The sequence below is a fragment of the Emys orbicularis genome, chromosome 13 (assembly GCF_028017835.1).
Source record: "Emys orbicularis isolate rEmyOrb1 chromosome 13, rEmyOrb1.hap1, whole genome shotgun sequence".
Taxonomy (NCBI): Eukaryota; Metazoa; Chordata; order Testudines; family Emydidae; genus Emys; species Emys orbicularis.
In genome coordinates, this window is record NC_088695.1 from 47705584 (window position 1) to 47844315 (window position 138732).

Here is a 138732-nt window from a genome sequence, read left to right on the forward strand (position 1 = left end):
CTATGGCCACATGGTTGCTAGGGAGGAATGTTGGGACTTAAACTCCTGCAGCCTGTGAGACATTGGTCAGGGGCTTGCCCACATGTTACAACTTCATGTCCAAGGGCAACTATATAGAGTCTACGTTAGATGACACAGGACCTACCATGAATGACTGCTCAGTGTAGATCCTATTCATCATCATTAAGGCTATGATTCTGTCCCAGATTCCGTGGCTTTCCAGCACCTCTGTCACTACTTCTGGAGCATAGCTGGAGCAGATGTCAGCCCCCTGGGCTGCTGGAGCAGGTGGCCGGTCCCCTGGGGCTTCAGCCCCCTACCTCAGGAACAGCAGTGGATGTGCTCAGTTTCTCTCACCCCCAGGGGACAGGTCACGGGCTTCTGTGAATTTTTGTTTATTGCCCACAACCTGTCTGTGACTTTTACTAAAAATAACTGACAAAATCTTGTCACGTCTGCTACTAATGGGTAAATCCTGGTCCTAGTAGGGGACATAAACCTGACTCTGGTCTAGACCCACCCACTTCCACTTGTGACAAGCATGGGGGCTGTTCTTCCCCAGAAGCCCAACACAAATGAATGTTAATGACTTATCCAATTGTTTAAGGTTCATATGTAGACGTATGTGCATCAAGTAAAGATGCACTTCCTGCCCTGAAGAGCTCTGTCTGAAAGCGGTTTCTTAGCATCATCATAGGACTGGAAGGAACCTCGAGAGGTCATCTAGTCCAGTCCCCTGCACTCATGGCAGGACTAAGTATTCTCTAGACCATCCCTGACAGGTGCTTGTCTAACCTGCTCTTAAAATCCCCAATGATGGAGATTCCACAACCTCCCTAGGAAATTTATTCCAGTGCTTATCCATCCTGACAGGACGTTTTTCCTAACGTCCAACCTAAACCGCGCTTGCTGCAATTGAAGCCCATTGCTTCTTGTCCTATCCTCAGAGGTTAACAGGAACAATTTTTCTCCCTCTTCCTTGTAACAACCTTTTATGTACTTGAAAACTGTTATGTCCCCTCTCAGTCTTCTCTTCTCCAGACTAAACAAATCCCAAGTTTTTCAATCTTCCCTGATAGGTCATGTTTTCTAGACCTTCAATCATTTTTGTTGCTCATCTCTGGACTTTCTCATTGGATTGGTACTTAACATGGTGACCTTGATTAAATGGTGTAAGATGGGGAGCGGATTACAATACTTTTCTCCTATCTTGTGTTGAATGCTACAAAAATCATTATCCAGGAATTGGCAATCACTAAGTAAATCTAGCAGCATCTGAGCTTATAGCTTAGAGGCTAATTGAAATGTCTGTTAAATAGAGAGCCTGACTGTGCGGTGATACCAATGTTCGTTTGTTTTTTCTTATAAACTGCATTTGTGATTATTTTGTCATGACCCAAGTTCAGGACTCCTTTCTCCTACAAGAATTGATGCTATTGGGGCACTGTACGGAGTGCAGCTCCTTCCCTTCCTGGGAATGTGGTGAACAGGGACACACACAACCTTGCACTTGGGTTTTGGCAAATAAGTGATGTTGGAAACTATTTGCAAATATAGTATGATCATGTTTCTTGTCGATTTCAATCTAGCCTTTCAGCCACTGATTTAATATCAAAAGCTTTTCATATTCTTTTGAAAGGGGCACCATTAAATCACACTTCTGCCTGTAATTGTCGTACCTGCTATTGTTTCAGGTGGCACCTAAGATGACTATAATTGCAAAATGAGAAATGTCAAATGCTAAAAGCAAACTGAATAGACAGTACTTTGTTTATGGTTTCCCAGGGGTTCTCAAACCTTTGTACTGGTGACCCCTTTCACACAGCAGGCCTCTCTGAGTGCGACCCCCCTCCCAGTATAAATTAAAAACACTTTTTTTTTTTTTTTTTTTTTTTTAAATATTTAACACCATTATAAATGCTGGAGGTGAAATGTGGAGACTGACGGCTCGCAAGCCCCACATAATGTCATGGCCCAGTTTGAGAGCCCCATTTACACTGTTCCATTGTTTGTGTGGGTCTTGCACTGCAGCAAAGAGGAAAAATACCTGAAAATAGGCTTTGTAAAGCCCATTATGTGGGTGAGGGCATGGTGTAGTACTTGAAACATTATCATGGCTGGTAGTATTGTTTTTAAAAAGCATTTCAACCAGTTCTGGGTTCTGTAAACCTCCAATAGCTTCTGTAAAGCGGAACTCTTGGTGCTTTTCCATACTCTCCTTCAAGAAAGGAGGCGAAGAAGCACAGTTTCATATATTTGAAGGAACTGTGTAGTTAAATTGGTCCTAAAAGACAAAGATGGAAAAACTGGATTTAAAGCATCTTCTGCAGCCTTGGATAACTTGAATTGTATGTAAAACATGGTGTTGGAGCTTTAAATGTCTTTTATGTGCAAAAAGACCATAATGGTAAATACAACCTCCTAACACTCCAACTGTCTCTTATATATTTGAGAGGCAGAGTAACTGGTGTGTAAGGCCTTATACTGGGAGGGCTACTTTTTTCACTGGGTTCCTGGGACTTTCCTTGGCTGGCTGGAGTGGCTTGCAACAGTTATTGTGTGTGCAAGGCACTAATGATGCTGCGCTAACTCCAGCATCTTTCTACTGCAGCTGTCAAGATCAAGAAGAACAAAGACAATGTGAAATTTAAGGTGCGTTGCAGCCGGTACCTATACACTCTGGTCATCACAGACAAGGAAAAGGCTGAGAAATTGAAGCAGTCCCTGCCACCAGGTAACTGAGTTCTGGATTTTATATTGCACTTTTTTCAGATCTTGAAGTACTTATAACCAGCCTCTTGTGTTATCTAGAGTTACCGGTGAGCTGGCGCCCCTTTCATTGTGCCGTGAAGTGGGATAGGAAAGTGGAGGCTTTGGGACCCCCTTTGTTTGCTCTACGTTTGAGAGCCTCACTCTGCTAGGCTGAGCAGGGGGATGTGTGAAATGGCTCTTTCTGGGCATACAAGAATACACGCATGTTGATGTAGGGTAGCTCTACATTATGGAGCACAGACCTTCGTTCTGGCTCACAGTTCATTCCCTCAGCTCGATCAGATCTGTAAGCTGTGGGTATTCACAGTATTCTACAGTGCATGAAATAGGGGAGCAGCAATCACCACTGATTTGGTCAACTTACTGTACCCTCTACACCTATACACATCCCAGGCATCGTTTGAGAGCTTATTATGTCTCGTTTAAGATGAGGTAGCATGTGGAGCTGTCAAGCGCTGCTGTTACCATAAAAACGGATAAATGATGACCCCCATCAATATGCTATAAATGATGACTTTGAAATATTTGCATTCGTTTCTGTTAGTTTATTGACTGTGTATTATTTCAAGACATAAAATTGAGTTTCTTTGACCTCAAAGCATCATAACAATCTAAAGGATAAAACAAATTTGGTACAGGTAATATTGAAATGTAATAGCACTGGTGACATTTCTAGTCAACGTCATTATCATCTCATTCATCATCATAATCATCTCTCTCAAGGGTGTGTAGGTTACAACAGTGTATGCAGGGAAAATTGTCCTGACTACAAACAGTTGATTGTCTGGCACCTCTTATTGGTAGAGGCACAAATACGGTCTTGTTGAAGCTCAGATGTCATCAGGGCATTGAAGAATACAGGAAATAGTTCATCCACATTTTTTCCATCCATGTTGCAGTGGTGATCCAATATCTGTGCAGAGGCATCCAAATCTTTGTTTGCCAAGAGGGTGTCTTGACGTGCTCTTCAAAACTACTGACGTGGTGGGAGTTTGGCCAGTGACACTTCCTTTTTGATGGCTAGATTGAGGTGCAAGCAACTGAGGTCTTTGGGGGTCTCCTTCTCTTTCTTGCTCTGGTCATGCACTGCTACCAACTTCTTTGCTGCAGAAATTGCGGCTTGCCCATCTCTCTCCCAGTTTGGCAAGGTCGCTGAAGCAGTAAGCTCCGTTTGCTTTGACAACATTAAACAGTTGTCTCTCCCAATACAAAATATGGATGACTCAGGGTCACATCTGTTAATATGTGTACAGCAGAAGTATGTAGCAGAAGTCAGGAGGGAGTGTGTCAAAAGTTGCATGCACAGGTATGCGGTGATGCTAGTCAGTTGTGCTAGTAAGGGTGACTGTTTCAATCCACATGTTATCTGTGTGTTCCATTTTTGGAAAGTAGCGAACAGCAAGGACCAAAATATCTGAATCGGGGACCTAATTACTACGGTTCCTTTACACTGAGATACACAAGTCATCTTGGCACATACACCATGCAGAAGCTTCCTTGTGAGTACTGTACAAGCCTTGTGCTAAAGAAGCCGCTCTGCGGGTGATGGACTTCGCTGCTTCACCATTGGAAAAGCCAGCAAGAGGGAGCGGGTGTGCTGGGGTGTGCTCCTGCACTCTGAGCTGCATATTCACAGAGTAATTTTACCAAGTGCCTGCTTGGTGCCTACCATGTTTCTAAACTTTTTTTCCATGGAGGAGCAGGGTGTCTACCCGTCATCTGGTAACTCCTGTATCTAACCTTACATCCTGTCTGGCACTTTCTGCAGTTTTCACAGTGACTGTTGTCATATCTGTCAAAAACTTTGATTATAGAATTAGCTTTGTCAAATCCTTGTAGGGCCTGCCTCAAGTACTTAGCAGCCAATTCATTGAATGCATGTAATTTTCTGTAGCCATGGCTTGTGTGACAGCCATAGCATCTCTGGTGTACACTGTGGTTTCTTTGTTGCATGCTCTTAACACGCAGATTCTTTCAGCTTGATGCCCTAATTCAGCTTTGTCAGTTCTCATTGTTCCATCAGCGTTGGAAGAGGGACATAGGCACAGGTCCTATTGGGCAACTAAGAACAGTTGCCATTGAAACATCATCCCTGCGCTTGCTAAGGACAGGGCTCTGTGGAAAGCAATTTGTGGACTGACAGCTGCAATGATTGTCCCTCCCTTGCTAGACTAAATGTCAGCTTTCTTGGCTGGACTAAAGAAGGTACGGATCCCATCAGAAATCAAGTGCACTGCTCTCAAATCTCATGTTTTCAGTAAACTCTTGACTGCACGTAACATCCGATGTGCCAATAATATATGTTGATAAGCACCTCTGGATGTGATTCAGGGTCAAATGGGTTTGCCATTGGTACTGACAGTGGTTAGTAAGAGCAGTAACATGATCTTTATCCTTCTTCAGTGCAGAGGTAAGGACTTGTTTGTGGACTTTGTCTTCACTACTAGTTCTCAGGCCATTTCTTTCTCTCATAGCTTTTGCATATTCATAATATGAATGTGGTATCTCTAACACTAATGCTGACCTGTGCATAAGTGTCACTGAATTAAAAAGCTAGTTTCTAGACCAGTGGTTCTCAACCTGTTTATCATTGTGGGCTGCATATGCAGCCCACAATGTGTTACCTGGGCCTCCGGTTGAGAACCACAGTGTCGCTTCTCCCTCTCTCTCCGTGCCCCCCCCCCCCCCCCCCCCAACAGACCCCTATGCCCAGCGCCTCCCACACAGGGACTCCTCCAGAGAGTGGGGCCAGGAGCAGAGCCCTGGGTGGATGGCCGGGCAGCAGGGACCCCAGACCCTACCGGGTGGCAGGGCAGCCACACAGCAGCCCGGACCCAGACCCCGTGGGGCCCGCCGGCCTTTAGCACACATCTGAGTCGCAACTGCGTGCTAATTGGGCTGCGGGTTGAAAACTGCTGTTCTAGACTATTTCAAAGGCTAGGACTAAATGCATAGATATTACAGACTAGACACTATGTTGTATGTACAAAAGCTTACAAATGGAGAGGCATTACATTAGGAATTCACGTACATTGTATCTACCCACTCTGCAGGACAAACTATGGACACATGCAGTCTACTGCTACTGCTGCACAACCTTCAATGTAAGGCTGATCTGGTCAGCAAATTCTAAATGAAAATATCAAAGACTATTGCAGTCACTTATGAGATACTTAGACAATTGAGAGTATGAGATATGAAACCAATTCATGGTAATACATGGCAAAATGTTGATAGTTGCCATTTTTGTCACATGCCAAACAGCATTATTTGCAAGGGGGAAAATTGCCCTTGCAAAACCAATGACAATCTTTGACCAGTAAACACCACATTAAGGTGTGTAACTTAAACAGTAAAACCTATAGTCAGTCATTGTAGTGTTTCTGGAACAGCGAAGGAGGATACGTCCTCACTTTGGGTACCACTATTTCACTGTGCCTACAGGCTTATGGCCCCATTTGACAGCCTCACATCACACCTCATCTACACGTACATTAAAGAAGCTTCAAATGATATCCCGCATGGGTGAGTGTAGGGTGGGTGCATTCAGCTCCAAAAATATGGCCCTTATGCCTTAAACATCACCTCATAGGGAGAACTACTGCGGGCAGGGTTGCCCTGTCTGTCTAATTTTGGTTCACTTTAATATCACTTGAATGCTGTGCGTATCCCATTGTCTTGGGAGCTTGCTGCTTCTGGCTGTGTATCCCCTATTCCTGGCAGTTCTCTGATCCTGGACTCTGGCAAAGCACAAAGGGAAGTGTCCAGCACTGCAGTCACTGGTTTCATGTGGTAACGTCATGAAAGTGATGCTTTTTTAAAGAGAGCAGCAAGAGAGATGGTATAATACAGGGCACTATGAGGCTGACCACAGGGGTCATTGCAGAAAGTAATGGTCTTCAATTAAAAGGGTGAATGAGATTATACATATGGGGTAACCAGGGCCAACAAGCCGAGAGGTGGTTGAGGCCCCAGCAATAGAGATCTGATAACACCCAAAGGATAGTATAGAGCACTGATACTCTGGCAGTGCTCCTCCAGGGGCCCCTGGTGTCACATTGACTCATGGGCAGAGTGTTGAACTGCAAGTCCTGCCCTGAAGTGAATGATGGAGGGACTGTCCCATTCCCATAGTGGGGAAGGAGGTAATTCCCTCTTGCCACAGCCCTCTGCTAGTAGGAGAGGCTCTGGTGTTGCCATAAGAACGGCCATACTGGGTCAGACCAAAGGTCCATCTAGCCCAGTATCCTGTCTTTCGACAGTGGCCAGTGCCAGGTGCCCCAGAGGGAATGAACAGAACAGGGAATCATCTAGTGATCCATCCCCTGTTGCCCATTTCCAGCTTCTGGCAAACAGGCTAAGGACACCATCCCTGCCCATCCCATGGAGTTGCAGAGATCAGCAGAACCATTCTTGATGTGTCAGCCCAATTCAAGTGGCTTTCCGGTGCTGAATGCCAGGTGTGGGGGCTAAGTGCCCTGCATTGGGCCAGCAATGGGGTTTGCTGACCCGCCTACTGTATTAAAATTGTGGCCTCTTTCCCAGTATTAATTCTGAAACCGAATATCTGGCCCTAGCCATGCAGCACCTGAGCAAATGCTCTTGCTTTGAAAGCTGTGTGAGCAAGGTCTCAGGCCACCCTTTTCACAAGTCTGGAGGCTCTAGGCAGGCAGAGAAATCCACTCCTGACCTTTCATTGGGGACTGCAGTCATTTCAGCAGCTTGTCTCCAGGATGCAGTGCAACTGTTCCAGGGTTTCACAGCCAGACAAGCAGAAATAATGAGTAGGCTCAGTCTCTCTTTAGCTACTCAACTTTTTTTTTTTTTCTTTTTTTTTCCCCTCCCTTCTCTTTAGGTTTGGCTGTGAAGGAGCTGAAATGAACCGGTCGTGCCCAGAGCTTTTCACATGTATGATAATAAAAGAGGGAACTGTTCTCGCGTGTCTGACTTCTCTTTTCTGAAGGATGACTTGACCAACCTATTGCTGCTTATGTAACTGCTCCGAAAGGAATGTCCTCGAATGGGCAGGCTCTGGACCAGCTGAGCATGGCTAGAGTCCTCGTGCTACCCCAGCTGGCAGTTTGGAGAAGCTGCAGAAGCCAAGCCTGTGCCAAATGTACTCCACTGAAAGAGGTGGTGGCCCAGGGCTTGCTGGCCAATGATACATGGGTCACATGCTGGGTCGACCCCTCAGTCTATTCAAATGAAGTTGTCTGCTTGTCGTTTATCAACAGCATCCGAATGTGCTGGGTCTCTGTTGCCCAGTGCAGCCGGCACTTCTTCTAGAAGTGAATAGAAATGGAGGCACTAGACCAGCATGGGAAATTGCTGCTTGACACCAATCTCAAACTTTGCCTCTATGGTAGAAAGTTGGCCAGCGTAGCTATATTGTCCCGCCCTTCTAGTAGAGACCCGGTGTAGACCAGCAAGAGACCTTGAGCCAGTATAACTGCACCTGCACTGGGGCTTGTCCTGGCAGAGCTGTCGGGGTGGGGGGGTCCCCTTATGCTCCTAACTGACATGTATACGCTGGCCAAACTAAGGGTAGGCCAGGCCTAGCTCTTTAGACTGCAGTGTGTCCACGCTAGTGCTAACATCCAAGGAAAGCACTCATGGCTCGCATCCCACAGGTTCACTGGCTCTAATGCCGAGATTTCCTTCCCATGGGCTGGGGCTGCAGTCGTTGGCCCTGTTAGTCCCGGTTCTCCTGTCTAGTATTCAGTTAAGCACAAAATGCTGCATTCTCAGGGCCTGACCTGCAAAGCGCTTGGATGCCTTCAAACTCGCTGGGAAACGGGCACTATGGCCATTTCCCCTCCCACAGGATCCGGCTGCTGTACCAATCATTCTCAAACTGAGGAAAGAAGATGGCCAACTTGATTTTAAAGGGATAGAACCCCTTGATCTGCCAAGCTTTCCATCCCCGTGCTGAGAAGGCAATGGTGCCTTGAGTTCTTAAGAGACATTAAGCACAGGGGTGTTGCTTCCAATGTTTGTTTAGTCTTGTAGCCTTTGCCCTAAGACGTTTACCCACCCAGGGTTCTGTGTACTGAACTTCCTGACAGTTCAGCGCTGGCGTTTGTGGTTTTCTGTAGCACAGACTGAACCCAGATTAGCAAGTGTCTATGGGCTCCTCCCCTCCCGAACATATGCAGGTTTGCAATCTCATGGCATCCCTGCACACGGGCTGACTGCATGGCAAACTGGGAGGTTTGTTGTATTTTTAGCTTTTTAGTATGGCTTAGCAGCTAGAGACCTTGGAGGTGCCAGCACCATGTAACCAGCAGTCTCGCTGCAACCAGTTTGGAAGCCCTTGTTTAGCGACCTTCCGGTGCTAATGCTTTTCAGAGTGGTTTGATTTTTGCTAAGCCTAGCCTAGCAGAACAAAGGGGTAGATAAGTGATGGTTGAAGTGCTAGCAGGCCTGTATTGAAGAGCCTTTCCCTGGCAGTCGATTCCATCAGCACTGATACAGCTCTGGGCTAAGTGTCCCATGTCTCACACACATGGGTGCCTCATAGCTCTGCCCCAGTTCTGAAGCCTCTCTTGCCAAATGTGGGTTGGCGAGACGGGTTGAGCTGAATAACTTACCTGCCGCGGATGCAGAGTTCTCTGCAGCAGGCAGAGTGGATCTGCCTGTTGTCAGTGTGCTGGATTTGTGCAAATTTCCGGGTGGATTAAGCTGAGATGGCTCAACCTCACACCGTGGGAGATTCAGGTCAGTGCTTTAGGTTAAGTTCCTCTTCTCTTCCCCACATCTGCTGCATTCCATCAAGAAGGCTTCCAAAGCACTCTTCTGCACGCCAGCTGTTCTGTGCTGCTGCCAAAGAATTGATGGTTTCTGAGTAGTATCGTTGGGCAACTCCTATGTAGTACAAGATGCCACTAGGTGGCACCATACAATAATAAGTGCAAATTAATATATTTGCAGTGTTGTAGCCTTGTTGGTCCCAAGAGATGAGAGAGAGAAGTGGGTGAGGTTATATCTTTTATTGGACCAACTGCCGTTGATGCAAAAGATGAGCTATCGAGTGCCCCAGAAAGGCAAGAAAGCTTGTCTCTTTCACCAACTGAAGTTTGTCCAATACAAGAGAATACCTCCCCAACCTTGTCTCTTGCAAATTATACATGCATCTTGAGCAGGGAGCTGAGAAAAATCGGAAAGACAACTTGCCAGAAGTTTGAATAACTAATTTTGTCCCTAGGAGAAATTGGCTGTTCTGCTGCTGTGAAATGGGAATCAGCATGGGCTAGTAGAAAATTACAGGAGCAAAAAGAACCAATGACCATCTTCCTCATTTTTTTAGATTGATTTTAATGTCTCTGCACCCAGAGATTCATTTTTGTTCTTCCCATCCTGTGGTCCCCATCTGACTGGCATGTTCTCATTAAAACAGCATAAAAGCTCAGAGCGGATGGTTAGTCTGTGCTCCCTGGTAGATCACTTCAATAGTCTCTGGAGAAGTAGCACAGTTTACATCACATTTTGTGACAGCATTTTTCTGCTGTATTTGAACTCTGAATGGGCTTGCGTGAGTGTTTCTGTTCAAGTGTCTCATTAAAACTGCCTTCCTTTTACTATGGACAGAGCTTAAAGGGTTAAATTATCCTTAAACTCTCATGATCTGTGCTTCCTGGGGGCTGGCCTTATGTATGCAACAGAAAGGGCTGGGATCTTAAAATTAATGTTACAATTTTTGGTGAAAAATCATAACCCTAAAATCACAGAATTGTGATTTTCTTTTCTGTCCTAGTTCCTGATTTAGAGTCAATGTACTGTGTCTGCGGATAGAAGTATGGCTATTACTAATGCACATGAAAAGAGCTATAACGAATAAACCATGATAAAGGACAGTATTTTATCAAGGATGTGTGGTGACAATATAAACCACATGAGAAACTAGATGCGTTTATCAGTAGAACCACAGGTATGATGTATAGAAGATATTCTATACTGCTGTAATTTACTGTTTATAATATCCCAGCACGAGCGAGATGGTGTGTTTAATAAAACAATCGATTAGAAGGTGTGTAGGAGCAAGTGGGAGTGAGCAGGGGTAAGGGCCATCTGGCTAGTCAGACAACTGCCATTCTTCAGAAAGCAGCCCAGCATTTGACGAATGGTGTTATAACCGCGCATTCATTACATCAGCCTGGAGATTGACATCCGGCTGCTGAGTCTTGAAATTGACACACACGGTTAAGTCTGGGTGTAGGAAGCAATAAAAGTGGAGTGAGGCAACTGTCCCATGTGACTCGGAGGTTGTGGGGGAGGAAGACTTATGGGGTCGGCTGGTTAATTTCCTGGCACCCATGACAGGATTGCTTCTGGCAGTGGAGTCTCAAGATCTTTGTGCGGTCTAGTTTTAGAAGCAAAACCACTTTGAGCCAAGGTAGCTATGCTGTAGATCCTTCCCCTTCCAGTGCAAACTGTAACAAGCATGCAAGTCCTGCAGCATCCCATCTACTCCACTCATCAATCCTTTCCAGTCGCTACTATCTCCCTGAACAGCCAGTGGACACCCTTGGACTCCAGCCTCTAGGGGTTGGTGTTAATGTGTTTGAGGGGGGCAGTCAGTGAGGGATGGTGTAAGACTGCAGATAGCAGCTGCTAGATATGTTCTGTAATCGTTAGGACAAGGTGATCAAATGAGTGTAGATAAGATGCTGAATGACTTAACTGCTTACTTCCTAGTTTGTCACAGCTTGCAGAGATGGGCTCTGTGGTCCAGCAACCTTTTAAATCTAATGTTAGCAAAGTTTCTTGTTTGGGCATTTCCCTGGCTTAATATATATGACCGTTGTTATTCACCTGGGATGCAAGCTGGCTGGAAACATGTTTTTTAACCATATTCAGCAGAGCCACGCCTCCCCCCATTCACCTACCATAGCCCCCTGCGTGTGCTTTCACGGGCTGTTGCGCTTTGGGATGTGTACTACGGCCTCCAATTGTCAGACCTTTTTTTCAGCTTTTGTTCCAGAGCCGCTGTCTTCTCTGCATGCTGGATGCCCAGGTTGGGGGAGCCTGTCTCTGGTTCTGACTGTTTCCCTTTCAAAGGCACCTGGAACTGGAAATGTAATGAGTGGAGGCCGTAGGCGGGTGCAGGAACTTTGCTGAGGCGTGGCGTGGTGGCACTATCTGTGCAGCTAAACTGTTGTTTCCCAGCCCCGCTGAATTGCGCCTGCCCCTGCAGGAAGCCTCAGAAAATTCTTAGCTGTCCTTGGTGTTCTTTTCAACTGCGACTTCGGGATGTGGCAAGTGCCAGTTCAAAGGTGATCACGGGGTGGTGAAAACAGGACTTAGAATGGGCCCTTTGTGTTCTCTGCTCTTCCCCGCTCCAGGGCTCCGTGAGAGCGGATGGTTCTGGCTTGGAACAGCCTGGGACCTACCCCAAACTCCCCCTGCAAAGCAATTCCCAAATGCTGTTTCCTTCCGTCTGTGTCTGAGATTTAATTTGTTGCGGTGCTTTGAGATCTACAGCCGAGTAAAATGTGATTGCGTACACTGCAAGCTACTCTTAACCTCTCCTTCCTGTGCGGAAAACCCCTGCCCCCATCTGACCCTGCAACTCTGCTTCTGTTATGGATCCTTTACAAAACGGAAGTTCTTGGTTCTGAGAGCATCTCCCCTCTCCAAGGGTCTGGCTGGGCTAATAACACACTTGCTCCCTGCCAGTGTGTGGGCTTTGATTTCACTCATTTTCTCATTGTCCTGGTAAAGGACAAGTCCTTTGTTTAATCAGCTGCCTAAAATGTGACATTCAGAATCTGCAATCTCAGGCCTCTCCCGGGGGAAGGCACGGCCAAGCTGAACTCATTAGGTAAGTGCGAGCAAAGGATGCCAAGATGGCAGGTAAAGCTCATTTGTATCCACTGTGATGTTTACTTCTATGTGGCCTAGAAACAGCTTTCATCCCCACAGCAGAGAGCTACCCCCTCCAGCTGTTAGTGCTCAGCAGAGGAAGTTCACCCCCACACACACTTCTCTGTCTTCCTTACACTGCTAGTGAGTGTGTGAGACTGCCTGGGAACTACCAGCCCTTGCCCTTATGAAACGGGGGGTGACTCGGACAGGCAACCCTGCACACATTCCTCCCTCCCCATCTGCAAAGCACCATCAGTCTTATTCTCCGATTTCAAAAGCTAAACACTGCTCCTCTGGAGCTGGGCCTGTCGGTCCTACCGGGCCTGGAACCACGATGCTGATGCAAGTCGACCCGCCTTCCACTTTTTAAACAGAAGGGCCGCGAGGAAACACTAGCAAGAGGAAGCGTCTCTATGTTTCAGGCTGGGTCCTGGGTTTAGTACATAAGTCATCAGTGTAGTTACCAGGCCAAATTCTACTGGGGTGCAAGTCGAGCCAGCCCGAGGGTGCAGGGGATCTGCAGCGTGCTTTGGCCGATTGGTTCTCTGTGTGTGGCTCTTATGCTAATGCAGTGCCTGTGGAAAATTGTAGCTTCTCCACTTTTCAAGGTGACCTCCCCTGGCTTTTGCTAAGCAGTTGGGTCTCTGCCTGCCCTTGCTGCTGTATGGTGGCAAAAGATGGGCCTAGGGTAGCGTTCACACAAGAAAAAGCCCTTTTCTCGGCTTAATTTGTACGGTAGTGTCTGGTCTAAGTTTAGGAGCAGGATGTCGAGGAGTCAGGCCATTTCTGTGATTAGCTCTCACACCCTGACCTGCCCCACGGCATTAGTCATAGGTGTTAAAAACCATCTCTAAACACTCAGACTAAAAATCTCTTCCCCTGATGTCTGGGCTCTCAACCCTTGGGCTGCTAGAACATGACTAGCTCTCTATCTGAGGCAGACCAGATGAGTCCCTCCTTACCATAATAGATGAGCATCTCACAACCTTTACTGTCTTTATCCTCCCAACCGCCCTGGGCGGCAGGGCTATTATCACTTTCACAGATGGGGAAACTGAGGCACAGAGTGGCTAAGTGACTCACACAAGGAGCCTATGGCAGAGCAGGGTCTGACGTCCTAGGCTACTGCCCTAACCACTGGACCATCCTTCCTCCCAAGTCTCCACTGGCTCTAGACTCTTCCATCACAGCCACGGCCTGAGTTTCAAGGGAAAGAACAAAACACAATTTATTTAGATAAAACCTTCCAAACCTCCTTTGTCCATTAGAAAGAAGCAAACTCTGGCCTAAGTCTACTCCTGGTTCCCTGCGTGCCCCTCCTGCCCTTTGTTTCCTGCAGAATCTACAACACTTTTACCTTTTTTTTTTTTTTTTTTTTAAATGCGGTTTCTCGCTCTCTCCTTTTGGCGGTGTCCCCAGCGCCCGGGCGGGCCCTGCTAGCCCATTAATGGGCCTCTATCTGCCCCAGCCACTGCAAAGGTGCCTGTTGCAATCCTCCATCCTGCTCACCTCTGCAAGATGTTAACGCCAGGGCCTCATTACGGTGACTTCACTGTAGGGTGACCAGATGTCCGATATTAGGGGCTTTGTCTTATATAGGCAACCTGTTACCCTTTCCCCCCCCATCCTGATTTTTCACCCTTGCGGCCTGGTCATCCTACTTCACTGCCACGGAAGGGCACAAATGCTCAGCGAGAGTCCGAGCTCTTTGGGGAAACACCTCGTCTCACCTCTCCTTCCTGCAAAAATAGGCTCTTGCCTTAGTCCCCTCCTGCCTCCCTACACGGGATTTCTTTGCCCACGGACCCTTAGCAACTCTCCGTCTTTGCTAGTCTCTCATCTCCTGTGGGGCCTGGGGCTCTTTGTTTAAAAAAAATAAAATAAGTAGTTCAGTGACTCTATTAGCCGGAAGAAAGACACCTGTTCCGTTCTCTGCTGTCACGTTTGTGTATCTCAGCAGGGAGCCCTCCCGTGGAGTCAGTCGGTGCTTAATGGGATCTGCACCTTTAGATCTGAATGCTTTGTATTGAAAAGCACCACAACTCCTGCCCCTTCCTCCGCGTGGCTTTTGTCGATTTAAGCCTAGAAGAGCCCGTTGTGATCTCTAGTCTGAGCTCTGCATGCAGGCCGGAGAATGTCACCCCGTGGTTCCTCTATCAACCCATACCCTCTAGCGGAGCCCCTTCTGCGGGTATCTCTGGGCAAGCGGCTGGCAGATAATTAATTGCTGTTGGTTAATTTCCAGCATACCGCTCAGCACTGCATGAAATACAAACATCAGCAACAGCACTGAGACCATTTCAGCTGCAATTACCTTGGCTACCCCCACCTCATTGTCGCACAGGGGCAAGGGCGGCGGGTATCGTAGCCAAGGGGAGGCTAAACCTCCCCTACCCCGGGCTGTGGTTCTGCCCATGCTCTGCCCTGTGGACCTACCCTCACTCTCCTGAAGCCAGCTGGAACTCTGGTTGGGGCTTGGGGTGGCTGGGGAGGGCTGGCTAGGGGCAGGGGGGCTGGGGCTCCTCCAGGCACGGGGGGGGCCCTCAGGGCTCCAGCTGTGGGGGGGGTCACTCTAGCCATGGGGGGGGGGCTTGGGCAGAAGGGGCAGGGCTGGGGGGCTAGCCTCCCCTACAGAGGGTTCACCCACTGCCCATGCACAGGGGTCGATATTCCGAATGAGAAAGAGGGAAGAAAAGCCAGAGGAAGGATGAGAAAAAACTTACATGTGTGTTCATTCAAACGCTGCTCCTGCTGGTAGAAGCAGGGTCAAATGCTGCGCACTGCAGCCGGGGGGCAGAGGGCTAGGAAGGGTGTGATGTTCCCCTCTGGTGTTATCTGGACTGGTGATCTGCTAGGCCACTCCGATCCTTGACTCTGGGAGCCAGCCTGACCCTGCTTTGCTGTGAGAACCCCGACTCCCGCGCTGTTCACGTACAGCCTCGGGCATGTAAGCTGCACTTTGGATTGTGCAACTGAATGACACTAGCCAATATCTCCCAGACACAACCCTAGGAACCTCCATCTGGCAGCGTCCAGTTATGCCTGCTGGATGCTGCAAGCTTATATAAGTTTGTCAATTTAACAAAGAAATTGATATGTACCAGGCTTGTTATCCCCAGGGGAGCCTCTGACATACTTCAAACCAAACGCACTGCTTCAGGTAGAATAAACACACATTTATTAACTATAAAGATAGATTTGAAGTGATTATAAGTAAAGGATAACAAGTCAGATCTGGTCAAATGAAATAAAAGCAAAACACATTCTAAGCTGATCTGAACACTTTCAATGTCCTTACAAACTTAGATGCTTCTCACCGCAGGCTGGCTGGTTACTTTTCACCCAGGTTCTCCCCTTTGATCAGCGCTTCAGTCGCTTGGTGGTGATGTCTGTAGATGTAGGTGGAAGAGAGAGAGCATGGCAAACGTCTCTTCCTTTTATCACGTCCTTTCTTCCCTCTTGGCTTTGTCCCCCCCCCCCCCCACTTCAGAGTCAGGTGAGCATTACCTCATCGCAGTCCCAAACTGCCCAAAGGAAGGGGGTGACTCCCTGGAGGGTCTAACAGATTCTTTTGTTGCTGCCTAAGCCAGTGTCCATTGTTCCTGTGAGGCTGGGCTGGGTTTGTCCCATTCATGCCCTGACGAGGTGTGAACTGCCCCTCTGCTCTTGGAGAGTTTTTGCCTGGGCTTGCGTTAAGCCATGAGGATACATTTTCAGCCTCATAACTATATACATGAAATTATAACCTACAACCTTACTATAACGATTACTATAACATCACTATAACAGCAATGCTCAGTGCATTATGAGCCTTCCGAAGACACCCGACATGACAAACTTTGCATTGGATACATCATCATTTTATAAAGATGAATGTGGAGGTGTAGGGTGTCCCCGAGGTACAGAGCGTCAAAAAGGGACCTTAGAGGGAGAAGGGGCAGGCTCTGAGCTCCGTTTGCTTACTTCAGAAACTGTTTGGAAGCAGCCAGCACACTTGGCATCAGGAAAACTAGAGTTCCGTCCATTTGGGGGCGGAGGGGGGGTGTCACTTCTCAGCCCAGGAGCGATGGAAGCCGGGACACTGGTAGTGCTGTGTGGCTGTACTGTGCCCTTCAGAGTGTTTTCCCGACAGTCATGAAGGGAGCCTCTCTGCAGGCCTGTGGGGTGAGTATCAGTCTCCCTCTTTTACAAACGGGGAGGTGCCGGAGCCCCAGAGAAGGGAAACAATTCGCCTAAGGTCATGAAGCAAGTCAGTGGGAGAATCCAAAGAGGAACCCAGGAGTCCGGAGCCCCAGGCCTGTGCTCTAGCTACTGATCCTGCCCCCCGGGGGTTGCATTTTTGCAGTGTTGCCCAAATTGTTGGTGGGAGCGGTGGGGATTGAATCGGGCTCTGAGTACAGCAGCAGGGCCTGCTCTCAGCTCCGATTTGAATGCCTAATTATTATCCAGCACTAGCTGAGCAGGATTCTAGCTCGTTTTCCCTGAGCGCTGCGCACAAGGATCCCCCCCACCCCAGCCCGTTATAGCTCCCATTTTAAAACCAGGCCATGTCCCTCCCCGGCAGCTTTCCCCACGGCTCTAACGTCCTTCGGGGAGAGCTCTGCACCGGCCTGGGTTGCAAATGTAGGCTCCAGTCTTTGGAAGGGCGGTGCCCCTATAGAGCCCGCTGGGAGTAGACGGAGGAGGGAGGGCGGTGCCCCTATAGAGCCCATATGGAGTGGGCGGCGCCCCTATAGGGAGGGAGGGCGGCGCCCCTATAGAGCCTGCAGGGAGCGGGCGGCGGAGGGAGGGTGGTGCCCCTATAGAGCCCGCGGGGGGAGGGCGGTGCCCCCTATAGAGCCCGGAGGGAGCGGGCGGCGGAGGGGGGGCGGTGCCCCATAGGGCCCGCAGGGAGCGGGCAGCAGAGGGAGGGTGGTGCCCCTATAGAGCCCCTATAGGGAGGGAGGGCGGCGCCCCTATAGAGCCCGCAGGTAGCGGGCGGCGGAGGGGGGGTGGTGCCCCGTGGGGAGCGGAGGGTGGAGGGAGGGCGGTGCCCCTGTGGAGCCCGCAGGCTGGGGGGGCGCAATGCCTCTATAGCTGTTGCCGAGGAAAGGGCAGGGCCCCTATAGACCCAGCAGGTTTGGGGGGGGGGGACCTGGCTGCGCGGTCCCGCGGGGGGCGTGGCTTGGCGGGTGCGGGGGGGCGTGGCGTGGCCGGGCGCTGGAGCCGAGCGGCGGGCGGAGGAGCCGGTCCGGAGCCATGGCCCTGCTGGCCGCGCGCGCCGACTACCTGGCGCCCTGGTGGGCCGCCTGGCTGCACCGCTTCCCGCACGTGAACCTGCGGCTGCAGCCCGTGCCCAGCGCCTTCCGCCCGCAGCAGCCCGACTACCAGCAGGTGGGTCCGGCCCCCGGGCACCCGCCCCCCCTTCCCTCCCCGGCAGCCCCCGGACCCTTCTCCCGGCAGCCCCGTGCACCCAGTCCCCCCTTCCCTCCCCGGCAGCCCCCGTGCACCCGGCCCCCCTTCCCTCCGTGCACCCAGCCCACCTCCCCCCTGTAGCCCCCGTGCACCCGGTCCCCCTTCTCCCGTGCACCCGGCCCCCCTTCCCTCCGTGCACCCAGCCCACCTCCCCCCCGGCAGCCCCCGTGCACCCGGCCCCCTTCCTTCCGTGCACCTAGCCCGCCTCCCCCCGGCAGCCCCCGTGCACCTGGTCCCCCTCCTCCCCGGCATCCCCCGGACCCTCCCCCCAGGCAGCCCCCATGTTTCCGGTCCCCCTCCCCCGACAGCCCCCGGACCCTCCGCCCGCCTCTCTCCGTGCACCCAGTCCCCCTCCCCCCGGCAGCCCCCGGACCCTCCCCCCAGTAGCCCCCGTGCACCCAGCTCCCCTCCTCCCTGGACCCTCCTTCCCGGCAGCCCCCGTGCACCCGGACCCCCGCCTCCCTCCCCCAGGCACCTGCGCCCCAGCTTTGTGCGCTGCCCTCTCAGCCCTTGCCCCCTCAGTCTTTCTCTCCCCCACCCCCCTGAGTGCCTCCCCCCGGACCCCCTGCATTGCAAGCCCCAGTGCAGTCAATTCCCACCTGCCATCTCAGGGCCATTCCTCCTGTGTAACCCCACCACCACCACTCTCTGCACACTGCGAACCTGGGGGGCAGCTCCGGGGTCACCCTAGTACACCCTTGTGTGCTGCCAACTTCCCCGGGGCAGCGCCTGCATGTGCGGATTCCCTGGCACGCTAACCCCGTGCCCAGGGCAGTCTGCGTGCGCCCTACCCTGCGGGCTCGGCGGCTCCTCAGCCACCCCCTTGCCAACCCATGGCAGCTTCCGCCCCCAGTAGGGGAGCAACCAGAAAACTGGTACCCAGAGCTCCCCGTTTAGGCCCTAGCAGGGCAGTAGCTGGCCCCTTCTCATTACCCCCCACTCCCCCGACCTGCAGCCTGGGTACCGCCAATAAGAACCTGAATAAAATTAATGCATCCCAGGCCTTCCCCCAAATCTGGCCTCTGCACTCAGCCTGGCCGTGGCTCTGAACCTTTCCCAACCCAGCCGGGCTTTGCCTGTGGGGCTGTATGGAGGGGGGGGATGGGGAATCGCCTTTGGAAAGTTTCAGTCTGGCTACCAAATGGATTTGCTGGGAATCAGAGGGAGCTCTGGGTAGGGGAGGTGGAATCCATCCCTGTTTCCCATGGGAAAATTTCCAATTTCCAGGTAGCTTTTTCCTCCACACTCATGCTGCATGTGGATCTTTTGTTTGCTCTTAAAAAAAAAAAAAAAAAAAAAAAAAAAGGTGGAGCAGATATTTATCTCCTGGGGGGTGTCCTGCTGGGGAAGAACCTGTAGGGTAAGCAGAGAATACGGATTTCTAGGCCACGGATGGCGCCCCCTCCCCGAGTCCTGCAGATTATGTTGTCACCTGAAATGGTATTTACAAAGGTAACAACAGCTCTTGCCTCCTAACCACACTTTCCTGTGTGCAAGAATCCGAGATTTACTCAGTTGTGTTAATGTTGGAACCCGTTCTGTTCGTTTCCGCTGTGTCTCTGAGTGCGGCTAGCTGCAGGGAGTCGCTAGCCAGGGCCAGCGTTGTAGGGGTTGTGTGCACATTAAAGGTTTGGCCAAACTTAGTTATTGAGAGAAAAAAATCTGCAAAATGTTTCTTAAAATGCAAAGTTCTTCTCTTCCCAGCGAAACATCCCCTTGCAGGGTTTGCAATCCAGGCCTTGCCCCAGGCTGGGAAGAAAAGCAGAAATGGCAACTGTCTAGTCAGTCTCTCTGCCGTGAATGAAGGGGGGGGAAGCAAACAAAGGGGCGTTAAATCACTGCTTCTCTTCTGCTCGCCGTGGGCCTCTAAAGCATTGGATTCCATTAGTGCCACCCAGAAACCAGTGCTCTCTTGTGCTAGCAGGGCCTTTGTCGCACTCCTCTGAATTGCCACTCTTTTTAATGTTAGGTTTTGGATGGAACAAGTTTTGGGGCCAGTGGGAAGCTGCCCAGGTGTTCTCCTGCCCTTTGGTGTTTTCAGACCGTTTGTAGGTGCAAGGAGTGATCGGCTGGAGTAGCCGTTTACACGCCGTCTGCCTCCCTGGACGTGCTCCTAGCCACGGTTATGAGATGTGCAGTGCAAGGGGTACTTGAGTTCATCTTCTGGAGCCCCCTTCAAGTGGCTCTCAGGGCAGCTACTGTACTGTACACCCCCTTTCCCCTGCCTCCCCCCCCCTCACCCCCGCAATACTCTTCCAGTGCGGCAAGGTGCGTGAGGGGCTTCTGTCCTGTCAAAGCAAAGCAGAGGACGCACCTGGTGACCAAGGGATGCTGGAAAGCAGGGGACGTGGGCAATGGCGCACCTCTTCTTCCAGCCATTGGTCCTGCTACTAGCTCTGTCCCTCTGACCCTTTCGCACCCTCCCACTGCCAGTCCTACCTGTCCCTCATCTGTGCATCGCTAGCCCTCCTGGGCCCTGCACTGCCAGCCCTGTCCTTGTGGGTGTGCTACAGAGAGCGTCTTGGCTTTTGTGGTTTGTTGGCAGGGGACAGCTCAGTCACCTCCGGGAGAGAACCCCAGGTTGAAACCCAATGGCGCTGACTCCCAGAGTCTCCGAAGGCCTTCAGACAGCGCCATGTTGTTTGTTGGGGGCTGGGCCCTTGGATGAGACATTAAAAGTTACTGCATTGTCATTATCCCCCTTCCTATGACGCTGTTGTACTCTTTGCTGGTTGACTGCCACCCTCCACCCCAGAGGTGGCTGCATTTCAGGGGTGCCGCCTCGGCATAATTCCCAAAGTACTTTGAGTTGCAAGTCATTATAGAAACGCAAAAAATTATACACAGTCGATGATTGACAGCGAGTGGCCAAAGGTTTCCAATTACCCTGGAAAACATGCTGATTCCAACCCGTGCTAATTGAATGCAGGGCTTTAAGCACAAGCCCGTGGGGTTAGATGCGTCCTTTTCTTACTACCTGTCTGTGAGATGAAGGCAGCTAGCTCCACACACAGCTTGAATGGCGGCTGTTGGCAAAATGGGGAGTGGCATGGCTGGTGGGGGGAGGGGAAGGGGGGACTAATTGAGAACATTGTTTTTGAATTTGCGCCTGAAACCCAAGTATCTCAGCTTTGAGCTCGAGCAGTGACTCTCGCGCTGGGACCCCATCTGGCCATTGGGCAGTACGGGAAGGCCAGGCGGGTCGGTACGTCAGAATTGGAGCACGAGAACCAGGATGTGACTGGTCCACTTCACCGGCCAGGCTGGGCAAAATGCAGAGAGCAGGTCCCTCTGCGAGGAAAAGCCACTTCGAGTTCTTCCCCCCTCCTTTGTTGATTTCGCCTGCTGGGTTGCTCACAAACACCTGCAAAGATGGCTCTTTTTGAGCAACCTGAGTAGCCTGACGTGTCCCTTTAAGCACCGTTGGGCTGTTTGGAGGGCAAACGCCCAGCCGTTGGTGCTGGTGAAGTGCTGGGAAGTTCCCTGTGCTCTCCTAGGGCCCACCCTGGCTTGGTTTGTGGCTCTGAGTGTCTGTTTAACAAAAGGTACAAGGTACTTTAGAGCCTGACTGGTGCATCGGGGTGGGGGCCCTGCCTCCCATGAGCTTCTCCACCAGGGAAAAGTGGCGCGGCGTGAGGAAGCTAATGGGGGCTTGTAAGCGGCTAGAGGTCGCTGGCAGCACAGTGGACGGCTCTGAGTAGCTACCAGGTGGGCGGTGGGGTGCCTGTGACTGGAATCGCTTGTTCTGATCGGTGCTGGACAGGCCCCGGGGGGCTGGGTGTGGGCTGGTGCCGATGGAGGGGGGTGCTGGCGGTGCTAGGCCTGCAGGGCTATAACCAGAAGGTGACCGATGTGGAGGAGGTGCTGGTCAGCTGGAGCGTGGCCCCGGGCGAGGGCTAGCTCCTCCCTCCCGGTGCGTGTGGCTCCGTCCCTGACGCGGCGGGTGGGCCCCAGTTCTCCTTCCTGGGATACAGGCCTGCTCAGGATGTGCCACCTGGACATGGGACTTGGCTGGTGGCTTCGGGACCTGGCCCTGCAGCGTCGGAGCGGCTCTGGATGATCAGAGCACAGGGGCTCTGAGATCCGTTGGGAGCCCAGGGCCGCCCTTAGGAGAGTGTCACGGGGTCTGTGGACACTGAATGTAGCACTGTGCGGGAAGCCGAGGTAAGCTCGGGAGGGACCAGCCCACCGAGCCGGGTAGAGCCAGCCTCGGCATTACCAGCTCTGCCAGAGCAGCCGTACTGTTCTCCCCCTCGCGCTGTGCGCCAGCCCCCTCGCTGGGGCTTAGTTCCTGTCTGAAGGGCCCCGCCTGCTCCCACTCCGGCCTGCAGCAGAGCCTAAAGCAGGGCCCGTTCCAGCCAGGAGGAATTGTAGCACCACCAAAATGGAGCTCTGCCCCCCACCCCTCCGCCCCAAGCGCCGGTCTGTTGCCTGTGGACACCAGTCCCCATGAGTTAGGGGCCTGTCCTGCTGTCCCCTGCTAAAAACACACCACTCGCACCCCTATTCGGTGCGCTCCTCCCCAGGGGTGGCCGCACTTCCCTGGTGCTGCCTGCATATAGTCCGCAAAGCACTCATGGCTGAAAGACACCATACAGACGTGTACGGCTATGATTTTTCTTCATTAATCCTCCCCATCATGAACCCACCGCTCCCCAGGAGGAGCGCCCCTCACGGCTCCATTCGGCACTCCACAGCCCTTTCGGAGGGGCTGCTCAATGGGGTAGAGTCGGCTGTAGTGTAATCAGAACTGCAAAGCGCACCGGCCCTTGCTTAGCTCTGAATCCCGTGTGGTTCTCTCCAGGGAGCCCTGTGGAGGCTGCCCATTATCTGCCATCGATAATTTGGGGGGAGCGGTTCCTGCTTGGTCTCGTGCCATCGGGAGCCGGTGGTGCACTCGGTTCCAGCTGCCTCGATAAGATCGTATCTGCTCACTAATAAGCATGGCTGTGCCAAACCAGGCCAGGCAGGAAGGAAACCTTCAAACAATACAGCCTCGCACAGGAAGCCCTTCGCAGCCCTCTCACCTTCCGTGCAAAGGTGTCGGGCGGGTTTTCTGCTGCTCGGAGCTGCACGGTGCTGCTCGTGGGGAGGAGGGGGGTGCTGGGGATGTAGGTCGTGGATGACATTTTCATAGCACCTTACAGGCAGCGTGCGGAAATGCGGCCACCTCTGGGGTAGCGTGTAGCGGGGGGGGGGGGGGATGGAAGCCAGCCATAGTGGGGATGAGCCAGTATGCAGCGCTGTTACCTGGGTGGGAGGGGAAGTGCTGCAGGGTTGTGGCAAGGTCTCCATTGAAAGGAGCACACCTCGCCCGCCTGGCTGGGTTTGGCCCTGTGGCTGCAGGGAATCGAGGGCTTGGCGTTGGGGCTGGGTCTCAGGCTGAGTACGCTGGCAGTGGCAGCACTGTCCACTTGCGTCAGGCAGAAGCTGCTGCGGGCACACGACACCTGTGCTCTTGGGGGGGCTTTCGCAGACGCCCCGAGGATCTGGTTTCTCTTCTACACAGCCTGTTCGAACACAGGCGTAAAGACGGGAGTTTGCCAGCTCCAGTCTGAGCCTGGCTCTCTGGCAGCCGAGCTGGAGCCGTGCGGGCTGCCGGGAAAGTAACTGCCCTGAATGGAGACCCGGGTTCCGGGCAGAGACGTGGTAGTGCCCAGGGGCCACGCCTGTGGCAGGAGGCCAGCAGGGAGCCCTGAGAGCCCTCCCGTCCTGCACGGCCAGCACCTTTCCACCCGCATTATACTGCTTCGCTGCAGTTTCCTGGTCAGCTGCCCCATGGCCAGCGTGTCCCCACAAACCCAGCGTTAGCACCCCCCTTCGTCCCCTCCGACGTGGGCGGGGTGGCCTCGGGTTGCTGTACAGTGAGAAGTGGGAGTGTAAGATGGCAGAGACCCTGCTGGGCGTCACGTCCTGAGTGCTTTCTGGCCCCTGCAGATCTGCATACCCAGCTGGGTCAGTCCACTGGAACTAGGAGATGTGTACAGGGCCGGGGGCAGACTGGTCCTGTGGTGCCCATACTTGGCAGCGTGGCCTGGGAGAATGTGCAGTGGAAGGGGAAGCATCAGGCCGGGCTCCTGTCTCCTAACTCCAGCGCTGGGGGACTGGAAGCTCCACCAAGTTCCCTGCTGCACAGCGAGGCTTGCCTTTCTCCTGGAGGGGTGTGAGGATTGGCTCGGACCTGTGCCACGCTTTGGTGCCGACGCAGTGCTGCGTGGTGTGATGGGCGTGCCTATCCCATGGGCACGGGCGTGGTTTAACCGACGATCATAGCTGGAGGGTCTAAGCCCTGACCCCCGATGTGCCAGGTTTCTGTCTCACTCCCTTCGGGCATTGTGTGCCATGGGGGGCGTGGGGACCAGTCCAACTGGGAAAGCCCAGGGCTCCAGAGAAGAACGACCAGTCTCTGCTCTACAGCAGAACCGCATCTTCTTTGCAGGGTGACCCCAATGCCCTGTTTATCAGCCCCACCTCCCCCCAGAGGAGCGTGTGCAGCAGGAGAGAGAGGACGTGGCCGGAACGACTTTCTTGTGCAACCCCAGCGTCCCGCAGCTCTGCTCTGAGCTACTGGCTGGGCCCCGGCCCAGTGAGCACTGGCTTCCCCTTGCACCACGAGGGAGGGGATCTGTGGAGGCCAATCTCCCAGCAAGCGCTTGCTCGCCCGGCTGCCCCCTGGGGACGTCCGCTGCTGCTTGTGTCACTTCCTGTGCCAACCAGGCTGCTCTGTCCACGTCCCCTGGGAGCTGCAGGGAAAGTGTTAGAAAACTCTTCCCCCTGGGTGGACGGGTGGGGGGCACTGGCTTAGCCTGGGGGAGGGCTGCAGAAACCAGGGCAGCAGCTCGGGTGATTGGAACGATCGCTGCTCTGTTCAGAGCGGCTCTCTCGAGCCAAGTCCTCGCAGGAAAAGTTTCTGCATAACACACAATCCCAGGGCTGCAGTGGATTGATTGGGATGCGGCCCCCACACACCTGCTCTTCCAGCCCCGGGTCGCCCCCACAGCTCTGCAGATGCCCCTCAAATCCTGACCCCCCCAGTCCCCTGCTTTTCCAGCCCTGGGCTCTTTTTCCTGACCGGGGTCCCCAGAGGTGAAAGCACAGGGTGCAAGGCAGGGCCCTCACTTCACCCTCTCTCTAATAGAGACTTCAGCACAGTTCAAGGGTGTAGCCTCACAGAGAGATCCCAGTGCCAGCCTCTGGACTCTGCCCCAGTGCTCGCTGAAAGCTCTGTTTTAACGGAGGGACGGATCTGCCAACTCACTCTCCCTCTGGTCAGCGAGTGTGTTGCAAGTTCCAGTCTGAGTGCCAGGATTCCTGCTGCAAAGAACTGACCAAGGACGTCCCCAGAACAAGCCGGGTCCCTGTGTTCTGTCACCTCGGGTTAATCATTGTCCCTGCCTCCAAATGACACCCTTTCACACCCTTCCCGCTGGGATCCGGCTCAGTCCGGTCAGTGGCTTTGAGCTGCTCCAAGCTCCTCTCCTGCCTGTGACTTCGTCGGCTTCCTCTCCCCTTTCTGGCCCACTGGTGCAGCTTTGCTTTCACGCTTTGTAGGGTTGGTTTGGTCCTAAGCAGCAGTGGCATCGCTCTTCCCCCACCTCTAATGCACCTCCTGCCATGGCACCGGCTCCACCCAGCCCAGGGCCGGTGCTGGTCTAACCCACTCTAAGAGCCCGTCTGGCTCCTGCTGCGAAGAGCCTCTCACCAGCCACTCGCAGTGTTGTGTAACCGCAAGAGCCACCCGCAAAGCAAGTCCAAACCGACATGCTGCCTCGGCCGGGCTGCGTGCCGAGCGTCCTGGGACTTGGGAGCTGGGGCTTTCGATGAGCTGAGAGCCCCTGGTCCTTGCCATTTCTGGGCTGGTACCAGCTCCTCCGCTGATGCAAAACAGCAGTGCAGTAGCAGGTGGGGAGAAGGGTGCATGAAAGCCGACGGGACAAACGGGGCTTTATTGAAACCGGAGGGGGTGGGGGCGTCCCCCCTTCAGGGAGCTGCTATCGGGAAGCGAGATGGAGGAGCGGAAATTCGGGCTGATGGAAGCTGCAGGCTCGGTACCTGACTTGCTGTCGCAGTGTGTGAGCCAGGTGATCAGAGCTGCTTTCCCCTTCTCTTTGTCACTGGGCTCACTCAGTTCTTCGCTAGCTGCCCCTGGAGCAGAGCAGAGCTGCGGCTGCTCCCTGCCCCAGGAGCGGGTGAATGGCTGACAAAGGTTGGAATAAAAATATGCAGTGACGAGTGCACCCAAAAAAAAAAAAAAAAGGGCAGGCCGAGCAGGATGTGGGCCTGCCTCTGGCTGAGGAAGGGAGTGGGAGAAGATCCCTGCTGGAGGGGGTCAGCATCAGGAGTTAACCTGAGTCACTGTCATCAGCCAGTCGCGCTCTGAGGTTTCCCGATCCGGGAAGGGAGGCGTTAAATATAGGGGAACTGGAAGCTAAAGGAAGGTGGCGTCTGCCTGAGCCGTTGTGTGTCAGGACTTGTGTTGCACCAGTGTAATGCCTTAGGGGGGCCTGCAGTGTGCAGGGTGAGAGAGTCCCTGCCCCAGTGAGCTCGCAGACCCGACAGAGCAGGGCAGTGAGTTGCCCACGGTCGTGCCAAGCCAGGGGTAGAACCCGGGGTTCCTGAGGCCCCGTCCAGTGCCGAACCCATGGGACTGTCCTGCGATGAGCTCCCCTCTATGCCTCCCTGGGAGAGGGTCACGCCCTGCAGGGTGATTGCTGCCTGCCTCTGTGGCAGGGGTAGAACCCGGGGTTCCTGAGGCCCCGTCCAGTGCCGTACCCATGGGACTGTCCTGCGATGAGCTCCCCTCTGTGCCTCCCTGGAGAGGGTCACGCCCTGCAGGGTGATTGCTGCCTGCCTCTGTGGCAGGGGCCGTGCAGTCTGCTGAGGAAAGCCTTGCCCAGGCACGGCTGAGGACACGAGACTTCCAGGGATGCCCGCTGTGCGTCACAAGGACGGCCCACCTAGCCCAGTGTCCTGTCTTCCGACAGTGGCTGGAGCCAGGTGCTTCAGAGGGAACGAACAGAACAGGGCAATCGCTGAGCAATCCAGCCCCAGCTTCAGTCAGTCAGAGGCTTCGGGACACCCTGAGCATGGCCTGGTGTCCCTGACCATCTTGGCTAATAGCCATTGATGGACCTATCCTCCAGGAACGGGTCTAATTCTTTGTTGAGCCCAGTTATACCTGTGGCCTTCACGGCATCCCCTGGCAATGAGTTCCGCGGGTTGGCTGAGCGTTATGTGAAGCCGTGCGTTCCGCGGTGTGGATTGCATGCCATGCGCTCCTCTCCCTTTTCTTCGATAGGTTCTGGTCACTGGGGCAGTGCCAAGTCCTTGCCCGGTGGAGGGCAGGGAGCCTGTGTTGGTAACATGCCAGGAGCCCGGGGCCTGCCCCGATTGGCCCTGCGTGGGAATGAATCACAGCTGCCCACATCTGGACCATGGAGGTTTGACCCTGGCAGACATAGCATGCAACCCTCAATCCGCTGCTCCGCTCAAACTGGAGCGCTGCATGCTGGGACCTGTCGTCTCTCTGTGACCCACCTCCTGGTAAAGATGGCCCCGATCAGTGGGGGCCCGTGCTTGAATCACCATGTTGAGGCCCTCACGTAAGCTGGAATGTCTGTGATGGCTGTCGTGGGCCAGCCCATCGAAGGGGAATGACAGCTCTGGAAATGGAGAGCCCTGGGCGGGGAGGCGCTGGCACTGTTCGTTAGGACTGCAGGAGTAATTGCCCGTTACGGAGAGAAATGATTCCTGCTGGTGCATTCTCCCTTTCCGCTCAGGCGGAGAACTCCTTAACAAAGAGCCCTGCAGCGTGGCTTTCCCCAGCAGCCTCCTCCCGCGCTCTGGCCTGCATTAGCTGGAGTAATCGAAGCCAGCCTCTTAGATTCGATCGGGCTTGGCAGGCAAGCGGGGCCGCTAACGACCCTGGAGCCCTCGGTGCTGGGAAATGGCTGGGCAGGCGGAGGGGGTGCGGTAGCAGGGTCTGCAACTTGTTAGCGTGTGTGTTTAGTTCCCACAGCACCGTGGAGGGGGCAGGGGGAGAACCGCAGGGAGGGGGGGCCCATGCGGCTGACACCGGAAGGTTCAGCTCCATGAAACCCCAGCCCATCTGGGCTTGGAAGCTCAATCCACGATTCTCCCCCAGGACGCTTTTCAGGCTGCAGTCGAATGATCGTTTAAAGAGAGATGAGGCGGCTGCGGTAACATCTCTCATATCCTGGGACCAGCACGGCTGCCCCAAGGCCACACACTGCACTGGAGGATGTTTTGGGCCCTTTCTCCTTTCAGCCACGTAACGACAGTTTCATGAAAGGCTCCAGGGCTGCCGAGCCCCCTGGAACTGGCGCCATGTTGTGGTCCCGGGAAACACGGCGGTGGAATACGAGCGACGCGCCAACGATGCTCTGGCTCCGTATCTCCTTCCTGGCTGGCCCCACGCTGGGTGGGGGGTGAGAGCTCCGCAGGACCTAGGAAGCTGGCCAGGTGCCTAAAATCTGGGGCGGGAAGTCCCTGGTGGAAAGGGACAACAAGAGTCACACCCTAATGCACCCCCTGCAGGGCGGGGACCGGACTGGTCCTGCTTCATGGGTGGGGAAATTGAGGCAGAGCTGCGCAGCGTCAGTGTTTGGTCTGGGGCTGTGCGTCTCTTCCCCTCAATCCAGGAGGAGGTTCACTGTGTGAACAGCCATTCACACTGGAGCCATCGTGCAAATGTGAGCCATTGTTAGTGTAAAGATTGTTGTGTGGATCTCTCTCTCTGACACACACACACACACACACACACACTCTCTCTCTCTCTCTCTCTCTCTCTCTCTCTGTCATGGGGGAAGATGGATGAGTGGCGCTGGGTCTACGTCCCTTTCACTAGAAACCCATTCTTGCCCTGTCCGGCCCTGTAATGAACGAGGCCTCTATTGTTAATATGTCATGTGCTCCCTGAATTACGGGACCACTTTGCCCTTCTTCGAATTCAGTGACCCGCTCCCTGCTTTATGGCCTCAGTAACCTGCACAGAAGGGCCTGAGATGCCACTTAATCAAAATGTGGAATACTGAAAAGGTCACGGCAGGCCACTGCGCTTCAGGGGGAATATACAAGCCATTAAGATGTCAATCGATCTCTTTAATGACAACCTGTAACTAGCCAGGAAGCAGCCCCACGCTCTAACCGACTTGTAGCACGAACGAGAGGCAATTCAACCAGATATGCCCTCCTCTCCAGGCATCCTTCGGGAAGTCTGGAGCCCGATTCTTGGAGCACTCTAGCTAGTGGATTGCATGCTGCCTGTGGCAAGGACTGCGCCACTGTCTGTCTTGCAGGGTGATTAGCGTGCTGGAGGCGCTTAATACGTGCTTGCTGTTTTGGAGAATCCTTAGCGCCTGGTGAAAGGAGACACCTCTTCAAGTGGGGACAGTCCCGCCTTGGGTCACGCGGGGGGGCAGGAAGGCAGGGGAACGGGACCCAGTGGATGTGCTTTTGCCTCCTAGTTACTGTGTGTTTCCCTGCTGTCTGGTTTGTCCCATACAGGCTGCTCCTCCACTAACCCATCCCCTGCCCTGGCAAATGTTGTTCTAGAACCAGCCCCAACCATCTGCAAGCAGAACCTCGATTTTGTGAGCCCCACTCTTACAGGTGCCCATCTCTCCCAATCGTTTCTCCTGACCGGGACTGGGGTGGGGAATCACGTAACAGTGACATTGATGGAGAACAGGGCGTCGTCCCTTTGCATTCCGTGCGCTGGCTGTGGCTTCGCCGTGGTCGACGGGCAGGAGAGCAGCAACGCAGCGCGCCAGCTGGAACTCGGGGATGTTCTGTTTTGTGACTGGTGATTTTTTATGAACTTCTCAATCCCCCGTTAGTTTGTAAAATAGGGGTTCTGCCGTACGTGACCCAGTAAGAATGCCTCATGCGGGATGGGCCAGGGACAGGTCCCGTGACGGTGACCTGCCCTCTGGATTTGGTAAATTTGCTGGACGGGAAGCTAGCAGATGCCCTGGCTGGGGGCAGTTATGCTCGTGGTATTGTCTGGTCACGTGTCAGCTTTCACTTGCGTCAACTCTGGCTCTCATCGGATTCACTCTTTTCCTGCTGTTGCTTGTGGTATTAATGCAGCCGCTAATGGGGAGGAGCAGGGGGAGTCCGGGGGGAGGATCAAGCAACAGGCACAGCTGAGCCGGAGAGCCTGGGACGGGAGATGCAGGTGGCGTTGCTCTGGGATGGGGGAGACCCCATGCATCTGGCGCTGCCTTCCCCAATGTCGAATCGGGGGTGAGGGTCATCGGCTCGTGCGTCTCACTCGATAGCTAATGGAGACCGATGAGGGCAGAGACTGGTCTGAGGCTCTTGTGCCTTCAACGTGGCAGGCCTTAGATCAGAACCAGACACCCTGAACTGACAGCTCGCACACCAGGGGAGCCAGAGGCCTTGCCAGGCACATCCTGCACTGGCTGAAGATGGAACGATGTGCCGAGCCCGTCGCAGCAGCCCGGGCTGCAGGGTGTGTGTAGGGAGCGGGGGCTGTGGCTGCAGGGGGGGTCGTTCCTACGCGGGGGGGTGAGATATGTTGCATGCAGGAACTGAGCAGGGTGCCGTGCTCCGTACCGTCTTCCTCGCTCTCAGGCGGAGATGCCTGAGTGGAGGGCCCGGCCGGGCGATTTGAGCAAGTGTCCAAGAGCAGTTCAGCTGTCTTGCTGCCTGCCAGGTGGATAAATATCTGTAAGGGAAGGTGACCTCCCGTGGGGGGGACCCATGTCTTGGGGCCTGGCTCAGGAGGAGATGCTCCTGACTCTGGAGTGGGGGCCATGGTGCTGGCTCTTGGGGTAGCCGGGCAGGGAAGATAACCGGTGTCTGGGGTTCATGTGCTTGCCTGCTTCATCTAATGCTGGCTGCGGCGCCCCCATGTAACGGGGTGACCGGTAAATCGCCCGCCAGGTGTGGGTAGGCACCTTGGGGTGCATTCCTGGCTTTGTGCCTGGGCTCGTCAGTGTCTGTGTCTGGCCACGCTTTTCCACCTCCCCGGCCCTGGCTTGGGAGCAGTTATTCTTGACTCCATGGTGAGCACCTGGAAACAGAGCAAGGCGACTGGAGGGAAAGGCCAGTTGTTACGGTTTGCGTGACGTGCTCGGGACGGCAGTTCGGCTGCAGTGCTTAGCTGGGCCACCAGCTGGTCTGGGACGCGGGGAGCAAGACTTCGGCATGTGGCACATCCACTGAGCAAGGGAAAGAGCTGCTTCATGGGCAGCCAGACAGCTTCATTGTGAGGGTGGCACTGCCCGGTGACAGCCAGCGCTTGCGTAGCTTGGAGCTTCAGCGCAAGGCGTAGCCGTTAGGGTGTGTCTGCACTGCAGACAGGGGGTTCTGAACTCGGGTTCAAATAGCAGCAAAGACACCACAATGGCTTTTAGCTCCAGGTAGCCGCTCCAGCTCCATCTCCGGCTGCCTTACAGGTTTGAACTCGAGCTGCTAACCTGAGTCAAGAGCACACTTTTTTTCCAAGTTACTCCTGGGGGAGTTCTGCGCCACTGCACATACGCAGAATTTATGTCCCCCGCAGATTTCTTTGCTTCCCTGCAGAAAAATGACTTTCTGACGTGGAAGCAAAGGGAAGCCCCAGGAGTGGTCATGCGACCCTCCCCAGCAGTATGTTTCAGGTGCCCAGAGCAGCCAGCAGAGAGGTAAATCACTGTGGGGCAGGGGGTGAGACTGGAGACGACTCGGCTGGTGGCTCCTACCCTGTGCCAGGCTCATTTGCTAGTCCCAGCTAGGCTAGGGAGGACGGGACTTCCTCTTTCCCTGCACAGCATCGGGGGCTGGGTCAGACCCACCCCCAGATTTCTCCCCAGCTACGGGAATCTCTGCAAACTCCCCCTGCACCGCTTCCTGCACCCATCGCACCTCAGCTGCAGGGGGAGGGATCCCTGTACAGGGAGCTGCTCCTCCATCCGCCCAACCCCCGTGCATCCAGACCCCCTCATGCCCAGTCCCTCCCACCGAGCCTCACCCCCCAATGAGCCCCACTCCCCCTGCACCTGGACCACCCTGACAAGCCCCAACTACCTTCACCTGGACCCCCTGCAGAGTCCCATTACTGTTGCATCCAGAACCCCCAACAAGCCCCTGTGCATCCAGATCCCCCCCGCACCTGACTCCCCCACTGAGCCGCCCGCACCCAGATTGCCCCACACTAAGCCCCTCCACACCTGGATCCTGCCTTGCTGAGCCTGCCTGCCCACAGCTGGCATGGAGGGGCAGGGCTCTGGGTGTTTCTGGGGCAGGCCCGGTCCTTGAGCTGTGTCAGGGTTGGGTGCAGCTTCACCGCTGAGTCCGTGTCCTGGGGGGAGCTGCAGCGTGATCTCCCACCTCTGTGCAGCCAGTGGCCTGTGCTCCCCAATGCCAGGCTGGAGCCTCCACATTGATTTGACAGATAAAACTTGCAGAATTTTAAAATATTGTGCGCAGAATTTTTAATATTTTGGCAGAGAATTCCCTCAGGAGTATGCAGTGTAACTGTACCTGTATGCTGTGAGAAGAGACCGGGAGAAGTGGAAAGGAAAGGAAAGGACAAGTTAAAAATTACTTAGACAAGGCCTGATGAAACCCATCCTAGAATACTTAAGGAGCTGACTGAGGAGATATGAGCCATTAGCGATTATCTTCGCAAACTCCTGGAAGATGGGAGAGATTCCAGAGGACTTTAAGAAGGCAAATAGTGCCAATCTATAAGAAGGGGGATAAAGAAACCCCCGGGGAATTAGACAGGCCAGCTTAACTTCAGTACCTGGAAAGATAATGGAGCAAATAATCAAGCAATCAATTTGCAAACACCTAGAAGAGAATAAGGTGATAAGTAACAGCACGGATTTGTCAAGAACAAATCATGTCAAACCAACTGGATAGCGTTCTTTGACAGGGTAACAAGTTTTGTGAATAGAGGGGTAGCGTAGAGGTGGTATATCTTGATTTAAGTAAGGCTTTGGATACTGTCTTGCATGATCTTCTCATAAACAAACTAGGGAAATACAACCTAGATGGAGCTACTATAAGGTGGGTGCAAAACTGGTTGGAAGATCATTCCCAGAGAGCAGTTATCAGTGGTTCACAGTCAGGCTGGAAGGGCATATCAAGGGGTCCTGCAGGGATCAGTTCTGGGTCCGGTTCTGTTCAATATTTTCATCAATGATTTAGATAATGGCATAGAGAGTACACTTATAAGGTTTGCAGGCAATACCAAGCTGGGAGGGGTTGCAAGTGCTTTGGAGGATAGGATTAAAATTCAAAATGATCTGGACAAACTGGAGAAATGGTCTGAAGTAAATAGGATGAAATTCAATCAGGACAAATGCAAAGTACTCCATTTAGGAAGGAACAATCAGTTGCACACATACAAAATGGGAAATGACTGCCTAGGAAGGAGTACTGCGGAAAGGGATCTGGGGGTCAGAGTGGATCACAAGCTAAATATGAGTCAACAGTGTAACGCTGTTGCAAAAAAAGCGAACATCATTCTGGGATGTATTAGCAGAAGTGTTGTAGGACAGACACGAGAAGTAATTCTTCCGCTCTACTCCGCGCTGATTAGGCCTCAGCTGGACTATTGTGTCCAGTTCTGGGCACCACATTTCAGGAAAGATGTGGACAAATTGGTGAAAGTCCAGAGAAGAGCAACAAAAACGATCGAAGGTCTAGAAAACATGAGCTATGAGGGAAGATTGAAAAACTTGGGTTTGTTTAGTCTGGAGAAGAGAAGACTGAGAGGGGACATAACAGTTTTCAAGTACATAAAAGGTTGTTACAAGGAGGAGGGAGAAAAATTGTTCCTGTTAACCTCTGAGGATAGGACAAGAAGCAATGGGCTTAAATTGCAGCAAGGGAGGTTTAGGTTGGACATTAGGAAAAACGTCCTGTCAGGGTGGTTAAGCACTGGAATAAATTGCCTAGGGAGGTGGTGGAATCTCCAGCATTGGGGATTTTTAAGAGCAGGTTGGACGAACACCTGTCAGGGATGGTCTAGACAGCATTTGGTCCTGCCAGGAGTGCAGGGGACTGAACTAGACGACCTCTCGAGGTCCCTCCCAGTCCTATGATGCTGTTACCGTTTGAATGCTGGTGGAGGGTAAATGCGTGATGGGTGCCAGTCGGCAGGGCTGCGTGTTTGTGCCTGGGGGAGGAGTGCACCCACAGAAATCTCCCTGAGGATCCAGAGCTGTAACCCTGGCTGGGGGGAGGCAGCACCAGGACGCTCGTGAACTATGCACCAAGTGAATTCCCCGAGGAAAAGAGCCCGATGCCCAGCACACGCCTTCCAGCACCAACTAAGGGACAGGCATGTTTGCTGACCGCTAGCAAATGCTTTAAATAGAGCCGAGGCGGAGGCCATGGCTGGCTCAGTGCAGTGGGATTAGGGGCCTTTCCCGTCTAGGCTACTCGGCTGGGTCTGGCCCAGTTGGCAGGGACTGAGAGCTGCTCCCCTCTGTCTGCCATGCTCGGTGCGGCTCCCCTCGGCCGTTCCCTGTCACATCGGCTCTGATTGGCCGTGGATTGAACCTCACGTGGCCCCTGGTCCCGAGGCTGTTCCTCCCAGGCCGGGCGAGGTGCGCTAGCAGGATGAATGGTCTGCGGGCAGCTTGCACGGCAGCTGCCTGGGCTGGCCTTGCTCCATGGATGGAGAGGGCTTTGGTCTCCAGCGCTTGCATCACACGCGCACACACCCACTCCCGTCTCTCAGCCGGAGTACCCCCTTGGGGAGGGCAAGCGCCCATCATCGGCCAGGCTCGCTGAGTCTCGAGATGCCCACTGGCTGGGGGAGGTCTCGCTAAAAGGGCTGGATCGAGAGCTTTCTACAGCATCTTCTCTCCAGCCCAGGACAGAGCTGCGGCCTCTTAGGCTGGGGCAGCTCTGGTCAGAGACCTCCCCGCTCCGACCGCCTTGCCGCCGTGTTAGGACCTGACTGTGCGCTTGTCTGGGCTGTGTGTGAACAGGCACCTTCTCCAGGCTGGGCACGCCTAGACCAGAAGTGGCTCGCTGTGGGCTGGGAGATGCCTCGTGCTTGGGAGCTCTGGGGCGGGGCGTTTCATCAAATGCTGCTCTTTGCAGCAGTGGGAGGGGGCTGCGGATTTTCCCAGCGCTGAGTGTGAGCTGGTCACTGCTGGAGCCCAGCGGATGGTCGTGAGCAGCCCCCTGCCGGCATTGGCCCTTTCTAGGGAGCCTGCAAACCAAGGACCTCGGGCGCCTTCGCTTTGCTCTCGCGTCCTGAGCCGTGGTACTTTGCAGCCTGCATGGAGCGTGCACTGACTCTGGTGTCTCTCCCTTGCTTAGTCCCTGCTGTTCCTGGGCCTGGTGGCTGCCGTCTGCCTCGGCCTCAACCTGCTCTTCCTCACCGTCTACCTGATCTGCCTGTGCAGCTGCAAACGAGATGAGGAGTCCGAGACCAAGCGGCCCAACTCCTGCTGTGTCACCTGGACGGCTGTGGTGGCTGGCCTCATCTGCTGGTGAGTGTCCCGTGTGACTGCTGCCTTGGGAGCCCAGCTGCCAGGGCTGGGGGAGACCTCACAGCCGCTGGCCACAGGAAGCATGGCCCAGTGGTAAGGCTAGGACTCCTGGGTTCTATTCCGGGCTCTGCTACTGACTTGCTGTGTGCCCTTGGGTTAGTCCCCCACTTCTGTGTCCCCACCTGTCGAGGGGGGGGCAAACACCACTTCCCGGGGGATTACGGCTGAGGTCCTGGCAGGAAAGGCAGGGGACCAGGCAAAGTGGACAGGCGCCGGGCAGAGGTTCCTGGCCGTTCTCAGCATCGCTCGGTGGGAAGGAATCTCTAGTGGGACACCTGATGAAAAAGACATACGTCACTGAGCGCTTCGCGAGCAGTTGATATTCACAACCCCCCCACATGCCCAGATGCCGGGGTGATGGGCGGAACACGGACTGTCTTGCAGGTGGGGAGGCGGCTGCCCAGAGAGGGGAAGGAGCATGCCTGTGTGAGCCAGGGGCGGGGGCTCTGCTCCCGTCCCCCCAGCCCAGCCGCCTTCAGAGAGGCTCTCGGGGCGGCTAGCCCCCAAGCCTGAGTCGCTGGGGGAGGAGGAAGAGGCAGGCGGCTTTTTTCCCCGTCATCCCTGTTGCGTGCTCAGGATCCTCCTCTTCTCCCCGCTGAGCTGCCTCCCGACCCAGGCTTCGTCTCCCGCCCGTCGCTGGATTTGTGGGCCAGCCGCGCACGTGAATCGCTTTGATTAGATCCAGCTCTCAGAGGCTTAAATACCGATTGCTCCTCTCTGGGCGTAGGCTCCTCGGTCCGGGGCTGGAGGCTGAGGCTGCACCTCCCCTCCCTGCTGTAGCTGGTGGCTCTGGGCCCCGTGTGCATGCGGCCTCCTGGAAGTGCTGGCTAATCCCGGGGGGCAGCGGGGAGTTGGGGTCACTAATCCCAGTCCTGAAGCAGATGGCAGCCTGACACAGCTGGCAGCCTTTGGTCACATGAGGCGCAGGGTTAATTACAGATGGAGGCTGGGTCAGTTAGAAATGGGGGGGCAGGGAGTGAGCCCCGGAGGGGTCCCAGGCAGCTGGGAGAGGCTCTGCTGTCCTGCTGGGGGTAGTGCCATTCTGGGGTGCTGGCAGAGAACATCCCTGTGACTGACATGGCCTGGCGCTCCCGGCCTCGGCTTGGCACGGCAGGCCTGAGGGGCCAGGAGTGGCACGGCTCTGAGGCCAGGGCAGCAGTGAGTGACTGGGGGGGCTCTAGGGGAGTTAGTGGCTCATCCGGTTCTGGGTCCGTGTCTGTATCTAAACCTTCCTGGGGCAGGGTGAGGCCCAGGTGCTCCCGCAGCTGCTGCTCTGCCCTGCGTGGCGCCGTCTCAGCTCAGCAGCACTAAGCCCGCTGGGCACTTCTGCTCCAATCTGCTGCTTGGCTCTCTTGCGGTGGGCGGGCAGCTGATGCCCGTCTCCTGCTGCCTGGTAGTTGCATGTCCTCACTGGAGGCGTTTTTAAGCCCTCCCCCGGTTTCAGAAGCTTGTAAGAAAATTTGCCAGCAGCCCAGGCTGGTGGAGACAAAATCCTGACGGTTCGTCGGCCCGTCCTCGCCCTGCCACGCAGGTCGTGTCCTGGGGGTTAGGGCTGCTCTGTTGCTCTCTGCTTTGCGTTGCTGGGAATCCCCTTCTCAGTGCATCCAGGCAGGGCTCCTGCCCCAGGCGGCGGGGTCTCCTGATTGCTTCGGCGTGATCCGCTCCCATGGGAAGGGAATAAAGAGATGGTTCTTCCCTCCCATTAGACCAGACAGAGCGTTCAGTGTATGGCAATAGACACGCTCTAAAGAGGAAGCAAACGCTGCTGATTAGCTCAGCATGCCCTTCCCGTGACTGCCGGCTCCCCCCACTCCCTCGGCCCATTCCACCACCGCTCCACGTGACTTCCAGGGACAGCTCGGCTCTGATTGCCAGCTGCTTGGAGAGGAATCAGTGTTTCCTCTTCTCCAATGACAAGCAAATGCTGCCCAACTTCCTCACTCCCCTGGGGCATCCCAAGAGGCTCGCGAGTGCCACGGGGAGTAGCTGCGCACCACTGAGCGCGCGTCTGGGCTCTGGCGTTGTAGATTAGGGTGAATGCAGTGTTTGTAGCTGGCATCCCCCCAGTAGCCATGCCAGTGGCCCCATGGCTCTGCTGGTGCCGCACCACCTGCCCTTGCAAAGTTCGGCTCCTCCACAGCTGCCGAGCCCATGTGCCCAATCCCCTGCCGTTCTGGGGTCGGGCTACCCCGCAGCTGTGCCACTGGGCCCCAATCCCCTACCATGGCAGCGCTGGGCCTCTGCCGAGCACAGAATACCCAGCTGCACCACAGCTGCGATGCCAGGTGCCTGGTAAGGACTAGGGCAGGACTCAGAGTCATTTCATTGGTGAGCAAAGGCAGGATTTGAACCCAGCTCCCAGGGGCGTGTTAACCCTCTGTCGCCCCGGGGGAACACGGTGGGACGGGTGGTGCTGTCGGAGCACTCCCTTTGCTAGGGTCCCCGGCACTGCCCGGTGCCTGGAGAGCTCTCGTAGGTGGCTGTTGTGAGCCCCTCGCTCCTTGCGCGTTAGAAGTGCTGGGGGCGGCTGGCGCTACTCAGGGCTGTGGGGGCCTGTGGAGTGCTGTGGCTTGGGGAGGAGACTGAGCCGGGGCTTTATAGCCCTCCAGAGGGGCCCAAACCCACATCCATGGCTAAGTGGAGCCTCTTTGGAGCAGAGCGCAGCCATTACCAGGCTAATGGGGAGAGCTGGCTGCTGTCCAGCTTGGTCGTTGACAGCTGCACCTGGGAGTGGGGGAGCAGCGAGGGCCTGCTTTCCAGGAGCCGGGCCGAGCACTCACTGCTCCTCCCTTCCAGGGCCCCCCAGGCTCTCGGTCCCAGCAGCCCAACCTGAGCCTAGCCTACGCGCAGAGGGCGCGGGAGCCGCTGGGCTTGGTGCTATCGGGGGCCCTGTCCTTGGTGCGCATGCTCCCCGGCTGGGAGCGGCAGCAGCACTTCGCCTTGCTCTGCGGGGTTCACATGCGGCGGCCAGGCCCCTGCAAGACAGGTCTGTAGGCCACAATAACGCCCTGCGCTCCCTCTGGGAGGCCCTCAAAACCCTGTAACGACCCAGCAGAAACTCCCTTCGCCTCTGTGGGGCGGGCGAGGCGGAGGCGGGGCTTGAACCCAGCTCTCTGGCTGCCCGGTGCTGTGAGATAGCCCGGCCTTCCCACTCAGGACCCTGGGGGAGGCATGATGGCTCTGTTAGGGGGCAGGGAGAAGCGTGCACATGGTACAGTGGAGCACCTGGGACAAGAGCAAAGCGCGTAGACCCCTTCGTCAGCCCGGCCCGGCTCGGCTTGGCTCGGCGGTGGGCACTTAGACCGGGGTGGATGTGGAGGGGACGCTGCTGGGGGTATCTGTGAGGCAGGCAGCAGAGCTGACATCACTGAAGCTTGAGCGGGTGCCTATGGCCTGGCTCCTGGGCTCTGCACTGGGTCCCGGAGGGCAGCTGGCTCGCAGGGCCAAGGAGGGGCTAGCGGGAGACCCAGCTTTCACTCCTTGTCCCCCTCCTGGGGATTAACCAAGGAGCAGGTTTAATCGGAGGCAGCGTTTTCTTTTCTGACAGATTCTCTTAATCTGTTTTGCCAGGCTTTGCGGCCTAAATCTCGCAGCATTCGCAGGGGCTGGCTTCAAATCCAGCCTGTGTGTCTGGCTTCGAGCTTCGCTAAGCCCCAGCGTGAGCAGAGACTCTCCTCTCACCCACCCGGAGGGGCACCTCTGCCTTCCCTGGGACCCAAAGCGGGGGTGTTGGCACCTGGATGCTCGTGCTCGGCCCAGTCTTGGGTATTTCTGTGGCTGCTGTCGCTGCAGTCTCTGAGCACCTCCAGTGAATTTATCCTCACAACACACTGGTACAAACGGGTAACTGAGGCACAGAGACCTAGTGAGTCACCCAAGGCCATGTAACAGGGAACTGAACCACTGGGCCGGGGTGCGCAGGGCAGCGCTGGCAGTTCTGCAGGTGCCCGGTGTCTCCTACCCTGCTTCTGCCCGGCCTGTGTGTCGAATGGGGCCTGCTCACTGTGCACAGGTGAGCAAGAGATCGCCTTCTGGTGGCTGGGGAAGGGCAGGAGAGAGGCAGGGGCAGGCGACGAGATCGTTGGCCGGGCAGCTCTGGGCTGCACTGAAAGCTATTGATGGCTTTGTATCGAGGATTGAGTTTGTTTCAAGCCTGGACCCCCTCCAGCCCTGCCCCGCTTTTCCATTCTTGTAAATGACGCCCCCGCCCCAGGAGTCCCAGCTGTGGGGCGAGGGGGAGCTCTGATGGGTGGGGATCTCCGTGAGCGGCGCTCCTGCGGGGCGTGGAGGACTCTGGTGACGGGCGACGCCCTCCCTTTGCAGAGCAGGTACGGCCGGGGCAGCGACGGGGCAAACCTTCCCTCTCCCGCTCAGCGGCCTCTAGGGCCGAGGGCGATTCAGTCCTGATGTCTCTGAACGAAACCCATGGGTGGGCAGGGAGAAGCGATGGTATAGCTGGCCTTGCCCCGTCCCCTTAACGAGCCCTGAGCCGCCACTCCTGGTGACGCCCCGTTCTGGAGGAGGGCACTGGCCGGATACAGCCCGGTGGCACCCGCAGGGACCCTGCTGCCCTGGCGAGCGGTTGCGGGGGCTTCGTTCCATTTCCCAGTGGGTTGGTGTCGCTGGCACAGCTGGCCATGTCGGAGGCCCAGGACTGGCCGCTCCCCCCAGGAGGCCCGTCCAGCTGGGGTGAGTCACGTCTCGTGCACACACTAAACGTGCTGTAACAGTGCTCAGAGGGCTGCCTTTCATTCGCCTTCCTCTGCTACAGCAGTGCCAGGCCAGCAGTGGATAACATGCCCCTGGCACCTAGAGCCAGCTGTGCCGTTTCCTTCTCCTCTAACCTGCGTTTTCTCTCGTCCCTAGCGCTGCCGTCGGCATCGGGTTCTATGGGAACAGCGAGACCAACGATGGGGTGTACCAGCTGATCTATGCCCTCGACAATGCCAACCACACCCTCTCTGGGATCGACACACTGGTAAGGGCCTGCTGGGGTCAGCCGCACAGGTGCATTGTGGGATATTCCACCCGCATCCGAAGCATCTGCCGTTGGTCGTTCTCCCTGGCAAGCGCTGGGGCTGGTGGGTCGGTCGTTGCGGCCTGGGGAGAGCCCAGGACTGCCCCTTGCGGGGTGAGATGCTTCTCCTGAGTTCCTTAGCTTGGGTGGCAGATACATGGGGCTTTGGGAGGACGCCAGGCATGAGACTCTAATGTAGAAGAAACCATCACTGGCTCTCAGTCCCCGGCTTTCAGTCTGTTACAGAGCTGGTGGGTATCGTGAACCAAGGCACAGAGCAGGAAAGTGATTTGACCTGTGCTTGGCCTGGCCATGTTTTCCTACCAGCCATGGGCTTGCTGCATTCACCTGTTTTTCCATCCTCGCTCCTGCTCTAAGCTGCTCGGATGATCTAATCGGTGGGTCTCTTGGACGGGCCTTGTCTTAAAGAGACAGCTGTGTTCCTCCAGAGATTACGGGGATCAGCTGGCATCTCGGCTGCGGGGGCTGCGCTGGCAGCTCCCTCCTGCAGCTGCTAAGCTGGCTGAGAAATTAAACCTCTGAAAAACCAGGGGTTTATCCCAGCGAGACGGACTAGGCCGAGGCGGCGCTCCCGGCCTTGGACATTTCTGGAGAGCCACCAGCGCCAGGCGTGGCAGAGGGGGTAACTCGGAGAATCCTCGTCATCCCCTCTCCGGCACTCTGCAGGGGTTCCTTGGGGCCTGTCCTGCACCCCCTTCTCTCCTCCCTCTGTACCTGGGTGATCTCATCCGCAAACCCCCGTTCAGCTGCCATCTCTGTGCTGACGGCGCACGGATCTGCCTCTGCTCCAGCCTGTCTCCTGGCCAAACGCAGATCTAGCCCTGTCTCTCTGACAGCTCCCCAGGGGTGTCCGGCCACCCGCCCGAGCTCAGCATGGCTCTTCACCATCTTCTCCCCGCTATCTCCTGTGTCGATCGATCATGCCTGTCTCTCGGGCCCGCACCTGGGTGTCCTCTTCACCTCAGACCCCTCGCCAGCGGCTCCCATCCAGCCTGTGTCTAAATCTCGCCAGTTCTCCGTGCCTGACGTCCCTGAGCTACGGCCTTGCCTTTCCTGTCCATCCACACAGCGAAACCTCTCGCTCCGGCGCTCGCCAGCTTGCATCTCGATCACCGCAGCGTCCTTCTCTCTTCTCTAGTCCCCGCTCGGCTCCGTTCCGAATGCTGCTGCCACGATCCTTTTCCTAGCCTGGCGCTTGGACCATGGCACCCGTCTCTGTGCATCCGGCCGCCTCTTCTCTGGCACATCACACGGAACTACTTGTCTCCACGTTCAAAGCCCTTCACTGCCTGTCCCCACTCTCCCTCTCAGGCGCTATCAGCCCATGAGCCCAGCCTCCGGCGCCCCCTTGCGTTTTCAAACCAGCCCCTTTGTGCTTTCTCCCACGCTGCCCCTGGAGCTTCGGAGGAGCTCCCTGAGACCATCCACAAAGCTCCCTCTTCATCCTCCTTCCCCGCCCTCCTCAGAACGCCCCCTTGCTCGGAGGCCAGCGGGAAAACTTGGCAATGGCTCCGGAGCTGGTGAGCTGAGCGCACTATGCATCCTGCTGACCAGTACTGGCTCCCTGTGCTCCCCGCTCGTGTGTCTGGATCCACCTGTTGTCTCTTGTCTCGTACTCAGTCCCCGCCTCAGACAGCTTTCGCTCCATCTCTCGGACCTGTTTGTACAGCACCTAGCGCAGCGGGGTCCTGGCGCTACGGCCGTGCACGGAATAGTCTGTCCTGATGCCCAACGAGGCTGGGAAGGGTCTGCACATCTGCCCGGTGGAGTCACCGCTCACGAGGAGTGCAGTGGTGGGGATTGTGGGGCAGAGCTGGGGGGTGAGGAAGGCAGGAGGCAGCGTGAAGGAGCGAGGCCAGGATGGGAGTAACAGGGGAGCTGCTGGCTACGGCTGAGATGCATCGGCCAAACAGTTTGGCTCAGCTGCAGCGCCACCGACGGCCGAGTCAGCGCGTTGGCACAGTCTCGTTCCCACGGTAACGTGCCCTGGGGTCCACAGGGCTCTCGGGAACGTGGCTGGGAATCCCCTGGAGTCTCATGCGCGGGGGGAGGCAGGCACAGGTTCTGCCGTCCTTATCCCCAGCGGTGGGGCAAAGGGCCCGGTGCCCTGTGCCAGCCCGTTAGATGGCACCTGGGGAGATTTCTGTTGGCAGGCTCTGGACCATTGGCCAGGGAGCTGGGCAGCAGGCCCTGCCCCAGCTGCTGCAGAGCAGGATGGTACTTGCCTTCCCTACAGGCTGTCGGGGCTGGCCTGGGGCCCAGGAGAGCCGAGCTCAGTGCCCGAGGTGGTGGTTGCTGGTTCTGTGCTTAGCAGGCCTGGGCCCGGGCTGGCGATGGTTGGTGAGAGCTGGTAGGGGCACCTGGACAGATAAAACAACAAATAACAGGGTATTAGTGACCCCTCTGGTGTCTGTTTCCCCTTTGTGGGGTGAGCCGAGATGGGGATGGGTTCTCCTGGGTTCTGTGCCTCGCATCTTCCCCGACACGCCGTGTGACCTACACGAGTGGCCGAAGCCAAAGCTCCCAAATGTTCTCCGCCCCCAGGGAGCCAGGGGCTGGCCAGCCACCTGGACGGAGCTGAAATCAGCGGGAACTCTGGAAACCAGGCCCAGGGCATTGCAGGTTGGGCAGAGGCACCCAAAATCGGGGGCTGCTTCTGTTAACCGGGTGCAACACCCCTGGAGATGCCATGGGTGCATGAACACGAGCACTCGGCAGTGATGCCATCCCGTCCTGTCTCCCTCTGTTTGGAGGAGCACTGGGTCCCGGAGCGTCTAGCCCTTGTGCTGGGCCTGGCATCCGGGGAGCGCAGAACGGTGCCGTTGTGCAGGCCGCGTGGAGACGGCAGCCGGCCCCGCTGGAGCGGCGGGTTTCTTTCAGAGCCGGAGGCAGCGTCGCAGTCAGCTGAGTGACGGATCTAGGTCAGACCCCAGCTGCAGAACTGCTCCTCCGCGGCACCGTGTCGCTAGATGCCGAGCTGGGAGGTTTTCCAGCAGAGGGGGCTGCTCCCTACAGGCTGAATCCCCCAAGGCACAGGCAGCTCCAACCCCAGGAGCGGGTGTGTCGGCTGTGGCGTCTGCCCTGGCTTGGGGGAGTGCCACAACGCGACCAGCCAGGCCTTTCCTCTCCTGCCCACGCCGTCCGGCCTCGCCCACGCCGAGCTGTCTGTAAAATCTCCCGCTGTCATGCCAGCGCCCGTGGTGGTGACCTGGGCACCGGCAGTTTTGCCACTGGGGCGACTCGACCTGCCCTGGGTCGGGTTGGTCAGCGTGGGGGAAATGTCTGTACGAGGAGCCCCTTTGTTCCCAGGGTGCAGTGGGGAGAGCAGAGCGCAGAGCTCTGGCCCCGCTGGGGGCCCTGGGCTGCACTGATCCATCCGCTGCCGCTTGGGGAGACCTTTAGAGAGCTAATGCAGGGGCTGGATTTAAACCTGCAAATGCTCCCTGCTGCCCTGCTTTGGGGGGCGAAGGGGGCCCTACAAACAGCCCCATCAGGGCCCCTGAAGTGCCATTGGCTGGAAACGAGGGTCCCCTCTGCCCTTGATAGACACCCGGCTGAGTCGCTCGCTAGCTTGGGGCAGCCCCTAGCGTTGCCAGGCTGGTGCTGTTGGCAGCCCTGCCCCCACTCCCTGTGCCCCTGCACGGCGCCCTCCCCTTCCTGCCGGATTACTCTGTGCGGGGGCAGGAGCTGCTGTTTGCGGAGCTAGCCTGGCCAGGGCAGGCGGGGCGGCCTGGTCGTGTGCAGGGCGGCCTGGGTGCCGGGGCTGGGGAGGCAGAGAAGCAGATGCTCTGATATGAGCACTGAGTCACTCCCGGAGCCTGTTCCCAAGGACTCGCCCGGCAGGTCCCTGGGGCTCTGTGACCCCATCCGTAGAGCAGGGAGAACCCGCCCCATTGCGGAGAGCTCTGCTCCTGTCGCTCGTCAGCGGCTTGTTGATTCTCCGTCGCTGCACAGCCCGCCGAGGTGGGCACCGCTCCCACTGGCTCTGTCCTGCAGGGGGTCCCTTGGGCCAGCGCTGGGTGGGATGGGGCAGCACACGGGCTGCAGGGGCCACGCTCACTGTTCCTGCTCCTCTCCCCTGGGCAGGTCTCGGGCACCACGGTGCAGATGAAGGTGGAGCTGGAGCAGCACCTGGCTCGGCTGAACGAGATCTTCGCCACGCGGGGCGACTACGTGCAGACCCTGAAGTTCCTGCAGCAAATGGCTGGCAACATCGTCCTGCAGCTCTCGGGGCTGCCGGTCTGGCAGGACGTGAGCGTTGACCTGACGGTTGTGGCCGGCCAGGTGGGCTACGTGGAGTATTACAGGTGAGCGGGGGGGCGCGGATCGGGGTCTGCACTGCACCGCCTGGGCCAGGCCAGCACGGCACCGTGGGGCTGGGTAGGGGAGGAGCCCAGAGCTGCGCCAGGGTAAATTCCTGTCCAGTGCCCTGGCGGGTTGCTGCGGTGATGACACTGCTGAATTGGGGGCTCTGCCGATTGGGGATTTCACCGTCCTGTTGCAGACATGGCAGGGAAGGGGCTCGGGGGTGCGGGGAGGGAGTATTGGGGGGGAAGGGGGCAGGAGCTCCCCAGCCAAATGGAGCAGACCCCGGAGCTGTGAGTGCAGCCGTCCGCAGCGTGCGCCCCGCTGTGCTGGAGTCGAGGATTTTAATTGGCTCCTTTGGCTCTGGGCAGAGATTCTAATGAGCAGAAACGGGCTGACTTCTCCCTCCCCTGCAGGGTTAACGAACCAGAATGAAACCGGAGCGCCCGTTGGGCTCCTGCACCTCGGGGGAGAGCGAGCCAGAGACAGGGAGTGCTCCCCTCCTGCCCCCATGCGCCGGCGCTCCAGCTAGCTCCCCACAGACCCGGCCTGCAGCACCGCCTGCGCCCCACGAGGGCTGCTGCAGCCGTATCCGCCAGTCCCACTTCGCCTGGTGTTGGGAACTGGCTGCGCCCGGGGGCTGTAATTGGCATGTGTGCTCAGCCCCGTCGCTGCCCAGCGCGCTCGGGTCATGTTCAGCGATGCAGCGTCTGACCCAGGGAACAGAGAGTTTAGGCTGACCCTTGAGGGGGAGGTGCCTGCAGCTCTGAGCTAGTCTGTGTCCCCCGAGGGAGAGCAGAGGAAACCCCATCCCCTGGGGGTCTAACGTAGGGAGCTGACCTGTCCTGGCTCCTGGGGTGCTGGACTTGATAGGACTAAATGCGCCTCCATCCCTGCCCATGTGGGCAGCCTGTACACCCGTCCTGCCCGAGCCAGTGCCATCCCATCTGCCTCCGTGGCAGGGGGGAAGCCCTTGCTCAGAAACCAGCCATGGTGGCAGAGGCGTGAAGCGTGCGACAGGCCCAATGGAAGAGCGGCCGGGTCAGGGCCGCGGGTGCACGTCTGTTGCCATCGAGGGGAGAGGCTGAGATCCAGCCGGGCAGCCAGAGACTGCAGGGCTCCCGCCGTCCCCACCCTGAGCGTACGAACAGCCGGACGGGGTCAGGCCAGTGTCCATCTCACCCCATCTCCTGGCGTCCCTGCGGCTGCAGCTCATGTGCTGGCCTCTCCGGGGGAGTGCGCCCGGCTCTGGGGTAGCTGGCCCTCCAGGGACTCTGACAGCCTCTCCCCTTCCTCCCCCGGGCCCAGGTGGCTTTCCTACCTGCTGCTCTTCATCCTGGACCTGATCATCTGCCTCATCGCCTGCTTGGGGCTGGCCAAGCGCTCCAGGTGCCTCCTCACCACGTGAGTAGCCACCTCTGCCCCACTGTCTGCCGGGGGGTGGGCACTGCCCATCCGGCCCCACCCTCCTGCGCTGCGCCGAGGCGGCTGCTGCTAGCTTTGGGAGGGGAGATGGGCACCTGCCCTTCCCCAGGCCTCGAACTGGCCCTGCGCCTGCCTCCCTTGGGTTGGCACAGGGGCCCTGACGCACTTGCAGGATGGACGGTGCTGCAGCACCGAGAGCCCTGCTCTCCCCCCCCCGAGCAGCAGGACAGCGCCGTTATGGTCAGTGCTCGATAAGAGACACACACCCCCCTTCCCAGACTGGGTCAGGGTGGATCGTTCCGGTGCTGCAATTCCCAGCCCGCCCGTGGCAGACGCCCCCGACCAGAGCGTCCGCTCAGAGCCCGCCTGGGACAGGAGAGCAGGCAGGATGGATCCTTGCAGCGCGGCAGCTCGAGCTGCAAACGGGAGAAAGCCAGAGCCCGACTGCAGCGCTTGTGAATAATTCAGCTGTTGCGCAGGCTGGTGTTGAGGGAGGCTGGTCCTTGGGGTCACTTGCTGGCTGGCCAGGAGACAGGGAAAAGGCCAGGCGGGCGGCTGGGCATTGCCCTCAATCCCATAGCATGGGCGCTCTCCCTGCATGGCTCCAGCACCTTGGGTGGGCTCCTCTGCAGCCATCGCCAGCCCAGCCCCGAGGAGAGCAGCTGTTGCCACCGGCCCAGTCCTGGCACATGAGACCCCAGGGGTCGCCCTGGCCAGCAGGGGTGGGCTGCTTGCTGGGTGCTAGGAGTTACGATGAGCCAAGGGCCCGGCAGCCTTTGTGCATCGTAGCCTGGAATTGCAAGGGGTAGGTGGGGTGTGCCAGCAGCAGGAGGGCAGAGGGTCAAAGTTCCTGACCTCTGAACCCTTACAGGCCACATGCCTTCTCTCAGTGGCAAATGGTGGGTTTCCTGTCCCCACATTGGACCATCTGACTGCACAGAGCTCCCCTTGGGGCCACTTTGCACCACTCCTTAGTTGTTCACGTAAGCGTGCAAGGCCCCGGTGCAGCGTGGCGTGATGGGGACTCGGAGCAGTGACTCTCCCAAGGTCATTGGTGAGTCAGTGGCAGAGGCCCAGCCCGTGTTCTATCCAGTCGAGACCACGCCCCCTGCCCTGGCCTGGGCACTGGGAGATCTCGGGTCCCCGTAACTGAGTTGTCTCCCTTTCTCCCATAGGATGTTGTGCTGCGGGCTGGTGACGCTCATCCTCAGCTGGGCCTCCCTGGCTGTGGACACCTCTGCGGCTGTGGTGAGTGAGAAGGAACAGAGCGGCTGGCCGGCTGTCCTCACAGTGTGTGCTGCAAAGCGGGTGTTAGCAGGAGTAGCTCAAGGCCTGGATCCCATTAGGACACCAAGCAGCCGCTGCCCACTCCCTGGGGAAGGGAGCAGCTCTTGCTGATAGCTGGGCCCTCACTGGCATGCAGCTGCCAAATCCCCGTCTCTCTCCCGTGCTTCGAGCAGGCGTGGCGATGACCCACGGCGGTGCAGGGGCGCAGCGTCTATTGCGTCGGTTTCTCCCCCCTCAGGAACCGGCCCCGCTCTGCTCTGGGGGGGCGAGGGGGTGTCTAGTCCTGCAGTGCCTGGGACTAAATGCAAGATCCCGAGGGTGGTCGTGGCAGAAAGGGGTGCTCCCCTCTCACGCTGGGCATGGGGCCCTGTGCGCACAAGCTGGCGGCACCGTGCGGGAGGGGCTGCATGAGGTGGTGCCGGAGCATGGGTGTAAATAGGGTTCGGAGAGGCCAGAGGAATCGGGCTGATGTCAGCTGTGGGAGGCATGGGGAGACCTGCTTAGGGGACAGACACTGTAAAACTGGTCCTCCACCATCTGTTAAAATGGGCCCAGTTTTGTGTGTGGTGGAGCTGCTGTGGCTGGGGCAGCTCCTAGCGACGTGCTCCCCCCCCCCCCCCCAGCTGTCGTTTTGCCTCCTGGCCCGGGTGCTTTCTGAGGGGCCGGGCAGTGCGGTGAGCGTGTGTTCTCTGCTTGTTGCAGGGCACCAGTGACTTCTGCGTCGCCCCGGACAAGTTCATCATGAACCTAACTCGGGGCGATCTCAGTGCAGGTGACGGAATCGCCTCTCTTGTGCGTAGCGCTTAGACACGGGCCCAGCGTGCCTGCGGGGACGCCCGGGGGTGGCCGAGTGGGGTAAGAGGCAGGGCCGTGTAACTTGCAGCCATCGGGGGATTCCTTGAGGGCTAACCTCAGCCCTGGTGTAAGCAGAGGCAGCTCTATCCAGCTACGCCAGATTGGTGCAAGTTACGCTGCATTGCTGCTCGCGTCCCCACCTGGAGTGGAACTGAAACCAGCGGGCACGTTGCCGCATGACTTGGCCCGGTGCCGTCCATGGCAGACAGCCACCAGCAGAGCCGCCCGTCCCCGTCTCGTCCAGGCCGCTCGGGAGAGGCGAATGGTTCTCTTGGTAAAGGCTCCTGTGCAGAGACGCTGCTTTCCCTGCTCCCGTGCCGCGGGGCCTGGTACCCTGTTGGTGCTGGGGTGGGTTGTGGGGAGGGCTGGAGGGATCTCTCTGGCTTGGCTGAGAGGTGCCCACGAGGGGCGGGCCGCATGTCACCCTGGTTTCCGACGTCTCCCCTTGTGCTTGCGTTGCAGAAGTGGTTCACTACTACCTGTACTGCAGCCAGAACCTGAGCAACCCCTTCCAGCAGGTACGGAGCCACCCAGCCCCTCCTGCAGCGCGGCCCTGGTGCCTTCTCACCAGAGGCCGGCGCTGGAAAGGAAACCAGCCCGTGCCTGGGTGTTCCCCCTTGCAGTGCCTGCGGGGGGTGGGAGGACAGGGGCTGACTCTGCCCAGGATGGGGGCCAGCGTGGAGAAGGGGTTGGTGAGGAGCCCAGTGTCTCCTATGGGAGTTGGGGCAGGAATGCGGCTCCCGATACCTTGTATCCCAGTGCTCCAGGCATTGCCAACGCCAACCGCAGCCACAAGACAAGTCCACGTAGGCGCCTTGGGGTGGAAAAATCGAGGCATCAAGCTCTCTTCCCGGGCTTGTTCTGCAGATCCCAGGCCCAGAACGGGCATAGCTGGCACTGGCTGGATTTTCCTCTCCAGGGTTACAATGCCCAGCTTGGCCTTTGGGTCTTGACAGCGTGGGGGCAGAGGGGGGGTTGCTCTTCCTGCCCTCCTGCGGGTGGCATGGGCAATGCCATAGAACTAGGTCTTGTTTTCTGCCATGCAGGCCCTGACCATCTACCAGCGCTCGCTCACCACCATGCAGATTCAGATCCAGGGCCTGATGCAGTTTGCGGTGCCCCTCTTCCCCACGGCCGAGGTAAGGCGGGGCCTGCGCTGGGCAGTCAGATCCGTGGCAGCGGTGGGGAGGAGAGGCTGCTCCGTGCTTCCTCATACCGGGAACCGAAACCCATCCCGTTCCCTCTGCACAGCTGTGCATGCCACCCGCCGTGTGTGCCCAGCGTTGAGCCCTCAGCGCGCCTGGCTGCCCTCTCCCCGGCCGCTCTGCAGGACGGGCACAGCTCCTCCTGGGCTGAGAGCTGGGGAGGGGAGCTGGGGCGCGGGGGGGGGGGAGACGAGGGAGGCGTTCTAGCCCCACCCTAAATCCTGCACCCGAGGCCAGAATGGTTCAGAGGTGTCTGGAACGCACAAGACGTTGGGGATGAAAGTTCAGCTGTGGCCAGGGCAGGGGCCACATGCCACGTCCCAAGCTGCCGCGTTTAGGGGAGAAGCCCCCCCCCCGGCCCGGCCTGCACTGTGCACCAGCTCCTGCCCCCCTCCCCCCACACGCCATCCCCATCTGTGCTGCCAGCTCCGCCAGCTGGCCTCAGTGCCTCTGCCTTGCCCCTCCTCTCTCGGCTGCAGAAAGACCTGCTTGGAATCCAGCAGCTACTGAACTCCTCCGAGACCAGCCTGCACCAGCTGACGGCCATGCTGGACTGCCGGGGCCTGCACAAGGTGGGTGGGGCGTCTCTGCCAGGGCATCGGGGCGGGGGGAGCTTTCCCTCCCGTGACGTGGCTCACCCTGGGGCTGGCATGGTGCTGCCTGCCAGGCCAGTGGGAGCACGGGGGGAAAGGAGCAAGATGGTGTGGTCTGTCCCCACTGCAGGATTACCTGGACGGGCTGATGGGCGTCTGCTATGACGGGGTGGAGGGCTTGCTCTATCTGGCGTTGTTCTCCCTGCTGGCCGCCATGTCCTTCTCCACTCTCATCTGTGCCACGCCGCGGGCCTGGAAGCACTTTGCCGACAGGTGGGTCCGATCCTGGGATCGCGCCGCCGGTGCCCGCTCTAGGGGGAAGGTGGGAGTCGTTTCGCTCCCCACCGGTCTGGGGAGCCAAGCTGTAATGCTGCGTGTGGCCGGCCAGGCACCATCCGGGAGTATGTGCCCACAGAGGGTGGGAGATCTGCCTCGGTGCCATGGACAGCTGCCTGCCTCCTTGCCCTAGGAGCTGGATCTCTGAGCCGCCTTTCCCTGGCACACTGCCTGCCTCTGGCTCCTGGTGAATCCTGGGGAGCGTCGCTGCCTGGGCCCTGAACGCTTCAGGCAGTGGCAGTACCGGGTCATGTCTCTTGGCTGGTCCCTTCCTCCAAAGCCATGGCGTCCAGTTGCCGTGGGTTTGCCCTGTGCCAGCTCTCCCAGCCCTGGTGCCCTGCCTTCCCCGGGGAGGTGTGGGGGTGGCGGGAGGAGGGCGGGTTGGTGGGGGGGCGGGAAGAGGGCGGGTTGGAGGGGAGGTGTGGGGGTGAGGGGAGGAGGGCAGGTTGGAGGGGAGGTGGAGGGATGGCGGGAGGAGGGCGGCTTGGAGGGAAGGGGCGGGAGGAGGGCAGGTTTGTAGGGGTGGGAAGAGGGCGGGTTTGAGGAGAGGTGGAGTGAGGGGAGGAGGGCGGGTTTATGGGGAGGGGCGGGGGTGGCGGGAGGAGGGCAGGTTGGAGGGGAGGTGGAGGGAGGAGGGTGGCTTGGAGGGGAGAATGGGAGGTGGAGGGGTAGCGGGAGGAGGACGGCTTGGAGGGGGGGCGGGAAGAGGGCGGGTTTGAGGGGAGGTGGGGAGGGAGGGCGGCTTGGAGGGAGGGCGGGTTTGAGGGGAGGTGGGGTGAGGGGAGGAGGGCGGGTTTATGGGGAGGTGGAGGGGTGGCGGGGGGGTGGGAAGAGGGCGGGTTTGAGGGGAGGTGGAGGGTGAGGGCGGCTTGGAGGGGGGGTGGGAAGAGGGCGGGTTTGAGGGGAGGTGGAGGGTGAGGGCGGCTTGGAGGGGGGGCGGGAAGAGGGCGGGTTTGAGGGGAGGTGTGGGGGTGAGGGGAGGAGGGCGGGTTTGCGGGTCCTGTTCTCCACAGAGCAGGCATGAGGCTGGGCGAGCTCGGCCCGGGTTCAGACTCCACGGCCGTGCTCTTGTCACGGTGCCTGTGCTGAGGCTGCCCAGAGAGAGGCCCCTTTACCGTCCCCGGGGGCTGCTCCCCTGGGCCGGCCGTGCTCCCGCGTCGTCAGAGGGTGGCTAACGGGCCGCGCTGCCCCTCCTTCCTTCCTTCCTTCCAGGGATCAGGATTACGACGACATCGACGAGGAAGACCCCTTCAACCCGCAGGCCCGTCGCATCGCCACCCACAACCCCACCCGCGGGCAGCTCCGCAGCTTCTGTAGCTACAGCAGCAGTCTGGGCAGCCAGACCAGCCTGCACCCGCCAGCACAGACCATCTCCAATGCCCCAGTGTCTGAGTACATGTAAGGCTGCTCCATCCTCGCCCGCCGGGGAACCCCTCCGGGGTGCTGGGTGCTCATGGACTGGCCTGCAGCTCCCTGAGCTGTGAAAACAGCACGCTCAGAAACTCCAGTCCTTCCCCGGCGGGGCAGCTAGAGGCACCGGGGCTGCTGCTTGGAGGGGCCTCGGGGGGCTGTTGGGGAGGCTTAGAGCAGATCCTTAAGGCATCAACAGACAGAAGCACCCCTCCCCCATGGGGGGGGGGGGGATATACAGCTCTCCAGCTCAGAAGGGTGAGAGCCCTGTGCTCGGATCTGGTGTGAAGAGGAAGAAGGCTCCTGGGAAAGATTGGTGCGGCCCCCTCGCCTCTCCGCCCCTCCTTCGCTGTGTCTCGCTTCACTGCTGACTTCTCCCTGGGGGAAGGCTCAGCGCTTGGGGGGCTGTCCTGGGGCAGGGAACTGCTGCTTGGGAGGGGTGGGTTCTGTGCCCCACTTGGCTATTGAGTCCCCGTCTTCGGGAAAGTCGCTTCGCCTTGTTGGCCCCTCAGTAGGAGAGAGAGAGAGAGAGGACTGATAGGTGTCAGTGTGTAAAGCTCTCTGACCATGGCATGCACAGTGCTAGAAAACCGCAAACCCCACAACCGTCCGTGAGTGCTGAAGGCGTTCTCGACCCCACTGTTTGTCTGCTTTACAGCCCTCTGCCTCCCTCCTCCAACCAGTCCCAGAACCTCTGGGCCAGTCCAGTGTTTGTAGAGGGCTCTGGAGTGTCCCAGATCCCCTTTGCATGGAGGTGCGGTATCCCACTCCATGACTGTCCTCCGACCCAACGAGAGAGGGAATTGGCGCACCCTCCCCCTGGTGCTGCTAATGACGAGAGCCCTGGGAGATCTGGTCCATTCAGCAGACTTGTCCTTCTGGGGTGGTGCTCGGTCAACATGTGGTCTCCATCTCTGAAGGGCTTTTACTCCGTCTCCCCGCAGGAACCAGGCTGCGCTCTTCGGTGGAAACCCGCGCTATGAAAATGTCCCGTTGATTGGAAGAGGCTCTCCTCCCCCTACGGTACGATGGGCATCTGAAGCCAAGTCGTTTTTATAATAGGGCCTCTTTGCTTTCTCAGTTTTTTATTATTTTAATCGTGTTGCTAAGTGATGGGGAATCCTTCCACTTCATCAGAAACCAAAGAGGTTTGTTTGCTGAGCTAGTGACAATGGCTCGTGAACAATTCCTCTTCCAGCCCCTCTTGCTCTTGGGCATTAATGGACATACCCTGTCCTTTGAACACGGTACCTCTGGGAATGATAATCCCAAGCCAGGAATCAGCACGTTCAGAAATGTAATGCCGGGACAGGAAGTCCCGCCTTTTGGACTCGGAGGTGAAACTTCTAGATACGCCACTTGAGCAAGAGGGGGAAAATGGCTCATGAAAAAGCAGGTGACTCATTCCCCACGGCTCTCCAGCTACATCACCGATACGTCATATGGCTTCATTTTATTGCATCTTGTCATGCCCTTCTGCTTGATGCCATATTTAAAAACAAATGCATCCGTATCTAACTCGTTAACAGATTTCTTCTCCAAGCATTGGCTTTTTTGTTTTTGTTTTTGTTTTTAAAAGGGGGGGCGGGGGGGCAGGTGTCCTAAACATTTCAGAAGACAAACTCAAGTTTTGCTTCATTTGCTTTGGTTCTGATCTTTTTATTTTGTTTGTTTCTCCCAAGATTTTTTTAGAATGCATTCACTGTAACCAAAACCTGTTTCCGTTTACCTGGAGTGTTTGGCTTAATGTTCTTTAAAAACATCTTGCCTGCTAATGTTTGCTTTGTTTTTGCATCAACTATTTTGGAGCTATGTTGCCCATCAAGAGTAAGTTTGGGGTTTTTTTTTCTTTTCTGTTTTGGGATGGTCATTTGGTTCCCCTAATAACGTCCATCGTTTTAGCTGTCCTGTCTTCCATTTTGTATATTTTCTTTGTATGTGTTTTGCTTTCATTGGAACAGAAATGGGAAACCATTGACAGTAGGCGCTCTGGAGCCAGACCCAGGGGTTCTGTGTATCTCAACACCAGTCCAAAGCCTGAATCCGCCTGGATTGTGTGGAGGGCTCCCAGATTTTCTCAACCCATTGAGTTCTTCAATACACTCTCCTTGTGCTCCTATGTCAGGAAGGGAAACTAACTAGAACCAGGGACTGAAACTGATCAGGGGGCTGTTTGGAAAATCTCCATCAAAATGCCCTTTCCACAGAAAAGGGGGACGCTTTTCCCCCCTAATACTGCTTCCACCTCTCTCTGCCTTAATAGTCTCCTCCCTGCCCTGTCTGAGTGAAATATGATCAGAAGCCAGGATGAGCGTTGAGCCCAGCTGGAGTAAATCTAGCTGGAGGAGGTGGCAGTAACGCTGGGAAGGAATTTTTAGAAAATAACTTAAGTATCTGATCCTCTTTGCCCAGCCAATATTCCTCAGAGCTGCTCCCCACCGGCTTCTTCTGGGAATGAACATGCTGTGCCAGGGGGATGCCCCTTGCAGTGAGTTACAGCCTCCATCCTTGGAATTGCTCAGACACTGGTGCTCTAGATGACTAGGGAGATCTGGCACCTGCCCAGAGCAGCTTGCAATTAGCTGTGAGAGCACTTCGTACTAAGCAGTGTCAGTTTAGATGTAAGGGCTTCCTGTTAATGGCTGAAATGCAGGCCTGTCATTCAGCTCTGCCCAAAGAGGGCCCAGCCAGCCCTGCCCAGTTAGGCGGCTCTTGTGTAATGGCCACCACTGCCCCCAGGAGGGGTGGGGCCACAGCATGCCCAGGGCCCCAGAATGCCTTCACAGTGGTTTATTGGGGGTTTGCAAATGGGGACTAGGCTGAGACCTGCTGAACTCATCTGACCCTCGGAGCCTGACTCGAGGATTTGAACCCAGACCTCCAGAGCGCACGTGCCTTTCAATGGTTGCTAGAAATCATTAAGCTCCAGCCTCGATAGCATCATCATTCATTAATTCTTCCGTGCATTGGTTGCTTCCCACCCCCCCTTGAAGACGATGGGCATTGTCCATGAAATCCCGTTAGACACCTCCATCTCTGGCTGTAATCCCCCCGGGCCGGTGTCATCTAGCCTATGGCTAGGCGCTAGGCCATTGTGGCCAGCTCATGCCCCGCCCGGCTCTTTGCCATCCTTGCACTGAACAGTCTAATCGAAGTCCCCGAGGAAGGGCTTTCAAGCTTTTGAGTTCCAAAATAACAAACGCTGAATAATCTTCCCTAATGCCTTGCCTTGGTGGGGACCTTTTTCCCTCCCCTCCCCTCCCCCTCTTTTAAACTAAATGGGGGAGAGAATTTTCTTTTGCATTGTTGTTGGGATGGGAATTTCTTGAGGCAGTCTGCTCTAGCCTCTCCCTTCAAATCTCCCACCCTTGCACCTGCTCCAGGGCAGCCAGCCCCAGTTCCCCTGGTTCTATGAGCAATGCTCATGTCCTACTGCAGAGTTAGCTCGGGCGAGCGACGCCCAGGTTGGCCTACCCCAGGTGTGAGCAGCCACACTGCAAAGCCCTGCTGGAGTTACCGTGTCCTCACTGGTTCTGCGCTCCCACGTGTGCGCCTTCAGGGCCTCTGGGGTATCGCATCGTTCTTTGTGCTAAGACATTCTGATTCATTCAGTGAATTGTGGGAGAACTTGTCTGTCCTGGGCAAACGGGGGGAATTGTGGGAAGGCACTGGAGGACTATAAGCACTTGAATGACTTGGCCTGTGTCCATACTGCAAAGTGGGCGGGTGACTAGTACGGGTTTTAGTTTGTAGCCCCAGAGGAGCCAGCTAGCCCGGGTTGGAAGCACTGCTGAACTTGGGGTCAGTGAGTTTTGTGTGTGGATGGGAGAGGGGCAACACCTGAGTAAGAGCCTGCTAATTCTGCAGTGAAGACAGACCTAGGCTATGTCTAGAATTATTCAGAGCAGGGTTAGCTGTCCAGTGCTCCCACTGATGGAGCTGTCGGCGCTAGTCTGATGGCGAGTGTGAAGCAGGCTAGTGCAGATGCAGCCTTCCATTACCTTTTCCCACTGCCTGTCTCATCCTATGGGAACTAGAATTGGAACCGGTAATCTCCATGTACTAATAATTCAACAGAAGGTCAGCCGGCAAACTTGCGTCCTATAGAGGGAGTTCTGTGAGCCGTGGCATCCTCACACTATCTCTGGCGTGTCTCGTTGCATTCCTCTTCCTCTCCCTCAATGCCCCACTCAGTGATTGGCGCACACACTCTGTGCATCGCATTTGTGCCTTTTCCCTCTTGTGTGGACATACTGTCCACCTGCACGTGCAGTGTGTTCTGCTCCGGGGGGCAGCCCGGCATGGCACAGTTCTTTGCCAGGAGGGGTCATCCCAGCAGGCGTACCCCTTTGCCCTCCAACTTGCCACTGTCCAAATCGTATTTGGTAGACATGGAAACCAAGCACTGATACGTGTTGCCTTAGTCAGGACAGAATTACTGTAATGAGTGACGGTACCTCAATTTTTCAATCACAAAGGCCTTTGTACTCCTCATTAAAATCCCTTCACCTCAGCGCAGTTAGTATGTGAACCTGAAAGGAACATTTGGATACACTGGGGCTGCTTGGTGCTATCATAATAAAATAAAAGTAGAACAAAATACTTTAAAATCAATTCCTCCTCCATTTACCATGACCTGTGAGCCACTTAAATCAGCTGCTCCTTGTCTCTCCTAGGCGGTCGAAATATCAAATGATGCAGGGGAATAGACCCGTGAATTACTAAGGCACTGCTGGGTGGCTTAGACCCCACACCCATCTGCTGTTGGGTCTGTTCGGGTTTCTTATGGCTTAAAGAACTGAAGGGAAAGTGTTGGAGTTTTTTAATTAGGGTTTAGAATTTCCCCTGCTGTATTTACAGTTCCGTTTCTGAGCTAAGGCCTGAAAATCAGAAAACAAATGTGAGTAATCTCATTTCGCTGTCCCAGCAGAGTGAAAAAGAAATGCTAGAATTGGTGTAAAATTAGATAATTAAGACATAAATAAAATAATCTCGTTTTACAGATAACACTTTAGATTTCACTTCACCAGGCTAGGAAACTTGCCCATAAATAGGATCAAATTCCTCTTACTCATGGGATCTTGACCGATAAATAAAGGACTAACTCAAAAATTAAAACGCAAAGACTTCCGCAAATCCACTTGGGACTTCACTGTTGCTATTGATTTCATGTGGAAGTTGCCCAGATACTGTGGTGATGGGTGGCAGAATAAAACCCTCAGATAGATAGGTTTGCAACTGAAGCCTACTCTTGTACTGACTTGGGGTCTTAAACAGACATTTCCAAGTTCAGCAGCACAGCTTCTACTACCAAGCGGCTCACCTGATTACTGACCATAGCCAGAACATATTTCTTAATCTCCCTCTTCTCCTCCACAGTACTCTCCCAGCATGCGAGCCACGTATCTTTCCGTCAACGATGAGCATAGAAGACATTACGGCAGTGAATTCCCAGCCTAATGCGTGCTCTCCCTGAGCAACTTACAAGAGATGAAAACACGAACAGCGTTTCTGCAACGGAAACCAAAGGCAACTGGAAAGCGCATGAAACAAAAAGGCCTCTTGCTGGAGAAGAGAAGGGACAGGAGCCGACAGGAGAGATCTGGAGCTGGTTCTGGCTGAAGGACAAATTGCAGGTCAAAAGCTGATGGTTGCTGGAAGCCCAGAGCATATTCCGTGTGCTCTGCAGATCCCTCCTGTATCATCTGGCAGCTTTTGCTCACATTTAGTCTTCCTCTCTGAAGTGCACATGGGACGGTGCCCACAGCCTCCATTCTCCAAACTAACTTCCCTCACGCCCTTTGCTTGAAACCTGGTTTCCCTCTCTCCACCCATCCCCAGCGTGGAGCAGGGATTCCAGCTGGCTTGTGATACAACAGGCTAGGTGCTGCCACCTCTCTCCCTCGCCGGCCTGGGGGGCTGGATGCGGCTCGCTGCCATTTCTAGCATGACAGCCACCGCCAATTTGAAAACTGAAGCAGCTTTGTGCATAGGGGTGGGTCCCTCTTTGCTTCCTATTTGCACCAACTTGGGGTTATTTTATGTATTGGAGGGCCTTTGGCAGGCTTCCTTTTATAACTAGTTAGGTGTGAATAACAAGACCAGTACACTGTCCAAATACACAGAACACAGGCACATCCACTGTTCAGTATCGTGCACAACCACCTTGCAAAGTGGGGAGATGCTCCTCACTCCTGCAGCAATGCAATACCAACCACTAGTGACTCCAGCTTCCTTTTGAGGGTCCCAGCGGGTGGGCTTGCATCGTGACGGCATCCTCCCCACACTCTCTGTAGCACCTGTTTGGTATGTACGGTACCAGACCTACACACTTCCCCTCACCTGTCCTGCGGTCCCTTTGCTACTGGAATAAGCCAGGATATGGTCTCAGGTGTTCGAGACTTCAGAGTAAGTAGAATAATTATTTGTCCTTGTATTATTTTTTGCTGGTATCTTTTTTCCACCAGTGGTTTTATCGACTATCCAAAGAACAGACATACACAGCACACTTTTTTTGCCTTTTTTAGAAGGGTTTTTTTGGTTTTGCATGGTTTTTATATAAAAATCTTTTGCAGGTCTTGTAACTTTTTTTGGCACCGATTTTTGTTCCTAGAACAAATATTTAGAAAATATTTTAATCCAAACCCTGAGATAATTTTAAGAATCGTGTGAGAGGCTGCATCTCGTTCAGGCCCTTTTCTCCTGCCACTCAGCGTGGAGGATGGCAGCCACTTTTGTCCCATCGTGTGGTGGGAAGTGGCAGCTCTGCGACTCCGTCCCCACAGCCGTTGAAATGATGTTAGCAGCAAGTGGTAGGTGGCACTTCTTTTAATTCTGAGGAGTGTGGACGTTGCTGAGCTAAACAGTGCTATAGACTAAACCCAACAGAGGGTTCTCAAGAAAACTCCCCTGTTCACACTGATCAGAGAAACCTGTTAGCTACAATAGTCTTGTAACACAGCTGTTGCCAACACTGTTTTCTCTTAGTGTAGACAAGACCTCAGTTACCTCCTCTCCCTTCCATAATCAAAGAAAGTACAGGGTCTCCCTTTGCCATCCTCCTCCCGACTTCTTTGGGACAGGAGAGAATACCTAGTTAGCAGTGGTGGGTGAGAACTAATTTCTGGATTCAGAGGATTAAAAGACCCAGATGGAAAGAGATTTTTCTACCCACTTGATCCATCTGGGTCCGTCCTCTTCCCATGGTTAAATACAGCCCTAGCATAAGCATTTGAGCTCCATTTGAAATCAATGAGGTTGCATCTGCTTGCACCAGAACTGAATTTGAAATATGGTTCCTCCTAAGCTGTGGAGCTCCACCCCCTACAAGACTGTGCTCTCAAACGGAGAAAAGCCAGCCTGCAGCCACCACCTCAGAACAGAGCAATTGGTCCAGGGTTCGTTCTACCCAAGCACAAAAAAACAGAGAAACTCTCAACCCTGGATCGTGCCAGGTTGGTTGGATGGCATTGGCCCAGCCTGCCCTGCTGATGCTGAGCTATCCTTCCACATTCATTTTTGCTCTTCTTAGCCTAACACTGTGGTTGCGATGCTAAAACTGAACAGGCTCCTCCTCCTCAACTGGGCGGAGCTGCCCTCCCAGGCATGCAGACGCCTCGTGGAGGTTTTATTACCTGGGTCTTTTAAAGATAATTGTACATATCAGGCACCATACAATTGTTTGTACGTCCATGTTACGCGTGACTAGCTCTAGGGTATGGTTGAAAAACTTCATTTTTGCTTTTAATGTTTCCGTGTAACAGTACTGGTAGAAGAGCTGTTTTTAAACGCATGTGAATTAACCTCATTCTGGGCTCCTTGGAGGAACTGGGAGTCCTGCTTGATTTGTATGTACCCTCCAGGAAGGAGACAATAAAAACTTGGACTAAACATTCATCTCCTTTTGATCCTTATTAGGGCAAGATGGTGTCTGCCAACATCTTCCTTGACTTGCATAGCTGAGGCTTCAGTCTATCCGAGCCTGGTCTCCAGAGCTGGGCACACACTGCAGCCAACAGTTAGCTGCAGGAACAGTTTGCTGCAAATGCTGAATTGAGTATTTTATCTCCGCAATCCAAGATGTCTTTTGATTGGGCACAGGTCACGTGATATTGCTTCCATTCCCTGACTGACTGACTGACTGTCATTTATAATCAGGTTTCTGCTGCAAATGCTCACAATCATGCACAGATTATTTAAATGTTGAGGTGCCCTAGTCCTACAGTGCTATTCAAACCCACATAGATCTGTGGGTTTGAACTTGACTTTCTGCCAATAGACTACAATATTCACTTCATGGTTTGCCTTTGCTGCAAATATTCACGCCAGCAAACGGATTTGCTAGAGTGTTTACAAGGAACACAAATGCAGTTAAATGAAAGTTGTTTAAAAAGTCTCTGGAATGCAGGGCTTTTTCCCCCCCAGTACTTGCCTAGCTGTAATTGTTTAATTTCAGAGCATGAGAAAGTTCTTCCAGATATAAGGATACTAGGGCCCGGCTATTTGATACAGAGAGCAGTGCCACCTTATGGTCTAACTTGTTTGTGCAATACAGTGGAACCTCAGAGTTCCGAACACCTCGGGAATGGAGGTTGTTCGTAACTCTATAATGTTCGTAACTGAACAAAAAGTTACGGTTCTTCTTTCAAAAGTTTACAACTGAACATTGACTTAATACAGCTTTGAAACTTTACTACGCAGAAGAAAAATGCTGCTTTCCCTTGATTTTTTAATAGTTTACGTTTAACACGATACTGTGCTGTATTTGCTTTTTTTCCCCCTCTCTCTGCTGCTGCCTGATTGTGTACTTCCGGTTCCAAATGAGGTCTGTGGGTGATTGGTCAGTTCGTAACCCTGGTGTTCGTAACTCTGAGGTTCTGCTGTAGATGGATGCCGCACAATGTATTTAATTTGCATTAAATTAAAAACACCCAGGTCGCACTTCCAACATCTCGACTGCAGTTAGTGCCCTCTAATTCATGTTCGGAACTCACTTGAGCATTGCAAATGTTTAGTTTTTAAATTGTATTAGACAAATGCCAGTATCTAAGGATATTAACCTAGGTTTTTAAAAGACTGAAATGGCACCATGTGTGTCATGGTTATTACCAAAGCTGTTTTTTAGGGCCAGGATATCAAATTTTGGTTTTATTGCTGCTAACAAGGATGGCAGTAAAAGCTCCAGAATGTGGGATCCAGGGAGCAGTTTACAGCACAGGTAGGTGTGGTGCCTCAACTGGGACCTGGGTGTCTGAGGACAGCTCAGTCTCTCTGGCCCATTTTATTCTTGACCTATCTGCTGGACATGCCAGCAGGCCTGGCTATCACAATGGCTGGTTTCGTGAGGTAGTGTTAAATGGGCAGCTCTAAACAGAGGCTACCAGTGCCGTGCCTTTCCTAGGAATTCCCATACTGTGTCAAACCCATAGTCACTCTGCCTCATTATCTTCTCTAACAGTGGCCAGCACCAGATGCTTTAGAGGAACGTGCAAGAAATCCCATAAGATGCAGTGAGATAATCTTCTCATTAAGGAAGTCTCCTCCTCGCATCTAACCAAGATTGGCCTAAGTCCAGAAGCATAAAAATTCTTATTCCATCGAAAACTTTTTTTTAGTATTGGAACTCTGAATATTTTGGTTATCGATATAAATGTCCAGTTCCTCCATGAATTTTGCTAAATTGTTGGCTTCAATACCCTGTGTCAGTGAGTTCCACAGTCTAACTTTGCATTATTGATTTCCTTTCTCCATAAGCGGCAGCTTGGCAATCAGATGTTAACATCTGATCATTGCTGACCTGGGACAGCTTTGTACAGGTGGTCACCTGTGGGAAGGTTCTATATCCTGTTAGTACAGTACAATTTTGAATAACAGGATTAAAAAAATTTGACATAAAATATTCAGGGGTGGGGGAATTTCAGCTCTTCCCCACACACCCCACAAAAGGGGGCCATGGCAAATTGTAGGCAATGCACATTCCTTCTCTAGCTGTTAAAAGCTATTTTAGCCACAGCCATGGTGTCAGGTGAATTGACTGTCCTGTCTTACTAAGGGTCGCAGTAGAGTTCAGCATTCTCCATCTTCCTCCTCTGGTATCCCAGGATTCTTTCAGTGACTCATGCTTTACTGAATGGCTTCCAATGCCATCTAGTTTTCACATTGAGCTCTCCTTATTATGTATTCTGCTCCATCTCTCCCCGCTCCTTGCAGTAGTGTCTGGAAATAAGCTGCTGGTAGATAATGGCTGTTGTGATAGTGAATGGAACTGCTTATAACTGTTGGCAGCACATGGCTATTGGGTCACTCAGCGCTGTAATAAATCATTAATATAATGTAAAAAAAGTAGCTGCTTTTCCATCTGACTTTTTGTAAAGCCCCTCATATATGCACTGAACAGCTGGCTGGGATGAGATCTAGTCCCGGTGGTGGGCTTGGGCTGAAAGCTGTTCACTTCCATCAAAACTTCCTCAGAGTAGAGTGTTGGGGGGGTTTTCCCCCTAGGAAGCCAGTGAGTTTTAAATTTTGGCTGCTATTTAATGGATGAAAATAATGGTCTGTGTGCACCAAAGTGCAGCCAGTTTTCTTTCAGCTCCTAGGTTCTTAAGGTGGGAGTCATGACCTGGTCCAAGGGCGTGTGATCATTATTCTGTAGGGGGGCGGAGCCCTGACCATACTTTTTTCTGATGTAAATGGGGATTATGCTCTGGTACAGATGGAGCCGCTACTCTGCCGCTGTATCTCAGTCCAAACTTGCAACATCCCCTACTGGTCCAGCCCTGGGCCTCCATGCAGTCCTAACGCACCTCCGGCCTGAGCTGCCTCTAGCCTCTTCCACCCCCAGCTTCGGCCGAGCGCGTCCGTCCACCCTCCCGCCCTGCTGTGCCGCGGCTCGTCGGAGCAGCCGTCGGGGCCCCCGCCCCTCCCCGCGTAGTGCGGGCCACTAACTAGTCTGGGGGCCAGGTGGGGCTGCCGGAGCCGCTGCATCCCAGGGCAGCACAGAGCCTCTTCGCGGGCTGGTCCCATGAACTCTTCCCGGCCTGCAAAGGCCCTGTGCTTGGCCACGGGCCGGGAGCCAGCCCGTGGCCACGTGTTAACCAAGGCAGGCCCAGGGCGCGAGGCCAGGCCGGGTGGGGCCTGCGGGGGCAGAGGCCCAGGCCATGGTGATGGGGGAGTAGCACTGGGGGGGGGGGGGGGGGAGAGAGATTGGGGGATGGGCCAGGCCCCTTCTCCCCCCCCCCCGCCCTGCTCCCTCCTGTAACAGCCTTGCTCTGCCCCGCCCCTACCCTCCCCCCAACATGGCGGCGGCTCCCGGCCCGTCACGTGACTGCTCCGCTTCCAGTCCCCGCCGGCGTTGCTGGGCAACGGGGACACGCTGCCCGCGGCTGCAGAGAGCCGGGCCCGGAGCGGATCTGCCCCCCGCCGGGTAAGGGAGGGAGGGAGGGGCCCTGTGGCTCGCCCCCCCCCGGGTCCACCCCCCCCCAGGCAAGGGAGGGGCCCTGCGGCTCAGCCCCCCCTTGTCAGCCTGGCCCCCCTTTCTCCTACCCAGCGCTGCTGCCCCATGCCACGGGGCGCCCCTCGTGCAGCGCCTGGCATAGCGGGCACCCGCAGGCGCCGATGCACTAGGGCTCTGCTGGGGCAGTGCATGGGCCAAGGGCACAGAGCGGGGCCTGGCAGCCGGGACTCCTGGGTTCGCTCTGCTAGGAGCCATGCATGGGCCAAGGGCACAGAGCGGGGCCGGCAGCCGGGACTCCTGGGTTCGCTCTGCTAGGAGCCAGGCATGGGGCTGAGGGCGCAGAGCGGGGCAGGCAGCCGGGACTCCTGGGTTCGCTCTGCAAGGAGCCATGTGTGGGGCCAAGGGCACAGAGCGGGGCCGGCAGCCGGGACTCCTGGGTTCGCTCTGCTAGGAGCCATGCATGGGCCAAGGGCACAGAGCGGGGCCGGCAGCCGGGACTCCTGGGTTCGCTCTGCTAGGAGCCAGGCATGGGGCTGAGGGCGCAGAGCGGGGCAGGCAGCCGGGACTCCTGGGTTCGCTCTGCAAGGAGCCATGTGTGGGGCCGAGGGCGCAGAGCGGAGCCTGGCAGCCAGGACTCCTGGGTTCGCTCTGCTAGGAGCCATGCGTGGGGCTGAGGGCGCAGAGCGGGGCCGGCAGCCAGGACTCCTGGGTTCGCTCTGCTAGGAGCCATGCGTGGGGCTGAGGGCGCAGAGCGGGGCCAGCAGCCGGGACTCCTGGGTTCGCTCTGCTAGGAGCCATGCGTGGGGCTGAGGGCGCAGAGCGGGGCAGGCAGCCAGGACTCCTGGGTTCGCTCTGCTAGGAGCCATGCGTGGGGCTGAGGGCGCAGAGCGGGGCAGGCAGCCAGGACTCCTGGGTTCGCTCTGCTAGGAGCCAGGCATGGGGCTGAGGGCGCAGAGCGGGGCAGGCAGCCAGGACTCCTGGGTTCGCTCTGCAAGGAGCCATGCGTGGGGCTAAGGGCGCAGAGCGGGGCCTGGCAGCCGGGACTCCTGGGTTCGCTCTGCTAGGAGCCATGTGTGGGGCCGAGGGCGCAGAGCGGGGCCTGGCAGCCAGGACTCCTGGGTTCGCTCTGCTAGGAGCCATGCGTGGGGCCGAGGGTGCAGAGGTTTGTACTGCTTTAACTGTATTGGTTTGAAATTGTATTGTTACCGAGGTCTGACTCTCTAGCATGGACACAGTTCTACCAGCATAAAGGTGCTTGCCTTAGTTTAGTCCTGTAAACACTCCTGTAATAATGATTAGAGGAATAAGCTCTACTAGCGTAAGGCACTTTTATACTCCTATAACTGCGTCCATGCTAGGGGTGTACGGTTTTAACAATAAAAAAAACCACCCCCTCCCAACCGAAATAGTTAAAGTAGACCAGGGGTTGCTCTTTAAAGGCCAAGGTCCCCATCTCATGACTGTGCAATCATAGGTCAAAGGAAATGGTGAGAAAGCCTGTTGCATGCTAGATCCATGTAAGGAAGTAGGGATACGCTTACAAAACAGAGCGATAGAAATCAGAGAGGCAAGACCCACTGGATCATCCAGTCCAGGATTGTTCCCTAATTTAAACTCTCTCATCATTTCTAAACACAGAGTGTAATCCCTTGCGGTAGGGACTACATCTTTCTGTGTCCCCCATGGAGCATCTGCTGTGCAACACAGCAGTGAAACGGCAAGTTTGAAGCAGTGCAAAGGTGCAACGTTTCCTTCTCCCTTGCCTCAGCAGGCACCATGGAGATTGTCTACGTGTATGTGAAGAAGCGCAGCGAGTTTGGCCGACAATGCACCTTCTCCGACCGGCCGGCCGAGACCAACGTGGACATCCAGCCAGACCCGAGCCAAGCCAGAAACTTCATCGAGAGGGACCCCATCGATGCTGCAATACAGTGTGCCAGTGATATGTCGGAGCATGAGGTACAGTGGGAGCAAACAGAGCTCTCTTTTAATGAATACTTGCTTGCAAGGCTCCCTCTGACAGGATAAGAGGGATGTGTCGCTGAGGGGGTTGCAAAGTTGGGTATGCTCAGCAACGCAAGGTGCCCGTAGTCAGTGATAAACTGGAGATCTTCTGGGACCCCGTTTGTAGGAGGAGGATATAGGTATCGATCTCCTCTGGAAGAAATACAGTGGTGCTGCTGGTGTAATAATGGTACAATATTCAGAGAAGTTTGCAATGATATTATCTCCGGGTTCTCGCCCATCTCAAAATTCACAAGATGGAGCTAATGTTTTCATTGCTGTCTCCTGCAGGACAGTTAAGAGCTCGGAGTTTGTCTAGTGGTTAAAGCAGGAGACGGTTCTATTGGTTCTGATTCGCTGTGTGACCTTGGCAGCTCTAAGATGCTAAGACATAAAGTGGATTTGATCTTAGCTACCTCGCAGGAAAGCAGGTGTGAGGCTCCGTGGATGTTTGTAGCATGGCTTGAGATCCTCCGAGGAGAACCACCGCCATAGCAGGAAAGAGACTAGTGTGTTGCAAACCTGGAATTCCATGAAAAAAGGGGGCGGTTGGGGGGGTTCTCACTTCTCTGCAATCAGTGATGGTAAATAAAGAAAATGATTCATGAATGATTTCTTAAGAGCTCCCAGAGTCGGACTGGTCCTTTGCAAAGCCAATCTGCTCCGCTTGGGTGAGATGTGAGAAGCTACTTTGGGTTTGAACAGTGGAGAAGTAGCCAATAATTCTTCATTCCAACGCTGGCCCCTGTTTGCAATCACGTTGTTGGAAACCCCTTTTCCTGTGTGGGGAGTAATAAAAGTAACAACTTTGTTAGTCCCATTTGTTAACATTCCCAGATGAACTCTGTGCCTCCCTTGTAATTTGCCCAGTATACACAATAAGGGATTGCTCAGTTATAAGGTGTAATGCTACATGATCCCCAATGCACTCCAGTAGATGGAAGTTGAGTGGGAGCGCTACGGACATTTGGTGAAGTGATTGTCCATAATTCCATTGTTAGCCACAAAGGGGACTACAAGTTCAACACTTGGTTATGGCCAGAAAAGTGACTGTAATGCTGGCAGCTTTTCCCCATCTGCGTGAGTGTGTGTTCAAGTCAGATCTGCTGGTGAAAATAGTGTTTACTCCCCTTTGCCCTGCAGGAGCAGTGCAGCCGGAGAGGAGTGTGCAGGGTTCTAGTCTGCCTTGTGCATCAGCAACTGAACAGCCTGGTCTATTCTGACTGCCGGCTCTTTAGTCTTGGCGATGGCATAAGAACCAGAGAGAAGAGGGCTGAGTTTTGAGAACCCAGGTGGAGTTTGCAGCACTGACAAAGCCAGGGAAATCTTGATTGGTAGTCTGAGCACTGGCTGGATCTGGAATCAGTGAGGGAGTAAATGCTAGACCCCACAAAGTCAGCTCATGGAGCAGCTTTAAAAACCAAGCCCATCAGCTTTGTATCTTGCTTCTCTCTCTCTTTGTGTAACACTTCAGGTCAACACGGAGAGATTTGAGATGGAAAATGAGGGGGTTAACCACTTGGAAGGAGGGTGGCCAAAAGACGTCAACCCGCTGGAGATGGAGCAGACCATTCGCTTCCGGAAGAAAGTGGAGAAAGATGAGAACTATGTCAACACCATCATACAACTCGGCAGTGTAAGGCCACTGTCCCATCCCTTCCTCCCCCTCTGCCTGTCTGCGTGTGTTACAGCTCCCTTTCCTATCATGCTCTGCTTGCTGCCTGCCCTCCCAAGCCAGTAGCTTTCCCAAATGTCACATCACGGCTTATTTGCATGCCTTGCTTCACAGCTGATGGAACATTGCATCAAACAGAACAATGCGATCAATATCTACGAGGAGTACTTTGACGATGAGGAGACAGCAGACGTAGCAGATGAGCCTCCATCTGCAAAAACCATCAATGTCTTCAGGTATTGGCAGCCAGGAGGTGCTACGCTGTGCTCTAAGCATTCGCTGTTCTGTTCCAGTCCATACTGACCACTGGGCCAGCTGAGGCGGCTACTTCAGTTAAGCCTGCGCTGTTAAGCTGCATCTGCTGACAGGAGCAGGCGTAACTGAAGCAGCAGATCCTAGCAGCAGTCCATCTCAACCAGAATTAACTGCAGGACATCCCAGCTATTTGAATGGAAGGCTGTAGGTATAGCCATTCTCCTGATAGAGACAGTCTCTCTCTGCACTCGGACCAACCCTGTCAATTTCATCCTTGGAGAGTAATATATCAATAGAGATGCTCCTTTAGGTATTTCCAAATCATTCTTCTGGGGGTGGCGATTACTACAAGAGTTTAATGCCCCGCCTCACTCTGATTATTTGTTCCTATCACTGAAAGCAGACTGTTTTTCCTTCACTGTATTTTGAGCAGTAATTAACATGTCCTTCAAAAACCAGTCAAATAATGTTCATATGGGGAGGATCTAATGGACTTGGGGTATTATGGGGCTCTTCAGTGAGTATCCCAGGTTTTAATATCTTTTGTATCACTCAGTGTCAAAGGAATCTTCCTTCTTTTGTTTCTCAAAGATTTTTTTCAGTGTTAGGGCCTGTGTAGTAACTTTTAAAAGTTAGATCCTGGAATGTAATTGAATTTCTATAAATTTCTAACTGGAAAGGTTTATTAGCTCATCTAGGTCTTCCTTTCACAACTCACTGCAGGATTGTTTCCTGTAATCAATACTCAAGGGTTTTAACCTGTTTTAATTGAGGTTCCCGCCACATCCCTTGGGCAACTATTGCATAGCCTGGAGCATGACAAAATTGTTAGCAAGTTAATGCCATTGTTTTATTATCAAAAAGGGATCCAAATGTAATAAAAAGGACAGCCACGCATCTCTCCTGGCACCCAGATGGAAGCAAGAAGCTGGCAGTAGCTTATTCCAGCCTGGAGTTCCAGCGAAGCTCTAAAGATATGAGCTATGAGTCATACATATGGGATCTTGGTAAGAAGGAAAAATGCTAGAGTTAGTCATGCTTGCCACTAACATGGTCCTTAATGTCTATTAAGTGCTCTGAAAGTATTAACTAACTAATCCTCACAACACCCCCCGGGAGAGTGGAGAGGAGGCTGACTCCCATTTTACACATGGGGAAATGAGAATTGGGGTTTAAGGTATCTGAACCCTGACCAAAATATGGAAAACAACCTGTAAAGACCCACTCTCTGCAGGGCCGGATTTACACCTTACGTGCCACTAGGCACAGCATCTTCAGCGCCCCCACTGCCTACAGCTGACCTTGGTGTTTTTCGTAAAAAATGAAATGAAAAGAAATATAAACACAGCCTCCTTGGGAAGGCATGAGACCCTCCACCACGCATGGCGATCCCAGCCTGAGCCGGGGCGCAGCCCACCTGCCCAGGAAAGGCGCAAGGGGAGAGGGGGGGGACTGTACCTTTCCCCATGGCAAGCAGTCCCCGGGTGTCTTCCGTCCCTCCCGCAGCCTGGCGCGGAAGCCGCGCTCCACCTCTGCCCATGTAAATGAATGAGGCATTGGCCACGCCCCTCCCTCTCCCTCTCCCTCACTGGCATGGGGCGGAGGCAGCAGGGTGGCCGAGATTGGGAAGGGGCTGGGACGCACCTAGCCAGCACCTTCAGCAGCCACACACCCCAGCCACGGCTCACAGCGCCCCCAGGCGGGCTGACTTAGACACTCACCCTGCTCCAGCCCCACACGCTGGGCAGCCACCAACCCACACCAGGAGCCTGGCCGCCCTCAGGAGAGCTGTATGTGTTAACTTTTAACCCACTTTTAACTTTTAGGCGCCCCTAGAACGCCGGCGCCCCCAGTGCCTAATTGGAAATCCGACCCTGACTCTCTGGCTTCCCAGGATAGAGCCCTTCTTGCTTTTCCCAATGAGCTCAGTTATGTTTTCCAGACACGCTGGATTGTTGAAGTAGCTTAATTGCCCATTCTGTTAAAAAACAAGAAGCAACACAACCCCTGGATTGGGAAAATCATCTTGCCGAGGAGCTTCCCAGGTGGATAGAACTTCAGTGCAGTGGGGACGGGACGGGGGTGTGACAGATGGGGACGGTAGAAGCAGGACTCAGTCCACCACTGAAAAACAAAAGGATGACAAGCAAACGGGGCGGTGGCAGTGGAGTGTGAGGAATGGACACCTCTTCCTCCCCCCATCCTTTCACATGTGACTAGACCTTTCACAGCCACAGGGGGCTGCAACCCCAATCTGACAGATAAGGGAGCTGGATACCTTCCTTCTTCTCCCAGCTGTCTGTCTAGTGACTTGCATTCCCAGCAGCTCGGAGCTCCTCGGTAATGGTCCCATCTGCCTTTTTTTCCCCTTTAGAAGCAAGGTGCTAAATGGGAGAAGAGTCCTGCAGAGTGGAGGCAGAAAGCGAGCACTCAATGCAACACTCCTCCTCTTTCTGCCCCAAGACATGGCATGGCTAATAGTCTGTTTTGGGGGGAAACGATGAGGTGCATTTTTATCTGAGGCAGAGAGAGGAATTGCTGGTCTATTTCAGGCCCAGAACTGGAAGTCAGGACTCCTGGGTTCTCTTCCTGGCTGCTGTGATACCTTGGGCAAGTCATTTCCTCTCTCTACCTCCGCCTGTACAACGGAGAGAATACTTGTAAAGTGATTTCAGTGAAGAGTGCTGCAGAGGTGCTAGAGATTACTCCAGATTAGTACATTGGAGTAATGGTTTCTACCCTGCCTCTCGCTAGCATTGATGCTGGGAAGACATGGGTGCTGGAGGTCACTGGCTAGTGTCCAGCATTCCTGAGCTGAATTAGTTGGAAATGTTGTTTTCCTTCTGGGCTTCACTCAAACTTTGCTTTTCTCTGTTTGTCCCTTCCCGATAGAAAATCCCAACAGACCAGACCTGGTTCTCAGGCCATCATCCCCGCTTGTGAGCCTGGAATACAACCCCAAAGACTCTCACATCCTGGTTGGAGGATGCTATAATGGACAGATCGGTAAGGGACATGGATTGTATATAAACACTACCAGGGGAACTGCTTAATTTTAATTCTGCGCTAGCCTTGCTCCAGTGCTAATCTGCACAAAGACTCCTTAGTGTCATTAGCTCCAAGGCCTGGAATACTGAATTGGAATCGGAGCCCTGGGACTGGCATGACTGATGAGATAACACACGTTCACCTGATTAGGCAGCAGGTGGTGGCCGTGCAGGCTATGTGGCTAGATAATTCACCGTGATGCGATTGTGATCCAGGGGAAGCCCATTCTGTCAGTGGCGGAGGTGGGTCGCCCTGGACGAAGAGGCTGTGTTATTTCCTAGAACACCCACTTTAAAAAAAGGTGGCCATTTCATCTGTTTATCCCTCAAAACGTGTCAGGCACTTTCCAGATGGGAAATAGACAAGGATGTAGCTGGAGGAATGTTCTGAATTACCAAGTAACTTCAGTGCTAGTGAAATCAGCAGTCCCTGGGGACCGGAGGCTCATGCTTGTCCATAAAACAGGTACAGCCCAAACAGTGTCAGTAAGAGCTTCCTGTGCCCTCTACACGCACTCCCTGGCACCAGTGTGACTCAGCCCCATTATGTAGAATGGGCAGGTGGGTCTCTGTGTCCATCCAGTCTGCCTGTGGGCGCTTGTCCCTTCTGCCTCTCACCTGCTGGAGTCAGTGCAGTGGGGACAGGAAGGGTGTGTGTGAGAGAGATGTGGACATTAGAAGCAGAACTGTGTCCACCAACACCCATCAGCATTTTATTTATTGTCAGCAGTAGCCCAGATGTATCCCATTGACATCAGAGGGGGAACCCCCCTGTCCCCCACCCTGGGATGACTCTGATCCATTGTGTTCAAATAGCTACCATCGCCAACACAAATGTTCTCTCTGGCGATGCCCTGGGCATGTCTTTGCTAACCAGAGCGTCCTTCCTGGCTGCATGGCTGTAGATACACCGTGTCATCAAGCAGGCTAGGATTGAGGACAGGAGGCTGCTGTTGTCGAGCCCACGTGCTGTACAGAACACTGTGTATCAGGTAGCTGCTGGTGGATAGTGTTACCTGCTATTGCTCGCTTCCCCGCTGATGTGCCTCGGGAAGTGAGCAGTGGCATTAGAAAAGCTTGGAATAATTGCCTTCATTTCATTTGTAGAATAATTTTTGTTCCCTTGTTTAAACATTAAAAGAGGCTCCCCCTTTGCCAGATCCATGTAAGATTCTATTATTTATTCAGCCATGCAAGCCTTTCCATTTAATTACGCTCATTTTTATGTTTTCGCTGCCCTTTGCAGCTGCAATCTGATCTGGCAGGGCATACATTAGAAGGACATTATCATGCACTCCTTAGGTGATGGAAGAGAGAGTCGATTTCACCTCATCCTTCACAGGGCTCCCCAGGCGTGCAGCTGATGGCCCAGCAGAGCACACGCTGTCACATTCAATTGTTTAATTATAACCGAGCAAGAGCAAGCGAGTGCCACTCTGCCACGTCCGCAGAGAATCAACCCGGATGCCTAACCCTGGCCAAAGCAGGGCCGGGCAAGTCATTCACACCCAACATGGGAGCTGCCTTTATGCTGCGCTAGGGATTCTCCTCAGCAGCATCTGTGCCTGTCTGATGCAGAGATGTGCATCTAGAACACCCACTGTTTACGTAGGACCTCCGCTGATTTGTGCTCCTGCAGAGCCGTTAGAGGGCGCATGAGTTACAGGCTGTGGAGTGGCTTGACACCAGCCTGCTATGTGACCTTGGGGCCTGGATTTAGAAGGGCCAAGCACCCAGACCACCAGCTGGAGTAGATGGGAACTGGGGTGTTGCTGCATACGTCTCTACTGGGGACAGTGGTCATCCCCTGCCTCTCCAAGGGCAGTTGGGACACTTTGACTTTCCTACACTGGAGTTTTTGGCTGCTGGTGTAGCTGCATCAGTGACTTGCTTAGCCCAGCTTCAGGCTGCCCTGGGGAACCCACAGTTTAGCTTTTTTCAGCCCATCCACGCTAGGAGTTGCAACAGTTTATTGGCAGCTAAAAACCCCAGTGTAGGCGAGGCCCAAATCAGTGGCTGCTTTGATGGCTCTTTTGCGATGAAATGCACAACGTAAGTGCCAGGTAGTTGCAAACCCTGCTCCTTATTCCTGGCATCACTGGGGCGCTGCTGAAGTGATAGCCAAAGGAAGACAAACTCCACGTTCTCTTCATCCCGTTAGAAAGCACCGAGAGGGGAAACAACCCATGGGAGCCAGGTGGAGCAGAACCAAAACACTGGGGGGAAATGGTTATTTGCCAGGTCCTCTCTGGGAACTGCAACCAATGGAGCGGGGCAGGGGATATGACACAGCTGATGGTCTCCTCCCCTTCACAGCTTACTGGGACACCAGGAAAGGAGGACAGCCGGTGGAGCTTTCCACCGTAGAATTCAGCCACAGGGACCCCGTGTATGGAATGATCTGGCTTCAATCCAAAACCGGCACAGACTGTTTCTCCGCCTCTACCGATGGGCAGGTAAAGGCCAAGAGAAAAGGTGGTCTGTGGTCTCCGCACGGCCAGCACCTGGCATCACCAAACGGCCACCTTGGACTTGGTAGCACTGACAGTCTCTGCTCAGAGGAGAGTTAGTTTGCCCCGAGCCCTCTACTGCCCCCCACCCACAGAGAGGAAGCGTGGATGTACGTGTGTCCTGCCATTGCAGGTCCAGTCATTCATGTGTTTGAGTCAAGAGCAGCTGCTACCTGACGCTGGGTAGTAAAAGTGCCAGCATCTCTATACGAGAAGGAAACTCTGGGGATTATGAGAGCGAGCTGCTCTGATGTCTCCCATCCCCTCCGCCAGGTCCTGTGGTGGGATATCCGTAAGCTGACCGAGCCCACTGAGACACTGGTGATGGACATCAGCAGGAAAGGAGTCTTGGAGAACGCTTTAGGAGCCATCGCGCTGGAGTTTGAACCAACCATGGTGAGTGCTGCTTGCTGTCTTTCCCACCAGAGCTCACGTTGGAGGCTTTGTCCTGTGGTAGCCATTGTTCCAAAGACCTCAGGTGTCCCATGTTACTTCCCGCTCAGGCTAAGGGTGCTGAGTGGAGCTTAGCAGGCTTGTGCAGTGCTCCTAGGCCAGAAGCATGGTGGCCAGGATGCAACGCTTCAGGGAAGAAGTACCCAGTGGTGGAATCCTTAGGCACCGGCTTGGGTTATGGCCAAGGGGATGGGGAGGAGGGAACGTACATGTCTGTTGTATTAATTTAGATGGAATAAATGGGCCAAAATTACTGTCTGACATTAACCAGTGTTAAATGAGGTCTGGGGTTTGGTATACAGAGGCATTTGCTTGCTTAGTACTCTGGTAAACACTCGGTTAGGAATCCTTTTAACCTTTTATTAAAGATACAGCAAAGAAGGGCAAATGGTAAAAACCTTTGAAGTGTTAAATGAGGCTTTCATTTTAAAACAGCCCTTGTTCCCTTTCCCTTAGCTGGAGAGTCTTTAAAGGGAAACCCCCTTGTTTGACAGGCTCTTAGATGGCATTAAAGCTGGTAATAATTGTTCTTTCGGGGGGAAAGAGAATAAGTGAGTTGAGCTGGGCTGGAGCTGGCATTGTCACTGTTGTTGTAAAAGTTTAGTCCCATTTCCTTTATTAAACAAAACATGACAGACACCCGGAAAAGGGGGCGAGAAAAGAACAGCTTCTGTCTCTGATGTTGACTCTCACTTGCACTCTCGCTGCTGAAAAAACACAGGCACAGAACATGGTCTTATCAGCCACTCCCAAGTTCTGGCAAACTTTTACCAGCATGGGGCTGTTTAGGGCATTTTATTTAGCTGCCTTTTTGGTCAGAGGCTGTCAGCAGTATTATAAAATGTACAGTCTTGGGGTGGCTAAGCCAGACTCTTATTACACAGAAGGAAAGAGAGAGAAAGGAAAGAGAAGAAATAAGGCAGGGAAGGAAAAGGACACATGGAGGTGTGGGGAGAGAGAGAGACACACACACACACCCCAGATGGTGTTTGGGATTCAGCCAGGGGAAGTGGCAGCATCAGCTGGGTCCCTCTCTCTGCCCCACTCTGGCCAGGACATTTCTCAGGATTAGAATTAAGGTGGTCCAGAATCCCAAGAGGCGGTGGGGATGGTAGCCATGATGGTGAAGCTCACTCCAGCAGACAGTTTTTCTCCCAAAGTCTTTCTTCGAGGACCCCAAAAGGCTGTAATGGGCAGAATAGCCTGTCCTCTCATTATTTTGTCCACCGATTAGGCCTAGTTTCCAATGCATCAGTTGTGGTTCACTGATTTCTGGTTCCACACTTTTCTCGTTTACTCAGCATGATCTTAACACAGTCCTTGAGCTATATCAGGAGGCCTTTGTGTTTGGACTAATTCAGTCTGTCTGCCTCTGCAGCTTTCCCCATCAACACTTGTTATTACAGGTTATTGGGACATCTTACGAACTTTCACACACTCCCCACAGCTGAGCTCACAGTTAGGGTGAGCAGGGGCTGAAGAGCGTGAGTACCAATTTCAGGGCAGACTATTAGGAACCAGGGCACGATTGTTCACCTTATTGTTCACCAACCAATTACCAAGTACAAACTCCTCAGGCACTATAACGGCCGTAACATGGAGTCACAGACAGTTCTCTTGGGTACGCCCATCTGTCTCACCACCCAAGTCAGCCTGCCTTTGCGATAGATGGTCCCTTACACCAAGAACCACAGCAATATTCAGGTTACTCCCAGCCCCAAAGGACCAGTCACTTACCCCAGGTCAGTTGCACCTTAGATCTCACACCAAAGACAACGCTTGTAGCCAATCCTATAATAAACTATCTAAAGATTTATTAAATTAGAAAAGGAAACCAGAGGGTTATTTACAAGGTGAAAGCAGGTAAACATAGAAACACAAATGAATTACAATCTTAAGTTTCAAAAGATAATAGAAGCTTCTATAATAAGCAAGCTCTACGTGTTGTTTAGGGCTAACTCAGTCTCCGCAGCTGGGGATCTCTTGCTTATGCCTAGAAAAACTTGCCTCCCCAGAGTCCCAAGCAGCAGGGAGATAATCAGTTCCTCTTCATTAGGGGTTTTATTCTCTTCTTCACCTGCTCTTTTGGTTGCAAAGCTCAGCTGATGGGTGGAGTCCGAGCCATGGCTTATCTTCATGGGGAGGAGGCAGAATAACAGCAAAAGGCTTTTGTCCTCTTCCTGACGGTATGTAGGGAAATTCCAGCTGCAGCATCCCACAATAGTCCATCTGATATTGATGGACTTTTCCTGTTGGGAAGGGCGTGACACCTTCTGTTGAAGGTCAACCCGTCACACTAGTTAATGTCTCTCTCCTGTCTGGTGATTGACACAGTCACTGAGGTTCACAATACAACTGCTCAAATATTACTTTACAATATGGGATGTGGATGCTATAAGTGAGCTTAATGCCGGCTGCAAGTCCCAAACATTCAATAAAGTCTAAACACTAAATGCATTTGTAAAACTCTCATACCTATTTTAACAATACTAACCCCGTTGAGCCAGACAGATGCCTGCTAAGTATTTGTCAGTGTTCAACTGAGACCGGGGGACCTTGGCATGAGCTCGCACCTGGCCTGCCAGCATCGCCTAGGGTACATTTGTAGGCCCAGTTAGTATGACATCTCATACGGTCCTGGCGTTGTGTAGGGTGCAGCAGGCAAACCAGGTTCTCGACACACTGGTTTATATTTCTCAAACATGTCGATTGCCTGTGCTTCCACACCGTTCACATGCTTCATTACCATGCACCACATCTGTCTGCATTCAGAGTAACTCCGCTGGCTTCCATGGGGTTACTCTGGATTTACATCAGCGGTGCTGAGAGCGGGATGTGGGCCCACACGGGTGGTGTACAAATCTGCTTGAATTTCAGAGAGAGGCTGGCGAGTGCCATAAAGCATCTCGAATGCTGCAGGTGGTAATCTCTGCGCACAGCATGGATTTCCTTCACGGAACCAGCACTTAACAAGCCAGGAATTTATTTATTTTCTCCTGATCTTGGTATGCAACTAAAGGTCTCTGTTAGAAGACTGGGGTGATAATGGCGTGAGATTGTTGTTTGTTGCTAAAGTAGAGTATTTGCAGCATACACAGGGCTCTTCCCTGGGCAGCCTGCTGGGTTCTCCATTAGTAAGTGTAAATTATCCAGTGTTGTGTTTTGGCTTCCCTTTCCCTGCTATCCCTGCAGTTGGTTGCTGTCAGAGACAGGAAAAATCAGATGTAGACTCTAAGGGATCTCTAATCTCCAGAGCCAGCAGGGGCCTAGCCATGATACGCATCTTTATCTCTGCGGTGCAAGCCAAGCAGTGCTGTAGTCGTTGAGAATTTGCGTAGGGCCGGTGGGGGGCTGCAGTTGATAAGTATCCTGCTCTGTGTGCACAGACATTGGGATGGTTACAAAGCGATGAGGCCAGCAGTGGCTGAGAGTTGGGGGGCTGCTTTGACACTGGCTCTGCAGAGCAAACCTCAACCACATGGAAGTGCCTTTGCTTTAAGTGTAGCCCTGAAGACAAAGGAGCCGAGCTGTCTATGACCATGTAGGGATGGGGAAGGCCTGTTGGATGAGACTCCATCTCTCCAGCAAGGCATCAAGAAATGTAATCTCAGTTTACATACACAGTACATGAAGCGTAGGCAAAAAAAATAGCTGGTGCGTGTCCAGGGAAATGCCAGAATTCTAGGCAGTCACTTGATCTTCAGCGGATTCCACGCTACTTTTGGCAGCTTCGGGAAGCCGGAGTTGGGCTTGTTCCTAGAACAGTGGATCTCGCCAACAGCGCTCTAGTTAATAGTACACCTGCCAGTTTTCAATGCCGGGTTCACTTCTCCTCTTGATGCACGTTGGAAGAAAGTTTGCCTGCATAACTCCTACGGGCATTACTTGGATCCAACTACACCCTCACCCTCCACTCATCTAGAGGAGAACAAACCCCCTTGCTAGGACCTGCCCTTCATGTGGGAGATCCTCTCCTGCTGGAAGAGCATCCCCACACCCAGTGACAGTTGCGTTCCATTGTGTTTCCGACCACAGCCGACCAAGTTCATGGTGGGGACGGAACAAGGCGTGGTGATCACCTGTAACCGCAAGGCCAAGACACCTGCGGAAAAGATAGTTGGCACATACAGTGGACACCATGGCCCCATCTACGCCCTGGCAAGGAACCCTTTCTTCCCCAAGAACTTCCTGACAGTCGGGGACTGGACTGCTCGGATCTGGTCTGAGGACAGCAAGGAATCATCCATCATGTGGACCAAGTAGGCGATGGGTTTTTTTTTTTGCATTTACTGTTTCTGTCCCTGATTTATAGGCACAGGATGGGGTTTCAGAAGCATCTCAGTGACAGAGGAGCACAATTCTCAGTTAACTTTAATGGCACTTCAGTGCTGAATCACTGGGCTTTGGAAATCCCGCCTGCAGCCCCTGCGAGTGGTGGTGGCAGGAAATTGTTCCTCCCCCGACAATTAGGTTTCTTTAGATTTCCCCCTGCAGAGCCCCGTAGTGAAGACAGAAGCAGAACAGGAGTGAAGGGACCTGGATTCACTCTGTGTCCAGTTGTATGTCCCAGCCCCCGTATACGTCAGAGGCAGCTGCCTAGCGTATCTAGCACGCACTCAGGGAATGTTATGTGGCACTTACTCCAATGTAGCATAGTTCTTTCACATGGATTCTTCAGCACCAAATGGTGTGAATGAGTTGTTCTGAGAGCTGCTGGATTTGTTGGCAGGTACCACCTGGCTTACCTAACAGATGGGTGCTGGAGCACCATCCGGCCAGCTGTCTTCTTCACAACCAAAATGGACGGGACGCTTGATGTCTGGGACTTCCTCTTCAAACAGAACAACCCCTCCCTCAGCGTGAAGGTTGGGTCAGAAACACGTCTTCTTTTACCTTTGTGTCTCCGCCTCGCCCGCTGGGTGGGAGCTGCGGGGATCTGAACCATTGCAGGGATGCGGCAGGTGCTTCGCAGACCTCTCCCGAGGCCGGTGGAAGGCTGCACCCCGGCAATGATTTGAGTTGCCTGTGTTGAGCTCTGCCGCAGGAGTGAGCTAGCAAACGCATCCTGGCCAGCCCGGCCGTGGAGGAAATCAAGTGGCCAGCATAAGCTCTGGTGCACACACGGGCACTCACCAGTGTCTCACTGTTTGGGCAACCCAAACCTGTAGGAAAGAAATGTTCCCGCCAAGCTTTTGCTATGTCCGTGTCTCCAATGTGCCCATCATCGTAGTGGCATTCCCGTCTGCAGGAGCCAGGCCTTCCTCCTCCCCCGTTTAGGCCATGTCACACGTATGTGAAAACATCTTTTAAAATCATTTGCAGCGAGTATTAATGACTAGTGCCTGAGGCGCTTGTGTCAGTCAGTCCTGACATGCTGAGCCTGCCCTGACACTCTGGTGATGGGCAGCACCTAAGCAGTAAACTCCCCAACTGGTCCTTCCTCCCCAGGTCTGTGACGAGCCTCTCTTCAGCCTGCGCCTGCAGGACAACGGGCGTTTCATTGGCTGCGGCTCTAAGCTGGGCACCGTGACCCTGCTGGAGGTCTCTTCCGGGCTCTGTACCCTGCAGAGGAACGAGAAGAACCTGGCCACGGCGGTGAGTGTCTCGTGCTGCAACTGGCAGCGTGGGCCTGGCTGCGCTCACTGCCACAGGTGAGCTCGGGGTCTGCTTTGAACCCGGACGCTTCCAGTCTCCCTCGCAACGTTTGCCAATAGAAACTGGCGTGATGCAAGCGGTTGGCATGGATTGTCGTTAGCGGTTTGGGAGTACGGCTCTGGGGCACCCAGATTATCTGTACACAGAAGCTGTCCTGTTTAACTTCAATTGGATTTAAACCAGATTTAGTTAAACCAGTGCAAAGCCCTGTGTGGATGCACTTATATCTGTTTAAGTCTGGTTCCGTGGGTTTCACTTTGCCCCCAGGCGTAGCTAACCTTGGTAAGAGCGTCCACACACAACATTGCACCAGTTTAACTAAAATGGGTTTCAAATCAAACCTGCTGTTAAACCAGTGCAGCGTTGGGTGTAGTCCAGGCTTCCCACGGGGTCTCTCTGGCAATAGGACAGTGCAGTGTCAGGAGGGGTACAGAGGTAGGCTATCCTGGGCCCATGCTGCAAAAAGGGGGGCATTCTGGTGGCATTTCAGGTCTCACTAACACCAGGGACATGGACCCCTGCGTTCTCCAGCCTTCTGCCTCTGCGCTGTGTGGGGCTGGCGCTCTCCACTCCCCTGGCGTGTGGAGGAGTTTTAAGGCAAAGACTCACCCCTGGTGGCAGGCACCAGGGGAAACACTTGGGTTCCTAAGTAAGTGACCTGATTTCTCCAGGGTGCTGAGCACCCCCAGCCGCTGTGGCAGCTCCTCGTCACGGCCCATGGAGTAGGGTTAGGTGCCGAGCTTTAAGCCCTGGAGCTCATCCTGAGGCACCCTAATCTGACAGGGTGTAACTGCGTCACAGCAGGGGCCAAAGCGCCAGAGACCCCACTCGCGGGGACTCCCCGCCCCGTGCTGTGTGAAGGAGACCTGTGGCTGATCTCTGGATGGAGGGGGATTGCAGGCATGCCAAGGGCACGGCTAATGTGCACACAGAGCAGCGGGGCCTGCTGTGGGGCAGGAGGGGCTAACACCATGGGTTCCTAGGAGCTCTGCTTCAGTTCAGGGCCCAGGATTCCTCCCCACAGCCCTGTCGCTGGGGGCCCAGGTCCCCGAGCCCTAGCCCTCTCCTGCCCCCTGTGCCTCTCAGATGTTTGAGCGAGAGACAAAGCGAGAGAAGATCCTGGAGGCCCGGCACCGGGAGATGCGTCTGAAGGAGCGCACCAAGGCCGAGGGCAAGGAGGAGGACGTGAAGGTGGAGACGGAGGAGGAGAAGCCTGAGGAGCTGCTGGCCAGAGTCCAGAAGGAGTTCTTCGAGATCATCGAAGCAGAGATCAGGAGGAAGGAGCGGGCAGCCAAGCTGTCGAGAGCCCAGGTAGCACAGAGACCCGGTCTGCCAAAAGGATGGGGTGTGGCTCTCTGACCATGGTGCTGCATCCTGGAACTGGGGGCTAGGAGGCCGGTAGGTGAGCTCGGGGTGGGCGGGGGAAGGACGCAGCACATCACGTGCTGTGAGGAGACCACATGGAAGTGCAGCTCTGCTCTGCTAGGTCCCTGTGATGAGTGACTTGCTGATTCCAAATCAGGTGGACTCGGTTAAAAGTCAGAAGTGATTTCCCTACCTACCAGTCCTGCCATGTGTCTTAGACCTGTGATGTTTATATCAGCTGTCAAGCTACAGGATTCCTGCCTGAGAACATGGCAGGGCAGGGAGAGCCCAAGGAACACACCGCTGTTGCAGGCTAATGGTCTGTTTGCCTTTGCTTTCATTTCATTGCCGGGGACCCCGATCCTCTGACAAGCACTTAGCTGTGTCCTGTAGGTTTGATGGATGTGAGCCTGGCACTGCATTGTTCACACCATTGTCACTGAACTTCTGCAGTTATTCACTAAACCCTCCAGTACTGGCTTCCCCCCATGAAAGTACAGGCTGTTTGACAGAATCAACTGCACTCCTATGGAGAAGCTGATTTCTGACTGACTACACTGTCCCATTTACCAGTGTGCTGCCCGTTCTGGGGAGCTCTGCCGGGCTGGCACAGATTCCACAAGAACGGGGGGCTGGTTTTTATCCCGTTTCTAAGTGTTCACTGATAACAGGCCAAAGCAGCAGAGCTGGGCAGGGAGCCTGTTTCAGAGAGAAAGAGGCTCCGTAAGAGCAGGTTTTCCATGCCTGGGGACTTGGAATGCAACAATCTCCCTGTTCCTTTCAGGAGAAGGAAGTTACAGATGAAAACGAGGACGAGGACCCTTACAAGGTCAGATTACACCCCAGGGTACCCCCTTTCCCTACCGTAGACTGATTCCCCCATTTCTACCCCCCCCCCCCAGACTCCTGAAAAGCCCCCACACTGCACCCTGTAGCGTTTTTCAGTGTCCCTCCTCTGAGCACCCCAGCTTGCCAGTCACACGCCAATCCCCATGTGACATTCACACAGGAGCCAAAATTAGGGGCACCCTGTCCCAGCTGTACAAAGCCTAATGCTGCAGCACAGCTGGGGAGTCCGTCTCGCCTGCGCCGCAAGAGGGAACCGTGTACCTGGGTCCCTCACAAGGCAGCGCCCAGAGTGTAGCTGGAGCCCTGGGTGCTGTGGGAAAGGAGGGGTTTGAAAGGTGTGTATTCTCAGGGGGAGGAGCCTGTCTTCCTCCTTCCGACCAGCCCCACTCGGGATATGCTGTGGGGCCGGTCCCCTTCCTTAGGATACCAGGAAGGTCTGGCCAATCCTTTATTCTCAGCCGCTGCTTCTTTCCCTATGAACTTCCCCTCTCCCCTTGCACGTGAGCAGCTAACACTACCTCTCCGTGCAGCCAGCCCCCTCTAAGGCGGGGGGCCGGTGTGGGCTTCCTGTCAGCTTCCATCCAGTGCAGTGCTCGGACCCCGGCGTCCTGCGTGATGACGCAGCATAGCCAGTGGAGCCAGAAAGAGGAAGCGTGGATTCAGCTCCGCTGTCTTGTGAGCCTGTAACAGATCTGGAGCCCCCTTCCCCTGGCTGGCAGGGCATTGGGATGCTGTCTATGGGAAGAGACTCTGGGCCCCAGGAGACCCTCCTTGGCCTAACCCCTGTTCTCTCTCCGCAGGAGGAGTGAGCCTGGCGTGTGGATCGCACAGTCGCACTTAATTTATTCTCGTACCAGTCCAGGTCCTTTCCCCTTTGGATCTTTTCTACAAGAGAGACTGGGTTAATAAACAGCAGCATTTTTAAGCCATGTCTGGTTGGGTCCAACAGACGTCAGGGTGGCGGGATCTGTATGTTACAATCCGCTTTGCATCCTGGACCGATGGAAGAGGCGGGCAGCCATTCCCCGGGCGCCGCTGTCTGCTTAGAGACCGTGCTGTCTCCCCTACGCAGACCCGCAGGCTGAGCGGCGGCAGCAGCCGCTGGAGGTCTGTGCCGTGTTCTGTTCCGCCTGCTCTCCTTCACCCACCTGCCCACAGGAGCAGGGGACGTTCCCCTTCCCCTCAATAAGCAGGTGGTTTTATGACATGACAAAAGGCCAAACAGTCCTGGTCAAACACTTGGCTCCTCTCCTTGTCCCACCATGCACCTGGCAGCCACTGCGCCAGCTCACCAGGCCTAGCGATCCCAGCTAGGGCGGCCTGTCTAGTCTGTCGAGGTTCCCCTGGGACACTCATCCATGTGGGATCTGCCTCGGTCATGGAACTGATTGGCTGGTTCCAAAGCCGCAGGCACACTCGCCACTCTCCTGCTGACAGCAAAGGGGCCAGGCGCTGGAATACTCCCCGGGGAGGGGTCCGAGGATGCACCGAGTGTGTGTGTTTGGCTGCAGGCGTGCATGTGACCCGGAGAAGCGGGGACTGAGTGCCTGTGTAGCAGCAGCAGGAAGATGATCACGGCAGAAGCAAAGCCCCCTTGTATAAATACAGGTGCACTGCACAGGTAATGTGCAGACCTGGCGAGAAACTTCAGGCAGGGATGGGGAGATTGCTGCACATTCGTGGCTGTAACTTCAGTCTGCTCCGGGCAGGAGCTTTCTCCTCCTGAAGCTGCTGCTCCACGGGGAGAGCTCAGAACTGCAGAGCTCCCGTGCATTGCCCTGCGGAAAGGCCTTTCCAGTGGCTTGCAGTTGGGAAAGTGAAAGCAGCTCTCCGGGCCGCTCACCCAGCGTTTTTGTACAGAGCCCCTTCTCCATGTGGCCTCTCAGGCAGGTCAGTGTAGTCACCCCCTTTGTACAGATGGGGAAACTGAGGCACTGAGCGAGGGAGTGACTCACCCAGAGCCAGGAATAGAACCCAGGAGTCCTGACTGCATCGGGTAGAGCAGACTCTGTCCCTCAGTAGCCCTGCCCCCTAGCTTCTCCCCCCTCCTGCCCCACGCCTGTTCCCATCTGAGTGTTGTTATTGCTGCTATTTATTCTCTGTGTCACCGTAGTCCCCAGATGGCCCAGTCGTGGAGCAGGGGCCCAGTGCGCTAGGCACTGTACAAACACAGAACGGGTATGCGTACCCTGGACGTACGCAGAGGTCTGCTGGGGGGACATCAGCTCCTCTAGATATTTGCCTAGTAGGGAATATGCTCGTTCCCAGCTCTCAGCCGCCCAGGCCTTAGCCACTGTCATAGGTGGTGCGGTGCAGGGGCGGTGGCAGCCAGGGCTCCTGGGTTCTACACCCAGCTCTACCTCTCGCTCTCTGTGGCCTTGGACAAGTCATTTCCCCTCCTTGTGCCTCACTTTCTCGCGCTGTAAAGGGGGATGATGCTGAGGTGGTGAGGCCGAATTCCTGCTCCAGGGCCAGGCGCCCTAGAAACCCAACGGCACTTTGGGGCAACTGAGCAGCCACCAGAGTGTGCTGCTGGGATCGCATGCGATGCGGCCAGCTCTGGGGTGAAACGAGGCGCACAGCAACCCAACCCAGCAGTCCGAGGGCAGGAAGTGAAGAGTCCTTGTCTGATGGAGGTTGCCGGGGAAGTTAGGTTAGTAGCATGTAATGTCCAGAGAGAGATTTGGACAGGATCCCTCCTTTTGGTAGATGTGCCCGGAGATCTTTGATTCCCTCAAGAGGCCAGGCCTCAATTTTCCGTCACACCCAGACACTGGGTGTATTGGCTGCTTGGGAAACCAACCAAGTGATTTTATGGGAAATAAAACTCTCTGCCCAGAAGCCAGTTCGCCTGCTGTCCCACAAACACTGGGTGATTTAACCCCACAGCCCTGCCCGCCTCCGTCTGAGCTTGACGCCAGCTCCGCAAACGGCCACTTTTTCTGCTGAAATAGACACCTTTAACGAAGCTCCAATCAAATCCCCACAGCGCCTCCTACCGTCCTGTCCAACTGGGACTCTGTGTAGGGACAGCTGCTGCCTCCCTCTGTGGGAACATGTCTGTTTCTGTTTATTTCAAAAGAGCCTGGTTTGATTTCTGAGTCTGAAACCGTCTGGTACATCTGGATTCTGGCCGGGCTGTGTTCTTCCAAGCTATTGATTAAATCCTGCTGATGATTTATAGCATCTTTCCATTCGGTTTCTCCACGTTGCACAGACGCTGGCTCGTGCGTCTACACTGGAAGCTGCTTTGTGACTTTTACACCTTTTTTAGCCCAACCCTCTGTCCACCCCTGACAGTCCCCACACATAAACCTTCCCCAGAGGTCTTAGCCTAGAAGAACCCCAGCTGGGGGAGCAAGCACAGGTTCAAAGCACGCAAAAGCACGGGTCTCTCTCTTTAAGGTGCATCTACACTGCACCAATCTTACCGCAGCGCGTGGAGTGCACACGCTGCACCTTCCCCAGCACGGACATCGATAGCCGTGCAGATGGTGTGTCCCCTGCACGGCCAAGCAGCGCCTCCCCCGTGGACACGGCTGGTTTTAGCAGCGTAGTGTCCCTCTGCCTCCCCGCAGCCGGAGCCGTCACAGGCGAGTAGCTCCCCACCGCAGTGTGGACCCGGCCTGCTGTGCACACCCCCTACACGCTGCCACCAGCGGTGTGCAGTGCAGACGCGGCCTGGGTTGCAGTAAGAATGTAGACACCACACCCAGGCACTTCCCGCACAGCCACCCTTCATGCCCAGCACCACGCGTGCCCATTGCTGCATAGACGCAGTTCACACGCCCAGCTCCCCTGTGGCACAGCTGCAGGGCGCGCGCGCACACACACACACACACACACCCCACGCCCAGCTCCCCGTGGCACAGCTGCAGGACACACACACACACACACCCCACGCCTAGCTCCCCATGGCACAGCTGCAGGACACACACACACACACACACACACCACGCCCAGCTCCCCGTGGCACAGCTGCAGGACACACACACACACACACACACCCCACGCCCAGCTCCCCGTGGCACAGCTGCAGGACACACACACACACACACACACCCCACGCCCAGCTCCCTGTGGCACAGCTGCAGGGCACACACACACACACACACACACCACGCCCAGCTCCCCGTGGCACAGCTGCAGGACACACACACACACACACCCCACGCCTAGCTCCCCATGGCACAGCTGCAGGACACACACACACACACCCCACGCCTAGCTCCCCATGGCACAGCTGCAGGACACACACACACACACACACCCCACGCCCAGCTCCCTGTGGCACAGCTGCAGGGCACACACACACACACACACACACACACACCACGCCCAGCTCCCCGTGGCACAGCTGCAGGACACACACACACACACACACACACACCCCACGCCCAGCTCCCCGTGGCACAGCTGCAGGGCACACACACACACACACACACACCACGCCCAGCTCCCCGTGGCACAGCTGCAGGACACACACACACACACACACACACCCCCCACGCCTAGCTCCCCGTGGCACAGCTGCAGGACACACACACACACACACACACACACCACGCCCAGCTCCCCTGTGGCAAAGCTGCAGGACACACACACACACACACCACGCCCAGCTCCCCGTGGCACAGCTGCAGGACACACACACACACACACACACCCCACGCCCAGCTCCCCATGGCACAGCTGCAGGACACACACACACACACACACACCACGCCCAGCTCCCTGTGGCACAGCTGCAGGGCACACACACACACACACACACACCACGCCCAGCTCCCTGTGGCACAGCTGCAGGACACACACACACACACCCCACGCCCAGCTCCCCGTGGCACAGCTGCAGGACACACACACACACACACACACCCCACGCCCAGCTCCCTGTGGCACAGCTGCAGGGCACACACACACACACACACACACACCCCACGCCCAGCTCCCCGTGGCACAGCTGCAGGGCACACACACACACACACACACACACACCACGCCCAGCTCCCTGTGGCACAGCTGCAGGACACACACACACACACACACCCCACGCCCAGCTCCCCATGGCACAGCTGCAGGACACACACACACACACACACACACCACGCCCAGCTCCCTGTGGCACAGCTGCAGGGCACACACACACACACACACACACACCACGCCCAGCTCCCTGTGGCACAGCTGCAGGACACACACACACACACCCCACGCCCAGCTCCCCGTGGCACAGCTGCAGGACACACACACACACACACACACCCCACGCCCAGCTCCCTGTGGCACAGCTGCAGGGCACACACACACACACACACCCCACGCCCAGCTCCCCGTGGCACAGCTGCAGGGCACACACACACACACACACACACACCACGCCCAGCTCCCTGTGGCACAGCTGCAGGACACACACACACACACACACACCCCACGCCCAGCTCCCCGTGGCACAGCTGCAGGGCACACACACACACACACACACACACACCCCACGCCCAGCTCCCCTGTGGCAAAGCTGCAGGACACACACACACACACACACACACACACCCCACGCCCAGCTCCCCGTGGCACAGCTGCAGGGCACACACACACACACACACACACCACGCCCAGCTCCCCGTGGCACAGCTGCAGGACACACACACACACACACACACCCCACGCCCAGCTCCCTGTGGCACAGCTGCAGGACACACACACACACACCCCACGCCCAGCTCCCCGTGGCACAGCTGCAGGACACACACACACACACACACACCCCACGCCCAGCTCCCTGTGGCACAGCTGCAGGGCACACACACACACACACACACACCCCACGCCCAGCTCCCCGTGGCACAGCTGCAGGGCACACACACACACACACACACACACCACGCCCAGCTCCCTGTGGCACAGCTGCAGGACACACACACACACACACACACCCCACGCCCAGCTCCCCGTGGCACAGCTGCAGGGCACACACACACACACACACACACACACCCCACGCCCAGCTCCCCTGTGGCAAAGCTGCAGGACACACACACACACACACACACACACACACACACACACACCACGCCCAGCTCCCCGTGGCACAGCTGCAGGGCACACACACACACACACACACACCACGCCCAGCTCCCCGTGGCACAGCTGCAGGACACACACACACACACACACACCCCACGCCCAGCTCCCTGTGGCACAGCTGCAGGACACACACACACACACCCCACGCCCAGCTCCCCGTGGCACAGCTGCAGGACACACACACACACACACCCCACGCCCAGCTCCCCTGTGGCACAGCTGCAGGACACACACACACACACACACACCACGCCCAGCTCCCCTGTGGCACAGCTGCAGGACACACACACACACACACCCCACGCCCAGCTCCCCTGTGGCACAGCTGCAGGACACACACACACACACCCCACGCCCAGCTCCCCTGTGGCACAGCTGCAGGACACACACACACACACCCCACGCCCAGCTCCCCGTGGCACAGCTGCAGGACACACACACACACACACACACCCCACGCCCAGCTCCCCGTGGCACAGCTGCAGGACACACACACACACACACACACCCCACGCCCAGCTCCCCGTGGCACAGCTGCAGGACACACACACACACACACACACACACACACACACACCACGCCCAGCTCCCCGTGGCACAGCTGCAGGACACACACACACACACACACACCCCACGCCCAGCTCCCCGTGGCACAGCTGCAGGACACACACACACACACACACACCCCACGCCCAGCTCCCTGTGGCACAGCTGCAGGGCACACACACACACACACACACACCACGCCCAGCTCCCCGTGGCACAGCTGCAGGACACACACACACACACACCCCACGCCTAGCTCCCCATGGCACAGCTGCAGGACACACACACACACACCCCACGCCTAGCTCCCCATGGCACAGCTGCAGGACACACACACACACACACACCCCACGCCCAGCTCCCTGTGGCACAGCTGCAGGGCACACACACACACACACACACACACACACACACCACGCCCAGCTCCCCGTGGCACAGCTGCAGGACACACACACACACACACACACACACACCCCACGCCCAGCTCCCCGTGGCACAGCTGCAGGGCACACACACACACACACACACACCACGCCCAGCTCCCCGTGGCACAGCTGCAGGACACACACACACACACACACACACACCCCACGCCTAGCTCCCCGTGGCACAGCTGCAGGACACACACACACACACACACACACACACCACGCCCAGCTCCCCTGTGGCAAAGCTGCAGGACACACACACACACACACCACGCCCAGCTCCCCGTGGCACAGCTGCAGGACACACACACACACACACACACCCCACGCCCAGCTCCCCATGGCACAGCTGCAGGACACACACACACACACACACCACGCCCAGCTCCCTGTGGCACAGCTGCAGGGCACACACACACACACACACACACCACGCCCAGCTCCCTGTGGCACAGCTGCAGGACACACACACACACACCCCACGCCCAGCTCCCCGTGGCACAGCTGCAGGACACACACACACACACACACACCCCACGCCCAGCTCCCTGTGGCACAGCTGCAGGGCACACACACACACACACACACACCCCACGCCCAGCTCCCCGTGGCACAGCTGCAGGGCACACACACACACACACACACACACCACGCCCAGCTCCCTGTGGCACAGCTGCAGGACACACACACACACACACACCCCACGCCCAGCTCCCCATGGCACAGCTGCAGGACACACACACACACACACACACCACGCCCAGCTCCCTGTGGCACAGCTGCAGGGCACACACACACACACACACACACACCACGCCCAGCTCCCTGTGGCACAGCTGCAGGACACACACACACACACCCCACGCCCAGCTCCCCGTGGCACAGCTGCAGGACACACACACACACACACACACCCCACGCCCAGCTCCCTGTGGCACAGCTGCAGGGCACACACACACACACACACACACACCCCACGCCCAGCTCCCCGTGGCACAGCTGCAGGGCACACACACACACACACACACACACCACGCCCAGCTCCCTGTGGCACAGCTGCAGGACACACACACACACACACACACCCCACGCCCAGCTCCCCGTGGCACAGCTGCAGGGCACACACACACACACACCCCACGCCCAGCTCCCCTGTGGCAAAGCTGCAGGACACACACACACACACACACACACCCCACGCCCAGCTCCCCGTGGCACAGCTGCAGGGCACACACACACACACACACACACCACGCCCAGCTCCCCTTGGCACAGCTGCAGGACACACACACACACACACACACCCCATGCCCAGCTCCCTGTGGCACAGCTGCAGGACACACACACACACACCCCACGCCCAGCTCCCCGTGGCACAGCTGCAGGACACACACACACACACACACACCCCACGCCCAGCTCCCTGTGGCACAGCTGCAGGGCACACACACACACACACACACACCCCACGCCCAGCTCCCCGTGGCACAGCTGCAGGGCACACACACACACACACACACACACCACGCCCAGCTCCCTGTGGCACAGCTGCAGGACACACACACACACACACACACCCCACGCCCAGCTCCCCGTGGCACAGCTGCAGGGCACACACACACACACACACACACACACCCCACGCCCAGCTCCCCTGTGGCAAAGCTGCAGGACACACACACACACACACACACACACACACACACCACGCCCAGCTCCCCGTGGCACAGCTGCAGGGCACACACACACACACACACACACCACGCCCAGCTCCCCGTGGCACAGCTGCAGGACACACACACACACACACACACCCCACGCCCAGCTCCCTGTGGCACAGCTGCAGGACACACACACACACACCCCACGCCCAGCTCCCCGTGGCACAGCTGCAGGACACACACACACACACACCCCACGCCCAGCTCCCCTGTGGCACAGCTGCAGGACACACACACACACACACACACACCACGCCCAGCTCCCCTGTGGCACAGCTGCAGGACACACACACACACACCCCACGCCCAGCTCCCCTGTGGCACAGCTGCAGGACACACACACACACACCCCACGCCCAGCTCCCCTGTGGCACAGCTGCAGGACACACACACACACACCCCACGCCCAGCTCCCCGTGGCACAGCTGCAGGACACACACACACACACACACACCCCACGCCCAGCTCCCCGTGGCACAGCTGCAGGACACACACACACACACACACACCCCACGCCCAGCTCCCCGTGGCACAGCTGCAGGACACACACACACACACACACACACACCACGCCCAGCTCCCCTGTGGCACAGCTGCAGGACACACACACACACACACACACCACGCCCAGCTCCCCTGTGGCACAGCTGCAGGACACACACACACACCACGCCCAGCTCCCCGTGGCACAGCTGCAGGACACACACACACACACCACGCCCAGCTCCCCGTGGCACAGCTGCAGGGCACACACACACACACACACACACACACACACACCACGCCCAGCTCCCCGTGGCACAGCTGCAGGACACACACACACACACCACGCCCAGCTCCCCGTGGCACAGCTGCAGGACACACACACACACACCACGCCCAGCTCCCCGTGGCACAGCTGCAGGGCACACACACACACACACCACGCCCAGCTCCCCTGTGGCAGAGCTGCAGGGCGCGCGCGCGCACACACACACACACACTCTCACTGAAGGACTGTCTGGATATGTGGACTCCCTACTCAGACCCTACGCCACCAGCACTCCCAGCTATCTCCGTGACACCACAGATTTCCTGAGAAAACTACAGTGCATTGGTGACCTCCCAGAAAACACCATCCTAGCCACCATGGATGTAGAGGCTCTCTACACAAACATCCCACACACAGATGGAATACAAGCTGTCAGGAACAGTATCCCTGATGATGACACAGCACAACTTATTGCTGAGCTCTGTGACTTTATCCTCACGCACAATTATTTCAAATTTGGTGACAAGATATACCTCCAGACCAGTGGCACCGCTATGGGCACCCGCATGGCCCCACAATATGCCAACATTTTTATGGCTGACCTGGAACAACGCTTCCTCAGCTCTCGTCCACTCACGCCCCTTCTCTACCTACGCTACATTGATGACATCTTCATCATCTGGACCCATGGGAAGGAGACCCTGGAAGAATTCCACCACGATTTCAACAGCTTCCACCCCACCATCAACCTCAGCCTGGACCAATCTACACGGGAGGTCCACTTCCTAGACACCACCGTACAAATAAGCGATGGCCTCGTTAACACCACCCTATACCGAAAACCCACCGACCGCTACGCCTACCTTCATGCCTCCAGCTTCCACCCCAGACACGCCACACGATCCATCGTCTACAGCCAAGCACTGAGGTACAATCGCATCTGCTCCAACCCCTCAGACAGAGACCAACACCTACAAGATCTTCACCAAGCATTCTCAAAACTACGATACCCACACAAGGAAATAAAGAAACAAATCAACAGAGCCAGACGTGTACCCAGAAGCCTCCTGCTACAAGACAGGCCCCAAAAAGAAACCAACAGAACTCCACTGGCCATCACCTACAGTCCTCAGCTTAAACCTCTCCAACGCATCATCAGTGATCTACAACCCATCCTGGACAATGATCCCTCACTTTCACAGACCTTGGGAGGCAGGCCAGTCCTCGCCCACAGACAACCCGCCAACCTTAAGCATATTCTCACCAGCAACCACGCACCGCACCATAACAACTCTAACTCAGGAACCAACCCATGCAACAAACCTCGATGCCAACTCTGCCCACATATCTACACCAGCAACACCATCACAGGACCTAACCAGATCAGCTACAACATCACCGGCTCATTCACCTGCACGTCCACCAATGTTATATATGCCATCATATGCCAGCAATGCCCCTCTGCTATGTACATTGGCCAAACTGGACAGTCACTACGCAAGAGGATAAATGGACACAAGTCAGATATCAGGAATGGCAATATACAAAAACCTGTAGGAGAACACTTCAACCTCCCTGGCCACACAATAGCAGATGTAAAGGTAGCCATCTTACAGCAAAAAAACTTCAAAAATAACAGGAGTACTTGTGGCACCTTAGAGACTAACAAATTTATTAGTTAAAAACTTCAGGACCAGACTCCAAAGAGAAACTGCTGAGCTCCAGTTCATTTGCAAATTTGACACCATCAGATCAGGATTAAACAAAGACTGTGAATGGCTATCCAACTACAGAAGCAGTTTCTCCTCCCTTGGTGTTCACACCTCAACTGCTAGCAGAGCACCTCACCCTCCCTGATTGAACTAACCTCGTTATCTCCATACTGATTTATACCTGCCTCTGGAGATTTCCATTACTTGCATCTGAAGAAGTGAGGTTCTTACCCACGAAAGCTTATGCTCCCAATACTTCTGTTAGTCTTAAAGGTGCCACAGGACCCTCTGTTGCTTTTTACACACACACACACACACACACACACCCCTATACTTGCCGCCAGAGGGCGACTGAGCACAGCAGAGCCCAGCCCAGCTGCTTGTGTGCTCCTGTGTCACCAGGAGCCGGCTGCGCTGCGGTTGTTGTGTACAGTTTAAAGATCTCCAGGGGACCCGGCGAGATCCCGCAGGCAGCGAAAGCAGCAAGGCAGAGCTGGGCTGGCCCTCCTGAGCACAGCCCAGCCAGCTGGAGAGAGAGGCAGAGCTCCCCGAAGGGAGCAGGAATGCTGCACCCCAGCCCTTCGTGGCGCTGTAGCCTCCAGGGGGGCGGAGAGGACAAAAGGCCCTGAGCCCGTGGATGGGAAAGGGGCAGGCAGGGCTGGCGTCGTCCCCCCCGCCCACCCCTTTGTCTCTGGGAGGATTAGCCTAAGTCTCAGGTTGTTTAGGAAACAGCTGATGTAAGTGACAGGGCTGCGGAGGGGGAAGTGGCGGGTGCGGGGCCGGAGAGCCATGCCTGTGCCAGCTGCTGGCCCACCCCTCTAGCCCCTCTGTGCACCTGCCAGGATCATGAAGGAGGTGAAGGAGTCCAGAGGCCAGCAACTCACGGTAAGTTCTTCTTTTCTGTCACTTGATTAGCGCTCAGGGCGGGGGGGAGGAGGGCTGGCAGGGTCTGGCTGCCCACTGTGCCCAGTGATGCCCGGTGGGCACACCAAGGGAACCCGGGGAGAGTGGGGAATTCCCCTCCGCGCTGCCTACCTAGTACGTGCTGGTTAATGATGCTTGCGTCCTGTCCGGCAGGGTGAAAAGGGCTGGGTGGCTGGTCAGAACGGGAGCCAAAGCTGGAGTTTGGAGGTTGGCCTCAGCGGCTGGGGGTGGGAAGGTGGGCGCTAGTCACTTGTCTTCCCTTGCCCCCTGCTCAGTCCGGAAATGCCCCTGTAAGTGTCTCTAGCTGCATTTGTATGTAATGACTGGGCTGCAGCCGGGCCTCTGTCCCCATGCTCGTTCCTGGCTGGGCAGGTTCTCTGGGAACTGTAGTAATCGTGCCTTTGTTGATTGAAACGCTACCGCTGCTGTACACAGTGAGCTGGGGAAAGGGTGTGTGCACACCTGGGTAACATACAGGTGTATAGAGCAGTACGTCGATTGACGTGTGTGTGTGTGTGTGTGTAACCCTCTGGAGCTCTTACACACCTGGAATAAAGCCGCACAGTGTGATCAGAGATGCTCGGTGCTACAGACCTCCACTGTGTAAGCGTGGTGGTGTGCACGTATATGCAAAATAATGTGTGTATGTGGCTAATCTAGTTGGTGTGTGCACGAGTGTGTGTGTGTGCACGAGTGTGTGTGTGTACTATACTAATATATATTTGTTTGTGAGTGTTTTAAAGTACTTGCTATAGCCTCCTAGGACTGGATTTTGCAGCCTTTGTCCTCCTACAGTTTGCCGTCATGAATTGCAGCAGCATTACACACACACAAACCAAAGGATGATGCCAGTATTTTGAAAGGAACTGTTTACTGGAGAGCAGTAAAACTGTCTTCTAAAAAATCCCAGCGCCTCTCCAGATTTCCTGTTTTTCAGAACCGAAGGAGAAAGATCCTGCAGAGCAAAGAATGTAAGAGGAACAAAGAGCCCAATCCTGGATGACACAGAGTGTCCTCAACTTCCTTTGGGGGCGCTTGTGGGATCTGAGGCCAAGCAGTGCACGTTGTAAAGTGTGCACTGGATGCTGTATCGTGTGTGTGTGTGTGTGTGTGTGTGTGTGTGTGTGTAGCAAACGCTGGGTGTGCAGTGTGTAGGTGCGCATGCCCCGGAGTGTAATCTCCCATAGTGCATAATGATATGGCTGGACTTTTATCTCAGTGCTCTTATGACCAGCCCCTCTCCGCCTCCCCAGCCCCGTCTTGGTTTATATGTTGTGGGGAGAGGCAGCCTCCGTTGTACGGTTGCGTTGGAGTGTCTCTGTGTAAGCGTGTCAGTGTCAATAACCCACAGGTCCGTTTGCACTGCGGAGTTGTGGTGCTGCCCCCATAGCAGGGCTCAGGTGACGCTCCCCACACAATTCCCACATGTGCTGATGTGTGTCAGTGGCTGGAAAGATGTTATTTCTTGATCTGTTCATGCAAGAGATTCTGGTCAGCGCCGCGGCCCACCGATCATGCTCACACACTGATGCTTCATTAACATAGATGATGTTTAAGTGCCCAACTCAGCTTGGCCTTCGCTAGGAAGCCAGGCCTGGTGTGGGGGTAACACACAGGTCCGGGGGTGCAGTATTTGCTACAAATGAGTCCAAAGACCTCAGCTTTTGGCTCTAGCTACTCACCAAGCTTCCGCCGCGGGTTGGGTTCTGCCAGTTTTACAGCGGGGAGCCTATCGGGTGGTTTGGGATAAGAGATAAGTAGACGTTAGGGATGGAGACTAACTCAGCCAAAGTGCAGAGGAGTCTGGGAAATTGGAGTTGCTCGTGCAAGAGAGTAGAAGGTAAGTTGGAAGCAGAGCATTCTGGGAAGGTACAAGTTAGCAAGGCCGGGCCCCAGGGTTGGGTTCCTGGGTTGTGAGTTGTTCACGCGAGGTTTCTAAGGAGTGTTGTTGAGAATCATGGATGTTTTATTGAAATGCTTCGGTGCTGGCAGTGTGGGAAGGATGCTGGTGCAGCTGTTCACCTAAATAAAGTGCAGTGGTGGAGACAGAATGAGGGTAAAGGATTCATATGCATTAGTAGTATCATGGAGTAGAAAAGGAGCAGTTTTGCTAAATTGCAAGTGAGCGCCAATTAACATCCAAAGGATCCGGTGAGGCTCTGGGATTATAAGACTGTACTTCACGCTGAGGTCAGGGGACTGACCCCCTGACCTCTATATGCATCCGAAGAAGTGGGTTGTAGCCCACGAAAGCTTATGCTCTAATAAATTTGTTAGTCTCTAAGGTGCCACAAGTACTCCTGTTATTTTTGCGGATACAGACTAACACGGCTGGTACTCTGAAACCCCTTGATAGACTATTTCATTGCTGAGTGGGCGTATAACTGTAGCATTATGTATGTGGAAATTGATAACTGTTTGCTTCACGGATCATTTTTTTAAATAAAGTTTGGTTGGCTCATTCCTAGTGGTTCTCTATGACCTAAATGTTCTGTGACCGCCCTAGGGGCTCAAACTTGAAAGCTAAGTTGGGTTTTATTGCATCTTTATCTTTAACAACTTAATGTTAATTGGGACCGTTTCAACATGAAGGATACAAAAGGTTACAAATCCGGGTGTGTTGCCACTGGGTGATGAAGATCTTGGCGCTGTGTCCTGGCATACAGACAGCACCTGGCACATTGCGGGCACTTCCAGGGCTCAGACACCCACTAGTACTTGAATTGACCCCCTCCCAAATATAGGGCTTCTCCCCTCCTCAGTGCCCAGGCCTCACCCCCATTAGCACCAGTGATGAGTGGGGGCCCAGAACTGAGCCCACTTGGCTTTGGACTTTCTGGGTGGGACTCGGCCTCTTCCCAAGCTCCTGGTCCCTTTGTAGGGAACGTGACCGTTAGAGAGACTCTCCCCCAGACACGCAGGGACCCGCTCAGCTGTGAAACACACACGGGGTGAATGAGGCGAAGGAGGGAACCGATGCCACAGTGTCTGGGGAGCTGGTCGGGACACGGCTGCACCAGGAATCACTAGCCGTCAGCACCTTAGCTCTCACGGACCAAACCTTTTTGCACCTTGGGCTGATGGATCAAACAGCTAGCGGGGAGCTTCGCTAATTGATGGATTTGATAAGCTTTTTGCAGCCCAGACCTTCCGGCGGCTGGCCAGGCAGTGAAGAGCTCAGGGTTAGAGGGAGGGAAAAGCCCCTCTGTGGACAGACTGGCTGAAGCTGTCCCTTTAAACTCGCGACAGGGCTGGTGTGTGCAGCCGGAGCCGCTGATCTGCTCCCAGCGGTGTTTTCTTTCTTCCAGGAAAAAGCTGCAATTGCTGCATGCGTGGCCATCGGGGAGGGCGCGCCAGGGCCTCTGCGCTGCCTCGCTAGAGAGGCGATGCCTCAGGTGAGGCGTGGGGTGGGGAATGGACATCACAGCAAAGTCGCTGCGCCAGGTGGGCGGCTCGCACTCAGCCGGCTTCCTAAGTGCTAGGAACTTTCGGAGACTCTCCGTGCCAGGCGGCACCATGGCTCACGTGCAGGTGCCGATTCCCCGTCTCTTCTGCCTTCCCTCCACCGGCTCCATTCACCGCCTGCATCTCTCACCCTCTCTTCGCTCTCTTCCAGGTGGCCCTTCGGATCCGGCCGATCAGCATGGTGGAGCTGGAGGAAGGAGCTACTCTCATAGCTCATAAAGTGGATGAACAGGTAGGGCAGGAGCATTCAGGGCAGGTGGGCGAGCGGGGGGGCTTGCTGGCACCGTGTGTCGGGGACATCGCCCTGGCAGATCCAAGTTCAAATCCTACCTCAGGTCAGAGGAAGTGGCTGTGATTTTGGTGCATTTCGTCAAAGCCCCCGGTGTCCAGTCTAAAGAGAAATGAACCTGAAAGATGGTGTGGCTGGGGGGCTGCGGGTCAGGATTGAGGGGCATTGGCAGAGCTGGGCTAGCAAGGAGGGGCCTGCAAGCTAAGAATGAGGTGCATTGGCAGAGCCGCGTACGGAGGAAGCTCGCGCTGCCCTTTCCCGCATTAGGTGTGAATGGAGGATACTTGGCAGTGTCTCTCTTGCTAAGGGTTGTGATGGGAGACGGGGATGCAACAAGCAAAATCTCCCAGGAGCTCTTTCTCTCTATGCCCTTTAAAAAGCAGAGAGCAAGGTGTTTTCATGCCATTCCACTCGGTTTCCTGTGTTGCTAGTTTTGCATTGAATCACCTGCTTTCCAAGGTGCTAGAGAAGCCCAGGTAGAATTGTACCCCCTGGGCCCATGTGCCCACAAAGAGCGCTCCTGCTGGGCATCTGAATACAGCTGGGCTGCCCAGCACTCCAGCAGTCCCCCACCCCACAGGGGCCACTGGCTTTAATTAGGGATCATTCTGGCTTTCCTTTAAAATCCAAACCAGCCAGTAAAACCCCCTCCCAAGAAGAAGCGTTTTTAAATGCACCCTGGGGACCCTCCCCCCGGACATGGCAAATTGCCTTGGAGCACTACAATTCCTGCTCCCGGTTGTCAGCTGCAGCCTGTCTCAATTCCTGCGCATGCTCTCCGCAGCTCGCCGAGCAGGGGCGCGGGTGGCAGGGCGGCAGCGTGGATGAAGCACTGGGCTGGGATTCTGGAGATGGGGGCCCAATTCCCCATCTGTGAAAGTGAGGCTGTTATCTTTCCTTGAGCGCACCGTTGTCTGGTTAGTGCGTGAGCTCTTGGGGGCCTGGCCTGTCTCTCACAGTGTGTTCGTGCCACGCCCAGCACCGCAGGTTATTGGGGGGGGTGTATTTCACGCCGCGTGGGAATGCAGGATGCAAACGATAAAGGAAAATGTTCCGTGATGGGTTCAGTGAGGAGTCGATCGCTCACCCTGATCAGTCACAATTCAGATCAGCCGCCCACCCCCAGAAGCTACCGGGCGCTGGCATAGCCAAAACTAAACGCTGAAAGGGGGGGAAACAGAACCCGGCCCCAGAATCAATCCCTACCTTCAATGGGTGAGGGGAGTGGCGGGGAGCCGGATGAGAAAATGTTAACCACTGCGTCTTCCTTTCCCCCTTCTTGAGCCTTGCGTGACCTTAGGCGATAGCTCTGGATAGCCCACCCGTTGCTATAGGAGACCAGGTATTCTCTGGTTTGTTGTTGTAGGGTTCATCAGAAACACCAGGTTGCCCCTGCTGGTCTGTTGTTGTAGGTGGCGCGTGAGCCCCAGACCTGCCTGCACTGGTTTGTTAATGGAGGGTTGCTCATGGCACTGAAGCTGCTCTTTAGGGTAAAAAGCAACAGAGGGTCCTGTGGCACCTTTAAGACTAACAGAAGTATTGGAGCATAAGCTTTCGTGGGTGAATGCCCACTTCATCAGACTTGCGTCCACAGGACCCTCTGTTGCTTTTTACAGATTCAGACTAACACGGCTACCCCTCTGATCTTTAGTGTAAGAAACCCTTGGAACAAACTCCCCGGATCTGGCCCTTGGCTGAGGGTCTGGGCCTATCAACCTTTCCCATGTCCCCTGGCGCTGTCTGACCCTTCGGCTTCCCCTCGCCCCGTTCCATTATCGATCCAGCTCTAAGCACTGGGGCCGGGTTACCGCTCGCCAGCCCCAGTGCGGCCTCACATCAGGAGGAAATTAAGCTGCGTTTATTAGCAGGATATTTTTCCTCCCCTCGAGCAATTACGGGAAGAGCAGGCGGCCGTGAGCGCCGCGCTGTCTCTGCCATCTGTGTTTACCTGGGCTGAGCGCGGCATTAGGGGACTCTCCAGGCAGATGGTAACTGGCTGGGCTGGAAGCAGAGCTGCTTCTGGGCGGCGGGGCCCAGGGCTGACCAGGTGGGGAGCTGGGCAGACCAGGCCCCCTTCGAGGTGCCGCCGGATTGCGGGGGGTGGGGGGGGCTGTCTATCAGAGCCAGGAGGGGACAACGGACGTTCTGTTTCACAAAGGCTTTGGGGATTTCGACGTCTGCCTTCGCTCTGTAACGGAGCAAAAACCCCCAAAGTCTCGGTGAAGGGAAATTCCTCTGGGGGCAATTGAAACGTTTGGGTTTGTCAAAATAGCAGCGTTTTGTTTGGCTTTTGGCTTTGTTTCAAAAGTGCACCGTTGGATTCCCTTCTGTAACCCGTTTCTGAAGGAAAAGGTCTTTGCAGCGTGAAATGCTTTGTTCCAAAAAGGCTGCAATGGGACATTTCAGAACTCCCAAGGGAGGGCCTGGCTGATGCCCAGACCATGGGGACAGGGAAGGGGTGGTTACACAGCTTGCGGGGTAGGTTGGCAGGCTCCAGACCAGCAGGTTTTAGAGGTAATGCCCCACGGAGATGCAGGGGCCGTCCCCACTCTAAGCGACTGCCTCAGGCTCCCTGCAGACGTCATGTTTTCACAAGGGCTAGACACTTCCTGTGGCCCTGCTGTAATCACGAGGCGCTGGCAGTCGGTGCCCTCGGCCTTACCCAGGCCCTGGGTGTCAGATAAGAATCGGGCAGATGGCAGGTGCCTTGGGGCTGTGCTGGGAGGAACGTGTTCCCTGTCACATTCTCATGCCATCCCCAGGCCCATCTTTCCCTCTAGGATTCCTGCCTTTCTTTTCCCCTTCCTTCGTTCCCTTCTTCACAGCAACGGGAGGTAGGCACGTCCCCAAGGCCTCTCCTCCCCCAGCTCCCAGGGCATGGCAGGATGGCTCCCTATTGCACAAGCACTCCGGCTCTCACGTGTGGTCTCCTCTGCACAGTCTGTTCACACACGCACAGCGCACCAGGCAGGACAAGGGTGGGGTCTGTCCTAGACAGCCCCAGAGCTGGAGGACTGGCGAGTTGTCCAGGGCTGGACCAGCAGGGGCTGCTGCAAGTGAGAACAGAGGTGACCTGACATGTTAGGGCCCTACGTCCCGGGCTGTTGTGGGGGGAGCCCAGGCCTGGGATAGGAGGGGGCTGCGGCAGGTCTGGGATCGAGGTGCCAGCACAACCGAGTTCACTAGCCAGGAGGAAAAAGTGCCCCCCACTGACCTCCAAGGAGTGCCCGCCCCTGCTTCGCCGGGATGCCAAATCCACAGCCTCCCCTTCTGGGCCTCTTTGGCTGATTTTCTTCCCCTGGTAAAACCGAGAACAAAGTCCAGGCCAGGGGAAGCAGCCATCCTATGCCCGTGGCTCTGCCCGCGCTGTGCGGGGGATCAGGGTGGGGGGTGTTGGCCACTCCCGTGTGTGGGGGGGGAGGGGCTGGGAGGTCAGACGCAAGCTGCTTCTCTGGGTTGCCTTGGCTAGCATGTGCACCCTCCCCCGGGTGCACAGGGGCCGGCGTGGGCCCCGCTCCGGCCAGGGGACAATGCTATCTCAGACGTGCACTGGCATGGTTTATCGGAGCACCTAGTCGCCGTGGCAACGACTGTGCGCAGGCCGGGGGACGGGGGGTCAACGCTGGCTCCAAGCAATGGAACTTCTGGAGACAAACCCAGCTGCCACGTCAGGATCGGGGGGGGGACGGGGACAGGGATGCCAAGGCCTGGGGGCCTGGACAGGATCTCTCCTGATCCCAGCACCTGGGCATGGGGGCTACGGGGGCTTCCTTGGAGCCTGTCTTATCCTGGCCCCGCCGTCCCCATGGTGTCAGGGATCTGTCCTGCCCAGCTATGCCCTTGCTAGTTCCTGCTTGAGCCCATTCTGTTGGGGAGCCAGCGTGCGGGGCCCTGTCGCTGCCCTGTGCTGGAGGGCAGGGGGCGGGTAGCAGGACTTCTTTCTCCTCTTTGTATTTATAATACAAACGTAGCTTTTAATAACAAAAACCAGTGCCCGCCGCCCTGGGAGACCCTACAATAACAAACCAGTGGGTGTAGCCCTGCCCTTAGGGGAGACCCTACAATAACAAACCAGTGTGCGTGGCCCTACCTTTATGGGAGACCCTACAATAACAAACCAGTGTGTGTAGCTCTGCCCTTAGGGGAGACCCTACAATAACAAACCAGCATGTATAGCCCTGCCTTTATGGGAGACCCTACAATACCAAACCAGTGTGTGTAGCTCTGCCCTTATGGGAGACCCTACAATACCAAAGCAGAGCGGGACACTACAGGAGCCCTAGAAGTCCTTGCGATAGAAGGAATGCCAGGGGGTGGGGCGGGGGGAGTGATGTTAACCCCTGTCTGGTGACCTGGCACCCCAGTAAGTGGCTCTGGATGCCCACAGCCCGGGGGGGGGGGGGGGGAGCACTCTGTTTCTCACCTAGGAGATGCTGGCCAGGCTGGAAGTAGGGCAGGTGGGGTGGAGTGACGCCACCCCGCTCCCCCCGAGGTAGGGTTACACACACAGACACCAGCCTGCCAGCCCGGCACTCGGGAAAGGTCAAAATCTGCATTGAAATGGGAGACGGGGAGAAGGCAGTGGGAGGCAGGGGAAGGGGGCAGTGCTGCACTGGCTGTGTGCCCCCCCCAATCCTCGTTGCGGGGAAGGGGCTGGAGGAAGTGTCCGTGGAGGGGCCAAGGACTGGTGGAGAGGGAGCATCTATGGGTCGGGTGGTCTGGTGGATCCAGTCCTTCCCTCCCTGGTGTAGCATGGCCAAGGGGGAGAGTCGGGGAGAGCACCCCCGGCCAGCGTGAACAGCTCCCCACCCCGACTCTCTGGTGGGGGCAGCGAGAGTGCCCCCTGCTGTGTTGCTGCCAGAGTGTGCGGGGAGCCCCCGTGGGGCAGCGCTCCCTGCTTGTCCCCCCTGTGGAGGGCACCTTGCTGGCGCTGCCCGGGGCGGCCTGCGCGGCACAGAGCCGCTTTTGTGTGTCGCTGGCCCGCAGAGGACTGCGATCAAAGCCCGGATCAGCGCAGGGGAGGACAGTTGGATTCTCTTGGCACTGCGCACAAAGCGCTCGTTAAGGGCCGTCCCTGGCCCCGGGAACAATGCCCCGATTCAGGAGGCACAACGGGAGAGCAGCCCGTCCCTCCTGTGCCGCTGTCCTGGCAGTACTGGCTCGCCCAGGCCTGGCAGCCAGCACAGGGCGAACGTCCTCACCGCAGCCCGTCCACCGCCCGCTCTGCCATTTCCCACCGCTGTCCCTGCAGGACTCAGTCTGGAGGGGACGGCGCCTCAGTGGGGGTCAGGCAGGGCAGCTCCGTCGGCCTGCTGGAGACCCTGGCTGATGCCAGCTGGAAATCTGGCCTGAAGCATTTTAGCCCCCGCAACCCCAGGCACATGTACTGACTCCCCCCAGCTTGTGAGCTTGACGGGCCATCCCCCACACCTGAGAGGGGGACGTACTCGCAAGACCCCTGTAGCTTCTGCTGCCATCTCTTGGTTGCCTTGGCAACAGTCTTAGCATGGATACAGCAAGCCCTTTGTAAGAATGAGCCAGGGCTCGTTAGTGCCTGGGACTCGCTGTATGTATGCGCTTACTTTATGTGCAGAAGGTTGTTAACCTCTGGAACTTGCTGCAGCAGGATACGCTGGAAGCTTAGGGAGGCTCTAGTGGCTAGAGCACCAAACTGGGTTCTAATCCCATTTTGACCACCCATTTTGATGGCATCCCATTTTGATGGCAAGCGCCGGAGAAGAGCTAGGGGTTGTACATTTCTGTGACTAGCCCTGGCATGTGCCAGGATGCTGGTGAGGATGCTAGTGACAGCTTGAGGGCACCATCAGATCAGCTGCTGGGGTTCCAGGGCCGTCTCCTGTGCAGCACTGCAGAGCTGCGGGTGTTTTCTGGGGGCTTACGGCTTCCTCTGAAACATCCTGCCCCAACACTGGGGAGCTCTGCCGGCTGCCTGGGATGGCGACGGGGTGGGATGCCAGGCTGGTGGTCCCTTGGCCAGGCCCCTTCCCAGCTGCGCTCATGTGCCTCGCCTGGCCGGGCTGGTGGCTGCTGATCAGATTACACTGAGCCCCAGCCAAGAGGCTCTGAGGACGGTTTTGTTCTCTCCTTGCTCTGAAACCCAACCGGAGCCTCGTTCCCACCCGTTCAAAGAGGAACCTGATGCCAGGCGGCAGCGCTCGGGGGTGCGGCTGCATTTCCAGGGGAACCGCCCCCGGAGCTGGACCTGGGGCGATAGCCACTGGGCTCGCCTGGCCCTTGGCCTCCAGCTTTTCCCAGCTGCCACTGGGGTGGTGCATGCAAGTGGAGTGGATTCCTGGACCTAGAGCCATCGGGGATCCCTGGATCCCCCCATCCCATCCCCCTGCATTTCCTCCTTATTTCAGTGCTCTGGGCAATCTGCCTCGCTGGGCTCCCCACAACGGACCCAGGCACAGCCAGGCCCCCTAAGCCACCCCCTCCAGAGCCAGCCTCCGCCTTCCTGAAGAACGGCTTATCTCCTCCCGTGGGGCCTCAGCAAACAGCCAGGTGCCTTGTGAATGGGGAGGGATGTCCCAGCAGCGAGTATGGGCCTGTCCTCTCCGCCGCAGCCCTGGGCCGCGCCCTGGAGCAGGAGCCGGGGGCAGCAGAGCTCACAGGAGGACAAAGGAGGATAAATGTTTCCCTGGCGGGGGCTGAGTGGATGAGGAACGCTGGGTAACGCACAGAGCCTGCAGCCCCTGGCACTCGCCTCTGGATTCTGTGTGGCTCGTGCTGGACCAGGGAGCCCAGCTCTGCCCCTTGCTGTTGCCCCTCAGTCCTGACCTCGCACCCTCCGGCCCCAGCTCTGCTGGGGACCCGCAGCCCCCCGCCATCCCCGCCCTTGTTCTCCCCTGCATGCTGCCATCTGGAAAGCGGAGCTGCTGCTCCAGGGCCCTGACTCGGTTCCACCACCCAGCTGTAGCGGTGTCTCCCCAGCCGACATCTGAGACCCAGCTAATCTTTAAATAAAGGCCACTCCGGCAAACCTAATCTCCTAGCTCCCCTGAGAGAGCCGCAGTGACATTAACCTGCGGGCCCAGTTCCCGGGTGACCCCCATTCGGGAGCAGGGAGGTCTCTGGCTAGCGTTCCCTGGGGAGCGCGGAGACCGTCTCCATTTGTCCCTGCTGGGGGGAGAGGCCAAAGCAGAGGTCGGTCCCTGCTAGACAATCCGTACCCCGTACATGCCTGCAGAGATCTCCCCGGAGTGCAGCTGAGCTCCAGGTTAGCGCCGTCTAATTGCCAGCCGAGCCCCCAGGGGCCAGCCCGTCTCACATCTCTGAATCAGGTCAGTTATTAAAAGGCTGCAAACCCTGAGCCCCCAGGGGAGGGTAGCAGCAAACAGAGACTGAGAGAGGGAGGGCAGGAGCCATGCCAGGGCGGGGGCAAGACGGAGCCAGGAGCTGTACCAGGGCGGGGGGGCACCATGGAGCTGGGAGTTGTGCTAAGGTGGGGTGGGGAGGGGTGATGGAGCCGTGAGCCATGCCGGGGTGGGAGGTGTGATGGAGCCATGCCAGGGCAGGAGGCGTGATGGAGCTGGGAGCCATGCCAGGGTGGGGGGCATGGTGGAGCTGGGAGCTGAACCAGGGCAGGGGGTGATGGAGCCATGCCAGGGTGGGGGGCATGACAGAGCCGGGAACCCAGCCATCACGGAGGGCATGATGGAGCCGGCTGTCATGTGGTCCTCCCCTGATGTCAGCAGTGAAGCTGGCTGGGGAATGGTCAGCAGAACAGATCCCCCTCGGAAAACACCTTTTTGACTAAACCAATTTTTTTTTTTCAAACTCGTGTCTGTTTTGACAAAAAATTCATTTTGGAAAATGTGGGGGGAGAAGCTTTGACCAAAGCAACACGTCCTGCTTTGCCAGGGCTGGAACCAGAGGTTCCAGGGTTTGTTTTCAAAAGGACGTTTCATTTGGAAAGCGACTGTGTTTTTTATATATATAAACCAAATGTAACATTAAAACATGGCCAATATGGAAACAAACCATTTGGATTGACCCCAGATTGGGGCAGCACCACTTCCCAGCCCCCAGCTTGCCCCTCCCCCTGGCGTGTGGCCTCGGGGTGTCTCAGCCTGTTGGGGAGTCTCTTGGGTCAGGGACTCTCCAGGAGGTGCAATCCCGGAGTCACAGGGAGCTGCTTCCCCGCCGCAAAGCGGAATGGCCCCCTGCCCCAGCCGGCCCCCCTGGGAGATGGTCTCTGCCCAGCCTGGTCAGTGGGGCAGGCCGGGGGCTGTCCCAGAGACCCAGTGGAGGTTCGTTTCGCTGCCATCCTGTTGTAGAAGGTGCATGACAGCCCAGCGCATGCCGCAGCCCAGGTGCCAGCCTCTCGCCATCCCTCGTCCCCCCGACTGCTGCAACGGGTCACGCGGCTTCCCAAGGAGAGTGCGAGTCGCAGCATGTGGGGCAGGCAGGCCTGATCCCAGGGATGCCCAGGAAAGGAGGCTGGCACATGGCCACGCCCCGCTGACCCCGGCACCCGGTGTCCCGGCAGGTGGTAGTGCTCATGGACCCCATGGAGGACCCCGAGGACATCCTGCGAGCCAACCGCTCCCGCGAGAAATCCTACGTCTTCGACGTGGCCTTCGACTTCACGGCAACTCAGGTGAGGAGCTGGGCCCTGGGAATCCTGCCGGGCTCCAAACCCTTCGTATGGGCCACCCAGCCCCGAGTCTGCAGGATTGGGGGGACCCTTGGTGGGGGGCCTTGCTATCCCAGCATCCTCTGCCCCCGCCCTGCCCACTCCCCATCTGTGCGACACAGCGGCCGGGCAGCGGGGCTGGGCCAGGCCAGGCCTTGGGTCTGGTTTCAGCAGCTCCATTTCATGCTAATTTCCACACTACGCTGACACCGGAGAGGCTGCCCCCATCAAATGCCCCCCGCTCCCTTCTGACAGCCAAGACAAGGGGGGGCAGGGAGAGCGTGTGTGGGGGGGGTACCGTGCATCCCCTCTCCTCCAATGCCCAGAGACCAGCCCTTCAGCAGGTTTCTGAGCCCCTCGTTGGCCCTGGGTGGCGGGGAAGGGATTTGGAACTCATCTAGTGGATGGAATCAGAGCTGCCCCGCTGTGTGTCAGCAGCCCTATACTGCTCCCCGTTAGTGGTGATTCTCCTGCACCTTGGGTGGCAGGAGCCAAGGCATGAGGGTCTGAGCTCTGTCTCTGCACGCTGGGTCTGTCCCAGCACACCGGGGGTGGCTGCATGCAGGTGGGTGAGTAGAGCAGGGGAAAGGTCAGTAAAAGCTGGACAGCAGGGGAGGCGCCTGGGACCGGGGGGAGGCTGGATGGTACACGCGCACCCCACATTTTCAGTTGAGGGGGGTTGGTCCAAGGTAATTGCCTTGGTGTTGTGGAGGGGGGAGGTGACAGGACACGGGGGGGGCAGGGGGGCGAATCTTGACATGTCTGTCTGCGCCGCCTCCCCGCCCGGGGCCTGTCACCCTCCCGCGCTCTCTGGCTGCAGGAGATGGTCTATCGCGCCACCACCAAGGGCCTGATCGAAGGCGTCATCTCCGGGTACAACGCCACCGTCTTCGCCTACGGCCCCACCGGTAAGGGCCGCGCGGCGCTGGGAACGCTCGCCCGCAGGGGCCGAGGCAGGGAGCCGAACAGGCCAGTCGCCACCCGCTCCTCTGGCCAGGATGGCGGCATTTCAGCCTCACCACTGGGGTGGCAGGAGGGCAGGGTCTGGGAGGGACCCAGGGCCTGCGGGCCCCCAGCCCTGGCACTGCTAAGGAGTCGGCTCAGAGCCACAAAGGGGAGGGGGCAGCATGAAGCAGGTGTCCACAGGGGATGCCTGCGAGCCACGGGTGGCTGGGTCCCCTCCCCGCCCGGCATGGACCCGCGTGGGGGATGCCCCGTCCCCTCCCCGCCCAACACGGACCCCCGGGGGATGCCCCGTCCCCTCCCTGCCTGGCACAGACCCCCGGGGGATGCTCCGTCCCCTCCCCGCCCGGCACGGACCCACGGGGGATGCCCTGTCCCCACCCCGCCCGGCACAGACCCACGGGGTCCCCTGCCCCGCAGAGAGCCCAGACTGCCTTCCTGCCGCCCCCCCCAGGCTGTGGGAAGACATACACCATGCTGGGTACAGACCACGAGCCCGGCATCTACGCACGCACCCTCCACGACCTGTTCAGAGCCATTGAGGAGACCAGCGACGACATGGAGTATGAGGTGTCCATGTCCTACCTCGAGGTAAGGCCCGAGTGTGTAAGGACAGGCAGGTTGTGTGTGTATGGTGCGTGGTGCTCATACAGGGTGCATCTGTATTATGTGTGTGTGTGTATGGACAGGCGGGTTGTGTGTGTATGGTGTGTGTGGTGCTCATACAGGGTGTGTTGTATAGTGTGTTTGTGTATGGACAGATGGGTTGTGTGTGTATGGTGTGTATGGTGCTCATACAGGTTGTGTCTGTATATTGTGTGTGTGTGTGTGGTGCTCATACAGGGTGTAGTGTGTGTGGACAGGCGGGTTGTGTGTGTGGTGCTCATACACAGTGCAGTGTGTGTGCACGCATGCGTACAGACAGGCGGGTGGGGTGTGTAATGTGCATTCGTGTGTATGATCTGGGAGGTGCCAGGGACTGCGGGGACTTGGCTTCCCCTTCCCCCAGCTCACGCGGAGCCCCCGGGATCGCCCCGCCTCCCCTGCCCATCTCAGTCGCCCGGCTTTGTGGTCCAGCGAGCACGCGCTCTGTGCCCAGCGGGCAGATAATCGCCATGGTAACGCGCGGGGACTCCGCTGCCAGCTCGCTGCCTGCACGGTCTAGTACAATATTGACACACGCAGCCAGGCTGCCGGGGAGGAACCACCCACAAAGACTCCCTGGGAGCCAGGCAACCGGGTCGGGGTGGCCGAGAGGATAAATATCCGGGAGCGGGGCCTGGGCAGGGACCGGGGGCGCGCCCAGCTCCCTCGTGCAGCCGGGACCCGGCCCAGTCCTGCCACCGGCCTGGTCCAGAGGGGCAGGGCTGAGGGCAGCGTGCCAGCTCCTGGAGCCTCATGCCAGGGCTGCTACAGGGCAGGGTGGGGAGCAGACGCTGGGCCTGGGGGGGGCTCACAGGTGCCAAGGAGCAGAGGACACTCATGTTCCTTCTCTGAGCGATTCACCCCTAGTAGTGTGGGGGGTTGGGAGCCAGACCCAGGCCGGGGCCCTGGAGCCTCTAAAGCCATCAGCCAGCGGTGCCCAGCGTGCCTGGGTGCAGATGCTGGCGGGCATGGGCGCTCACACGCAGCACTCGCCAGCTGCTATCAGTGTCCTGGCCCTTCCCTGCATATCAGCTGCATTTCCCGGCTGCCGCCTGGCGCTCTGCCTGGCCCCCCGAAGGAGGGGGTGCCCTCGGCTTGGGGGAAGGTGAGGCCCCTCCTCGGCATGTCCCACGTTGGCCCCATTGTGGGCCCCAGAGTGGCAGGGCTTGATCCCAAGAACCAGGCAGCCAGGGCTGATGGGGAGCGAAGGCAGGCTGACTGTGGAGGGTGCATTGGGCTCCCTGGTGATCTGCTGCAGCCCGGATGGGTGGGGTGGGGAGGCTGGCATGGGGAGGCCCCAAGGTGGTGCCCCTGCAGCTGGCACGGGATGGCTCACCCCTGCCATGGCCAAAGGCATGGGGGGGCGTTGTTTGGCTGCCGCTCTCCCTCCCCCGTGCCGACCCCCACCCGCTTGCGCCTTCCCACCATGACTAGATCTACAACGAGATGATCCGGGACCTGCTCAACCCGTCGCTGGGCTTCCTGGAGCTGCGGGAGGACGCCAAGGGAGTGATCCAGGTGGCGGGGATCACAGAAGTCTCCACCATCAACGCCAAGGAGGTGAGCGTGGGGCACAGACCCTGGTATGACTTTCGATCCTGCAGCTCCCCCGCCCAGCACAGCCTCTCCTGGCCCCGAGCGTAGAAGCCTAGAGACTTGCCCCATGCCTGGGTGCCGGGCCAGCGGAGCTGGGTCTGGACGAGCCGTGGTTCGGCTGTTGGCTGTGGGCGCCCTGCCCAGCAGTCCCCTCCTCCGAGTCCTGTCAGCGCGCTGTCCCGGCGTGGCCCCACAGCCTGGCATGGTGCTGAAGTGACATCCTGCGAAGGGGGGACCCAGGGTCCCTGTTTGGGCGCTGGCGGGGCGTGTACTGACCCGGCGTGCTGGGCTGGGGGACAGAGGGGAACGAACGTCCAGGCTGGATGTGCTGCAGGGGTGCCCAGCGGCAACGCGAGGCTGCCACGGGCAGCGGGGTGCTGGAGGGACTGGGTGGCAGAGCGACCGGCCATGTCCCTCTCTGCCCCTCTCTCGCCCCGCCCACCGTCTCCCTCTCGCCCCCTTGCCACTCCGCAGGTCATGCAGCTGCTGCTGAAGGGGAACAAGCAGCGGATGCAGGAGCCCACGGCCGCTAACCAGACGTCGTCGCGGTCCCACGCCGTGCTGCAGGTCACCGTCCGCCAGAAGAGCCGCATCAAGAACATCATGCAGGAGGTGCGGGTGGGGCGGCTCTTCATGATCGACCTGGCTGGCTCCGAGAGGGCGTCTCAGGTACGGAGAGTGGGTTCCGGGGGGAACCCGGCGGTGCCAGCGGCCGGGCGGTGCAGGGGGAGCACAGTTCCTCGCACCGTGGGTTCGAGGGGCAACAGGAGGGTGGGCGTACAGAGATGTGGGCAGGCTCTCGGATGGGGTGGAGAGGCTCAGCCCGGGTGCTGCAGGACGTGGCAGTTGCATGATGCACTGAGGGGACGTGGTCTGGGGCCGGGAGCCAGGATGGTGGGGTTCTAATCCCAGTGCTGCTGCAGCCTGGCCGTGCGGCCGCGGTCGAGCCACGTCCCCTGGCTGCGGCTGTGAGACGGGGCTGGGGACCTGCCCTGCAAACTGGGGCTTTGCAGATCTCAGCGAGGGGGTCACTGAGGCCAGGAGACAGGCTCTGACACGATCAGTCGCTGAAGGGAGGGTTCAGGGGCTCCCCCCCCAATTGCCAGAGCCCCCCAACTCTGCAGCATGGGGCTGGCCCCTCCATGTCCTAAATGGAGAGAGAGGGAATGTGTGAAAGGCAGGGCAGAGAACCCATCCCTTGCCCGGGAAGCTGGGCCTGCCAAATGTATCCACCTTGGTCTAGGTCGGACGTCCCCTGTGTGCTGTGCTGTGCTGCTGGTACACAGCTGCCAGTCTCTGGGCACAGGCGAGCCAGGGCTGGACTAGCAGGGGGCAGTGAGTCGGAACTGAGAGGCACCGGCACAGCTGGGTGATGGACCAGGAGTAGGTCAGGCTCACGGGCATGATAACACACGCGCTGCCTCCCGCTTGGTGTGCCAGCAATGGATACCTTCGGCCCCTAGATACCACGGTGATTGGCGCTTCCAGGGGGCCGTGGGTCAGACTGTATGTTTGACGGGCGCCAGGGCTTTGGGGCTGGATCAGTCCTGGGGCGTAGGGCCCCCATGTGTCACGGTCCCAGGCGACTTCGTGTGCCGGGTTCGCCTGCAGGCTGTGCTCCCCAGGGCTGCGTGGGGGACTGGAGTCCTCGTTCCCGGATCCGCTCTGCCCACGCAGTCCTGGTGCCAGGCAGAACAATGGACTTCGCCAGCTGGTGCTGCCTGGGTTTAATCAAACTCGCAGCGCCCCCTAGTGCCCCTGGCTTGGGATTAGCCCTCTAGACCAATCCCCTTTTCCACACTCCATTTACTGGGCACAGCATGTATTTCAGGGGGGCTCTGGCGGTTTCCCGTAGGGGGCCAGGTCAGCTGCCTGGACTCCTGGCTGGTTCGTGTTGTAACTTCGCCTGCGGCTTGTGGTAAGGTGGCACCTGCGGGGGCAGTGCCAGCACTGGGTTAGGAGAGGTTCTGTTACGGAAGTGCTGCCCGCAAGCGGTGGGCTGGCACTGTGCACTGGGGTCTGCTAGAGGTGCTTGTGTGTATTGGTGTGTTGTTGTAGGGTCGTTTGTGGGCACTGGGCTGTGCACACTGATTTGTTATTGTAGGGTTGCTTGTGTGTATTAATTTGTTGTAGGGTCGTTCATGGGCACTGGTTTGTTGTTGTAGGGTCGCTTGTTTGCACTGGCTTGTTGCTCAGAGCTGGGCTGTTGCCTTTGATTTTCTCTCCTTTAAAAAGAAAAAGGCCATTTAAGCAGGGAGGGGCAAACAGCCGAACACCCCTAGTCACGAGCGCTTTGCCAGTGGAGGATGGGGCCCTTGGCCGCGCCATGCCCTGCAGGGGGTGCTGGCAGGGGCTCTTGTGTGGGCAGCACAGTAGGTACAGAACCCGCGCCCTGCGCGGTGCCTTCCCCAATGCCAGCGCAGCCCCTGTCGCTCTGCCGGGCGTTCTCATGGCCAAGCCGACTCTTCCGTGCGCTGCTAGGCGCCCGTGAGCCGGGCTCGGGCGTGGCCATGCACAAAGCCCCGTGTGCCTCTCCCCCAAAGCCCCGAATCCCTGCCTCACGCCCTCGCCCTGCCCCCACAGACCCAGAACCGCGGGCAGAGGATGAAGGAGGGAGCCCACATCAACCGCTCGCTGCTGGCGCTGGGGAACTGCATCAACGCCCTGAGCGACAAGGGGGCCCCCAAGTACGTCAACTACCGCGACAGCAAGCTCACCCGCCTCCTGAAGGTACAGCGGGACTAGCGCCCGCCGGACCCTGGGCCAGGGCAGGGCGATCAGCAGCCCCTTGGAGCGGGCACCGGACCAAGCCAAGGGCAGTTGGGTGCAGGCCGGGGGAGGGGACCCAGGGCTGGAGCATCCCAGCGTGGGTCACACGGCACCAGCTCTGCACGGCTCAGCCTGGCCCACGTCAGCCAGGGTGCAGTGCGCGCTGGGAGGTCGGACCACCGATGCGTGGCCAAGGGGCCAGCACAGCGCGGGCCCAGAGCACCAGGCTGGGGGTGAGCATACGGGCCTGGGCCCAGCTCGTTCCAGGGCAGGGGCTGGGGATAGGGCTGCAGCCTCCGGCCCCGGCAAACACCCAGCCCCACGATCCTCTGCCACCAGGACTCCCTCGGGGGCAACAGCCGCACGGTCATGATCGCGCACATCAGCCCGGCCAGCAGTGCCTTTGAGGAGTCCCGCAGCACCCTCACCTACGCCGACCGCGCCAAGAGCATCAAAACCACGGTACGGCTGGGACCTGGCCCCCCCACCCAGCGCCCCGCCTGCCCTTCCCCTCACCCGGCGCCCCGCCCTCTGTCCACCCTCACCCTGTGCCCCGCCCTCTGTCCCCTCACCCGGCGCCCCGCCCTCTGTCCACCCTCACCCTGTGCCCCGCCCTCTGTCCACCCCCACCCGGCGCCCCGCCCTCTGTCCCCTCACCCAGCGCCCCGTCCCAGGGCACCTGGTGCCCTGCCCTCCCTTCCCCCACTCTGTGCCCCAATCCTCCCCCACACCCAGCATCCTGATCCTCCCCCTCGCCTGGGCACACAGCACGCCGCCCTCCTGCCTTCTAGGAGAGACCTCTCATCCCTCTTCCCCAGGAGCGGTCGGGGTGTGGTGCTGGCGGGGATCACCTCCCCGACGCGCTGACCCTTCGCCCCCTGTCTCTGCAGGTGAAGCGGAACCTGCTCAATGTCTCGTACCACATTGCCCAGTACACCAGCATCATCTCGGACCTGCGCAGCGAGATCCAGCGCCTCAAGTGCAAGATCGACTCGCAGGGGCCGCGCCCGGCCCGGGGCGAGCGGGGCGACATCCGCCACATCCAAGGTAACGCCCGCGGGGCCGGCCCTCCCCCCTGCCAGGCCCGCCACCGCTCATGGGGCATGGGCTGCGCCTGGCCCGATCGCACTGCCCTCTCCTTGCCACATCGAGCTGGCACCACTCCCTGCTGCCGCCAGAGCCAAGTGCTGGGCTCCCAGCCACGACTCCTCCCCGGCGGAGGGCACCTGGGCGGCCGCGCCCCCTCCCCGGCGGAGGGGGGTTCTGATGACCCAGGAGGGATCCCTGCATGCCCCCGTGCGTGCGGTGTCCCAGGGACGGCGGCTGCTCTGTACATGCCATATCCGGCAGGAGGCACCCCCACGGTGACCAAACCCACCCCTGGTGTGTTACAGCCGAGGTGCAGCTCCACAGCTCCCTCTGCGACCGGCAGGAGATGGACCAGCTGCGGGAACAGCTGATCGGCGCCTTCCAGGAGCAGATGGACGTGCGGCGCCAGCTGATGGAGCTGGAGAACAGCTCCATGGAGCTCCAGATCGAGAGCACCCGGCACCTGCTGACCATTGCAGAGTAAGCACGGCCCTGCCCAGCCCCCCAGAGAGCCGGGGTGTCACTGGGGCTCCAGGAAACCTCCCCCCTCCCTGTATAATAGAACTGGCCTGGGCGTATTGGGGAGATCGCCCTGGCTCAGCAGCCGGCGGGGGCTGGTCAGTATAGCCAGGTAATGCCCAGCCAGGTTTACTGCCCTGTGTCAGTGGGCGAGGAGCGCCACGCGTCAGCAGTTGGGCATAGCCCGGGGCCCAGGGGCCTGCCCTCTGCCAGCGACTGACGCTCGCGCTCTCCCCTGGCGGCTCCAGCTGGGACCAGGAGAAGAGGCGCCGCGCCCAGAAGTGCAGGGAGGAGCTGAGGAAGGACGAGAGCGAGAAGGATTCAGACACTGGGGACGAGCAGCCGGACGCGCCGGAGCCGCAGGACGTGATCTCGGCCAGGGAGAACATTGCCGCCCTCACGGGGGAGCAGAAGAAGCTGCGCAAGCTAAAGGTTCCTGGGGGGGGGGTGAGGGAGAGCTCGGGGGGAGGTGCGGTGGGACTGGGATTTGGGGCCTGATGGGGGGGAAATGAGTTTGGTGGGTCTCAGCCCAGTGCTGGGTGCCCCCGCCCCACCGCTCGATTGGCATCAGCTGTTGTGACTGCCAGATTCTGGTCAGAATTGGTCCGGGCTGGGCTAGCAGGGGGCTGCGGGTCGGGATTGAGGGGCACTAGCAGAGCTGTGGGGGCTGCAGTGGGTCAGGATTGAGGGGCACTAGCAGAGATGGGTGTGGGGCATCCAGGGCTGGTCTAGCAGGGGGCAGTGGCAGAGTTGGAGGAGGGGCACCCAGGACTGGGATAACAGGGGAAGTGGGTTGGGATTATGGGGAACTGGCAGAGCTGTGGGGAGGAGCCCAGGTCTGGGCTAGCAGGGGGCTGCAGTGGGTCAGAATTGAGGGGCACTGGCAGAGCTGGAGGGTGGGGAGCCCAGAGGTGGGCAAGCAGGGGGCTGCGGGTCGGGATTGAGGGGCACCGGCAGAGGTGTGGGGAGGGGGGAGCCCAGAGGTGGGCAAGCAGGGGGCTGCAGGTCGGGATTGAGGGGCACCGGCAGAGGTGTGTGGAGCCCCGGACTGGGCTAGCAGGGGTCCATCTGGCCAGGGGTCCAGTCCATGCCATTGTGAGCCCTTGGGAAGGGCAGGCCCGTGACGCGGGGCCCTGCACCCACAGGCGGAGCTGGAGAAGCGGTTCAAGGAGATCCGCCAGCGGGGGCGGCGGCTGGAGGAGGCGCTGCCGCGGCGCATCAGCTCGGAGGAGCAGCGCGAGGTGCTGAGCCTGCTCTGCAAGGTGCATGAGCTGGAGCTGGAGAACACGGAGATGCAGTCCAGCGCCCTGCTCAAGGACAACGTCATCCGCCACAAGAGCTACGTGGTGCGGCGCTTCGAGCAGCACCGCAGCCTCTGCGACCGCATCATCCAGCAGCAGAGGCAGATCATCCACGGTGTGGGACGCCCCCTCTGGGATGGGGGACCCTGGGAGGGGCGGGGCCCTGGGGCCGGTACCGCGGGGTCACATCGCAACGCGACGCTGTCGTGACATGCTGAGGTCATCAAGGCAGCGTAAGCCCACGTCGCAATGGGCTGCTGCCGTGTCATGCCGTGGCGAGGCTGTGTTGCCATGCAACGGGGCTATGTCGTGGTGATGTCATGTCGCAACGTGAGCATGTCATCTCGAGCGCCCCCGTCTCCTCCTGGCTTAGCCCGAGCCCCTTCCCCCCCGGCTCACCTCTGGCCCAGGGACCTGTGTGTCCGGTTTAATGCAGGGCTGGGGGCCCTGTGTAGGTCTGGGGGGTGCTCCCCTAAGTCGGTGACCCCCCCCCTTCCATCTACTCCTCTCCCTGGCAGAATATCACCTCTCGGTCCCACACCACCTGGAGGAGCTGTATGAGATCTACCTGCGGGAGCTGGAGGAGGGCAGCCTGGACCGGGTCGCCAGCCTGGACCGCGTGGCCGCCAAAGCCCTGAAGGTACCTGTGGGGGGCGCTGGTCCGTCCCTCTCAGCTCACACCCCATGGGGTCCGGACATCGCTCCGCCCCTTGGAAACAGAGCGGGTCCCTGGGTGCTCTCTGGGCCCTCACATACCCTGGCCCAGGAGGGGGTGACCAGCTGCAACCCGGGCAAAGTGAGTGCTGCTTCCAGCCCCCAGATGTGCAGCACACACAGTGGGGAGCTGGGGGGGCCTGGGTGTTGGGAGGAGGCAATCAGAGAGCAAGGTAATTTTCCAGGGGAGGGGGTTGGGGGGCTCAATATGGAGGGGTTCCCTCTAGCCCCAAAGAGCCAATCCACCAGTGAGTGAAGGGCAGAGAAGCTGCAGCCAGCGGGCTGTGTCCTGCAGCGCCCCCCAGGGGACCCCTAATCCGCAGGGCAGCTGGGCTGGGCTGGGCGTAACAGCAGCTGATTCCCCCGCAGGACACGTCTCTGCCCAAGATCCCCCAGCTCCTGGCTGCAGAGAGCGCCCTGGACTCTGACCAGGAGAGTGTGAGGACGCTGGGCTCGGAGCACCAACTGCTGCTGCAGCGCGACTCCCGCAGGCATGCCCTGCCGCCCCTCGTGCCGGACGCAGAGAGGTAGGGCCTCGCCTGGGGGCAGGAGGGGCCGAGCGCCACACGTCCGGCCCAGGGAGAGTCCAGCACATGTGGGTGTCTGTGTTTAGGACCCAGCCCCGGGCTCTGGCTGCCCGTGATCCTGGGGCAGCACGAGCGGCTGGATGCAGCAGGTGGGCAGAGAGGAGGCTGCCGGGCTCAGCTAGGCCCAAAGAGGAAGAGCCGGGGGGTTAAGAGGCCACGTTTAGAGCAAAGGGAACCTCCTCACTGCCCCTTCAGCCACAGCCCTTCCCTGATGTGTGGGGCTGGGAAGAGAAATGGATATTGAGTCAGCGACGTTTTTGTCCTGTTCCCCCGAGCGCAGTAGGAACAAAGAGCAGCAGGCAGCTTCCTAGTTCAGAAACCCCCACGGCCGCCCCTCCTGCCACTCTGTGCCCAAGTAGCTGTCTCTGCTTCCCACCCGTGTCACGCCACTGCTTCTCCTGGCGTCCTGCTGCAACGCCCAGCTGCAACCCACGGCCTAGTCCCGCGTTTGCAGCTAGGGAAATGTCTGTCCATGCGGCTTGGCTCTGCCCTGCCACGCGGCAGCTCCAGTTTGCTGCTGCCTTTGCTAGATACGTGGGCTTGACTGCTCCTCCTTGAGCCTGCATTGGGGCAGCTGGCAGGGCCGTTGGCTTTCCTGAGGCCTGGGCTGGGCTTTGGATCCAAGACTCCACCGATGGGAGCCATTAGCCGCTTTCAGCACAGCATCCCGTGCGTGTGAATTCACACCGTGTCTCTGCTCTGGGTGTGACGGGCGGCTGTCCCTCTCCGGCAGCGACCCGGCCCAGGTGTTCAGGACCAGCCCTCGGGTGCGGCAGATCAAGAGTTCGGCTGTGATGACCCCGCCCCCGATCCATGTGAACGGCATGGTGACCCAAGAGGTGCGTGGGGCAGCGTGGGAAAGGCCCCGGTGTGGGAGGTGCTGGGGGCCCAGGGCACAGACGCGCCTCTGTGAAAGGCAGCGTTGACTAGTAGCTGGAGCAGTGCACAGAGCCAGGAGTCTTGGGGCTACTCCCGGCTCCGCCACTGGGCTGCTGGGTGACCTTGGGCAAGTCACTGTGCCTCGGTTTCCGCCTTGTCAGCCTGGGCTCTTTGGCTCTTTGGGGCAGGAGCTGTTCCTCACTGTCTGTGCAGAACCCGCCCCCCGGGGCTCTGAGCTCGACAACGGTTACCGAGTGTGGGTGATTCATAACCGAAAAATCCAATGGAAACCTGGCCAGATTCCGCTCACGCTGCCTGGCGTCAGGCTGGGGTTGCTCTGGGTTTACCCTGGGCAGGGCTGGGCTCTGGGCTTTTTACCGCCTTTCTGCCCTGCCCTGCCCTCGCCGGTCCTATCCCAGCCCGAGCGGGCAGGCAGCGAGGGCAGAGCAGCGCCCTTTGCTAGCAGGTATTTCTGCCACAGGCAGCGGCCAGACGCGCTCACCTCCCGTCTCTCCCCCAGTACCTGCACCGGGGGAGCCTGGCCAGCCTGGAGAGCCACCCCAACTCCTCCCCGGACAGCAGCGAGAACTGCTCGGACGTCGCCCTGACGCGCAGAGGTGAGGAGCTCTCGGCGCAGGGTGGGGCCCGGTTGTGCCGTCACCTCCTCTTTGGGGAAGGGAAGGCACAGACGGTGCCAGGACGGTGGCAAACAGCTCCCGCCACCCACGCTGGGGCCTCTTAGAGCCCCCCGAGCCCTAAGGGTCAGGGGCTTCTGGGTAACGTGGGGCTGGGGTCGTGTCCTGCACGCTGTCCCCATCTGGGACGCTCTTAGGTTCGGTTTGGGGCCATCCCATTCCAAGGCCCCCAGACTGTGGGGAGATAGGGGGTTGAGCAGGGAGCCTAAGGCCCCCAGCATGGTACAGACTATGACGTGTAGCGTTGCCGGCCCAGGCACACCAGCTGCAGTGTCTGCCCCAGGCCTTGGCAATGGGCCATCTTCCTCCCCTCCCCAACCCCGCCCGTCTGATCACAGCCACGGAGCCAACGCAGGGTCCAGGGTAGCCGGTGCTTGCTCCATTCCCCCCCCTCCACAAAATGCTACAGCAGCTCACAGAGCCCTGGGGGGATGGATCTCTTCCCTGACGTGGGCTGTCTGCCCTCCGGGCGTTAGGGGCACTGCGGGCACGGTGAAGATGAGGCTGAGGGTTTGCAGATCCGGGTGGGGGGTTCAGGGAGGGGCCCGACCCCCCCGATCTGGACCATGCGACTGGGGGGGCCCCTCACTCTCTCACGCCGGCGCCCGCTCTTTGCAGAGCGCAGGGAGATCCTGAGCAGCACCAAGAGCATTGCGGTGAAGGCCGCCCGGCGCCGCTCCCGGGTGCTGGAGTCCGACCGGCTGCGCCTGCTGGAGCCCATGAAGGAGCGGAGCAGCCTGTCGCTGCACTCCCTGAGCGAGAGCGAAGACCCCCTCTCCCCAGAGACCCCCGCCTCCCGGCGCCCGCCCTGCCCCGGCCTGCAGCATGCCGCCAGCGAGGACAACCTGTCCAGCAGCACTGGGGAGACGGCCTCGCGGGCCGAGGGCCTCCGCCCCAGCCACTCCCCTGGGCCCTGGCTCCGGGGGCACAAGAAGGGTGGCAAGAAGCTGGGGAAGAGGGAGGAGTCGTTGGACGGCAAAAGGCGGAAGCGACGGTCCAGGTCCTTTGAGGTCACCGGCCACGGGGTACGTGCCGTCCCCACGCCAGCCGATCCCCGAGGAGCTGCTCCCGCAGAGCCCCTCTGGGGCCAGCCCCCCAGCACCCAGTGCATTGCGCTAGCAGAGCGGGTCTGCGTGGACTCCCGGGGGAGGGGCTGGGGCTGTGCGTTTGGGGGTGGGGGCCAGGTGCCAGGCAGGCAGGGATGAGCCTGCGGCTTACCCACAATGCACTGCATGCTGGGCTCCCTTTGGGGGGAGCTGTAACCCTGGATCTGAGGCTCAGGGTTTGGGATCCAGGTCCCAGGGCTCCGGCAAGTCACCGAGCTGCCCCCTGGTTTGAGCTTTGCCCCCGAACCGCTGTGACCGTTTCTCCCCCTCCCCTCCCCCGCAGCTCCCAGGACCGAAGCCCAACGTAACTCGGTCCCGCCCCCTCGAGAGCAACTCTGAGCACAGGATGCCGGCGGGGGGGCCGCCGGCGCCGCACCCCCGGGCGCCTGGCAAAGCCAAAGGGAGGCTCCCGCAGAGCCAGCATGCAGGTGGGTGAGCCTCGTGCTGGCTGGGGCCAGGGCACCCGGCCATCGCAGTCACTCCTGCCAGGGCATCCCCCTCGGTGCCAGTGGCAGCATGCTCCAGCCCCCGGGCAGCACACGGGCATGGGGTCCCGCCTCCATTGCAGGCAGAGCGGGACCCTGGCTTGCTGGAACTGTGCCTGGTGTCCCAGGCCGGGCCCGAGCAGCCCCCTCAGCCCCTCTCTCTGCTCACACACTGGGCACTGCCCAGCCCACAGCAGGGCCAGCCGCTCACCCGCTGCCCTCCCAGCGTCCCTCCGCCCCACCTCAGGGGGCAGCCTCCAGCTCCTTCTGCTGGCCATGCTGTGTCCACTGACGCCGCCCCCAGCCTCGGTGCCCCCAGGACGGCGGGCGGCGAAAGCCCCAGTCCTGCCTGTCCAATCCCTCCCCCAGGATGAGCTGTGTCATGAGCCAGTTCTCTGCTCCTCCCGCAATGAGCCCTGTGGCTCTGGAAGGAGAGAACAGAAGCCAGGGACCCTTGGCACAGCAGCACCCCAGGGCCCCTTCCCTGCCGCCTTCCAGGCCCTGCCAAGTCTCCCCAGCCCAGCACGACCCTTTACATAGGAGCTGTTTTTTCCCAGCGTGCCTTGCTGGCCCTTTCTGTTTGGCTGCTACCGCCCTTGTGGCCACTTTGCCCGTCGCGTGTCCTCCTGTCCCGTGCTGAGGGCGCGGCCCATGGTGGGGAGCTGCCGTGGGACCCGGATCGGGGCCGGGCTCCGCTTTGCAAACCTCTTCTGTTTGTTTCCCTCTCCCCCAGGTCCGGGGGACCCGGCGTCTCTCCCGCTCCCCCTCCCTCATCCCAGCAGCTTGAAGAAAGGCCCCCAGCCCAGCCAGCGCCCCCGCCTCAGCTACATCACGCTGAACGGCACCAACGCGTACGCCAAGGACGGCAGGAGCCGGCGCTATTGACGGGCTGAGAGCAGACAGCCCCGGACTGGGAGGGCCTGGGCCTGGAGTCTCGGCATGCCCAGCTGCTGCAGGGCTGGTGGGGTGAACAGGGCACGGGGGCGTGGTGGGGGGACTCCTCTGGGCAGAGCCGGCAGGAGGAAAGGGGTTTACCAACATAGTTCTCATGGACGGACGATTCTCTCCCTCCTCCCGGCTGCCCCGCAGCCCTGGCTGCTGGAGTCTGTCTGGACACGTTCTCTCTACCCCTCCGTCCAGCCGTCTCCGCCCGGGAAGCGCTCAGACCGCCGCGTCCCCCTTGCCGAGGGTTACGGGGAGCTCCCGCTGAAGAGTGGCTCGGCTGGTGGCCAGCCGCCTGTTCCCAGCAGGTCGCTCTGTTCACAGCCCCACGCCCCAGCTGCCGTGGGGCAGGTGGGGGCAGTGGCGCACCAGGCATCCCGCTGACCCCGTGTGGACGGACGCCAAGCACCCATGCACCTCAAGCCCTGTGGTTTGCTGCCCTGTGCCTTCCCTCCGGACTGCTGGTCTCGCCCACCCCTCCCACTGGCCTCCGGGCATGGGCTGGGCTCGGGGTGCCATGCTCCCTACGCACCCCAGAGCTTCCTGTGACCGCTGCCACCCATCGACACCTGCCTGCTACCCCACCGTGCCGGCTGCACTGCGCCCAGGGCTCTGCCCCACGGGTGCCCCGCACGGCCGGTCAGTGCTGCAGCTCCCTGAGGCCGCGGGGACTGATGCCCTGCCTGCACCGCCGGCCTCGGGCTTCCAGCCCCCCATGTCACTCCCTTGCTCCCCAGGGGCTGCAGATCCCAGTCCCTGGAGGGTCTCGCAGTGCTCAGCAGCACCCCCTGCTGGCAGAATAACAGCAGGACTGGCCTGCTGCAAAAGGAGTGTGGCTGGAAAGCTGGTGGCCATGAATCCGGCAGGGGGCACCCCCGGCCCTCCCTTATTGAACCCACGGTGCGTGTGCCCATCAGTGGGGAGTTCAGGGCCCCCCGGTTCTGCTCCCCCAGGGCCAGCTGTGGCTGAGGATTGTCTGCGAGTGTCTTGGGGGGGAGGGCAGGGGGTGCCCCCAAAGTGGTCTCCTGCCCTCCCAGCTCCTGGGCTGAGGGGAGGCAGGGAGGGGATCTCCCTGGCGTGGCCAACAGGCAGGAGGCATGTGGACCCTGGTGCTGGCTTGGTTACGCTGTAAATAAATCGTGTTGCCAAACTCTTCACCTGGCCGGGGCCCAATCCTGCCCTAGCACGGCCAACGGGACCTGCAGCGCTCAGGATCAGGCCCTTGTGTTGCAGCTGGGGTGGCACTGGATTCCAGCCAGGCCTGGGAGCCTGCAGCAGCAGGGGCTTGGGGCAGGGGGGCTCACTGCTGGGAGCAATCCAGGGGCTCTCAGCGCCTGGGTCTGGCCCATTGGCTGTGGGGCTGCTGGGGCCGCCCTGGTCTCTGTGGGTATGTCCAGGGACTCCAAACCTGGGGTTTTTGCCTGGCAACGTTGTTTTTTATTCCTCTTGTTAAGGCTAAATTAAAAGTGATTTGTTGAGATTCTACGGCCCGGTTCCATTGTGCTTCTGCAGCATTCGGTTGCTGGTTTTCCTAGTCTTTGGGGAGGCTGGCGTGAGTACCCAACTCGGGCCCGCTCTGAGGGCCAAGCCAGCTGGCAACGAGCCCTGCGCTCTGCTCCAGCCTCTGCCACTGACTGTGTGACTTGGGCAAGTCATTTAATTCCGCTGTCTTGGCCGGCCCCTTCCACAGGGCTGGTCACCTTTCCCTGTGTCTCGGGGCGGGGTTTGCTCGCGGGTCGCTGGGTATAAAGGGTTAATAACAAGCACTACCTGGTAGATGCTAGCAGCCATGGCTAGTGTGTGTTCCGGATGGCTCCAGAAGCCCAGTGGTACGAGGCGTTACACATGGGTATAAACAGCCCCTTGGCCCCTAACAATTGATTTAACCGTTAACTGAACCATCTGTTCATCATGTATTGCCCCTCCGTAAATGAGCCTTACCCCCAGGCGGGACCCGTTCCCGGCTGTGCCGTGCTAGGCGAGTCTGCCCAGCGTTTGCCATGTTCACTGGGGCGGGAGCTGGGCCAGGCTGACCCGGCTGTTTTGGAAGCAATTCGGGCTCAGCGAAGCTTCCCACAGTTCAGAGCCCCCAGAATTGTGGGAACCCGTTCGAACCAGAGAGAGGCGCCGGGCTCCAGGCAGGGCGAGGGGCTCTGGCCTGGGCTAGGCGGGTCAGACTGGATCAGAAAGGCCCCAAAGCCAGAAGGGACCGGTGAGCCCCCAGGGCAGAAGGCCGGAGGTCACCCTGCTACCTGTTGTGAGCAGCGTTTCAGGCCGACATCCCGACAGAGGGAACGTCTGCAATGCTACAAGTCAGCCCCCCTGAAAGCAGCACCACCCAGGGGCTCTTTTTCGGCTGTTTATTTGGAAGTTGGTGCAAGTGGCGTTTGTCCAGGAGGCCCCGAGCATCGCCCGGGAGGCAAAGAGAAGCAGCCGGTGTCTGTCTGTCCGTCAGGTCCCTGGAAGGAGGAGAGGAGAACGCAGAGCATGCTGGGAACTCCCAGCCCGGCACGTCCCGTGATGCAGCACAGGGGGGGCTCAGAAGGTGCAGCAGAACCAGGGGGAACGTGCTGAATTCCCTCGGTTACCCCCACCAGGGTGCCCTGCACTAGCATTGCCAGGCTGGCACTCCCACCGCACCGCCTGCCTTGGCCGGGAGCCGGGATGACTGGCCTGGAGGGACACCCGGAGAGCCAGCGATGGGAGCGTTGGGTGGGGACTCAGCTGGTTCCCACGGTGGAACTTGCCAGTGCGGACAAGCCCTCCCTGCTTGAAGCCTGGAGTGCCAGTGTGTGTCAGACCCTCTTGGGAGCTGGGGGGCGGGTGCACGCAGCGGACAACGGAACTAGCTTTAAAGGGGCAGGGGGTGGGGGCGGAGGTTGAATTTTGAAGAGAGACACTCAGGGGCTTGGTTTTCAGTGTGCTCCCAAGGGGCGGGACCTCTTCCATTGCCTGTATCCGCAGGCTCTGACCCTCCCAGCACCCCGAGAGCCCGGCCTGGGGGAGACGTGGCATCATGGTCGTCCCCCGCCCAGCTGCAGGGGCCCTGAAGTCGGAAGGGGCGGAGCAGGTACATCTCTGGAAACAATCTCGCTGCTTTAATTCACTTCTATCTAGGAACCCCTCCACCCCCAGCTTTGTGAGCTCAGCGGTTCTCTGCGCGGGGCACAGACCGCCCTCTCCAGGGTCTGGGCCCAGCACGCTAGGCCACGGGGTCACCCTGAGCAGCCAGTCCCCAGCACCTTTCCGCCTGGCTACTTCCTGACCTTGATCAGCGAGTGGTAGACAGGCTTGACAATCAGGTGCAGGTGCAGGGAGTTGTCGATCAGGTACTCGGAGGTGCGCTTCTGCAGGTCGGCGTGCGCCAGGAAATCGGCCAGCTCGTCCGTGCTCTGGTGGAAGCTGTAGGCGTGTTTCACGAAGATTCGTCCCTGCTGCCGCACCCCCACCAGGACGGTCTTCTGGAAGCTGACGCCCGCGAAGTCGGAGCTGGTCATCGCCGGGGTGATCACCAGCCGGGGCCGCCCGTCCTCGATCCGGATGGACTGGATGGCTCCGGAGACAGAGTCTGAGTAGACGGGGCGCAGGCTAACAGGCAGCCAGCGCGGGGAGAAGAGGACGTTCCAAGTCACCCGCTTGCTGGCGTCGTGGTTGCTGGGGCCCAGCTGGGTTTGGAAGCTGGTGCTGCGGTCGTCGCGGGCCGGGTTGTTGATGACCCACGGGGAGCCCCAGGAGCCGGAGAGGTAGTTGCGGGGCACGAACATGCTGCAGTTGACGTCGAAGTACTTGGCAAAGTGGATGGGGGAGGCGGAGTGGAACTGGAAGGCCTGGAAGAGCAGGTCCTGGATGGCGCCGTAGTGCCGCACCATCACCGCCGACTGCTTCTGCAGGTGGAACAGGTGGCTGGGGGGGATCATGGCGTAGCGGATGGAGCGCAGCACCTTCACCACCACGGGGGCTTCGGGCTGCTTGCGGCCCACCCACTCCTCGACGGCGGTGTACAGCTCCAGCTCGCTCTGCAGCACCAGGTCCGAGCGCTCCAGCAGCAGCGCCAGCAGCTCCGCGCTCACCGTGGCCCACTCGGCGCCGCCCATGACGGCCGAGAGGTTCCAGGCCAGGAACTGCAGGCAGCTCTCCTGCAAGCCCGCGTCCCCGATCTTCACCGCGTAGTGATACCAGCCGACCACGTGGCCCTGGCTGGACTCGCTCGCCAGGTGGCTCTTCATGTACTCAGCCACCCCGCGCTGGAGCGTGGAGACGCGGTATTTGCTAGCAAGCCGGTGCAGAGGGATGGCCTGGTGCAACAAGATGGAGATCTCCCCACAGTACAGATACCTGGGCGCAAGTGACACAACATCCCCGGCATTAGCTCTCCTCACACCTCACGGGGAAGGGCAGCTCTGCTGGGGCCCCTCACTCTGGCCCACAGCCCCTGCTATCCCAGCCTCGGGCTCCCCCCTCCCCACAGCTCTGCCGGTGCCCCTCCTTCCCGACCCACAGCCCCTGCTATCCCAGCCCCGGGCTCCCCCCTCCCCACAGCTCTGCCGGTGCCCCTCACTCCTGACCCACAGCCCCTGGTAGCCCAGCCCTGGGCTCCCCTCCCCCAGCTCTGCCGGTGCCCCTCACTCCTGACCCACAGTCCCTGCTATCCCAGCCCTGGGTTCCCCCCGCCCACAGCTCTGCCCGTGCCCCTCAATCCCGACCCGCAACCCCCTGCTATCCCAACCCTGGGCTTCCCTCCCCCAGCTCTGCCGGTTCCCCTCACTCCTGACCCACAGCCCCTGCTATCCCAGCCCTGGGCTGCCCCCACACACTGCTCTGCCGGTGCCCCTCACTCCCGACCCACAGCCCCTGCTAGCCCAGCCCCGGGCTCCCCCCTCCCCACAGCTCTGCCGGTGCCCCTCACTCCCTACCCACAGCCCCGGCTAGCCCAGCCCTGGGCTGCCCCCACACACTGCTCTGCCAGTGCCCCTCACTCCTGACCCACAGCCCCTGCTATCCCAGCCCCAGGCACCCCACAAAGCTGAGCCAATGCCCCTCATTCCCGACCCACAGTTGCCTGCTATCCCAGCCTTGGACTCCCCTCCCCCAGCTCTGACAGTGCCCCTCACTCCCGACCCGCTGCCCCCTGCTATCCCAGCCTTAGGACTCTCTTTGGCATAATCTCCAATCTTTTAACTAAACAAGGGTGACCAGACAGCAAGTGTGAAAAATTGGGACAGTGGGTGGGGGGTAATAGGTGCCTATATAAGGAAAAGCCCCAAATATCGGGACTGTCCCTATAAAATCAGGACATCCGGTCACCCTAAACTAAACTGTTGGTGTGGTCTGGGGCAGGCTGGGACATCTCTGTACAGCTCCCCTATGAGGGTTTGAGCCCAGCTCCCTGTAGCCCTGATACCCTCCCTCCCTTCTTCTCTCAGCCCCTCTGCCAGTATTTTCCTGGCTCATTTTGTGGCTGGCATCAGGCCTGTCCGGCTCTCCCTGTGCCCAGCCTCTCTCCAGACGGGGGAGTGGTGCCCGTGGCCTGGTCCCCTGTGTGAGGAGGTTCCCCCCCAACCTGCCCAGGGCAGTCAGAGCCCCCCCCCACACACACACACACACACCTGATGAACTTCTCGAAGAGCGCGGCGTTGTCGGCCGGCTCGTGCAGCGTCACCACGGTCTGGTTGTGCAGGAGGCTCTCGAAGGCTTCGCTCTGCAGGGCCAGGAGCAGCTGGTGGGTGTGGAAGACCTTGACCTCGTCAGAGCCGGCGGTGCGCACCCGCAGCGTGGTGTCGCTGGCGTTGCCGTTCTGCAGCAGCTCCTGCAGCCGGTGGATCAGCGCCAGCGAGTGGTTAATGGTGGCCCCGGCGGCCTCGCCGCTGAGATCCGCTTTCTGGGCTGTGCGGGGGGACAGACACGCTGAGCTGTGGCAGGAGCCCGGGTCCAGGGGCTGTGCGGGCAGGGTATGTGCAGGGGGCTGGGGGTGGTCTTGGAGAGTGGGTGCCAGGCCAGGCCTGACGATGGGTGCTGTGGCACCTGGGGGCGATGGCTGGTGGGGGCTGGGAGAGGAAGGGCGGGGGGAGGAGGATGGGCACAGGGGGGATGTGATGGGGGGGCTATGGGCAGGCACAGGAAGCCCCAACACAAATGCTGTAACCCACAGCGCCTCTGCACAGCTCGCGAAGGGTTCACGGCCGCCTGGCCCAGCCCCCCTGCAGTCCTCTAGGATGAGATACAAACGCCCCCAAGTCAGGGCTGGAAGCGACCCAGGAGTTCGTCCAGCCATTCCCCGGCCCCGGAGGACTCAGCCCGCGCCCCCCGGTGCCCTGAGAGGAACCACAACGAGCCAGCATGACCCGTTCCATTCCTGGGCTTGGCCTGGGTCCCAGCTGGCTCTGATCACAGGCCCTGATGCGGGTGCGGATCGGGTCTCTCGGGGGGCAGTGGGAGGAGAAACCCGCCCGGGGACGTTATCATCGTGCTGCGAGTCCGTTCTCCCTGGACGGCTGAAGGGCCCCCTGCTCCCGAACAGCTCCTGGAAGATCAGCATAACGTGTGCGCAGGAGGGCACGATCCGAGCCCTGGGCCGGGGACACGCGGCTCCCAACCCCCGCGGGGCTGGCTCAGGCCAATGCGGGACTGGCAGGGGCTGGGAAATTGCCAGCTGGCCTCGGGTTCCAATTCCAGACCCGGTAGCCAGAGGCTACTCGACTCTGGGGCTTCGGTGCCGCGCCCTTCCCCTGGGTAGCCCACTTGAGCTACGGGGAACCCCCTTGCAAGAAGAAACGGCTTAAGCAGCTGGCCTGTTCCCAGAGGAGCCCAGTCTCTTGCATTGGCCACTGGCTCACCGGCCGCCCAGCCCGTGGAGTGACTGGGAGCACGGCACACACTTCTGCTGCCCCCCAGGGTCCCAGGGGCAGCCCAGGAGCCCGCTCCCCCAGCTAGTGGGGGAGGTCCCCCAGGCCCTGGCTACCAGAGCAAGTATTGGCTAAGCCCAAGGCGCTGGCTCCCAGCCACCCTGACTCTGATTCACAGCCCGTCATTAACTCAATGAAAACGCTGCCACTTGGCTAATGGGATGAATTAAACCCAGCTGCCGAGCCAAGTTTCACTTCGCTGCTTTCCAGCAGCTTCCTGCTCCCGCTGCTCAGCCAGGACAGGAGGAGATGCAGGGCCGGGGGGAGGAATCGCTCCTTCAAGGGACAGCGCCCGGAGCTGCCACTCCTGGCAAACTCGCGCTGTTTGTGGCTCCGTCCCGAAAAGCCAGCGGCGACTGGGTTTGTGGCTGTTATCCGGAGAGCAGGAAATGCCCCCAACTTGGGCATGGCCTCTGAGCGCCAACTGCAGGGCCTGTCGGCTCTTTTGGATTCGCTCCCTCTGCCTGGCACCCCACCCCGTGGCATGGCCTACGTGGCAGGCCCGATTGCCTTGACTTCCCTGGAGCCGGAGCCGCTTGCACCCGCAGTGAATTTGGCCCGCTATTATAGCTCTTAAATCCACGCTGTCGGCGGTTCTCCTGCGGATTACCCTTCCCCGCACAGACGAGCTCCCCACTAAGCCCAACTGAGCGGGGATTAGCAACTTGGTTGCAAGCCAGGCCGGAGGGGCGGGGGGCCGTTCCCGTCCCACCGCAGCTCGGGGCCTGGCCGCTCCGGCCTGGCGCGGATTCGCCGCGCCCATAGGCCTGGCTGGGGCGCGGTCTCGGCTGAGAGCTGAATGGCCCAAGTTGCAAGGTCAAGGTCAAGGTGGATGCCCCTGGCTCTGGCTGTTCTGTGGCCCCAGTTGGCTGCCAGTGCAGCCCCTTTCCCAGCAGTGCCAGGAACGCTGTCTGGCTCGCCGGGCCCCTTCCCCAGAGCCATCTGCTTTGCCCCACCCCAGCCCCCCACCCCCCATCACTCCATGGCGCTGCCCCCACAGCGCAGCAGCCAGGCGCCCTCCCTTACCTGCTTGGACGGGGAGTAGAAGCAGCAGGAAGGTGGCCCAGCTGCAGCCCCCTCGCCGGGGCACGGCCGGCCTGGCCCCCAGCAGCCCAGCCATGGCTCTGCCAGCGCCCGGCAAAGGGAATCAGCCCGGCACTGAGCGGGTGATGTGCCGCCCTGACTCTTTATGTAGGACACTGACCCTCCCAGCCCCGCGCCATTGATTGGTGGAAACGGACAACAGCTGTTACCAAGGAAACCCCTTCAGATAGTGAATTGATTCCTTTTCAGCACGGTGGCGTGCCCGCCCGCCCGCCCACCCGCTGGCAGCTTGTCCCCGGGGTGGCTGGGCCGCCCTGGGCGCCCCCCCCCCTCCCCGCCAGCACCAGGCAGCCCACGTGTGTTCGGGCCACGAAACGTCCCCACGTGTTCCCACTTGATCCCACTCTCTGCGCTCGACGGGCGTGGGCACAGCTCACACAGGCAGCCCCGCTGGCTTGGAGGGGCTCGTGCCCGTCTGCACCAGGGTCACGGGGCAGCGCAGTCAGCGGAGTCACTCCGGATTTACACCGGGGTCACGGGGAATCGGCCCCATCGGAGTCAGCGGAGTCGCTCCGGATTTACACCGGGGTCACGGGGAATCGGCCCCATCGGAGTCAGCGGAGTCGCTCCGGATTTACACCGGGGTCACGGGGAATCGGCCCCAGCGGAGTCAGCGGAGTTGCTCCGGATTTACACCAGGGTCAGGAATTGGCCCCCCCATGGCAGCTGACCGTTTGCCCGGCGCCCAGCACGCTGGTGTCACACGACACTCTCCTTCCAGGACCCTGGTAGGAAGGGCCTGGGCTGTGCAGATGGGTCTCCTCACTGCACACCCAGGAGAGGTGTGCCTGATGCCAGCCTGCCCGGGTGATGGGCACTAGCTGCTGACACAAGGTGTTTGACCTTCCTGTGAGCGTGTCCTGCTGCAGCCGGAGCGGCTGGCAAAGCGCAGCCGGTCGATCGTTTGGGCCTGGGCTGCCAGGACATTGATCACGTGTCCTTGCTTCCCCCCGTTGGACGGCAGAGCTCGGCACTGGAGGCTGGCGCCAGCAGCCGTGATGGCACTGCTTTCTCCCCAGCATCGGGGGGGGGCTTTGGTGGCTAATCTGAAAGTCCAGGTCTTCAGATGTCTACAGAGCTCAGACAACGGCCAGCCCCACTCCAGTGCCCAGGAGACCCCCCACCATTCAGCCCCCCACCATGCCCTCAGCCCCCTTCATTCCCTCCAGCCCTCACAGCTAACTGTCCCCATCTGCTCCGCCCTGGGAGACCCACTGGCCCCGTCTCCCCCAGCCCAGGCACTGTAACCCTCTCCCCACCGTCTGGGGCAATGGGGCAGGCACCTTATCTGCAAAGCACTTCATGTGCTGTGAGGGCCAGGTAACGAACCAGTATCACTTTACCTGGTGGGGCTGCTAGCTGAGCAGGGAGAGGGGCCCCCTCCCATCCTACTTAGTTCTGTGTATTACGGGAGCAAACTCAGACCGAGGCCCCGTTGGGCTGGGCGCTGCCCCAAAGAGCTCTCAGCCTGAGCCAAGGTGGGAGGTGGAGAGTCATCGAGTCCAGGGCCAGACGGGACCATTGTGGTCATCTCGTCTGAGCCCCTGCAGAGCACAGGCCAGAGACCTGCCCCACAACAATCCCTCGGGCAGAGCTTTGAGGAACACATCCCATCTTCATTGCAACATTGCCCATGAGGGCGAATCCACCAGGCCCCTTGGGGAACTGTTCCTGTGCTTAGTTACTCTCACCGTTAAAAACGTCCACCTTATTCCCAGGCTGACTGGGTCTAGCTTCAGCATCCAGCCGCTGGACGGTGTGAGACCTTCCCCTGCTAGACTGAAGAGCCCGTTATCCAAGTTCCCCAGGTCGGTACTTCCAGACTGGGATCCAGTCCCCCCCGAACCGTCTCTTTGTTACGCTAAATCGACCGAGCCCCTTGAGTCCGTCACTACAAGGCAGGTTTTCTAACCCTCTGATCATTCTTGTGGCTCTTCTCTGCCCCGTCTCCGATTTATCCGCATCCCTCTTGAATTGTGGCACCAGAACTGGACACAGGATCCCAGCAGGGGTCGGACCAGTGCCCAGTACACCGGTGACATAACCTCTCTGCGCCTCCTCCAGATTCCCGCTTTGTGCATCCCACGAGCCCATCGGCGTTTTTGGCCAGTGTCGCACCGGGAGCTCACGTCTGGCTGATTCCCCCCCCCACAAATCTTTTACAGTCGCTGCTCCCCCGGGCAGAGCCCCCCAGCCTGGCAGCATGGCCAGCGCTCTGTTCCCGGATGTGTACAGTTACAGGTAGCTGTATTACAACACCCATTGTTTGCTTGCGCCCAGGTTACCAAGCGATGCCGATCGCTCTGTCTCAATGACCTGGCCTCTTCGTTATTTCCACTCCCCCAATTTCTGTGTCATCTGCAAACTTCATCAGCGATGAGTTTCTGTTTTCACCCAGGTCATTGGTAAAAATGTTAAATAGCGAAGGGCCAAGAACCGATCCCTGCGGGACCCCACCGGAGCCACGCCTGCTCCATGGCGATTCCCTGGTCCCAGTTACATTCCAAGCCCTCTCAGGTTGCCGGCTGTTAATCCCGTTCAGGGGTGCCCTTGTTCCAGTTTTTTAATACAAACAATTCTGCCCATTTTACAGATGGGGGAACTGAGGCCCGGGGCAATGCAGTGATGTGGCCAAGGTCACACGGGGAGTCTATGGGAGAGCAGGTGCCTAGCCCGGTGCCTTATCCACAAGGACACCCTTCCTCCTGGCTCAAGGGGCCCCTGTTTTGTCCCCCCCCCCCCCCAGCCCAGCAGGATCAGCAGAATGTGCCTTTGCTGGCAGTCACATGGGGCTGGGGACGGGAACAGACAGCAGCTTCAATGGTTCGCACACGCACCCCACTCCCCCAGGGCACTGCTCGAACAGCTGCTGTGACCTTCATCGCTCACAAGCAGCCAGTCCAGGCCGGTGCCGCGGGACGGGGGGGGGGAGAGATTAGCCCGTTCCCATGTATCGAGTAGCTGTCGGGGCTGATGGGATTAGAGCTGGCATCTGCTTCAGTGCGGCTTTTGTCCGAAGCTGCCAAGTGAAGTGAAAACCCTGCCCGGCTGGTGTGCGCGTCACGCCTGGCTCCGCTGCCCGCTCACTCCCCCCTTCCTGCCCCTCCCCACGCTGGCCACCAGCCAGTTGTTTCTCCGGATCAGTAACAGAAGACAATGGAGCCCTTGGCCAGCCTCTTATGGCCCCCTCCCCTCCCTGCCGCCGTGCAGAGCAGGCACAATGGCTCTGCCAGGCCTGCCCAGATTTCACCACCCCAAGTGCCAGCCAGTCCCTTTCACCCAGCTCTGACTTTTGGCAGAGTCCCTGACCCTGAGCGGCCATTAAAGAGCCCGCGGCGTCTGAACCCCTGCGTTCCGGACGTCACCCTGCGGCTCTGCTACTCTTCTCCGGGCCCCGTCCAAAGTGACTGAGCGTTGCCACGGGTGCTGCGCTCCACCCCAGAGGCAGCTGAGCGCGCGGCGCGGGGAGGGGGGGAGGCAAGCACCCTGGGATAAGCTGTAAGCGCGAGTCCTTGTTGCATTTACGCTGAGATGGGCGCCTTTTGGGGTCCTGGACGTATCGAACCCCCCAGACGGATGGTGAGTTAATTCTGCTGCCTTGGAGCTTTGCAGAAACTGCTGCCCACCATAGGCTGGGCGCCCAGACTCACCTGGGAAATCCACCTGGACTCAGCTGAGTTGCATTGGAGCAGGGATCCCCTAGGTGTAAAATGCAGGGACAATTGTGGGAGTCCTGGGCCAGGGCAGAGGGGCCTGACCCGCTTTCTGCTGCATGTGGCTGGCGCCGCTCACAGGAGCGAGGTATATTCTGTAACTCAGCCCACAGCAGCGAGGCCCCGTCCACGCACTCACACTGCACCCGTTGAGTCAACGCTGGGATATGGAGCTCGGTTAGTGAACGGGGGCAAAGCCCTGGCTGGCCGTTCTCGCTTTGGGTCCACGACCAGCTTGTTTCGGTTTGCTCTAAACAGATTGCTCGTCGGCTCACCACTGAAATCCGCCTGTCCACCCAGGCCCAGCCGCCGGCGCCTCTAACTCGGTTTGCAATCAGACCTTTAGGGCACTCGCAGCAGCTTTGTGGTCTAGACCAGGCCGAAGGGAATCCGGATTCTGCACCCGCGATTCCTGCTCTGAGCCTGCAGGGCCCTGAACGCTGGCTAGCGCCCGGTCCCGGCAGCCCTGCTTCATCCAGCCTCAACAAGGAGACCCGCTGGAGCCCGTGAGCTGCTGCTGCTCTCCGAGTTCTGCCAGGCAGGTGGGAGCTCGTCTTGGGGTGCCCAGGGAGTCTACGGCACCATCTGCAGGTCAGGGGGGACCCTCTGCTCCCAGCCTCCAACGTGCCCAGGGGTCTGTATGACCAGGGAACCCCGCAGGCCCTCAGCACTGGACAGCAGGGCCCAGCCTCTGGGCACAGGGTGAGGCTGCATGAAAAGGTGTGACCCAGTGGCAGGAGATGGAGGGGGCCCTGGCAGCTGGGGTGGGCAGCTGGTCTCATATTCCTGCTCTGGGTGGCACTGCCCCATGTCCCCCCAGCTGCCTCGGAGCGCTCCATTGCAGAGCAGGCAGCGTGAATTCCCCGTTAGCCCTGCTCCGTCCCCCCAAGGCCTGTCAGTCCTGGGCATCCTTGGAGGCTTTAGATACAGGGCTGCCAGATGTTTTGCTAGTGCAGATGTTGACATACTTCCTGAGTATCTGGCTGTCTGCCATGGGGCTCGGGGAGGGGACCCCGCTAAGCTGCAGTGGGAAGATGGATTGTCAGCTCCTAGCCCAGGGCCTGTCACAGCTTCCTGTTGTGGCTGGTCCCCTAGGGGGATAAGAGCCTACAACCGCTGCCAGGTAACAGGGTCGCTCCTCTGGCTCCGGTGTGCGATGCTCCTGCTGTTTGAGCGGCAGCCCCAGGTTTAGTCTGCTGCTGGGGGTCGTTTTGCTTTGAACAGGAACGGCGCAGGAGGCGTGTGGCGGTGCCGATGCGCGGCTGGAAGGAAACGCAGCGATCAGTTCAAAGGCAGGGCCAGATCCGGCAGCGCTACTCACAGGAGTAAATCTGCTGCAGCCAGGGCCTGGTTCAGGGCAGCAGGCTAGCAAGGTCAGCCACCGTGAACCGGACCTACAGAACATTAGAGTGCAGCGCATGCATCTGCCCACCAGAGGGCACCTCGGCACCAGAGCTCATGCCCACCTGGGCTCAGCAGGTACGTGGCCAGGTGCTGCCGGGGCAGGTGTTGGGGGGGGGGACCCGGAGGGAGCTGCCACCACTACCTGTGCCAGCCGGAGGCTGAGGCTTGTGCTCACCGGGGACAGTGCGGGGAAGCCAGAGCTACAACTGCAACCCTGAGCAAAACTGGAGTCCAGCCCGGCTGGCGGAGCAGCAGGGTCTGGCAGTCAGGCTGGGCCGGGGTCCCCAGGGCATGGCAAAGCGCCCATGGGTGGCTCCCCGGGGCCAGAGCACGAGCAGGGCCACATGGGGATCACGGGTCGCGCCAGGCTGGGTTAACATTCCAGGCTTTGTCCTGCACCCAGCACCACGGTACGTGAGCTCTGCGCTCTCGCTTGCCACGTGGCTCTCACCATCTCAGGCGTGCGAGACAGCACGTTCCAGCAATGCCCCTCCAGCTGGAGATAAGCACCCTGAGTCAACAAGCTGGAGGTGCTAATGCAGAGCAATCACAACGGTGTGCTGCCTAGGGTCACCGCGCCCGGAGACCGCTCCCTGGAGCCCTCTCCAGCACCGGTACAGCATCCTGCTTCCCTCCGGGTTCCTGAAAACCTTCAACCACTTCAGCAGGACTGTGGGAGAAACCCCCTTCCCGAAGTGGGTGCCAGCTGTGGGTCCTATGGGATTAATTCACTGCTTGGTTTGGGGGGGTGGAGAACTAAGAGCGGCCACACTGGGTCAGACCGATGGTCCATCTAGCCCAGTGTCCTGTCTGCCAACAGTGGCCAGGATCTGAAGGAGTAGCTCCACTAGCTGACAGCTATAGTAGACTCTTATCCTCTTCTACGGCCCAGCCGCTAGCATGGGACGCTCCCCTCGTGTGGGTTTTGAGTTCCTAGAAGAGGTTTGGCCCTGAATTTCCGGCTGGACCCACCATGGTGAGCAAGGAACTCCCCAGCTCTGGCTGCAAAATGTCCTAGGCCTGCGGCATCACCCCCAGCACTGGCCATTGGGGTTGATGGCTGAGCTGAGAGGTGCTTGCGTAAATATCTCCTCACCTGATCTGCTGAGCTCAGAGCCCAGCCTCCTCGGGGGACGCAGGCACGGAGAGATAGGGGACAAAAGGCTTGTGAGGTCTTTGCTGACCCTTGGCCTTCCAGATGGCTGGCATTAGCTCCCATGCACACATGCTATCTGCTGCGGAGCGAGTGAGGCTGGGGGTGCGCAAACAGGGCCGTGCTGGGATTCCTGCATTGCCTGGGAGCGCAGGGGGATGCCGGGGGACGCTGCGCTCCCTGCCTGCTCTTTGCAGGTTAATGGCTCAGGCTGCATTTGCCAACGGCTCATTTAACGGCCTGCCTGGAAAACAACAGCTTGTGGGGCGGGGTGGCAGCCTGGCTGGATCGCTGCCAACCATGGGGTCTAATGAGCCGAATGCCCACCACGGGGCTGGGCACCTGGGGGTGCATCGGGCAGGCTACCCCAGCTGAGACTGCAGCAGTAGCCCCCGGGGACACCAGCACAAGCTTGGGGAGAGGAGCCAAGCGGAGAGTCTCTGGGAACCATCTGAGATGGGAGTTGCCTCCCCCTGGCCAGGCTGGGCAGGGCCGGGCTGGGCTGGGCTGAGAGCCCCTCTGCATTCGGCATCCAGTCGCTGGTGGCTTACCCCGTGCTGTCCTGCCTGGCTCTGCAGCAGTTGTGGGGCTGGATCACACAGGGCTGTGGGGGCGGAGAGGGGAGCCCCAGGACAAGAAAATTCAATAATAATGGGGGAATTCAACTCTCCCCATATTGACTGGGTCCATGTCACCTCAGGACGGGAGGCAGAGATAAAGTTTCTTGATACCTTAAATGGCTGCTTCTTGGAGCAGCTAGTCCTGGAACCCACCAGAGGAGAGGCCAGTCTTGATTTAGTCCTAAGTGGAGCACAGGATCTGGTCCAAGAGATGAATATAGCTGGACCGCTTGGTAATAGTGACCATAATATAATGCAATGTAACATCCCTGTGGCGGGGCAAACACCCCAGCGGCCCAACACTGTAGCATTTAATGTCAGAAAGGGGAACTACCCACAAATGAGGAGGTTAGTGAAAGAGAAATTAAAAGATCCAGCGCCAAACGTGAAATCCCTGCAAGCTGCGTGGAAACTTCTTAAAGACACCATAATAGAGGCTCAACTTAAATGTATCCCCCAAATTAAAACCATCCTAAGAGAACCAAAAACGTGCCCCCGTGGCTAAACAACAACGTAAGAGAAGCCGTGAGAGGCAAAAAGGCATCCTTTGAAAAGTGGAAGTTAAATCCTAGTGAGGAAAATAGAAAGGAGCATAGACTCTGGCAAATGAAGTGTAAAAATACAATTAGGAAGGCCAAAAAAGAATTTGAAGAACAGCTAGCCAAAGACTCCAAAAGTAACCAAAGCGTTAACTCGGGTTTCCTCCCTTGCAGGGCCATTGAGGCAGCGGCAGAGCCGAGAGAGGAAAGGGCCTGTCCGCTGCAGGGCGCACTAGTGCCTGGGAGTGACTCGGGCCAACCTCCCCAGCACGGTGCATCTAGACTGGGAGAGGTCAGCTCCCTGGGCTGCTCACAAACTGCTAACAATGCTGTGGGTTCAAATCCCGGCTTAGAGAGAAAAGCAAGAGCGGGCTTTCTAGACCTCGTTTACGTGCCCCACAAAATCACTGCACGATTGGCAATCTACTCACAGGCAGCCCAGGGCTGGGCTAGCAGGGTGGCTGCGGATCGGGATTGAGGGGCACTGGCAGAGCTGTGGGGGGAGGATCTTGGACACCCCCTGCCTGCAGTTTCCCCAGTTTGCCTGCAGCTGTTAAGGGCAGGAGTGACACAAGCGTTGGGGTCTGGCTTGCCGAGATGAAATGCCCTCGGTGGCGCGCTCCCGCTGCCCGGGCCAGCCTGGGGGAGGTCTGCGCAACCGGGGACGGGCAGGTGGAGATTGATGGAAAGCGTGGCAATAAACCCCCAACTGATTAACAGCCTATTTCCTCCTGGGCCCAAGCAGCGCTAATGTGCTGGAAACGCGCGGCTCCGAACCTCCCCGGCTCTCGCCAGCCTCGGCCCTGGTGCTGGGAGCCCAGCTAAACCTTGCTGCTGGGCAGGCTAATCTCAGGGCTGGCGAGGGGCAGCGGGCGCCAGGCGTGGTCCTTGGAACTCCACAGTCCAGCCGGGGCCGAGGGCAGCCTGGGAGGCCTGACTGGGGATGGGGCTACGCTCATGGTTTGGTGACTCGGGGCCTGACCCGCCATGCTGGGAGGGATGAGACCCTGGCTCGGCAGACGGACGCAAAGAGCCGACTTTTCACCCGGGGCCCAGGTGAACAGCGAGGGTCTGGGCCAGGCCCCACATGGTTTAATGCAGTGAGCTGGACGGGGGGGGCCGTGAGCAGTGCCAGGGCAGGAGTCACTCGGGTCAGTTCAGGGTTGGGGAGACTGTGGGGCAGAGCAGGGGGACCCGCCCCAGCCAGGGGACGGGCAGCACAGTGTCAGGTGAGCATCGTTGCTGGCAGGGTGACACGCGCTAGAAGGCGAATTCTGGGCTCCGTCTCGTGGCTGGGGAACTTGCCGGCACAGGACGTATTTTGGAGCGAAGAGCTTAGCAGGTCTTGGAGGAAGGACTGGCTATTTACACGGCTCGTGAGAACAGCTCTGCAACCTGCCAGGCTTCCGGGCATCAGCCCGCCGCTAACTAGGGGGGCTCCGAACAAACCTCTGCTATGGGCAGGTTCCTCCATCCAACTGGCCGCTCGGTGGGGAGCTTCTTGCACCTTATCATCAAGCATCTGGGGCTGGCAACTGTCTGAGCCAGGGTCCCACCTGGCTAGCTGACCCCCACTGGCCTGAGCCAGGTCCGGGCGCATCACAGCAGTACAGCCCCAAACACAAGGAAAGCCTGGCTGCGGGAGAGGGCAGCTAGGTTGCATTGGGCAGGATGTTGTGAGCCCAAGGCCAGGGCGCCGGCTGAGGGGGATGGACAGTGGCAGGTGCGAAGTGCTGTGACTTATCACTCCGAGTACCCACAGTGACAGCTGCAGCTCTCCCAGGGCCGGACAGACACACACACACAGACACAGACACACACACACACACACACTGTACAGGGCTCAGGACACACACGGACGTCCTTTGTGTAGTATACACCAGGTTCTTTTATCCCTTCTTTTACAAAGAGGGCCTTGCCCGCACGGCGACATCTCTGAACCCTGGGGGTGTTTGTTTGCTGCCAGGTTGGGGCGTAGGGTTTGCAGTAATTGTTCTGGTTGTTTTCTCTGCGTTGCACCTTTAAATGCCCCAGGCGTGTGTCTGTCAGCAGGGGCAGCTGCCACGTTTGGCAGGGCTCCCGCAGCATGGTACCGTGCGAGTCACGCACACTGCGCTCTCTTCTGGACATTCGATTTCACTCCGGGTGTGCTTGCGTGGTTGGCTGGTTCATGACAAATTGAGGTTGGATGAACCGAAGAGGGAAGGTTGTTCTTTGTATGTAGAACAACGTAACAGCAGGGTCACTTTTGTGCAATGTGGGGCTTGTGGGTGGGAGATGCATTGGTGACCGGGCAGGAGCTCGAGGGCTTTGTATTCAGTGAGGAGCAGATGGTGGCTGCTGTTAGTTTTAAATCAGATCTGCTGGCCACAGAGGCTCCAGCTCCCAGCATGCCGTGCCGCACCTGGGTCGGCACAGAGGTGGGATTGGTGTGTACGTGCACGGTGTGTGTGGGGAAGGAATACACCTCGCACCCAGGTTTCAATCTGGGGAGCCCACCTGGGAGTGCCCAGTTCCATACCTGAGCACTGGGGTTACCAGCCTGAGCGCTCGGTGCGGGGCCAGGCACCCTGGTTTGGGTGTCCCACATGCCAGTTGAGCTCTCTGTAGTGTGAGCTGGCGAGTTGGCAACACGCTCCGCACGCCCAGTGAGCTCTCCCGCCAGGTGGGTGTGATCTTGCACAGATGCGCACGAGTGTGCGCCAGAGCCCTGGCTGAGCCTACCACGGGAGGAGGGTGCACGTGAGCTCCGGGAGGCCCTTGCCAGTGGGGAAACGCTTGGTCCTGCCTCAGCGCAGGGAGGCTCCACTCGATGACCTCTCCAGTCCCTTCTGTGACTCTAGGGTTCCAGTGCCTCTGTCTCAGCCCCCCCTTTGCCCCAACGACCCCCCCCAAACCCAGCGGGGGCACCCTGGGGTTCAGCGCCGGAGAGCGGAGGAGGAGGGCCATCCAGAGGGCAGGTGAACAAGGCCGCTGCTCTGAGCTGCCAAAGCTACAATCCTAACCAGCAGCCTGGCGATTAATTCCCCTGAGCGCAGCCAGAATCCCCCATCATCCTCCCCACGCCCAT

The 138732-nt window shown here is 57.8% G+C and overlaps 5 protein-coding genes across 6 annotated transcripts in view; 4 read left to right on the top strand and 1 right to left on the bottom strand.

Moving 5' to 3' along the window:
• Positions 1-7706, top strand: part of RPL38 (ribosomal protein L38) — an 8606-nt gene extending 900 nt beyond the window's left edge. The window contains exons 4-5 of the mRNA XM_065415611.1: positions 2612-2734; positions 7628-7706. Coding sequence (XP_065271683.1) covers positions 2612-2734; positions 7628-7653 — 149 coding nt within the window. The 3' untranslated portion in view covers positions 7654-7706. The remainder of the gene's footprint in view (positions 1-2611; positions 2735-7627) is intronic.
• Positions 7707-17874: 10168 nt separating this feature from the next.
• TTYH2 (tweety family member 2) lies at positions 17875-57584 on the top strand. The gene is made up of 14 exons (XM_065415806.1): positions 17875-18009; positions 35404-35576; positions 40503-40614; positions 44761-44981; positions 46288-46383; positions 47580-47652; positions 48394-48463; positions 49009-49064; positions 49593-49685; positions 50231-50323; positions 50475-50617; positions 51893-52078; positions 53035-53113; positions 57470-57584. The coding sequence occupies exons 1-14, from the start codon at positions 17875-17877 to the stop codon at positions 57548-57550; spliced, it is 1611 nt and encodes a 536-aa protein (XP_065271878.1). The 3' UTR covers positions 57551-57584.
• Positions 57585-65318: 7734 nt separating this feature from the next.
• Positions 65319-82164, top strand: DNAI2 (dynein axonemal intermediate chain 2). Its single transcript, XM_065415334.1, has 13 exons — positions 65319-65501; positions 67021-67182; positions 67336-67457; positions 68341-68483; positions 70369-70482; positions 72840-72979; positions 73307-73429; positions 77522-77745; positions 78216-78351; positions 78935-79081; positions 80228-80452; positions 81291-81335; positions 82156-82164. Exons 1-13 carry the CDS (start codon positions 65319-65321, stop codon positions 82162-82164), a joined length of 1773 nt encoding a protein of 590 aa, XP_065271406.1.
• Positions 82165-93446: 11282 nt separating this feature from the next.
• KIF19 (kinesin family member 19) lies at positions 93447-120170 on the top strand. Of its 2 annotated transcripts, none has more exons than XM_065415665.1 (20): positions 93447-93485; positions 97141-97221; positions 105791-105901; positions 106758-106845; positions 107355-107491; positions 108980-109105; positions 109616-109810; positions 111725-111871; positions 112250-112372; positions 112801-112957; positions 113305-113479; positions 113767-113950; positions 114664-114934; positions 115338-115459; positions 115903-116060; positions 116854-116959; positions 117481-117616; positions 118313-118719; positions 119084-119228; positions 120019-120170. In XM_065415665.1, the coding sequence occupies exons 1-20, from the start codon at positions 93447-93449 to the stop codon at positions 120168-120170; spliced, it is 3060 nt and encodes a 1019-aa protein (XP_065271737.1). The 2 variants fall into 2 exon arrangements, with proteins under 2 accessions (XP_065271737.1, XP_065271738.1); XM_065415666.1 differs by having other exon boundaries at positions 117520-117616.
• A 3311-nt stretch (positions 120171-123481) lies between these two features.
• BTBD17 (BTB domain containing 17) lies at positions 123482-128249 on the bottom strand. Its single transcript, XM_065415667.1, has 3 exons — positions 128156-128249; positions 125834-126110; positions 123482-124562 (listed from the first exon to the last, which is right to left on the bottom strand). Exons 1-3 carry the CDS (start codon positions 128247-128249, stop codon positions 123482-123484), a joined length of 1452 nt encoding a protein of 483 aa, XP_065271739.1.
• Positions 128250-138732: the final 10483 nt, after the last annotated feature.

Excerpts from the sequence above, each read along its gene's own strand:
- BTBD17 (XM_065415667.1), bottom strand. The coding sequence starts at position 128,249 with ATGGCTGGGCTGCTGGGGGCCAGGCCGGCCGTGCCCCGGCGAGGGGGC. Across the intron at positions 126,111-128,155 it reads TCTACTCCCCGTCCAAGCAG|CCCAGAAAGCGGATCTCAGC; the intron begins GTAAGGGAGGGC and ends CCCCCCGCACAG. Across the intron at positions 124,563-125,833 it reads CTCTTCGAGAAGTTCATCAG|GTATCTGTACTGTGGGGAGA; the intron begins GTGTGTGTGTGT and ends ACTTGCGCCCAG.
- KIF19 (XM_065415665.1), top strand. The coding sequence starts at position 93,447 with ATGAAGGAGGTGAAGGAGTCCAGAGGCCAGCAACTCACG. Across the intron at positions 112,373-112,800 it reads CCAAGAGCATCAAAACCACG|GTGAAGCGGAACCTGCTCAA; the intron begins GTACGGCTGGGA and ends CTGTCTCTGCAG. Across the intron at positions 115,460-115,902 it reads TGGCCGCCAAAGCCCTGAAG|GACACGTCTCTGCCCAAGAT; the intron begins GTACCTGTGGGG and ends ATTCCCCCGCAG.
- DNAI2 (XM_065415334.1), top strand. The coding sequence starts at position 65,319 with ATGGAGATTGTCTACGTGTATGTGAAGAAGCGCAGCGAGTTTGGCCGA. Across the intron at positions 65,502-67,020 it reads GTGATATGTCGGAGCATGAG|GTCAACACGGAGAGATTTGA; the intron begins GTACAGTGGGAG and ends GTAACACTTCAG. Across the intron at positions 79,082-80,227 it reads AGAAGAACCTGGCCACGGCG|ATGTTTGAGCGAGAGACAAA; the intron begins GTGAGTGTCTCG and ends TGTGCCTCTCAG.
- TTYH2 (XM_065415806.1), top strand. The coding sequence starts at position 17,875 with ATGGCCCTGCTGGCCGCGCGCGCCGACTACCTGGCGCCCTGGTGGGCC. Across the intron at positions 47,653-48,393 it reads TGGACACCTCTGCGGCTGTG|GGCACCAGTGACTTCTGCGT; the intron begins GTGAGTGAGAAG and ends TGCTTGTTGCAG. Across the intron at positions 49,686-50,230 it reads CCCTCTTCCCCACGGCCGAG|AAAGACCTGCTTGGAATCCA; the intron begins GTAAGGCGGGGC and ends TCTCGGCTGCAG.